We start from the raw sequence: 144,179 nt of genomic DNA, 5'->3' as shown, positions 1-144,179 counted from the left end.
TTACATTTACCAGAGGCAGCTGATGCAAGAGGTTAGTGTACATAATATACCATTGCTATAATGATTTAAACATGTGGTAATTCTTTAAGTTCTCTAGTCCTGCACCCAGTCCTTTGGAAACTGTTGTCATGGCTGATTTTAATGTTTCAAACATAACCTTAATTTTTTTGGGTGGTGAATAGCAAATAAATACCATATCCCCACGTCATCAAATACATTAATCAAAATCATTAGCAGTTGTTGCCCTACATATAGATGATATATTACAATGGAATGCAAGATATGGCATTTATTCTTGGTTATCCCTAACAATTTACTCTCCTTCCATAGGATGTCCTGTACCACCTCACCTTCAACTCCTCATCACCTTAAGATGGATGGCCACTGGTGACCTGCACCAAACTATTGGAGATTGCCTGGATGTCTCTCAGCAGTTTGTAAGTTCATGCTCTTCACGTACTGTGCGTGCTATCGCTGCTTTATATCAGCAGTATGTAAAGTTTCCTGGAAGGCATGAGTTAGGGTCCATCAAGACACACTTTGAAGCAATCTCTGGATTCCCAGGTGTCATTGGTGCAATAGACTGCACACACATTCCCATTCTCAATCCAGGTGGTCAGCAAGCAGAAACTTACCAAAGCAGAAAGGGCTTCTTTTCATTAAATGTACAAGCAGTGTGTGGTCCAGACTTAACATTTTATAATATTATTTGTCGATGGCCAGGATCAGTCCATGACAGCAGAATATTTGCTAATAGTTCTCTGTATGCTCAGTTGCAAGCTGGCGATTACAATGGCCATTTGTTAGGGGACTCAGCCTCCCCTATTCATCCCTTTCTTATGACTCCTGTTGGGAATCCATCACGGCCAAATGAAGGACGATATAATTTGGCTCATGCTAAAACCCATAATGTAATAGAGAGAGCATTTGGAGTGTGGAAACGACTATTCCGTTGTCTGGCCATTCCTATGCGTACAAGCCTGGACACAACCATAGCCACAATCTGCAGTGCAGCTGTTTTGCACAACATTGCACTGGCAGACAGGAATGAAGATATGGAAGATTATGACAATGACATTATAAATGAAGAGGAAAGACTCATTGAGAATGCACAAAATAGACATGCAGGACAGAGGAAGAGGGCAAACATGATAAATAATGTATTTTCAAATGAATAACATGAAATGATATAAATGTCAGGGACCAATTTTTGCTGCCCAAATAGTGATAAAAGTAAACTGTTGTCTGTATCTTTTTTGGGTTTTGTAAACTGAGGGAGTAAGCCAATACAAAGGCTGCAGGCACTATACCAAACGGGGTGACTATCTGGCCCGTGCTGGGTTAATGGGTCTCTCCCACTACAAGCTCAAAGGGTCAAATGGACAGGAATGAGCTCTGAGCTCCACAGTCACACATAGCTATAGTATATGCTCCCATTACACACACATGACATGCAAACACACAGGCGTGGAACCCTACTCTACCCTCAGCTAATGTGGTTTTCAGTCTGGAAAATAAGTTATATTTGTTTTCAAGTTTAACATTTTTGTGGAATCTGTTTTATATGGTTGGCTAATAAAATCTATTGGAAAAGTATTTTGATGTTTAATACGACAATCATATCCTGAAAGTCTTTCAGAAAAGAAGAAAAAAATGATTAGTGATTTTTTAGTCTAGCCAAGTTTTTCTCGTGGTATTCTTTGACACACCTCTTTTGAATGGCAATTAGTTCCAATTGGCTTTCATGAACTTTTGAGAGATTGGCATAGTATTCTGTTGCCAACCTCTTTTCGTGATCCATTACTTCCAGACGTTTTTAGTGTACCTCCTGGTCCATCTCCCGCAGCAAATGGTTTCTCTCAGTTGCCAGTCTGAGAGCTTCTTGTTTCTCTTGGGACACCAGCTTCTTCTTCTTTGTATGTCCCACCTGATTGGGGGGTTGATGGGCCACTTCTTTTGTCAGCAGGTGGATTTGGCACCGGTGGAGATGGTGTGACAATGGCCGTACCTGGAGTGTCATCCTCTACCTCCGACAAAGTAATTGTTACTGCGCCATCATCTAAAACGAGAACAACAGAGCATAATGTATTAAATTGCAAGAATATAACTGTAATAAATCTGAAAGAAGCTGAACAACCTACAAGGGTTTGAATGGCAAAGGGACGGAATCCAGAAGGCACCCGCTCTCCGACTAACCTCAATCAATATCTTGAGGACCACAAAATCATAATCTCAGTTGATATAAATCAGACAACCCTGGTGGTTACACCCTAACCAAAATTTTCTGTTTCGTTACTTTCTTACCAACACTCAAAGCAGTTTGACCACGAAATCCTCGATCACTGTCCCATTCCTGGTGCAGCGGTTCGAACTCATCCTCAATCAGGGGGAGAACAGCTGCTGAGATGGGGTCTACAGGTGCTGGTGGGGGGCCTCCTCCAGTTCTCCCTCTCTCTGCTTTATTGCGGGAGTAGTCCTTTTTGGTTCTGAAAAATTGAAGAGTAAAGGATTTACAAACATCCATTTCTTGCCTCAAAAAAATTTGCTCATATATACTCATCACTTTGTTAATCAATTGTAATTCTAATTACATTCATAAATAGGTGCATTATAAGCTTACATAGTATCATCTAATGATGTATTGGATGCCAGATTTCAGAGATCCGTGGATGTGTATGCGGATGTCATATGTACATATTTTGCGGATGCAGAAGCGGATGCGAGTATCTGTTTCTACCAAACTGCGGATGCGGATGTGGATGCAGATAATAAAGTTATGAGATCATCATGGTTGTGGATGTGTTCATGATTTTGGTAATTCACTATATGTATAGCACAAATTATTTCCAGATGGCAGCTGCTTCTGTTGTTCAATACTGCATTTTTAAATTTTAAAGTTATATTTCTCTCTCTCTCTCTCTCTCTCTCTCTCTCTCTCTCTCTCTCTCTCTCTCTCTCTCTCTCTCTCTCTCTCCTTACCAGCCAGGCTGCTTCCCTTCATACTTACGCAATATCACATATAGTACATGAAGTACTATTACACAGTACATACACACATACTTTTACAAATTTACAAGAATCATACATACTACATAGTCACTATGTAAAGTTATGTCCCTCTTCCTACCCTTCTGCAAAATTCTTAACACGTTAGGTAGAATAAATTTGAAAGGAAATGAATACAAGGTCTAATCAATTTCTTCAACTTTACAAGCTCTGTACTCTGTAGTCTGCACTCTGCACACTTGAGTCTGTGACTCTAATGTATAAAATATATCTGCCACATCCTGTTTGTATGTGGTGCGGATGCGGGTGCGGATTCGGATGTTTATTTCATCACATGCGGATGTGAAAAATTATGCGGATAACTCGAGGATGCGGACATCCAATACATGACTAGATACTATAATCAATGTTACTTACTTGCTCCTGATGTTGTCCCATATTTTTCTGACTTGCTGCGGCGTCTTCCTGTTGCCAGTCATGTCATTGAACCTCCTGGCTACCTCCTGCCACGCCGCTGCCTTCTTGTTAACGGCATAAAACTTTGTTTCCTTGTCACTGATGACCTCAATAAACTCCTTGAAGAGGTCGACCAGCATCTCCTTATCAACTGAAGATAAGGGAGGTGATCGGGAAGCAGAAGTCTCCGAACAGGACGGCATGGTGCACACTACACAATGAAGATTGTAAAGTGACTGATTTCAATCATTTGGTGACGAGCATATATACGTGCTGGTAGGTGGACAGCTGCACAGAGGTCATGGGCGCACCCTGTCAGAATTATCCCTCGGAAGGGATTAGCGGGTACAAGAAATCGCGTGCTTACTGTCACACCCTCAAATTCTCCTAATCCCAACTTTCCCAACCCTGGGGTCGCCAAGTATTTTTCCTGGGGGTCGCGGTAATGTCTAGAGGTGCATGATTGGGGTCACCTGAAAAAAAGGTTGGGAACCACTGCCCTAATCAGTCATTCGAGGATCCAGCACACACACACACATGTACACACACACACACACACACACACACACATGTACACACACACACACACACACACACACACACACACACAATAAGTCTCCAATAAGTGAATTCCGGAATGATGAGCAGAGAGGAGGAGCAGTTAACGTGGTCAACACCGTTACGAGGTGCAGAAGGAAGGTACGGAAGCAGTGATGAAGAAACTGAACAAAATAGGGCATTCTCTGGCTTCGCCAGCCGAGAGACAACTATTTACAAACGAATGTTAATGCTGGAAAGAAAACTGGACAAGTGGATCGGAATGATAAAAAACAGAGAGATGGAGGAATCCCAGAATAGGGAATTCCATAGAGACCTTAAAGCTAGGGTTCGGGGATTGGAGGAACGGGAGAAGCAACTGATCAAAGAGAATGAAGAGTTGAAGGGAAAAGTGGCAGAATATGAAAAGTCGATGAAAGATGGACTGGGAGAGGTTATAAAGGAAAATGAAAGTTTAAAGAAATTAGTCACCCAGGAGGAGAAAAGAGTCAGGGAGGAGGTATTGGGTGAAATGAAGACCTGGAAAGTGGAGAGTGAGAAAGCAAACGTGAATCTTAGAGAGGTAATCGAGCAACAAATGAAAGAAGATAAGGAAGATGTAGAAAAGGAAGTGGTTAAGGTAATAAAGAAAAATGAAGAACTAGTCAGGGAAGTTGCAGACAAGAAGAAGAGTGTGATAGTGTTTGGTTTGAAGGAAAAGACGATCACATATAAGCCCAAAAGAGATAAAGAGGAATTGAAATCAATTAAGGACCTACTAAAAAATTTAAATGATGACGAGCGACAAAGTATTGAGGAAGAGGTGGAGGAAATCCACAGGATGGGTCCATACGCAGAAGGAAAGACCAGGCCAATAAAAATAAAGTTAAGATCACAGAAGGCGGCTGAGGATATTTTGTACAGAACAACTAAATTAAAGGAAACAGAAGATTGCAAGGATATATACATAAAGAAAAATAGAAATGAAGAAGAAAGAAGGAAATGGAACGAACTACTAGCAGAGGCGAAGGAGAAGAATAATGAAAGATCTGTGGAAGAAAAGGAGATATTTTTTTGGAGAATAGTAGGGGACCGAGTCAGAAAGTGGTACACAAGAGAGAGGATAAAGAAGAACGAAAGTTAGAAAAGATAGATAAGAGTAAATGTTTAAGAGTGATGTATACAAATGTAGATGGATTAATAACTAGTAAATTGGAACTGCAAGATTTCATAAAGGAGAAAGAACCAATGATCGTATGCTTAACGGAAACAAAACTGAACGAAGCTATTAAATTAGAGATAAATAAAAACTATGATATATGGAGGAAAGATAGAATGGGCAAAGGGGGAGGTGGAGTGATGATAATGACAAAAAAGGAGTTAACAGTGAAAGTGGTAGAATACGGTGAAGGTAAAGCTGAAATTGAGAAAGTAAATGTGGAAACCAAAAACAAGGAAAGGTTGACAATTATAACCGCATATGTACCACCTAGAACAAACTCATGGTGTAAGGAAGAGCACGACACTATGATCAATGACACTATACGGAGTTTAAGCAAAATGCTAAAGGAAGACAAAAAAGTTATGCTAGTTGGTGACTTCAATTGTAAAGAGATTGACTGGGAGACATTCGAGAGTAATAGTGGAGATAACGCATGGGGAGATAGATTCTTAAGATTGATGATGGAGAATCTTATGATACAAAGAGTGAATGAACATACAAGATATAGAAGTGACGATGAACCGGCAAGACTGGACCTAGTACTAACAAAAGGAATATACATCAAGGATGAACTAAGGTATGGATGTCCACTGGGCAAGAGTGATCATGTAACCATAGAGATTGATACAGAAGTGGAGGTTACTAAAGAGGACGAATCCTACAAATCAAACAGGCTAAACTATATTAAGACAGACATGGAAAACCTTCGGAAGTTTTACAAGAAAGTGGAATGGGATGAGTTACTGAGAAAAAATAAAGTACAAGAAAAGTATGATATCTTTATGGAAGCCTATAACACTGGTGTCAAAAAATATGTACCCGTATATAGACCCAAAGTTAAGGGCAGAAAGGACTGGTTTAATGCCAAATGTGCAAACGCAAAAGAAAAAAGGGACAAAGCATGGAAAAGACTAAAAAGAAGGAAGAATCAAAGAAACAAAGAAGACTTCAGAATGGCGAGAAATGAATATGTGAAAATAAGGAAAGAAGAAGAAAAGGGATATGAGAAGGATATTGTGGAAAAATGCAAAGAACAGCCCAAGTTGTTTTACAGATTTATAAATGGGAAGACTAAACCGAAAGAAACAATAGAAAGACTGAGAGACGGGAATGTGGAAGTCAATGACCCTAAAGGTATGGCAGAGTTATTAAATAGAAAATTCCAGCAAGTCTTTACCAAAGAAACAATCTTTATTGCGCCACAAGAGAATAAAATAGAAGTTCATATGGAAGAGATTATGGTAAACAAAGAAGAGATCCATAAATTACTGGGAGAACTAGAGGAGGGAAAAGCAGTAGGACCGGATGGAGTTTCTGGGTATATTTTAAAAAATGTAGAGATGAATTAATTGTTCCAATATACGACATCATTAGATGCTCAGTAGCAACAGGTACGGTGCCCAATGAGTGGAGAAGGGCTGAAGTGGTCCCCATATATAAAAGTGGAAGGAAAGATGAACCTTCAAACTACAGACCCATATCCCTGACAAGTGTTTTGTGCAAAATATGTGAGAAAATAATAAAGAAGCAGTGGACTAAATTTCTAGAAGAGCATAAGTTAATTACCAGCAAACAATATGGATTTCAAAAGGGCCGATCATGTGTTACAAACTTACTCAGTTTTTACTCAAGAGTGACAGACAGAACTCAGGAAAGGGATGGATGGGTTGATTGTATTTATCTAGATTTGAAAAGGCCTTTGACAAAGTTCCACATACAAGACTATTATGGAAACTGGAAAATAAAGGAGGATTGAAAGGAAATATGAAAAAATGGATGGCAAGCTACCTAATGGGAAGGGAGATGAGAACTGTGGTCAAGGACATAAAATCAGAATGGAGAAATGTAGAAAGCGGAGTACCACAGGGTTCAGTATTAGCACCGATAATCTTCCTGGTATATGTAAATGACATGGCTGAAGGAGTTAATAGCTACATAAACCTGTTTGCTGACGACGCTAAATTACAAAAACATATAAGAAACAAAGAAGATTGTGAAATATTGCAAGAAGACCTATACAAAATTTGGAAATGGAGTATGGATTGGGAGATGGAATTTAATGTGAAAAAATGTCATGTTATGGAAATGGGTAAAAGCGAAACAAGACCAATCTGGATATACAAAATGGGAAATGGTGAAACATTAAAAAAAGTGCATGAAGAGAGAGACCTGGGAGTAGTGATGAGGGATGATAATCAACCAGAGAGTCATATAAATCGGATCTTTAGAGACACATATAACTTGGTGAGAAATATTGGAGTAGCATTTAGCTACATGGACAAGGACATGATGAGAAGGCTAATCACTACCATGATTAGACCAAAATTAGAATATGCAGAGGTAGTGTGGTCCCCCCATAAGAAGAAGCATATAAAGAAACTAGAAAGAATACAGAGGATGGCATCAAAAATGGTCCCAGAGTTGGAGGGATTAATATACGAGGAAAGATTAAAGGAAATGAACTTAACAACTTGGAAAAAAGAAGAGAAAGGGGAGACCTAATCCAAATTTATAAATTATTAAACAAAATAGATGAAGTAGATAATGAAGAACTGCTACTAACAGAAGGAAACATAAGCAGAAATACAAGAGGACACAGTAAAAAATTGAGAAAGGGGAGATGCTTGAGTGACACAAAGAAGTATAGCTTCCCGCAAAGAAATGTAGAGGTTTGGAACAGTCTGAGCGAGGATATAGTATCAGCGAGGAGTGTGCAAAGCTTTAAAGATAAATTGGATAAATGCAGACACGGAGACGGGACCACACGAGCATAATGCCCAGGCCCTGTAAAACTACAACTAGGTAAATACAACTAGGTAACTAGGTAAATACACCGAACACCGAAGGAACAACACGTCGGCCGCTCCGCTCCTGTCCCGCTCCCTGTGCCGCGATCAGCTGATCGCCTATCGTTGTTGTGTTTACATGGGGCCTGGAAGGCATGTAGGTGTCGGTTCCCGTCTCCAATAAGTGAATTCCGGAATGATGAGCAGGGAGGAGGAGCAGTTAACGTGGTCAACACCGTTACGAGGTGCAGAAGGAAGGTACGGAAGCAGTGATGAAGAAACTGAACAAAATAGGGCATTTTCTGGCTTCGCCAGCCGAGAGACAACTATTTACAAACGAATGTTAATGCTGGAAAGAAAACTGGACAAGTGGATCGGAATGATAAAAAACAGAGAGATGGAGGAATCCCAGAATAGGGAATTCCATAGAGACCTTAAAGCTAGGGTTCGGGGATTGGAGGAACGGGAGAAGCAACTGATCAAAGAGAATGAAGAGTTGAAGGGAAAAGTGGCAGAATATGAAAAGTCGATGAAAGATGGACTGGGAGAGGTTATAAAGGAAAATGAAAGTTTAAAGAAATTAGTCACCCAGGAGGAGAAAAGAGTCAGGGAGGAGGTATTGGGTGAAATGAAGACCTGGAAAGTGGAGAGTGAGAAAGCAAACGTGAATCTTAGAGAGGTAATCGAGCAACAAATGAAAGAAGATAAGGAAGATGTAGAAAAGGAAGTGGTTAAGGTAATAAAGAAAAATGAAGAACTAGTCAGGGAAGTTGCAGACAAGAAGAAGAGTGTGATAGTATTTGGTTTGAAGGAAAAGACGATCACATATAAGCCCAAAAGAGATAAAGAGGAATTGAAATCAATTAAGGACCTACTAAAAAATTTAAATGATGACGAGCGACAAAGTATTGAGGAAGAGGTGGAGGAAATCCACAGGATGGGTCCATACACAAAGAAAAACCAGGCCAATAAAAATAAAGTTAAGATCACAGAAGGCGGCTGAGGATATTTTGTACAGAACAACTAAATTAAAGGAAACAGAAGATTGCAAGGATATATACATAAAGAAAAATAGAAATGAAGAAGAAAGAAGGAAATGGAACGAACTACTAGCAGAGGCGAAGGAGAAGAATAATGAAAGATCTGTGGAAGAAAAGGAGATATTTTTTTGGAGAATAGTAGGGGATCGAGTCAGAAAGTGGTACACAAGAGAGAGGATAAAGAAGAACGAAAGTTAGAAAAGATAGATAAGAGTAAATGTTTAAGAGTGATGTATACAAATGTAGATGGATTAATAACTAGTAAATTGGAACTGCAAGATTTCATAAAGGAGAAAGAACCAATGATCGTATGCTTAACGGAAACCAAACTGAACGAAGCTATTAAATTAGAGATAAATAAAAACTATGATATATGGAGGAAAGATAGAATGGGCAAAGGGGGAGGTGGAGTGATGATAATGACAAAAAAGGAGTTAACAGTGAAAGTGGTAGAATACGGTGAAGGTAAAGCTGAAATTGCGAAAGTAAATATGGAAACCAAAAACAAGGAAAGGTTGACAATTATAACCGCATATGTACCACCTAGAACAAACTCTTGGTGTAAGGATGAGCACGACACTATGATCAATGACACTATACGGAGTTTAAGCAAAATGCTAAAGGAAGACAAAAAAGTTATGCTAGTTGGTGACTTCAATTGTAAAGAGATTGACTGGGAGACATTCGAGAGTAATAGTGGAGATAACGCATGGGGAGATAGATTCCTTAGATTGATGATGGAGAATCTTATGATACAAAGAGTGAATGAACATACAAGATATAGAAGTGACGATGAACCAGCAAGACTGGACCTAGTACTAACAAAAGGAATATACATCAAGGATGAACTAAGGTATGGATGTCCACTGGGCAAGAGTGATCATGTAACCATAGAGATTGATACAGAAGTGGAGGTTACTAAAGAGGACGAATCCTACAAATCAAACAGGCTAAACTATATTAAGACAGACATGGAAAACATTCGGAAGTTTTACAAGAAAGTGGAATGGGATGAGTTACTGAGAAAAAATAAAGTACAAGAAAAGTATGATATCTTTATGTACCCGTATATAGACCCAAAGTTAAGGGTAGGAAGGACTGGTTTAATGCCAAATGTGCAAACGCAAAAGAAAAAAGGGACAAAGCATGGAAAAGACTAAAAAGAAGGAAGAATCAAAGAAACAAAGAAGACTTCAGAATGGCGAGAAATGAATATGTGAAAATAAGGAAAGAAGAAGAAAAGGGATATGAGAAGGATATTGTGGAAAAATGCAAAGAACAGCCCAAGTTGTTTTACAGATTTATAAATGGGAAGACTAAACCGAAAGAAACAATAGAAAGACTGAGAGACGGGAATGTGGAAGTCAATGACCCTAAAGGTATGGCAGAGTTATTAAATAGAAAATTCCAGCAAGTCTTTACCAAAGAAACAATCTTTATTGCGCCACAAGAGAATAAAATAGAAGTTCATATGGAAGAGATTATGGTAAACAAAGAAGAGATCCATAAATTACTGGGAGAACTAGAGGAGGGAAAAGCAGTAGGACCGGATGGAGTTTCTGGGTATATTTTAAAAAAATGTAGAGATGAATTAATTGTTCCAATATACGACATCATTAGATGCTCAGTAGCAACAGGTACGGTGCCCAATGAGTGGAGAAGGGCTGAAGTGGTCCCCATATATAAAAGTGGAAGGAAAGATGAACCTTCAAACTACAGACCCATATCCCTGACAAGTGTTTTGTGCAAAATATGTGAGAAAATAATAAAGAAGCAGTGGACTAAATTTCTAGAAGAGCATAAGTTAATTACCAGCAAACAATATGGATTTCAAAAGGGCCGATCATGTGTTACAAACTTACTCAGTTTTTACTCAAGAGTGACAGACAGAACTCAGGAAAGGGATGGATGGGTTGATTGTATTTATCTAGATTTGAAAAAGGCCTTTGACAAAGTTCCACATACAAGACTATTATGGAAACTGGAAAATAAAGGAGGATTGAAAGGAAATATGAAAAATGGATGGCAAGCTACCTAATGGGAAGGGAGATGAGAACTGTGGTCAAGGACATAAAATCAGAATGGAGAAATGTAGAAAGCGGAGTACCACAGGGTTCAGTATTAGCACCGATAATCTTCCTGGTATATGTAAATGACATGGCTGAAGGAGTTAATAGCTACATAAACCTGTTTTCTGACGACGCTAAATTACAAAAACATATAAGAAACAAAGAAGATTGTGAAATATTGCAAGAAGACCTATACAAAATTTGGAAATGGAGTATGGATTGGGAGATGGAATTTAATGTGAAAAAATGTCATGTTATGGAAATGGGTAAAAGTGAAACAAGACCAATCTGGATATACATAATGGGAAATGGTGAAACATTAAAAAAAGTGCATGAAGAGAGAGACCTGGGAGTAGTGATGAGGGATGATAATCAACCAGAGAGTCATATAAATCAGATCTTTAGAGACACATATAACTTGGTGAGAAATATTGGAGTAGCATTTAGCTACATGGACAAGGACATGATGAGAAGGCTAATCACTACCATGATTAGACCAAAATTAGAATATGCAGAGGTAGTGTGGTCCCCCCATAAGAAGAAGCATATAAAGAAACTAGAAATACAGAGGATGGCATCAAAAATGGTCCCAGAGTTGGAGGGATTAATATACGAGGAAAGATTAAAGGAAATGAACTTAACAACACTGGAACAAAGAAGAAAGGGAGACCTAATCCAAATTTATAAATTATTAAACAAAATAGATGAAGTAGATAATGAAGAACTGCTACTAACAGAAGGAAACATAAGCAGAAATACAAGAGGACACAGTAAAAAATTGAGAAAGGGGAGATGCTTGAGAGACACAAAGAAGTATAGCTTCCCGCAAAGAAATGTAGAGGTTTGGAACAGTCTGAGCGAGGATATAGTATCAGCGAGGAGTGTGCAAAGCTTTAAAGATAAGTTGGATAAATGCAGACACGGAGACGGGACCACACGAGCATAATGCCCAGGCCCTGTAAAACTACAACTAGGTAAACTAGGTAAATACACATGTACACACACAATGTACACACACACACACACACATGTACACACACACACACACACACACACACACACACACACACACACACACACATACACACACACATGTACACATACATTCTTTTCTCGAGGGCTTAATAAATTTTCTTCACTCGCAAATCCCTAGGCCACTGAGGACTGGGTGAGGCGCTAATCTCAGTGCAGCCGTTGTCTTTATATCCACCCACCCACACCCATGCCACACCCACATTCATGATCATTTGTCGGAACGATTCCTACTTTTTTCCCTTATTCCTTTCCCCAGGTGTGGGGTCAGAGGCCCTTTTCATATATATATATGTATATATTCCTCATATTTTGTTTTTGTACATATTTCGAAACGAAAAATAGTAATTACCGTCATGTTTTTGATAAATTTCATCGAAGGAGACCCTGATGTACCCAAAGCGGGTACTCAGCATATAATGTATGCGAAGGATGAATATGCACCATACAAATTTCCCGCGCTTTTTAGTCGACACGGTGCTACATCTAGCAAGCTTTGGGAGTGTTAGCGCGGGCGATCACTTTCGGTCGCCAAGACTGGCGATCGCCACTGCTGGAGAAAAATGGGTGTTTAAAGTACAGCCTTCCTCACCGACACGATCGCCAAGCGTAACTTCGCCAGGCATTCGCCGACCTTGGCGGATGGTTTTAAAGTGCGGCCCCCTTGGGGAACACCACTGCTTACATCCGCTCTATAACTATTACTTCCATGGACAACTACTTGCATCTTTCTCCCACTCAAATAGTCTTTCAGCCATCCCAGCAAACACCCCCCAATCCCAATACTAGACAGCATTGTGAGTAATAATTTATGATTAACAACATCAAAAGCTTTCTTGAAATCAAAAAATATCACATCCACTGACATACCACTATCATAGAAATGAGTCACATAGTCATAAGTAGACAACAGTTGCTCGAAAATTGATCTACCCGATCTAAAACCATACTGATGCTGTGAAAGTAAGTTATTATCTTCCAAATAAGAAGTAAGTTGAGACACAATTATTCTTTCAAAAGATTTACAGTACACTGATGTCAAACTGATTGGTCTTTAGTTGAGGGGATCAGAATGGATTCCACCTTTGAACAGTGGCATAACATTAGCATCTTTCCAGTCAGATGGGACTTGCATTGATAAAAGAGATTTTCTGAACAACAAGAACAAAGGATAACTAATAGAGGGGGCACATCTCTTTAAAAATACTGAAGGTATACCATCAGGGCCACAACAAGCAGAAGATTTCAGCTTAGAAAGGATAATCTCAAGTTTTTAAATATCAAAACTATATATATTAAATATAAATGAATTGTCACAATGCTGAACAGGATAAGGATTCAATAAGTCAGCAGAAGAAAATACACCTGAGAATGCATCAACAAAAAGATCTGCCATGTCAGTTGTGTCAGCGCACCAGCCATTGTCCCCAAACAGCGGTCCAATAGTAGGACGCTGAACCTTCTTGCTACGAAGATGGGAGTGAAAACGTTTAACATCAGGATTTCCGGGAGAAACTAAAGATCTTTCATATTTAATTACAGATTGATGGACAGCATCTTTATATTGAACAGATATTGTCTTCAAAGAATGCCGCAACCTCAAGGCTATTGGGGAAGATCTACCAAACTTTGTCCAAGCATCCTTATACTCCAACCATACTTGTCGCTTATGCCATTTTAAAGAAGGAGGTATAGATTTTGCCCAAGGAGGTTTCCTGATTCCTGTTGCCTTCTTAATTGGAATAAATAGCTGAATGGCAGCCGCATTAAGCATTAAACTTTTAAATCTTAAATATGATTGTTCAATATCTAAGCCAAGGAATTCATTATCCCAATCAAAATTCAAAATGTGATGGTTTAGCAAGGTGTAGTTGCCATTATAAAAGTCAAAGTTGTTATGTACATTATTAATGTTTGGATTAGAACTAAATAAATACTCAAACAAAACTGGAAAATGGTCACAACCTGGAAAGGGGTCTATTATATCGACATGGGAAATTCTATCATCTTTAGATGTATAGACCAAGTCAAGTATATTATTACACCAGACATAGGTACTTTGCGTAACCCACTGCATGAGACCCAAAGATGAAAACAAATCTAGAAATCTAATATCAATAGAGGAAGTGCAATAAGGAACCTCAGCAATATTATCTTCCAAAGAATTACTTGGGGGCCTGTAAACTACTAATATAGTAATGCCAAAATCAGGCAAAGATACCCCAGCAGTATTCGGATGATCTGAATAAGTTTTCCCCACTTTAATATCATCACGAATGTAAATCCCAACACCGTGAATTCTTAGATTTAAGGGAGAGTCATTTCGGAAAAATTTATAACCCAATATACTGATAACTGGATCAGAAACATTGCAAGTTTGCCAAGTTTCACAAACACAACATACCCCAATACTGTGACTAGAAACGAACTCTGCCAAAAAAGTTAACTTTATAGATTAAACAGTTGAGATTCAAAAGAACAAAAGTAATGAAGAGGTTACCTACAGAAGAATTACTCAGATTTTGCCGAGAAGGAAGTTCTATGTGAGGTTTTTTTGAGGGTTCCCATCCTTTGAACATACTTCAAGGTTAGAGGCAGAGGACGCAACTAAGTGAGACGTGGGAGGAGTATGATGGGACTCATGACTGGGCAAAACAACAGAGCTAAGCTTTTGTTTGAGATGTGTTTGATCACTGGAAATCACTGTCCATACACTGACAATGTTAAAAAAAAAAATTGTCCACTTTTAGCAAAGGTGGCAAAGACACCACACCTAAAACTCACTCAATCTGCTATGCTCCCGCATGAAACTGTCTTACAACTGCATATACTGTTTCTGCCCACAAACTTCACCCATAACTATCTAACAGAAATCACTAGAGGAACAACGTACAAAACTTACCAGCAGTGAACCCACGTCTCGTTGCTGCTTTGGGCCGCGGCGATCTAGTCGCTCACATGAGCCTTGGTGTCGTCCTGTGAGGGCTTCACATGCACGTCTGTTGCCCCGTCTTCCTGAGGAAGGCGCAGGTGAGGCGGACGACAGCTTCCTGTCGTGAGGGGTGGACGCCTGCCGCCGCCAGCAGCGTGGGCAGGTCAAAGGTGGGCACGTCCAGGGCGCGGAGGTGGTGTCGGGGCAGCACTCGCTGGGAGTAATGGCATGGGCAGTGCAGCAGGAGGTGCTCAATGGTATCCTCATCGGTCCTGCACCAGCAGGGGCAGTGAGGGTCAGGGGACAGGCGGTGGAGGTGAGCGCCGGGGCGTGTGGGGCCCAGGGGCCAGGCTGAGGAGCGTCAGGGCCACATATGTAGACGCGGGACGTTTTCCTCACCCACGGCTGTGGTGGGGAGTTGGTGCGGTACTGGCCCATGAAGGTGGTGTCGTCCCATGAGGCGTGGCAGGTGCGGGAGATGAGACGTTTGGCCGTGTAGAGTGGCAGGGGAAGCGGTGTTATGTTTACCTCCGGCCATGTTTTGTTTTAAACTCGCTGCTTCGTACCCTAGCGGCGACGCCGCCGCTGGAGGCGGTCGATTCAAATTGCCCCATTCCGAACCTAATGCACTATATTATCACATCCTCAATCAACTTATTTCATAATATGTTACAAACATTCAACGAGCAGTTATTTTCTTTGTAAGGCAAGTGTTATAAACGCTTTTAACCAGTAGCTACAAGGATGTAGGGGTCGAATGAAATGACTAACACATTAGTCACGATCTTTTTGACGAAGGATTTGACTAACTTTGGTTTTGTGAATTAAATTATAGTCCCCATGGTCTAGTGCCAGAAACATCAACAGTTCTCTCCTCCTGAATTTTGCAAAATCCAGAAGGTTGAGAATTGTGGGTTCCTGGTACCCGAGACCAGAACTGCACCGCTGGACTTGATATAGCGATGCCAGACGGGTAGCTAAGGAGATTGACCACTTACTCGTAAGTACTCGTTGAAGTATTTTTCAGAACTGCAGTGTTTACCGGAGTGCTGAATTCATTGCAACTGACCAAAGGCTTGTTGTTGCAACACTCAAGCTTCATGTCAGGTCAAGAAGAATCTCGAGATGCAATAATACTGTGTTCCACAAATCTGCGTAGTATGCATCTATACAGGTGCCCTGCGCATTATTGTCCAGGGCCCAGAACCCAGATTTTAAGGACAATATGAGGCACCCCATCAGGTCCATAAACCTTATGAGAGTTGAGGCCAGAGAGGGCAAAGAAAACATAATTCTTAAGAATCTTAATAACAGGCATAAATGAGTCAGAGGGGGGATGAGTAGGAGGACTACGCCCAGAATCGTCCAGAGTGGAGTTTTTACAGAAAGTTTTTACAGAAAGTATATATATATATATATATATATATATATATATATATATATATATATATATATATATATATATATATATATATATATATACACAGCAGAGGAGTCAGTTCAAGGGCATAAAAAAGGTAACAAATGTGAAAAAAAAGCGATTATGGGCATATTCCTCCTACTCATCCCCCCTCTGATTCATTTATGCCTGTTATTAAGATTCTTAAGAATGATTTTTTCTTTGCCCTCTCTGGCCTCAACTCTCAAGGTTTATGGACCTGATGGGGTGCCTCCTATTGTCCTTAAAAACTGTGCTTCCGTGCTGACACCCTGCCTGGTCAAACTCTTTCGCCTCTGCCTGTCAACATCTACCTTTCCTTTCTGCTGGAAGTATGCCTTTATACAGCCTGTGGCTAAAAATGGTGACCGATCTAATCCCATAAACCACCGCCCTATAGCTTTACCTTCCTGTTTATCTAAAGCTTTTGAATCAATCCTTAACCGGAAGATTCAAAAACACCTTTCCACTTTCGATCTTCTATCTGATCGCCAGTATGGGTTCCGCAAGGGGCGTTCTACTGGCGATCTTCTTGCTCTCTTAACTGACTCTTGGTCATCCTCTCTTAGCCGTTTCGGTGAAACTTTCTCAGTTGCGCTAGACAAATCGAAAGCTTTCGATAGAGTATGGCACAACTCTTTGCTTTCTAAACTGCCCTCATACGGATTTTACCCTTCTCTCTGCTCCTTTATCTCCAATTTCCTTTCCGGCCGTTCTATCTCTGCTGTGGTAAATGGTCACTGTTCTTCCCCTAAACCTATCAACAGTGGTGTTCCACCGGGCTCTGTTCTATCACCCACTCTCTTCCTGTTTTTCATCAATGATCTTCTTTCCATAAAAAACTGTCCAATCTACTCATACGCTGACGACTCCACGCTGCATTATTCAACTTCTTTCAACAGATGATCTTCTCAACAGGAATTGCAAGATTTCAGACTGGAGGTTGCAGAACACTTAACCTCAAACCTTGCTATCATTTCCGATTGGGGCAAAAGAAACCTTGTGTCCTTCAATGCCTCAAAAACCCAATTAATCCACCTATCAACTCGACACAATCTTCCAAACACCCATCCTCTATTCTTTGACAACACTCAGCTGTTACCTTTTTCAACACTAAACATCCTCGGTCTATCCTTAGCTCAAAATCTCAAATGGAAACTTCACATGAATCACATCTCCTCTCTTACTAAATTAGCTTCCTCGAGGTTGGGCGTTCTGTATTGTCTCCGCCAGTTCTTCCCCCCCCGCACAGATGCTTTCCGTATTATTATGAGGGCCTTGTCCGCCCTCGTATGGAGTATGCATCTCACAGGGGGGGGTGGGGGGGGACTCCACTCACACAACTCTCTTGGACAGAGTGAAGTCTAATAATCTTTGTCACATCTGCTCCCTCCTTTTACTGACAAACTTCAACCTCTTATATTCCGCCGTCATGTTGCATCTCTTTCTATCTTCTATCGATATTTTCATGCTGACTGCTCTTCTGACTTGCTAAATGCATGCCTCCAGCGGCCCCGCTGCACACGACTTTCTACGCAAGCTCATCCCTATACTGTCCAAACACCTTATGCAAGAGTTAATCAGCATCTCCGTTCTTTCATCCTCTCCACTGGTAAACTCCGGAGCAGCCTTCCTTTGTCTGTATTTCCTACGGCCTATGACTTGATCTCTTTCAAGAAGAGTGTATCAAGACACCTCTCCATCCGAAACTGACCTCTCTATTGGCCACTCTATACTTCTTGCTTTGTGGAAGCAACAATTACAGTGGCGGCGCCAAGGGGGGGCTTGGGGGGGCTGGAGCCCCCCCAATAATGAGCCAAGCCCCCCCTCAGCCCCCCCAATATTGCTGCCAGAATTTCGGGCTTACAGAACTCACCTGATTTACTAATCTATTGTTGCACCAGCTTTTTTTCTTTTTTTTCTTTCTGTAAGTGCATAGCATTACATGGGGGCAAGTGCACCACTGATCTGAATAATAATATAGTGTACATGTCAGTGATGTGCACAGATTATCTCTCTTCCTGGTCTGGGGTGTTGCAATACAAGAATTCAACAGGCAAACGGCCCTTTGAAGAATTAGGGAACTATGTTATAGCCTGCCATAACATAGTTCCCTAAAAAAAAATATGAAAATTATGAAAATTATGAAAATTATATGTAAAACAAAAGTAAGCTGGTCGCACGTCTGGCAACCGTGGCAGCAGTTGGCTGGCCACGCCGTGAGGCCTTTCTGCTCAGTCCGTGTTCAGTCGCCCACTGCTCAGCAAGATCTTGGAGACCCAGGCCAAATGTGGTATTGACCACAACGCCTGCATTGGCCAGTGCTACGATGGAGCTGCAGTCATGTCAGGGCACATCAGTGGTATACAGGAGAGGTTCAGGAGAAAGGTACCACAGCCTGTGCATGTCCACTGTTATGCTCACAGGCTCAACCTCGTGCTGGTTGATTGTGTACACAATATCCAGGCTGCAGCAGAGTTCTTTGTGGCTATGCAGAGCTTGTACAAGTTCTTCTCTACGTCAGTAGTACATGATGAATTTCTAAAGGTGCAAAAAGAATTGGATCCCACACGGCAGCACATAGAGTTGAAGCGACTGTCGGACACAAGATGGGCCTGCCAACATGCTGCTTGTCTGGCAGTGAAAAGAACCCTACCTGCCATAGTGACAACCTTGAAACGTCTCGTAGACGGAGACAATGTGCACTGAGCCACTGAGGCAAAGGGCCTGTGTATCCTGCTAGATTAGCAGTTTGTGGCAAGTCTGATGGCCATGGAAAAACTGTTGCTGATGACCAAACAACTGTCAGACCACCTCCAGTCACCTGACCTCCAGCTGGCCTCTGCAGAGGACTTGGTGCAGTCTTTCTTGTCTGGACTCTCAGAAATGAGGACTGAAGCTGCCTGGAAGGAGTTAGAGGAGGCTGCTGAGGATTTGTGCAAGGCAGTTGGGATACGGACTGAGACTCAGCGTCCGGGTAGACAACGATCTGCTCCCAGACACCTGGATGAATTCATCATAACATCTAGTACAGGTCCGTGAGATGGAGCTACACCACCAGATGCCAGGAGAAAGACCTCTATGCCATCATAGATAGAATGCTCAATGAGCTGACCAGGCGATTCTCATCTAATGCCTGCAATGTTCTGATGGGTGCTACTGCCTTGAACCCGAACCATACTTCATTTCTGGACAAAAAAGCGCTGTCAGGAATGCCAGCTAATTATGGAGTGGCAGAGGATGATTTTGCAGTGGAGGTCCACCAATTGAAAAGACTCATAGCTAGGAAGAGACAAGGGCCAGGAAGTGTCCACACCACTGGAATTCGCAGCCATGCTGGAGCCATACAAGGACGCCTTCATGGATCTGCATAAACTTGTCTGCATTGCAGTGACCCTCCCTGTCACCTCAGCCGCCTGTGAGAGGAGCTTCTCATGTCTAAAGCTCCTCAAGACATACTTGAGGAACAGCAGTGGCAACAACCGCACCAGCAACCTTGCTGTAATATCAGTTAATTCTAGGAGGGCCAAACAGCTGAACATTGATGCTATTATAGACACATTTGCTGCCAATCACCAGAACAGGCGCATAGTTTTAAAGTAACATCTTGATTTAAAGTTATTGGGCTGTTTGCCATGCTCTAACTTCTACTATTCTTCCTCAGATTGTATTAACTTCATATAGAATCATTCTTTTCTGCCATGTTAACTACGTACTTACACATGTCTATATATTTTATTTCTTAATTTTGATGACATTTTGTGAAGCCCCTCCACATTTTACCCCAACCCCCCTCAGCCCCCCCAATGAAAATTTCCTGGCGCCGCCATTGAACAATTAGCGGTCTTTTTTTGCTACATTTTCTTTTTCTTCCCCTTGAGTTGTTCTCTGTGCTGTAAAAAAAATGTATATACATACAGTACCCTCTCGAGTTTCGCACTGTCCGAGTTTTGCTATCCTCGAGTTTCGCGCTGTTATGCCGGACGTGTTACTTGGGTTCCGTGTTGCCGTCAGGAGACTCCGTGGGAGGGAGATATGTAAACACTTTGCACAGCTTCTGTAGTTTAATATTCTTCCTTAGTAGTACACTTCACTCGGACTCTTCACTTACCACTAGCTTACTATGACTGGGACTGGGCCTCTCTCGCCCTCTTCTCCTATATATATCCAGAACAGTACAGTCTAGAATGTTACAGTATATTTTAGATCATACAAGATCATGTTGCAAAAGTATGTGCGAGTTGGCAACACTTCCCGCCTGGCGCCTGGCCGCGCCCCGTGGGGCGCGGCCTTGCTTCCCGCCCCCTTGCTCGTTTCTCCGGGAGCCTTCTAGAGACCTATGGTCGCCGGGAGAAGCTTCCAGCACAACACTATCCCCCACTCTTAATTGTGATCGTCCCGATCACACACTTAACTATATACAAACGTAAGAGAATTAATCAAAAACATAATAATCGTCGTATCGCTGTGGACGCCTGCGTACTGTCTCTGTCTTCTGCTCGGTGTCTCCTGCGCGTCTGTCTCCTGGTGCGCCTCGTCGTCGTCCGCTTCTTGGGGTGTCCCTGGAACATCTGCCGAAGCCGGGAGGTTATCTCCCTCGGCTGAAAGGTCCAGAAGGCCTATGTCGTCGTCGACCTCCTCTCGGTCCTGGACGTCCCTTGCGTTTTCGTCGGCTGCTGGGTGTCTGTAGTTGTTCCAGGTGTAGTTTCCCGGACCGTGGTACCTCCATAGGCGGTTGACGTGGACAACTTTCGGCTTGGTCCTTTCCGTTCTCCGGATTCGATAAGTCACGTCGGAGAGGCGTTCTAGCACAGTATAAGGGCCTTCCCAGGGGCTCTGTAACTTCGGAGACTGTCCTTTCTTCCTCTGCGGGTTGTAAAGCCAGACTTGGTCTCCTTCCTTGAAGTCAACGTGGCTTGCCCTCATATTGTAACCGCGCTTCATGGCCTCCCCGGAGAACTTCAAGGCACCACGGACTTGATGGTGCACCTCTTCCAGCCGTTCCTCTAGTTGACGGGCAAAGCTGGAGGCGTCCCTTGGAAGGCTTTCCCCAGGAGGCCTTCCTGTCAGCAGGTCCACCGGCAATCGCAGCTCACGTCCAAACATCAGCTTTGCCGGTGAATACCCCGTAGTCTCGTGGGCGGCAGACCTGTAGGCCATGAGGAGCGCAGGCAGCTTCTGATCCCATGAAGACTGATCTTTGTTGCACTGCTTGGCCAACTCCTGGCCCAACGTCCAATTAAACCTCTCCACCATTCCATCTGACTGTGGGTGCAGAGGGGTGGTCCGGGTCTTCTTGATACCCAGAAGCTTGCAGCACTCAGCAAGGACTGTTGACTCAAAATTCCTTCCCTGGTCGGAATGGAGCTCGTTAGGCACACCGAAGCGACAGAAGAACTCCTCCACCAATACCTTAGCGATGGGAGTGGCTTCCTGGTCAGGGATGGCGTAGGCTTCCGGCCACTTGGTGAAGTAATCCATTGTGACGCAGATGTACCTATTTCCGTTCGTCGTCAGAGGCAAGGGTCCTGCTATATCCACTGCCACCCGTTCCATGGGGGCTCCAACCTGGTATAGTTGCATGGGGCACGGTGGCGCTTCTTGGGGACCTTCTTTGCACAGCACATCTCACACGCGTGACACCATTCTTCCACGTCCTTCCTCATGCCAGCCCAGTAGAACCTTTGGCGCAGGCGACTCAGTGTCTTCTTTACCCCAAGGTGTCCGCTGGTGATGCTATCGTGCATTTCTTTCAAGACGCCTTCCCGTGACTTCATAGGTAGCACCGTGGACCAGTAGTGGTCAAGACCATCATGAGAGACCCAGCGTCGCTGCAACACCCCGTTGTCCATCCGAAGAGTGTCCCACTGAGTCCAGTAATTCTTGGTGGTAGGGCTTTCTCTCGAGATTACTTCCCACCCAGGTCGCGTTGACGACTGACTCAGCCACTCCATAATTGGTCTCAGATCTCGGTCCTCCCGTTGCAGTTTTCCCAAGTCTTCCCATGGCACCTCCGCTGTCTGTTCCACTGTAGTGCGGCGGCACATATTCTGGACGCTTTCCCTCTGGAGGCAATGTTGACACTCAGGTAGGCAGGGGCGCCGGCTCAAGCTGTCCGCGTTACCGTGTGTTAGTCCAGATCGGTGCACAATAGTGTAGTGATGCTGCTCTAGTTTACCTATCCAGCGATCAAGCTGGCCCTCAGGGTTTTTCAGTGACTTCAGCCACCGCAATGCAGCGTGATCCGTGCGGATGGTGAAAGTTGCACCGTACAGGTAAGCATGGAAAAAGTCAAGGCTCTTGACTACTGCCAGGAGTTCTTTCCAGGTCACGCAATAGTTTTTCTCGGCTGGAGTGAGCTTCTTGCTGAAGTAGGCCACAACCCGTTCCATGTCGGCACATGCCTGGGACAGCACTCCACCAATCCCCTCATCTCTGGCATCACAATCCAGTATAAAAGGCTTAGAGGGGTCTGGGTAGGTGAGTACGGGCGAGCTGATGAGGGCCTCCTTGAGCTTCTCAAAGGCAACCTGAGTTTCCGCTGTCCACTCAAACTTGCGCCCCTTCTTCGTCAGGAGGTGCAGTGGTGCAGCAATCGTAGCGAAGCCTTTCACAAACCTGCGGTAGTATGAGCACAACCCGAGGAAGCTCCGCAGCTCCTTCACGTTGGTGGGTGTCGGCCAGTCCCTTACCGCAGCCACCTTCTCAGGATCAGTGCGTACTCCAGCCTCGCTCACGATGTGTCCCAAGTATTGGACCTCCTTTTGGAACAGACAGCATTTCTTCGGGCTGAGCTTAAGGTGTGCAGCTCTAAACCGGGCGAAAACCTCTGATAGCCTTTCCATCTCCTGCTCGAAGGTCTGGCCAAAGACAATCACGTCGTCAAGGTAGATGAGTGCCGTCTTCCAGTGAAGTCTCTCCAGCACCCTCTCCATCAGCCGCTCGAACGTGGCCGGCGCGTTGCACAGGCCAAAGGGCATGACCTTAAACTGCCACAGGCCTTGACCGTAGGAGAAGGCTGTTTTCTCTTTGTCCTGCTCCGCCATTTTGACTTGGTGATACCCAGACTTCATATCCAATGTTGAAAACCACTTGGAGCCCACCAAGGCGTCGAGCGTGTCGTCGATCCGTGGGAGTGGGTATGAATCCTTGATGGTGAGATCGTTGAGGGCTCGGTAGTCCACGCAGCACCTGAGGGAACCGTCCTTTTTCCTGACGAGCACTACAGCAGACGCCCACGGGCTGCTGGAACGCTCGATTAACCCCTGTTGCCGGAGATCATCCATTACCTCATCCATCTCCTTGCTACGGGCTGGTGCCATCCTTCGAGGAGCTTGCTTCACTGGGCGGTGGCTACCTGTGTCGATGTGGTGCTCTACCAGGTCCGTAGCTACACCCCACGTCCAGGTCTCCTGTGGAAAACACATCTGCATTCCTCACGAGAAGCTCCCTGAGCTGTTCCACTTGGGGCTCCTCTAGACACTTGGAGCTCCTGTCAAACAGGTCGCGCAGGTAGTCGGGCAGCTCCTCCTGGGGCTTCGTCAGGGTTCTCCTGCAGACACAGGTTCTCGGTTCCTGGTCGATCTCTTGGCACAACCCCACCATGGTCCCTTGTTCTATTTTCTTTGGGCTGAAGGAGACATTGGCCACGACGACAGGCACTTCCGCTGCAGCAGGGTCTACCAAAGTACTGCCTACAATCACCCCGTTTTCTACCGGACATCGACTTCCACTCTCTACCACACTCAGGCTAGCCGGGTGGGCACCCGTAATTTGACAGGGTAACAGCATCTCCGACCTCGCAGGGATAATGGTGGTGCGCTTGACCGTCACTGGCAGGTCTTCCTTGTTCACAGTCGTCAGTGGCACCCTCCTTCCTCCTACAGTCAGCTGCTTAGCGCGAAAGTCCAGCTCGCACCTGTGGGAGACAAGATAATCCATACCTAGGATGCAGGGGTCGTCCATGTCGGCCACGTACACAGAGAGGGACTCTTCCTTTCCTCCGAGCTCAAACTTCACGTCCACTGGGCCTCTGAGCTCTGTATAGTGTCCAGTGACTCCGCACAGTCGATGCGACGTCTTAGGAAGCCGACGATGACTCACCACGTCAGGCCGCAGCCGCCGCACCAATGTGCGTTCCGAGCCTGTGTCGACGACCACAGGCCACAACACTCCGTCAACGTTGCCCTCCACTTGGCAGCTCGTCATGGTGGTTCTCCTGCACATTGACATCTTCGGGGCAAGTACAGGACAGACTGGTCGTTGCCCCCGTGAACCAGTCCTCCTTAGTTTCCCGAGTGGTGGTCCCTCGCCTGGGGCACAGTTTTCCGACACTCATTCTTCCAGTGCCCCTTTTCTCCACAGGTCCAGCACTTGGGTCCTTCTCTGGGCTTCTTCTTAACGCCACCTTCATATTCTTTCTTCCTCTTATAGCATTCGTTCTCCTTGTGCCCAACCTTCTCGCAGTACCAGCACTTTCCTTGGAACCTGTCTGTGTCGCTGACAGCGCCCTTTCGTGCCCTAAAGCCAGAAGTCGAGTCGTCCCTGAAGCTTGACAAGCTAGACCTAACAAAGGACTCAAACTCCATGGCATGTGCCAGAGCTTCCTGCATTGATGTTGGCTTAGCTTGGTTCACTTGTATCTTCAGCTGAGGGCTGTCCAGGACATCGATGAATTGATCATGCAGCAAAACCGTCAGCAGGTCCGGGGTGGCACCTGGGTATGCCTTGTGCGCCATGCTCTCAAGGTCCTGAGCGAGTTCCTGAAGAGACTCGCCGCGCCTCCTGTTGCGGGTTCTGAACCTAACCCTGAAGAGCTCGTTCTGGTGCTTGGTCCCATATCGTTGCTCCAGCGCCTGTGCCAGCCCGCTGTAGCTGCCCTTTGTCGCATTGTCGAGCTGAGCAAGGACCTCCAGCGCCGCCCCTTTCAGGCTAGTGGCCAGCTGTACCGCGCACTCTTGGTCATCCCATCCGTTCCGAGCTGCCAACAGCTCAAACTGAGCGCGGTAAGCCTCCCAGGAGACCTTGCCATCAAACTCCTGAGGCTTCTTTCTAACAGGCGAACCCAGCAGACTCATGGGTCTGGCGGAACTTCTTGCGGGGATAAACTCATGCGAAACAGGGCTCAAACTACCCCGGACTTGCGTAGGAGAAGCATCTTGGGTACAACTAGCCCCTGCAGACACTGGCTGTCCGTTTCCAGCCAAGCAGTCTTCAAGGGCCTTCACTCTGTCACTTACTTCTAGTATTTCTTTGTGTGTCGTCTCCCGTACCACCTCCATCTCTTGTTGAAGATTTGTGTGTTCTTTCTCCACTTCTATCAGGCGTTGTCCCAAGTTCGTGGTCACATCAGTCATTTCTCTTCGCACTGACTCACTTTCATCTAGTACTGCTTTTAGCTGTAGTTGTAATCCTGTGAAGCGATCTTCTAGCTGTTCTTTGAGTTCTTGGAGTGTTCCTTCTTGTTGTTGCTGTGCTCTTTCTTGTTGTTCTTTGAGTTCTTGAAGTGCTCTTTCTTGTTTCTCCCCCTGTAGTCTCAAGGCTTCCAAAAGTTCAGTCAACATGTCGTCCCTCTGGGCAGCTTGGGAACGAGTCTCCATGGCGAAAAACAAATGCCTACAGTGTTATGCCGGACGTGTTACTTGGGTTCCATGTCGCCGTCAGGAGACTCCGTGGGAGGGAGATATGTAAACACTTTGCACAGCTTCTGTAGTTTAATATTCTTCCTTAGTAGTACACTTCACTCGGACTCTTCACTTACCACTAGCTTACTATGACTGGGATTGGGCTTCTCTCGCCCTCTTCTCCTATATATATCCAGAACAGTACAGTCTAGAATGTTACAGTATATTTTAGATCATACAAGATCATGTAGCAAAAGTATGTGCGAGTTGGCAACACTTCCCGCCTGGCGCCTGGCCGCGGCCTTGCTTCCCGCCCCCTTGCTCGTTTCTCCGGGAGCCTTCTAGAGGCCTATGGTTGCCGGGGGAAGCTTCCAGCACAACAGCGCTTATTCCTAAATTCTAACTATCCCGACTTTCGCACATTATCGCCCCGAGTTTCGCGCTGTTTTGACATGTATGGGTCACGTCTACCATCGGTGTTATGCGCACTGTCTTGAAAGGCGGTGTCACACCCATGGGCGTCCGCAGGGGGGGGCAAGGGGGGGCATTTGCCCCCCCCTGGAAAATAAAAAAATTGAAAAAATTACATGGAAAATACAAAATGAATAAAAGAACATAAACATTTCTCACCAGTTCATTCAGTTAGAGTAGATTACTACTCTCGGAACACAAATTGAAAATTTTGAAAAAAATTACTTGGAAAATGCAAAATGAATAAAAAAACATAAAGATTACTCAACAGTTCATTCAGCTAGGCCAGGTTATTACTCTCGGAACAGGAACTGGAGCCGTCGAGGATCTCTTCCGAACTTGTCAATGACCCTGTTCATTAGCTCGGTCTTCTGGCTGTTCACTTTGTCGCGGTGGACACTTAGCATGCAGAGACCGGACAGACGTTGAGCACTCATCGTTGATCTTAACCAGGTCTTCACCCTGCGCAGTGTGCTGAAGGACCTTTCCACAGTACATGATGTTGCAGGCAGAGTCAGTGCAATGAGGATAGCCTTGCGCACAGCAGGGAGCAGCAGGGCCGAGAGAATACAGGGTCCACGCACGCGCACCTTAAGCCGATGAGGGCGGGGCTAGAGCTGTGACGTCACAGAGAGCGGGTTGCTCTCTCCCCTACCCCCTCCCCCTCTCTCAGGCTTCTCTTTCTCTCTCTCTCTCTCTCTCTCTCTCTCTCTCTCTCTCTCTCTCACCTGCGGCCCACAGGGTGCGGGTTGCTCTCTCCCCTACCCCCTACCCCTCTCTCAGGCTTCTCTCTCTCACCTGCAGCATATTACCACACTAATATTGTATGTAATCCAATTCTGACTGACTTTGAGGCTTATGTATTGCGGGTGGCTCTCTCCCCCACCCCCTTCCCCTCCCTCAGGCTGGTATCTCTCTCTCTCTCACCTGCAGCATAATACCACACTAATATTGTATGTAATCCAGTTCTTGCTGACGACTTTGAGGCTTATGTGTTGCGGGTGGCTCTTTCCCCACCCCCTTCCCCTCTCTCTCTCTCTCTCTCTCTCTCTCTCTCTCTCTCTCTCTAAGCAGCAGCATATTACCACACTAATATTGTAAGTAATAAAATTCTTATTGATGACCTTGATACTTTTTTACAGTATATATTATGAGAATATGCTGTCAGTTGACATTCTCACTGCACAAAGGATATGAAAGTGGTAGGGGACTAGGGGTCACATTTAATGATACCACTATCAAAAGTAACAAAACACTGGTGCATACTTCGGAAAAGGCATAATAATATGTTAGGAGCAACATCAGTGCATGCTATTACAGTTTCAGTGTCCTTTGGAAAATTAAAAAACTATATATTGTGTGTCTATAGCGATTGGTAGTGTTACAACCAGCCACAACACAATGAGGCATCACTAAACGATGCGGGCGGCCTGAACCGGCAGCTGACCATGCAGTAGCGCACACCCCGCCACGGTTGAACCCAGACTGGCCGGCGCGGCAGCCACCTCGGACTCTTCCCTGCACGCACCCTGTGACGTCACGACCTGCGCGGCCCGGTGGAGTTTTTGGTGGCTCCTTGCGTGGACCCTGTATTCTCTCGGCCCTGGGGAGCAGAGTGGTCTGCTTCACCAGCTCGATCATACTCAGTGAGTTGCCATCCACTGGCTTATGCTTCTGCACATCATACCATGTTAGAGCTTCTTCTACAAGGTTGTCAATGCCATACATTTCCTTGACAGATGAAACGATGTGCTTGAATTCACCTCTTTCTGTTTGCTGCATTTCTCTCGGATGTAGTGCGAAAATGTGAAAATATGGCGTGTTACTTTCACCAAAGCGACTTTCCAGAGACTGGATCAAGGAATCCATGTATGGGACATAGATGGTGCGGCGATAGTACTCCTCCATGGAGCCTCCTACATTCGACCGGTGGACCTGGCGTGCACATCGCCGAGGCATAGTCAAGTCTATGCCAAGTTCTTCTGCCAAGGTTTTCACCTCAGGGATGACATCTTCTGAGAACACACGGTCTGCACCATCCCGGTGAGCTTGGCACCATTTTGCATCTAAGCTCTTTCCTGGGAGCACAATTTTTTCCAACGGGAGGGGACACCTCCTCAGACCCTCCCCAGGACAGCAATCTCAGGAGTCAGGACAACATTGCCCCCCCCTGCATTTTTTTCTGCGGACGCCCATGGTCACACCTGCCGGGAGCAAAGGCGCCTGTCCGCGCGCCCTCTCCAGCTCCCGTCCAAGGTCGGCACAAGCCTCGCCCTGCGTCAGGTAGTCGAGGCCCAGCAGACACGGCTCGTCCCGATCGGCGACGTACACCGGCAGCCGCTCCACAGCGCTGCCCACGCCGATACGAACCTCCACTGGGCCCTTGAACTGCACGCAGGGCCCCGTGACGCCACACAGCCTCTGTGGCGCGTCTGGGAGTCGTGTGGCGGCCAGCATGTCAGGCCGCCCCAAGGTCCTGTCGGCCCCGGCGTCCACCGCCAAGTAGGGGTGGGCAGGTACCGGTACCAGTACCGGTACTAACGGTACCAGCTAAACGGTACGGTACCGGTACCAGATTGCTCGGTACCGGTACCAGTTGCTCGGATTTATATATTGGATTTATTGATAATTCTTCATGTCCGATTTTTTTTTAGGTTGCTAATAAATATTGTTATTGTTATTAGACTATGATCGAGTACATCCATAATAACTATACATGCTATTTTTTTATCGAAAAAATAAATATTCACTTCATTCAGAGAGAGAGAGATCACCACTTAGTAAGTGGATATCTCGGTGATATGGGTAGTGGGTACTCGATCATAGTCTAATAACAATAACAATATATATTAGCGTTTTCTAAAGACTCGTGGGACTCACTAACTTTTAACCCAAGACTTCGTTTTCTTTTTACTTGCCACTGTTAAATTCGTATGACTCGTTAACTTTTAGAGAGAGAGAGAGAGAGAGAGAGAGAGAGAAAACGATATCAGTTATCGATACCAGTACCGGCGAGTGATCATTAAGCTTAATGATCACTCGGTGCTCGCCCGCCTCCATGCGGTATGGGCCCTGGCCCCTGTGTGTAGACGCTGAGTCACTGCCCCGCTGACCGTCTCCCCAAGTTCCCACCATTTTGTCCTGCTTTCCGTTTCCATCACAGCTCCCGTTTCCATTATTTGATTTATTTATTGGAGTTACTGGATAATTCTTCATGTCCGACTCTTTTTCTTTTTTAGGTTGCTAATAAATATTTTTATTGTTATTAGACTATGATCGAGTACATCCATAATAACTATACATGCTATTTTTTTTTCGAAAAAATAAATATTCACTTCATTCAGAGAGAGAGAGAGAGAGAGAGAGAGAGAGAGAGAGAGAGAGAGAGAGAGAGAGAGATTTACAAAGATTTACAAAGAAAATCAGACCACACAGACACCATGGTCCAGACTTGGTGGTCTGTCCGTAAACCTAAGTGATTTTACATTAATCAGGAGACTCCAAAACGTTGCATTTCTACTCTAGTTGATATTAAGTTGAAGGAAGTGACGGTCGAGCTTATTTTTGAAGGAGTCAATCGTGTTACACTGGACCACTGATGATGGGAGCTTATTCCATTCACGCACTACAACGTTGGTGAAGAAAAATTTGGTGCAGTCTGAATTTACTTGTCTACATCTGAGTTTTACGCCATTGTTCCTCGTGCGCAAAGTGTCATCGATCATAAACAATGTTGATCTGTCTACATTCGTGAAACCATTAAGTATTTTAAAACATTCGATCAGTTTTCCTCGGAGGCGACGTTTCTCAAGAGAGAACATGTTAAGGGTAGAAAGCCTCTCTTCGTAGGATTTGTTGCGCAAGGAAGGGATAATTTTCGTTGCCCGACGCTGAACACCTTCTAATTTAGCAATATCCTTTGCATGGTGGGGAGACCAAAACTGTACCGCATATTCCAAGTGGGGTCTGACTAAACTGTTGTAGAGCGAGTATTACATCTTTATTCTTAAATAAAAGTTTCTTTTAATGAAGCCCAACATTCTGTTCGCTTTATTTGCTGCATCGATGCATTGCTGTGAGAATTTGAGGTTTGACGCTATTTTGACCCCAAGTCCTTAACGCATTGAACGCTTTTGAGTTTAACGCCGCGCATTTCGTAATCAAACTTCTTATTCCTCGTTCCAACTTGAAGGACCTGGCACTTGTCTACGTTAAAGGGCATCTCCCATCTATCCGACCAAGCTGAAATTTTGTGCAAATCCTCTTGGAGGCTTTGCCTGTCTTCGTCAGTGAGAACCGAGTTACCAATCTTTGTGTCGTCTGCAAATTTACTAATGCGATTATTGAGTCCAACATCCACGTCGTTGATGTAAATAATGAAGAGCACTGGGCCAAGAACCGAGCCCTGAGGGACGCCACTAGTGACCGGCGCCCACTCTGAGTTAAATCCGTCAATCACTACTCTTTGTTGTCTGTTGCTCAACCAATTCGCGATCCATTGGTTTACCTGACCGTCAATACCTATTTGCTTTAATTTGTAAAGTAATTTATGATGCGGGACTTTATCAAACGCTTTCTGGAAATCAAGATAGACTACGTCCAGTGATTTGGTTACGTCATAAACAGTGAAGAGGTCGTTATAAAAGGTTAATAGATTTGATAGGCAGGATCTTTTGTTTCGGAAGCCATGCTGTGAGTCCCCAATTAATGAGTGGCTTTCAAGGTAACTCACAATTTTGTCTCTAATTATGCCCTCAAGTAGCTTACCTACAACCGAAGTTAGACTAATGGGCCTGTAATTACCTGGTACTTTTTTGTCTCCTTTCTTAAAAATCGGTGTCACGTTAGCCTTTTTCCAATCTGAAGGGACAATGCCTTGTCGCAAGGACATATTGAATACGGTTGTGAGGGAGGAGAGTATTTCGCTCTTTGTTTCTTTCAGCAGAGTTGGATATACTTTATCAGGTCCAGGACTTTTATTTGTTTTAAGTGATTTGAGGGCTTAAGGACTTCATCGGGTTTTATTTCAAAGTTAGACAATGCATGCTCGGGATTTACATTAGTACTGGTGTTGGTGGTGGTGGTGGGAGGACTGTTATTATTAAACACCGAGGAAAAGTAATTATTTAATAGGTTTGCAACGTGTTGGCTGTCAGTCACTAGTGCACCGTCGCTGTTTGTTAAAGGTCCAATTCCACTTCTGATCGCCTTTCTGTTGTTTATGTAACTGAAGAAGGATTTCGGATTATTTTTACAGTTGGCTGCAATATTTTCTTCATATCTACGCTTTGCCTGACGCACTAATCTTTTTACTCGTCGCTTGGCATCATTGTAAAGTCTAATGTTTTCGGGCGTGCTTTGCTCTTTCTTTAACCTGTAAGACAATTTTCTCTCCTTGACTGAGTGTTTAATTTCGCTATTAAACCAAGGTGGACTTTTATTAGTGTTAATTCGCTTCTCGCACAAAGGGACAAATGTGTCCTGCTGAGTGAGTAAGTGATCTTTAAAGCTTAGCCAGGCGTCCTCTACATTGCCGTCATCTGATAGTTGCATATCTATTAGTTTTCGTCGGATTTCTACGAAGTTGGCTCTTGAAATTGGGCACCTTTACTTTATTTTCAGTCACCGATGTTTGAGCTCTAATGTCAACGCGCACTAGTTTATGATCGCAGGAACCGAGGTGTTCTCCTACCGTGACATTACTGACTAGGTTATCTTGGGTCGCTATAACAAGGTCAAGTATGTTATTTTGTCGAGTTGGTTCAGAAACCATTTGGCTTAGATAATTTTCCTCTAGAAATTTGATCATTCTATGGGACTCACCTTCTGTACCCGACAGTGTCGCCCAGTCGATATGGGGGAGGTTAAAGTCTCCTAGTATCAGAGAGTCGCTGTTATTAAGTGATTGCCTTATGACGCTGTACATTTCAAGATCGGCATCGAGTGATTGCCCCGGAGGCCTGTAAGTGACAGATATATTTAAATTGACTTTTGCAGTGTTTACTCGCACGCACAAATGTTCAACGTTACTGTTTCTTGGTGTTTTGTCAGTGGGTTGCAAGTAGCTTTTGACAAAAAGGGCGACACCACCCCCTCTACGGTTTACACGATCATTGTTGAAGAATCTGTAGCCATCTATGTTGTATTCGGAACCTAAATCAATATTAGTGGTGTCGATAAATGTTTCGGTTATAGCAATTACGTCAAAGTTTTCTGTCAGAGCAAGACATCGCAGTTCATCAAACTTGTTTCTTAGGCTACGCGCATTGAAACTAAGGACTCTTAGGTTATCTTGAAGCTTGGAAATAGAGGTGGTGGTACTGGAGTGTTCAATGTTACGAGTCTGTTGTGGTGTATGGTGTCTATTTACACGGGCGGGGTGGAAGGACGTGGCTGAGCGTCGTTTTTTGTTGTTCGGGCGTTACGTACGGCGTTGTTGAGGAGCCTTCCGAATCTGGCTGCCCCGATGGGGGACAGGCGTATGCCGTCCCTTAGGAAAAGTTTACTCTGGCCGTAGAAATGGTTCCAGGCGTTAAAGAACTCGACGTCGAGCTCTCCGCAGAGTGTCTGTAGGCGGTTGTTGAGGCTGAAGGCCTTACTGTAGAAGTCGCCCTCATCCCATGTCCGTGGTAGAATTCCTGAAATCAAAATATTAGGGGATTTAGACTTATACTGCTGGATGAGCCTACGGTACTTGTCCAGCAGTTCCTCAGACCGGGTCGTGGTGACGTCGTTTGTACCTGTGTGGAGAACAAAGAGTGAGTCATTAGAGGCCTCAGCGGAGACCTCGTCCAGGGCAGCTGTGATGTCGTCAACACCAGCTCCAGGATAACAGTAGTTACGCCTACGACGGGGGACTCTGCCACAGAATTCAACCACCTGATGGCGAATCATAGAGTCACCGACCAAGAAGGTGCTCTGTTCCTCCTCCTCCTCCTCCAGTATGGCAAATCTGTTGTAGCAATGAGTAGGATAAATGGCTCTAGGGGCGGGTCTGGCTCCTACTCTCACGGGGGTGAAGCATTCAGCGTCAGCTCTACCGGTCCCCTGTGACGTGTCTTCTTCGGAAGGTGGCTGGGCATCGAGTGCAGGTGCGGAGGGTGATGAGGCGTCACTTGCGGCAGGGGCGACGATGTTGGCCTGGATAAACTCCTGCAAGGTATCAACAGTACTTGTTAGTTCGGTGATCTTCTTCTCGCCAGCCGTCAGCCTTTCGTCCTGTTGAAGGAGTCTCGTTTCCATCTGCTGTGTCAACAGGCAAATCTTGCAGACGGTCGATCGTCCTGAGAAGAAATGACCAGAGAAGTTTCCTGTGCAAGTCGAACATTTCTTTAGCGCCATCTTGGTAAGGAGGAGAGAGCAAGTGAGTAGTGTTTATCTATATATTTGCTTTACTTTTTCTTTTTCGTAGGGCAGAGAGAGAGAGAGAGATTTACATAGATTTACATAGAAAATTAGACCACACAGACCCCATGGTACAGACTAGGTGGTCTGTCCTTAAACCTAAGTGATTTTACATTAATCAGAAGGCTCCTAAACGTTGCATTTCTACTCTAGTTGATATTTAGTTGAAGGAAGAGAGAGGGTTTTCTTTACAGGAAATTTGTTTGGGAATTTCATCAGAAGTCATTAAGAAAAAAAAACTCCTTTGGGTACCGGTACCGGTACTAACGGTACTTGAGTTTTCGGTACCGGTACTACCGGTACTCAAATTAACAGTACTTGCCCATCCCTACCGCCAAGCGGCCTGGCTCGTCCACTGAGCCCCGTAGCACCGCTGTGGCGCTGTTGCCAACTGCAGCGCCCTCTCAGCCTCGCCGCAGCCCTGGGCAGCAGCTGGCATTTCAAACCGGGCGACACGGGCCTCCCATGCCACCTTCCCGTCGTGCTCCAATGGCTTGCGCCTCCCCGAACGGCGGGAAGCTGAGGGGCTGCATGGGGGAGAGGGCAGAGCACGTGGGCTGCGAATCGGCCGGCATGGTGGAGAGGGAGGCGGTGAGAGAGGCAGCGAGACGGGGTGAATGGGTCCGACTCCAGCACCAGCTGGACCCAAGGGAGCGGCTCTGGTGGCTCCCCAGCCTCCTGCAGCCTCCACCGGTTCCGCCACGACGCTACCAGGCTCCAGGGGTTCTTGCCAGGGGCCCCACGCAGAGCCCAGCCAGTCTCCCGCCTCGCCGCTTGCCGCCCGAACACGTGACGCTCATTGTTCCTCCGCGCACGACGGTGCCACCTCTCACAGCTGCCTCTCCGAGCGGCGGGAAGCTGAGGGGCTGCATGGGGGAGAGGGCGGAGCACGTGGGCTGTGAGTCGGCCGGCATGGAGGAGAGAGAGGGGGTGAGGGTGGCAACGGGTGGATGGGTCTGACTCCGGCGCCAGCTGGACCCAAGGGAGCGGCTCCAATGGCTCCCCAGCCTCCTGCGACAGCTACTGGCTCCGATACGACGCTACCAAGCCCCAGGGGTCCTTGCCAGGGGCCCCAGATAGGCCCCAGCATCCCCGCCGCCGCCCCGAGTCATCTCGTCTTACCTCTGAGCCTGCTCGCGTACCCTTTGGTCTGCCCTCTGAGCCTGCTCGCGTGTCATCTCAGCCTGTGCCTCACGGTCCACTGTCATTTCCTGCCTCATATCGGCCAGCATGGCAATGAGCAAGTCCATCTGGCTCGGCTTCACATCACCAGCGCCAACCTCGTCGCCCGCCTCCTCGTCTCCCTCACGGCGGCCATTGGGGGACCCCATGACGACTCAGCGTAACTCACTGTTCACTGCTCACTAATCCCACTCCGTAGACACCAAGTGTTACACCACCGGCCCGCACACCACACTCCAAGCACGGGCAAGCCGTGTGCTTCAACCCCAGACCACCACACACAGGCGTGAACACCCAGAACAGACACGACACACACCTCGCCAACACTCCCAAGGCCGCCCCAACACGAGGGAAACCAGGCAGGGCAAGGACACGCTTACGGGGCAGCTTTTCCACTTTACTTAACAGCTCCAACCACGTACAACCACTAGTTTACAGGCACAGTAACTCCTGGCACTCAGAAGGGCACAGACACAGCACAAGGCTCACATAAGCGGGCAGGGGCACGGAGACAAGGCAGCGCGTGTTGACCGGGCAGTCGCTCTATCCAAGGATTATATACTATAAGGATAGCTCACTGAAACGTCATGGATGACGTCATGACTGCGGTATGTCATCTGGTTCACTCTCACCCTTTTCACACGGTATAAAATGTACTAGAAAACCCTTATTTATTCTTGTTCATGGTCAGATTTTGCGCTTTTTTAATTGCTAAGGGTAAGTAATTAAATTAGGCAGCTGTTGTGTTGGCTAATAGTATACAATAATATAAATAATGTGAGAAACATGGTAAACGAGCTGCAGAAATATTGCTGTTTACCATCGATGCTTATGTTTTCTGAACTTTTATTAACATCAGTTTTCTACAACTTAATTTGCAGGGGTAACTAATCCTATCATATATAATGAAAGTAAAAAAAAAAAATTATACATACATATATATTGTATAATAGTGTTGTGCTGGAAGCTTCCCCCGGCGTCCATGGGGCGCCAGAAGGCTCCGGGAAGAGCGAGCAGGGGGGCGGGGAGCAAAGCCTCGTCCGCGCCCCGCGGGGCGCGGCCAGGCGCCAGGCGGCAAGTGTTGCCAACTCGCACATACTTTTGCTACATGTTCTTGTATGATCTAAAATATACTGTAACATTCTAGACTGTACTGTTCTGGATATATATAGGAGAAGAGGGCGAGAGGAGTCCAGTCCCAGTCATAGTAAGCTAGTGGTCAGTGAAGAGTCAGAGTGAAGTGTACTACTAAGGAAGAATATTAAACTACAGAAGTTGTGCAAAGTGTTTACATATCTCCCTCCCACGGAGTCTCCTGACGGCGACACGGAACCCAAGTAATACGTCCGGCATAACAATATTTATGCATTTTTTAACTAAATGAATTTACCTTTACCAAACTTTCACTATAGAGCTTTATTGGCTTTTCTTTAATGTTATCACTTTCTTGGAAAATGTTTGGACCTCACCCGCGCAGACTTCTTCACTTTATCTTTTCGTTTGCAGGCCAAAATCCACTTCTTCATGGTGTGTTTGTGTCTAGGAAACCTAATGAACTTAACACCTTGACGACTTTCCGCAGTTGACCCACTGTAACACTCATATACACCACAAATCACCATTTTCACTGAGCACGCTACGGTGAGAGCATAGTGAAGTGAACCAGTTTGTCGCCAAGCAGCATTTGTTTACATGTGTGACGTCATCCGCGGTGCATTGTGGGTAAAACAAAAGCTTAGTGAGCTATCCTTATAGTATATAATCCTTGGCTCTATCCACTCCCCTCGGCAGCTCAACCCTCTCTCTCTGCCCCGCGGCGCCGCTGGTGTCCCCACGCCCGCCGCCGGCCATCACACAGCCCTCCACGCCCCAAACTATAGTCTGTTCGGAGCATGAAGGCGGTTCAAGGCGTGGCAGATTCCAGAATTCCCATGAGTGCAGCGCTGCCAGTTCGACCGCCAATTATCAGCTTAGCACTCTCTCCCGGCCTATCCACCCACAACCCACCTGTTTATCTCTCTCTCTCTCCCTCTCTACCCGGGGGAGGGACCTAGGGGGACACACCGACCACCACCACCACCACCACTGCCAACACCACAACGTGGCAACATGGGAAAAAATCGCTGCCACATGTCATAGAATTTATACAAATCCTTGTTATAATCCTAAACATCGACACTCATTGTACTATGTACCTTCCTTTACTATATACAGAATATATAAAATATCGCTTTCAAATAGCACATGGATGGGAAATAAGAGAGAGACGCATGTACGAAAGCTGATTTGGCAGCATGGGTAGAGGTAAACGACGATACCAGCTCCACCCTGAACCGCCTTCTTGCTCTGAACAGTCTATAGCACGCCCCACCCAAACATACCCCCCCCCCCCCCCTAGCCTAACAGTATTATTCCAGAACGTGACACATCTCACAGCAAAGAACACCTTGATGCTATATGAAGTATTTTGTGTCCATACAACACACTGCCGTATTGCTTTTCTGTCACAAATTAGGTTTGGTTAGTTTAAATTTATTCGGTACGCAGTCTTGGGCGGCGGAAATACACAGCGCAGGACGGGACATGGCAGAGGAGGTCCACTGCGCGGGCCGATGTTGCGAGAAATATCTCCTCGCTGAAATAAATAGTTCTGCTGTCCACCACGCATGCGCACTGGGGGAATACACTGCAGGAAAAAACATCAATTTGCCCGATTTTATTCCAGTTTGTCCACTTGTAATCTTTGTGAGCGGTGAGTAAAAAATAGAAACAGTAAGCTGGTTGTACCTCTCTCTGCGAGCTATTTTATGGCTACGGTGGCGGGTGCACATATAACAGGCATTAAAAAGTCAATCATTTTATTAGTGATTTAATGATTTGCGACAGAAACAGTTAGCAGAAAACTACCAGAAAAATATATTCGCCCAACAGTGTCCAACGGATACCATTCAGGAAATTTACCCAGTTCTCTGACGAGGTTTGGGTAAACACTCCTGTCCTCCCGTCTTTGAAGCCATAATCGTGCCCACAACCGCCTCTTCCTTCCATTTAACTGCAGCAACAAGTCCATAACTTGGGTAACAGCTGCACAAGCCGTGACAACCCTTACTTTAGTAGACAACGTCATGTGGATACAGGGCGACTGCTTTGTTGACAGGCAACAGACGTTGGCCGTGTATGAAGCACACCCTGAAAAGTTGGAGTTGCCGGTTGCCTCTATCGCCAACGCGATTGGAGGAAAAAGGCCCAATTTGACACCAGCAGCTTTAAACTCCCTCAGTTAGGTGAGTGTGTTCAACGTGTTCGCACGTGCTGGGGCGGGATTCACAGAGATGCGTGCAAATGACCCGCGGTAAAAACAGCAAACTATCGATTTAACTATCACTGTTAACTTAAGAACAAAGCTTTTGTTTCCTCGTTACTTTCGCAGGCGGCATCATGTCAATACAGGACGACTGCTTTGTTTACGTTGCGGATATGGGCAACCGACCTTGGCCGTGTGTGACACACACCCGTAAAAGTTGAATTGCCGGGTGCCACTACCGCCAAGGCGTTTGGAGGAAAAAGGCCCAGTTTAACACCAGCTTACGGGCAACCGACAACTCCCCCCCAGTTGGACCCAGTTGGGCGTATGGGCAACCGCGGTTGCCGGTAGCCCCAACGGTTGGAGGAAAACAACCAGTGTGACACTGCCTAAAGGCAGAGAGGCCGCTGATTGGGTGAGTGCCGTCGATGACGTCATCGGACTCCATATGAATCTTGATTGGTGTCCATATTCTGTACAAAGATATCACACCTATCTTATTGTTATGCCGGACGTGTTACTTGGGTTCCGTGTCGCCGTCAGGAGACTCCGTGGGAGGGAGATATGTAAACACTTTGCACAGCTTCTGTAGTTTAATATTCTTCTTTAGTAGTACACTTCACTCGGACTCTTCACTTACCACTAGCTTACTATGACTGGGACTGGCCCTCTCTCGCCCTCTTCTCCTATATATATCCAGAACAGTACAGTCTAGAATATTACAGTATATTTCAGATCATACAAGAACATGTAGCAAAAATATATGCGAGTTGGCAACACTGCCCGCCTGGCGCCAGGCCGCGCCCCGTGGGGCGCGGACGGCTCGCCTTGCTCCCCGCCCCTTTGCTCGTTTCTCCGGGAGCCTTCTAGAGGCCTATGGTCGCCGGGGGAAGCTTCCAGCACAACATTATGTTGAGCAAACATTTTTCTTTAGCTTTCCCTAAAATTCCTAGCTAGTTATAAGCAAACCACAAACTAAGATATCATACCATGCTGAATCACCCTTATATCATAATGAATTTTTACAGCCACTGAGGACACGGAAATCTGTAATATCATCCTTCAAGAACGCTTCCAGGACAATTTGCACAGAAGCTGATGATTCACATCTTTGAGTCTGCCACAACTTGTATACAGTAATAAAGGTGTATAGTCAACCAGGTTATAAAAAGCAACGGGCAAGTTGAGGTAAAAAGTAACATAGCCCTGCTAACCTCCATCTAGTGCCTAATTTTTCTAGCTTTTGGTGTGGTGAGAAGCCTACCTCTACCCCCATTTAAAGGGTATGCAGATTTTTCCGACAATGATTTGGCGCCGGGTTATGATTAAATGAAAAAATTTAAAAAATTTGGTCGTATTTTTTTTTTTTTATTTATTTATTTATTTATTTATTTATTTTTTTTTTTTTTTTGTTAAAGTTATGCCATTTCAAATCCTGTGAATTCCTTGCTTTGATTATGCTCTCAGGAGTTCAGTGACAGCTGCCCTTATGAGCCAAACCAAGACATGACCTGCCTGCCTAGGTATATAACTCCAGTATAGGTATGTTTTTTTTAATACCCCTGGTACAAACACCCCAAAAGGATAAAAAAAAAAAAAAAAAAAAAAAAAAATGCATCTTGATGCATGGCAGTGAATTGACAGATAAAGAATTCCTCGAACACCAGAAACATTTTTTTTTCCATTAGTTTCAATAGAAACAGTTGAAGTTTGCTGTCACATGTTGACGGGCATTCTTTTTTTTGTTTTCAGAGTATTACTGTTTTTTATTTATCTAATTATAGGTTGTCAGTGTGTTCTAAACATAACTAAGAAAACTTCATGAGTTTTTGGAAGCTTATTTACCATTAGTTTGCATTTTTTGGCCTTTTTTTTTTTTAACCCAAAAGCAGTTATTATTTACCCCATTCACTGTTTTTTTTTTTTTTTTTTTTTGTTAAAATCTCAGCAATGAATGATTGTAGAATTTTCATTCATATGTCGCATTTTAGAATGTGATGTACCTATTACCAATTACAAGGATTATTTTTTTGTGGGTGTACAAGGTAGCAAAAGTGTGCATAGCGTGATTCAATGTCAAATTTCAACTCCCTAATCTATTCATCATTATTGCTCCTTTCTGTATCATAAAAAAAACTACTAATTATCAAACATTCCATTAAAGTATCTAAAATGGTGTCTCCGTTTATTCGGATGAAATGTCGCAGTAGCTTGTGGAGCAACAGGTCTCTTGCTCCCTACTTCCTACTGACATTCTGCTGAAATGCTTCACATCACTTCTTCCCACTTGGGAAAATCAACATAGTCCATAGGTGATAAACACCTCAGTGCATTATATTTTTCTTTAGTTGGGAGTCCTGAAGACCCAAACTAACTTAATATTGTCTGATATAACTAGCCCACAGCTGAAAATATATTTATCATCAGCATTATTTTACCCCTTGGCCCCTGCATTCCAAATTCTCTCTCCATTACTACTTTGCTAAATATCATTTTACCAACATATTAATAACACTTGTTAGAGGGACACAGAACACCCCCCTAAAAAATAAAAATAGGAATAGAACATGCATAAATGCTCTCACCAATATTTTATTCATCTGTCTTAAATATTGCAGAGTATGTAAATGAACTGAATGGTTCCCACAAAATTATTAAAAACAGTTCTCATGTAAGTATGTACTCTACGGAAAGCTGTGATGACTGACATCTGAAATACAACCAAAGTCAGTTTGAGGTGGTAAAAGTCTCCCCGGGGAAATGTCCAAGGGTGGCCGAGAATAGGTTAGTTTAGGTAATGTGAGGCTTGAGGGGCTGATTATAACTGGAAGAACTGCCTTCATGATCACAGTATCTCCTGTGCCACTAATTATGTTCAGTCATCTATATATTTCCAAAAACAATTACAATAATCAATGAATATGACTGAGACATACTGCTAAACAACAACAGGTATTGATAATTATAATCCCATGATTTGACTGATAAATATACTCTACATCAACAGAATTCCAGGTGCACCCTTCCCATAAGTCTCAAACTAAATAGAGCTCATTAAAAGTTAGGTTTCTTCAAAGAAATATGGCTTTATGTCAGGGGCGGGCAACTTTTTCGAAGGAAGGACCAGATGAGACTTTCAGGAGCAGGCCGCGGACTGGACTGAAAAACGAGACCACCAAAGTAAAAAAAAAAAAAAGAAAAAAAAAAGAAAAAAAAAAAAAAAAAATCCAGATAATAAAAAATGGATACAGAGCAGTGAGACAGCTGGTGCTGCTTGCCATGAAGTGTTTCAATGTCCAACTCGGTGGATGAGGTGAACAACATGCAGAATAGTGTCACTGAGGTGGAGGGCTGAGAGTTGGGAGCAAAGTCGAGACTTGATGTCCTTCATTTCAGAGAAGAGCAGCTCACAACAGTAGTTGCAGCAAGGCAAGGAAAATACCCAAACTTAACATCAGACAACTGATCACGTCTAAACCTCAACCTCGAAGGCATTGATGTGTGCGTGCATGTCTGTCAGGCAGTGTTGCCAAATATGTCGGGTGTAATAGCGCTACTCTGAGGTGTGAAATGCGCTAGAAATGCACTAGGAAAATTTTCGTCTCCTCGATCCCCTCCACTGAAGATAGTAATAGCAGCTAAATAAATGTTATCATGATAGTATTGATCATCATTACTTTGAGATCATATTAATAATGACACTTTCTAGTGCTGCTATAATAATAATAATAATAATAATAATAATAATAATGATAATACTATAAATATCTACTCAACTATCAACCTACAATCTATTCAACAAAATAATAACCTAACAAACTCAGTATAATGTTATTGGAGCTAAAGAGACCGAACATTTACTTAATTACCAATGAAAGTTCACAAGTCAGGTTCAGCATTGTGCTGCTCCCGGCATTAACATTACATAGGTAACCAAGGCTGATTCAGCCTCTCTGGCTAAGACAGCCGCGTATGTGTAATTTGACCCCCCCTGCGTATGTATAATTTGACCCGTTTAATTTAGCCAATTGTGTTGTCTCGTCTGATTAGTTTCTCTGTGTATAATCAAATGTCGGACAAGCACTTGTTTGAAATGACTAAGAATACTTACAGAGAAGGCACATGTATGAAAAAAATCATGTAAAAACTCATCAAATCCATGCAGCTGACACCATAGCTAGAGTTAAGTCATGACTGCCTTCACCTATATAATGGCCTATCAAGGTTCAAAGACTTTTTAATTATTGTATTTTATTTCACATTTTATCTATTTACTATTTATTGATTCATTTTCTAATCATCGGGAGCCCCTGAATGCGAGGCCTAGAGAGGCTGCAGCCTCATTATCCTCAATGTAAATCCTCAACTGCCTTTCCGGAATTTTTAATGAATCCTTGGCAGTGAATGTGTATGTGTGTGGAGGGGGGACTGACTGTTTCCATGGGGCGGGTAAGGAGGGTGTGATCGACCTATACACACACACACACACACACACACACACACATTACCTATAACCATGGATTCCCAGAAATGCGCTAGAAAGTACACCAAATTGAACAAAAATGCACTAAAAAACGCACTATGCGCAAAATACATAATTTACGTGCTGTTTGTGATGTCAATGCGCTAGAACTAGCGCATTTCGCGCTAGTTTGGCAACACTGCTGTCAGGAGAATGCCTTTCCCTTGCAGCTTCACATTAAGAACGTTCAGATACGATGATGTCTGTGAGTAGGCACAGGCCAGCGAGCCATTGCACGTCAAGGTGATCTGCGTGGGGAAGATTCTTCTGGCGGAGGAAAGTGGCGATCTGCTGCCAGTGATGTCTGTGAGTAGGGCCAGGCCAGTGAGTCATTGCGGGTCAAAGTGATCAGCGTGGGGAAGATTCTTCTGGCGGAGGAAAGTGGCGATCTCCTGCCAGTGATGTCTGTGAGTAGGCCCAGGCCAGCGAGCCATTGCGGGTCAAAGTGATCAGCGTGGGGAAGATTCTTCTGGCGGAGGAAAGTGGCGTTCTCCTGCTGCAGGTCGCACACACTGACAGCATGGTCCCACAACAAGGCAGCTTCAGCCTGTGCTTTTTTGTTTGAATTAAATAGGACAACCAGATCTCAAAAAAGGACAGACTAGTCTTTAAAAGAACAACCTGGCAACTCTCACAGAGTGAGGTGAGGAGCACAGGCTTGCTACATAGTATTTGCCAGCAGATGCTGTTTGGCATTTTTTTTCCTTGGGTTTCACAGGCCAGATTGCAATGTTAATGCCTGGCAGGGTGGTGGGCCGGACGCCAGGCCTTCATGGGCCAGATATGGCTCACGGGCCAGAGGTTGCCCCCCCTGCTTTGTGAGATGCAGGGAGTGGAATGAAAATATTTTGGGTATTATTACTGTGAAGGATTCAACAATTACAAACACTGTTAAGGCTACCGAATGCTCATTCAAATCCTAGTGGCAGAAAAATAATATATATATATATATATATATATATATATATATATATATATATATATATATATATATATATATATATATATATATATATATATATATATATATATATATATATATATATATATATATATATATATATATATATATATATATATATATATATATATATATATATATGTGTTATGCGGGGGAAAACCAGAACAATCGATAATCTTAAATAATTAAGGTATTAATTGTGAATCATGTGATGGTGCGGCACAGGGCAGACATTCAGACAGACAGACGAACCAGTGATGGGTCAGCATCGCGTGATTCTGACTCATCGTGAAGGTGCCGAATGATTGTTTGTTAGGTTTTCTTTCTTTTTTATCACGGGGAACGACGGGGAGGAATTTTTCACCTAAGTCACGGGGGAGAGAGAAACAGCTGTCTCTGAACTCCTTCTGAGTTAGCGGAACAGGCCAAGTATCTGTAACTACAACCACCGGTAGTATCCTAGTTTAGCCGGCGGCCATGACAAAGGGGGGAGGAGGAAGCGAGTAGGGAGGGCAGTTGAGAGCCGCCCCTCAGACGAGCTCTGGCCTCTTCCTATGCAGGTACGTGTGAAATTAACTCCTACGGACAGTGATTATTTAGTGTGTTACAATCTTAATATTATACCTATAATGCTGAAAGACTTAGAAAATAAATTTGTGACGCGACGGTAGTAAGAGGAATGTTCGATGGATCTGACCATCTTGCAGTGCTGGCAAAGTTAAAGCTGAAAGAAAAGTGGGTGTTTGAAAAGAAAGGTGAAGTAAAAAAGGAAATACTGAAGATAGAAAAGTTACAGGAAAAAGAAATAAAAGATGAGTATAACCGTGAAATGGCAGAGGCCTTAAGTGAAAAATGGGAGTGTAAAAGATAACACAAATATTGAAAAAGTTTTTGGAACATTTAAAGAAATAATGGTAACTACAACAAAAAAAGTGTTAGGGATGAAAGTGGTGAGAGATGGAAAAAGAAAAGGAAATTCATGGTGGACAGAAGAGATAAGGAGGATAGTAAAAGAGAAAAGGGAACTTTCTGAGAAAACTCAAGAAAGAAATGTGGCTGAACAAGTAAAGAGGGAAAGGAAAAAAAATAGAGAATGCAAAATGAAATTAAAACAAGCAATAAAAGAAAATAAGAAGAGAGTTGATGAAGACTTTGGAAAAAGACTAAGCGAAAAATATAAAGGGAACAGGAAATCATATTGGAAAGAAGTAAAAAATGAAAGAAATGCAGAAAATATCTCCTCAAGTAAAATAAATGAAGTTATGGATGCGAATGGAAAGATGTTGAAAGACAGGGAAGCTGTGAAAGAGAGATGGAGAGAATATTTCAAAAACTTAATGAATTTTGAGGATGGACGTCCAGCAGCTGTAACAGCAGCAGTTTTGAGGAGAGGTAGAGGAGGAGTATATAAAGAAAGAAGTATAACATATGAAGAAGTAAATCAGGCAATAAAAAGATTAAAAAATGGAAAGGCAGCAGGAACTGATGGAATCACAGCAGAAATGTTAAAGTGTGGAGGAGATGTACTTGTTAAATGGATGGTCAAGATATGTGAAGTAGCATGGGAGGGGGGGGTGCCAGCAGACTGGACGAGCCATCATTGTCACAGTTTACAAGGGGAAGGGCAGGAGAGGGGAATGTGGGAGCTATAGAGGTATAAGTCTCTGAGTATACCTGGAAAGGTATATGGAAAAGTCATAATAGAGAGGGTGCAAAGACTTACAGAAGAGAAAATCAGTGAAGAACAAGGAGGCTTCAGGAAGGGAAGGGGATGTGTGGATCAGATATTTGCCTTCAGGATGGTTGTAGATAAAATAATAGCAAAAGGAAACAAACTATACGCTGCCTTCATGGATTTGGAAAAAGCTTTTGACAGAGTTGACTGGATTGCATTGTGGGATGTTTTAAAGATTTATGGTGTGGGAGGAAAACTTCTTAGTGCAATGAAGTCTTTCTATGAGGATGCATCTGCATATGTCAAAATTACTGGAGAAACAAATGAACATTTTGAGATAAAAGTGGGCTTTAGACAAGGGTGCGTCATGTCACCATGGTTATTCAACATTTATATGGATGGTGTTATTACAGAAATTAAGGGCAAAGTAGGAGAAGTTGGAGTAAGACTCTTCGATGAGGGAAGGAAGTGTGTATTGAATTCGATACTGTTTGCTGATGACACGGTGCTCATTGCAGAAAATAAAAGTGACCTACAAAATTTGGTCAGTGTTTTTGATAGTGTCTGTAACAGGAGAAAGCTGAAAGTAAATGTCAACAAAAGTAAAGTGATGGTTTGTGAGCGAAGTAGAAGTGAGGTTGTAGATTTTGTATGCCCATATAGAGTGGGAATTAAAAGTGAAAAAGAATGCAAAATAATTTTGAATGGTGAAGAAATGGAGGAGATCGATGAGTTTAAGTACCTTGGATCAGTTATGTGAAGGCATGGTGGTACGGAGGGAGAGATAAGAGAAAGGGCATTGCAAGGAAGAAGGGTGGTAGGGTCTTTGGGACGAATCATGAATGGCAGAAGTATGAGCATTGAGGTAAAGAGGGATTTGAGAAATACAATAATAGTACCAACCTTCACATACGCAAGTGAATCGTGGGCCTGGAATGAAAGTCAGAGGTCTAGAGTGCAGGCAGTGGAAATGAGTTATTTGAGGAGTGCTTGTGGTGTGAGTAGAATGGATGGAATGAATAATGAAAGTGTGTACAAGCGTTTTGGAATGTGTCACAGGGGTGAAGGGAAGAAGTGTGGAGTGACAGACTTTAAAGTGGTTTGGCCACATGAAGCAAATGGAGGAGAGTAAGATGACCAGAAGGGTGTATGTGAGTGAGATAGAGGGAGGGAATACTAGAGGACAAACCTCCAGTGAAATGGAGGGATAGGGTGCAAGAGTACATTAAGGAGAGGGGGAAAAGATCTTTGAGAAACTTTGAGCAGGCAGGGAGGGAGTGTTTGGATAGAGAAAGATGGAAGCTCTTCTGCCATGGCCATCCCCTGGTGGGAGCTCCTAGGAGCAGGCGTCGATGAAATGATGATGATAATGATGATAACGGTTAAACTCAGACGAGCTCTGGCCTCTTCCTACGCAGGTCCCCTACTGACTGAGCGGTTACCCCCTTGTTATGTAGTAAAGTATGTGAAGTTTCCCTTTGTTGTACCAATCTATGATCATCCTCTGGTATCTTAGACCTGCACAAATGTCTCATCCCATGATCAACTCAGTAAACACTTATCAGTGATAGAAGAGATAAATTTTCAGTGTCTTTTGTATATTCCAATGTTTGTGTGGATTCATGACCACCTTCTGGGTGTCTTGAACCCCCCACGACTGCCTTGCTTCCATGATCATCCCTGTGAACACATATCGGTGGTAGGAAAACATTTTCTGTAATAATTATGTATCATTGAACCCTGATTAGGGTAGCTTGTTATTTAGCAACAGTTAGGTGTTTAAGCTATGGCCAGTGTACCATATATAATATATAGTTGTAATAGTCTGATCTGTGATGAGTGTACCTTTGTAAGGTGAATAGGAGTGATGAGTGATAATTAAGATTGTTACTTAACTTCAGTAAGCTCGTTACCATTACCAACAGTATGATGAATTGTAAATAATATTGTTACTAACTTCAATAAGCTCGCTACCATTACCAACAGAATAATGAGTCGTCATAATATTGTTACTTAATTTCAATAAGCTCACTACCATTACCAAGAGAATGTGAATAAACCTCATAATAATTTTACCTTGTGTTGCGTAACCTTAACAACTATGAAGCACACTTGATAGTAATATAATAAAACCAGAGGAACGAAGCTGAAGGCAACACATATGTACTTGTCATCAGCTGACAAAACAACGAGGGGCCAACCCCGGCCAGCTGCCAAGTTTTGGAGGCTGCACTGCATTTCTTTTCATATGCTAACTATTTGCTTTGAGCCTTTTAACATTACACATCAAAATTATGGTAATTCCAGTAAAAAAAACATCACTTTTGATTCATGCCCAGAGCTGCCACCTGACTCAGCGGTATTTACACAGCTGTACTCACACGTTTGTCACTGACATTCACTACTGAGCTTGTCAGTCGGATATTTGTGTATAAAACTATGGGACACTCAGTAGGGAGTGAAAATTGAGGATAACTCATCGCTGCTGCAGCTACGTGTCACTCACTTAGTCTTTTTCACGTCTCTCTCCACTTATTTCTGTCACTAATATACGTTTTGATACTCCTGCAACTACCGATATAATTGCAATTGCATTGTCATGTTCAGGAACCACCAATACAAGCAATTAGACAGCAAAATTAACCTGAGGTGGCAGTGTTTACCCACCTTACCACGCCTGCAGTAACTCACTTACGGGTGCTCGAAGCTGTGGTAACTTTTGGCCTTACCACGGGTGCGGTAAGTGGTTGATGAATGCGAATTTACCGGGTGGGTGGAGATACCCCAAAACTTACCAGCTACAGGTGCGGTAAATGGTTTGGTGAATCCAGCCCCAGGATGGGAGAAGAAAACTTAAAAGGTGGTACAGGTAACTCTCAATTTACGCGAGTTTGGTTTACGCGTTTTTGAAATAACGCGGGGTCCAAAGTCCAAATAAATGTTTAATTTACACATATTTTTCACTTATACGCGATATTTTATGGAGTGGCCACCAGATGTCTCACGCAACTGGACTCACACGGCGCTGCGGCCACACAGCTGAGCTCAGTTCTTCCCGCGCGCCACTGGAACAACAATACAGTACCCACGCTGCCACACTACTCAACAATAGGGGTGAGCAGGTACCGGTACTAACGGTACGAGCTATACGGTACGGTACCGGTACCACTCTGCTCGGTACCGGTACCAATACTAGCCAGTCGCTCATGGTGTCCCTCATTTCTTCCTCACACGAGTGAGGCTGAGACTGAGTGCCTGAGTGGATATCTCGGTGATATGGATATTCTCTCTCTCTCTCTCTCTCTCTCTCTCTCTCTCTCTCCACTGAATGAAGTGAATATTTATTTTTTGATAGAAACCTTCAAACCTACCTCTTGTTTGATTTACATTGTTTTTGATTTACGCGACCTCTTCAAGGACACAATACTCGCGTAAATCAAGAGTTACCTGTACATGAAGAAAAAGATTTGGGAGTAACGATGCAAGACACACTTGTAGTGCAGCGACTATGCCTGACGAACGAGCCTCCCATAACCCACTTAGCCAGTGGGGTTCCTCTTTGGCCGACTCAGTAAGGAGTGGCTCTCCCGTCACGCTGGTCGCGGGTTCAATCCCAGGCAGCCGGCGAATATCCTCTCCTTGTCTTGATTAATTTCTCGTGTGTTTCGATACACACAGAGGTCGTGTTGGAGAATAGAAAAGAGAAAATCAAATCTTGGGGCATGACACACTATCCCCAGAAAAGCACATAAACAAGCTGTTTGGAGAAACCTACAGGATGATGCAAAATATAAGGTATCATTCCATTTTAAGGACAAAGAAATGATGAAGAAAATAATAACATCAAAGATAAGACCAAAGCTTGAATATGGTACAGTTGTGTGGTCGCCTCACAAAAAGAAGGATATCAGAAAGTTGGAAAGGATACAGAGAATTGCAACTAAAATGGTCCTGGTCCCAGAACTCTCGAATATGACATATGAAGACAGATTGAAGGAGATGGAATTGATGACACTGGAACAAAGAAGGGAGAAAGGAGATCTGATCACACTGTATAAGTTGATAAAAAAGTTTGATGAGGTGGATAGCGATGATCTCTTCTTAACTGCGAGAACACAGGGGCTGAGAGGACATACGAAGAAACTTAATAAAGGACCCTGTTTGAGTGACTTAAAAAAGTATAGTTTTCCACATTGAAGCATTAACACGTGGAACAGCTTGCAGGAAGAGGTGGTGGAGGCAAGCAGTGTCCAACAAATGAAGGAAAGGCTGGATAAATGTAGATAAGGAGACGGGACTATTAGAGCTCGGCTCGGGCCCGGTAGACTACAAATAGGTAAATACATGCTCTTTCAAACACACACACACACACACACACACTTATATACCCACGTCTGTGACTCCCTCATAAGCCACCCATCCAGGTAGCAAGAAGTATCATGGATGCCCTATTCAGTAATAAATGTTGTAATACAAATTTTTTATATACAAATTAATTAACATGTTGTTTGATATAGCAGGTATTGTTGAGTACTAAATATAAAAAAATAGGGATAACTATCAAAGCATCATCCTAAATCAAATACAATGCAGGCTTCAGTTTAGGATACAAACATAAGTTTAGCTCTCCAAATAGAACTTTTTTTGTACTCCACTTCCTGTTGCTCAGCCATATAGAACCTCCAGGGATCAAAACTCTAGTGCCTTGTCTGGAAATAAGAAAAGATATACAACTAAAATTTCACACATATATGAAGTACTGATGTGCAAGCTACATATATAAACACCATTTATGTGCTTAAATTTCATCCGCCATGAATCATTACCAATCATTATTCCTTATTCTCATCATCAGTAATCAATATTAACTAAATGTTATGCCCTGGAATGAACAGATTTTGAAAAAGGGAAAAGAATGGGGAGAACAGGAGAGATAATGGGATAACAAGGGAAGAGAGAGAGAGGTGAGTTGGATAGGACATCTATCCCATCTGACCCAGCTGTCACCTTCTACACTAAACATCCTTGGTCTATCCTTAACTGGAAACGTCACATCTCTTCTCTTGCTAAATCAGCTTCCTCGAGGTTGGGCATTCTGTATCGTCTCTGCCAGTTCTCCCCCACACAGATGCTGTCCATACACAGGGGCCTTGTCCGTCCTCGTATGGAGTATGCATCTCACGTGAGGAGGGGCTCCACACACACACAGCCTTACTAGACAGAGTGGAGTCAAAGGCTCTTCGTCACATCAACTCTCCTCCTCTTTCTAGCAGTTTTCAACCTCTGCTCTTCTGAACCTGCTAACTGCATGCCTCCCCCCCCCTCCTGCGGCCCCTTGGCCTCACTGCACTTGATGTTCTACTCTAGCTCATCCCTATACTGTCCAAACCCCTTATGCAAGAGTTAAACAGCACCTTCAGTCTTTCATCCCCTTCACTGGTACACAATGGAACAGCCTTCCTTTATCTGTATTTCCTCCTGCCTATGACTTGACCTCTTTCAGGAGGAGAGTATCAAGACACCTCTCCACCCGAAATTGACATCTCTTTTGGCCACTCTTTACTTTTATCTTTTTAGGAGCAGCATTTGGTGGGCTTTTTTTTCTCTACACTTTTTTTTTGCCCTTCAACTGCTTCCTTTCCTGTAAAAAAAAAAAAAAAAAAAAAAAAAAAAAAAAATCTATCTGCAGATCTATCACTGTAACAAACATGCTTTACTCACCACTGTTCTGTTCTCCATGAAGGATGTTATCCTTGGCTAGTTTAGCAAGGAACGAATCAAAAAGGGCAACACAACCTTTTAGCGAGGTTTTCTTGTACTCATCAATATTTTCCTTTTCATTTTTGTTGTCATCAAAGACACTGATCTCTGCCAACAACTGACTGAAAGAAATCAAGGAGTGTTAGTTACTTTTAAATAAATAAATCATGAATTTCATAGTAAATGTTTAACCTCTTCAATCCCAAGACATACAATGACATATTTCTGGTTCCAGAGTACTATCTGGAGGACATATCTATACAACATACTATAATTAGTATACAGTACCCTCCTGAGTTTCGCGCTCGAGTTTCGCAATCCTTGAGTTTCATGCTTAGTCCTAAATTCTCACCATCCTGACTTTCACGCATTATCACCCCGCGTTTTGCGCTGCTTTGATACGTACAGGTCACATCTACCTATCGTCGGCGTCACGTGCGCTGTCTTAAAAGTCACAATGGCCGTTTTCCTCCAACCACTGGGGCTACGGCAACTGGGGTTGCCCATATGCCCAACTGGGAGTGAGTTGTCGGTTGTTGGTACGAATGAAAAACAGTTGTGGGTATGAGCAACTGCACGGCAGTATGTATACAAACAGGTGACGGCAGTGTCTGAGGAGTGAGGAGCAGTGGAAGATGGCCCACCAAGAAACTCGTAAAGTGGACTGGCAGAGCTGCTTTGTTTACTAATTAGTTGACAATATAAGAGAACACCCCATGCTGTGGAACCACAGTTCAAAAACCTTTTTTCCTCCAGTCTATGAAAATTGTAGAAAGACTCCCGGTGTTGTGTTCCTAGCTGTCCTCCCGTGAACTGTGCATGCTCTAAAGCGAATGTAAACAAACAAAGACTTGTTGATAAACAGAGCTGTTCTTACGCATCCCCCAACAGCATGGCTATGCTTCACTTGCCAGCTCCCCCCACCTCATGAACCTATCTATGATGCTCTCTAGCCCCCCCCAAAATCTGCCAAAGTTACAGGCCTATACAGTGTGAGTTGATGGGACTGGGTGAAAATGATAAGAGCCAGGTTATGAGCAGTGAGAGGTGTTGAGTGTTTGGGGTTCAAGAGGGGAGGGAGGGTGTTGTGTGCCAGGGTTGTATGAGTTATGCTGATATAATGTGTCGAAGGAATTGAATAGTAGAATAGGATTAGCTGAGATGAATGAGGATGAGAAATTAGGAATGCCATCTAATGCTAATCCACGAGATGCTATTGCCAACTAATCCAGCGTAAGTCGGTGTGAAAGACCCGATGCAGCTGGCGTGGAACCAACCAGCATGTTCAGATCTATCACAGCACAAGTCACACTGAAAGGCCCTCTGCTCCCACCTCACTGCCTTGCTACAAAGCTGGCAAGGGTATGTGGGGCAATAAGGGCCAGGGTTGACCATAGTGCCAAAGTCTCCACATAGAAGCAGCAAGAGGAGGATGGTGTATCTTTTGTGTACTTTTGTATTGTTGTTGGCGTGCCGTTTGAAATACAGGTGGTCGTCGACTTACGACCTCGACTGTTTCTGACCGACCAGTTGTATGTTGATCTGGTTGTAAGTCAGTCAGAATGGTCGCCAGATTCCAAGTGTTATTTCCACGTTTCCCGCTCTGAATTGGTGGTCCAAAAGTGAAAAGTGCCAAATCAGTCAAGAAAATGGCGTCCACCCCAAACAAACCCCTGCTGAAGTTCACCAAAGACAAGGAAGTTTATGAGGATTATGGATATCAGGGAGGTACCAAGAACATGGAGGAGACTCAGGATACTGGAGGAGGTCTTGAAGGAGACAGAGAGTGAGGTGAAAGCCATGAGAGGTGAGATCATGAAGCTGACTGATGTTATTGGAGAATTAAGGAAAGAAATAGAAAGAAAATCTAAGGTAAGTGACATGAGAAAGGAATGTGAAGTGATGAAAACATCTCAGGGTAGTAATCAAGACATAGAAGAAAGGATAAGAGTTATTGTGAATTGGAGGAAAGAAAATACTGATGTAAAGTGCAGAGAAAGTGACATAGAAGAGAAAATGAAGGAAGTAGTAAATCAAGAGCTTACTAAAAGAATGAAGGGAGTGGAGGAAGGAATAAAGACAATGATGAGTGTGGAAATGAATAATTTAAAAGAAACAAATGACAAGGAAAAAAGAGTGATTTTAAGGAAACAATGCAGGGATAGTCACATCTCGCACCACGCGCAAAGAAAGGGTTAAGGCAGTATCAGTAGTAGAGGAGATAATAAGTATGAGCTGGAATATTACAAGAATATTACAAGCAGAAATATATAAGAATAAACATGAATTTGGAGGAGAAGCAGAAGATAAAAGAACTAGTAAGTTATGCAAAGGAAAAAAAACGAGGAAAGAAGTGAAGGAGATAGAGCAAAGTTTTATTGGAGAGTGTGGAATGGGAGAGTGGTGAAGTGGTGGATAAGGAAGAAAGATTAGAGCAAAGTTTTATTGGAGAGTGTGGAATGGGAGAGTGGTGAAGTGGTGGATAAGGAAGAAAGATTAGACCAAAGAGAACATGAAAGCGGGAAGAAAAATGGAAAAACAACGTAAAAATATCATATACAAATATAGATGGTTTACTGTCCATGAAATTAGAACCGAGAGATAATATAAGGAATGAAAAACCAGATATAATGGGAATAATTGAAACAAAATTAACAAAAGACAATGAAATATTACATATAGACAAGTGTAACTATAGAATATATAGGAAAGAAAGATTAAGAGGAAGAGGAGGAGAAGTAATGATTATGATAGGAAAGGAATTAAGTGCTGTTAGTGTTAAAGGAAGGTTTAAATAATACTGAAATTTTAAGCATACAAATCAGATTAAGTAACAATATAAAACTGAAAATAAAAGTAACATGTTCCTCCATACACAACATCTTGGACTAAAGAAAAATATTATGAAATGATAGAAAACAGTGAATGAATTAGACGCAGAACTTAAAAGTGAGGAAAAAGTTATTCTGATGGGAGACTTTAATTGTAAAGAAGTAAACTGGGAAGAATTTGAAACTAAAGAGTGAAAATTCATGGGGTGCTAAACTACTCAACTTGGCAGAAAATAATCTCCTTAATCAATGGGTGAGGGAAGAAACTAGATACAGAGGAAACGACCAACCGGCAATACTAGATCTAATATTTACAAAAGGAATAAACATGGAAGGAGATGTAAAGCATAAATGCCCGCTGGGAAAGACTGATCACGAAGTGTTACAAGAAGAAATAAACAGTAATTGTGTAGAAGTGCTTGAAGAGAACAATAAGGTGAAAAGGAGAAATTACTTTAAAGCTAGGTATGAGGAACTTAAAACCTTCTTCAGAAATATGAACTGGGCAGTAATAAAAGAGGCTATGAGTGTACAAGAAAAATATAATTGCTTTCTTGAAATTTATAATGAAGGAGTTAGAGGATATGTACCATATTATGAAATAAAGAAAAAGGAAACAAAGAATGGTTTAACAAGAAATGTATGGATGCTACAAAGGTGAGAGATAAAGCTTGGAACAATTATAAAAGAAGGAGAAATGAAACAAATTGAGATAAATACAAACAGGCAAGAAATGAACATACACAAGTGAGGAGAGAAAAAGAAAAGAAATATGAAAAAACATAATGGGAAAATGTAAAGATGAACCAAAACTATTTTATAGATATGTAAACAGAAAACTGAAGAAAAGAGAAAATATAACAGTGATAAAACAAAATAACACAACTTATAATAAGGACAAGAAAGTTAGTGAAGTGGTGAACATAAATTTTCAACAGTTTTTGCTCAAGAAACTGAATTTCAAACAGAAGAGAGGATGGAGTTAAAAGAATGAAGAAAAGAATGGATAAAGAAGAGTTGAGGAAACTGAAGAAATCACTAAATGGAAGAAAAGCCGTGGGAGCAGATGATATATCAGGACAAGTGATAAAAGAATGCAATGAAGAATTGATAGAGCCAATTTAAGATATTATAAATTGTTCATTCCAGACCAATCTGGTCTGGAGTGGTGCCAAGAGAATAGAAAAGAGCAAACATTATACCAATTTATAAGAGCGGGAACAGACATGAGCCACTAAATTATAGAACAGTCTCACTCACTAGTGTAATTGGTAAAATGTGTGAAAGAATTTAAAAAAACAGTGCGTTGAACATCTGGAAAGAGAAAATTAATAAATGAGAGCCAGTTTGGATTTAGGCAAGGAAAGTTGTGTGTCACAAATTTGATTTGTTTTTACTCGAGAATAATAGATATAGTACAAGAAAGAGATGGATGGATGGATTGTATATACCTAGACCTGAAAAAAGCTTTTGATAAAGTGCCACATAATAGACTAGTGTGGAAATTAAGTATAGAGGAGGACTGGGAGGTAGTATGAAAAAACTGGATGAGGGAGTATCTGGTAGGAAGAGAAATGAGAACAGTGGTAAGGGATGAAAAATCGGAATGGAGAGAAGTGACAAGTGAAGTGCCGCAGGGACCTGTACTCGCACCAATAATGTTCTTGATTTATATCAACGACACGCCAGAAAGAGTAAAAAGCTACATGATCATGTTTGAGAATGATGCAAAACTGCAAAGAAGGATAAGGACAGAGGAAGATTGTATGGGGTTGCAGGAGGATCTGAATGCAATATGTGAGTGGAGCAACAAATGGGAAATAGAATTCAATGCAAACAAATGTCACATATTGAGGATGGGGAAGGTAAAAATAGACCCCTTAAACAATATAAAATGGGTGAAAGGGACATAAGCGTGGTTAAGGAGGAGAAAGACCTGGGAGTGACAATTCACGATTCTTTAATGTCAGAAAAACACATCAACAGGATATTTGGTGATACATATAGACTATTGCAGAGTGTTAGATTTGCATTCCACTATATAGATACAGATATGATGACAAAGATAATAAAGGCAATAATTAGACCAAAGTTAGAATATGCAGCAGTGGTATGGTTCCCACACAAAAAAAAAGGATGTAAAGAAACTGGAAAGGATTCAGAGAATTGGAACAAAATCAGAGGACACGGCTCAAGGGCAATAAAAAGAGTACAAAAAAAACAGCCCACTACTCGAAGCTCCTATAAAAGATAAAAGAAGTGGCCAAAAGAGAGGTCAATTTCGGGTGGAGAGGTGTCTTGATACACTCTTCTTGAAGGAGGTAAAGTCATAGGCAGGAGGAAATACAGACGAAGGAAGGCTGTTCCAGAGTTTACCAGTGAAGGGGATGAAAAAATGGAGATGCTGGCTAACTCTTGCATAAGGGGTTTGGACAGTATAGGGGATGAGCATGAGTAGAAAGTCATGTGCAGCGGGGCTGTGGGAGGGAGGGAGGCATGCAGTTAGCAAGTTCAGAAGAGCAGTCAGCATGAAAATATCGATAGAAGATAGAAAGAGAGGCAACATGGCGGCGGAATTTAAGAGGTAAAAGACTATCAGTAAGAGGAGGAGAGCTGATGAGACGAAGAGCCTTAGACTCCACTTTGTCTAGGAGAGCTGTGTGAGTGGAGTCCCCCCACATGTGAGATGCATACTTCATACGAGGGCAGACAAGGCCCCTATGAATGGAAAGCATCTGTGCGGGGGAGAAGAACTGGCGGAGACGGTACAGAACGCCCAGCCTCGAGAAAGAGCTGATTTAGTAAGAGAAGAGATACAAAGTTTCCAGTTGAGATTTTGAGTTAAGGATAGACCAAGGATGTTTAGTGTTGAAGAAGGATGGCAACAAAAATGGTTCCAGAGCTGGAGGGATTGACATATGAAGAAAGATTAATGGAAATGGACCTACCAACACTAGAACAAAGAAGAGAAAGGGGAGACCTAATACAAATTTATAAATTATTGAGCAGAATGGAAGAAGTAGATAATGAGGAGTTACTACTAAAATAAGGAATAAACACCAGGAACACAAGAGGACACAGTAAAAAATTGAGGGAAGGAAGATGCCTGTGAGACATAAAGAAATATAGCTTCCCACAAAGAAATCTAGAGGTTTGGAACAGACTAAGTGAGGATGTAATATCGGCAAAGAGTGTGCAAAGCTTTAAGGAAAAGTTGGACAAATACAGATACAGAAACAGGACTAAATGGAAGGAGGAAACAGTTGTGGGTGTGGCATGCCTGTGTTTCCTCCATGCCAGTTCTCATTGTCACCACTGCGCGTGTGTGGCTAACCCACCCATCTTGACTCAGCCACATAAACACACGGATCGAATAACACACACACACACACACACACACACACCAGACTCATTAGGAACCATTGCAGTTGTTTCTGAAAAACAGAAACGACTTCACCATTACTTGAGTGTGTTAGAACGTATTTGGTGAGTGGCTCACATGAACCAAGCCTAGCTCCTGGCAAGAAGAGAGCAGTCGTCTTTAATACTGCTCTCTTCTTGCCATTGGGTATGTTTGGTTTGTGTGAACCACTCACCAAATAAGTTCTAACACACTCTAGGAAATGGCGAAGCCATTTTTGTTTGTGAGAAACATCTGCCATGGTTCATGATGAGTCTGGTGTGTGCGTGCGTGTGTGTGAGTGTGTGTGTGTGTGTCTTTGTTGTTACTTGATCCACGTGTTTATGTGGTCGGAGTCTAGAAGGGTGGGTTGGCCGCTCACGCACAGTGGTGACAATAAGAACTGGCACGGAAGAACCACGGACACGCCACACCCACAACAGCTTCTTCCTTCCATTTAACTGCAGAAACAAGTCCATAACTTGGGTATGACAGCACAAGCCACACCATGTCGAAACAGGGCAAGTGCTTTGTTTACGTTGTGTATGTGGATACGGGCAACCGACCTTGGCCGTGTGTGACGCACACTCAGAAAAGTTGGATTTGCCGGTTGCCCTAGCTGCCGCCAACGCGGTGGGAAGAAAAGGGCCCAGTGTGACATCAGGTTACGGACAACCGACAACTCGCTCCCGGATGGGCGCACGGGCGTTGCCAATAACTAGAACGGTTAGAGGAAAATGGCCAGTGTGACACCGCCTTAAGGCAGCGAGGCCGCTGACCGGGTGAGCGCCGGCGATGACGTCATCGGACTCCCAGCGAATCACAAGCATGTTTTCAGAGCTCAGCCAATTGTAAGGCTTCATCTGTATCTTTAAAACGACCCATTCTCTCTTCCTGTTTTCTTCCTTTTTCCAGGGTACGTATTTTGAGATAACAAGGGAGTATAGGAAGAAAAAACTGAGCTCCGGGGGGCAGCATGAGCCAATTATAGTGGCGCCACCATAAACAGTTGCCTGCGCCATGACGGGCTCGGGGCCGACCATCAGGCCCAGATGGATAGTCTACCAGCGCCTTAGCCCACATGTAAAAATAAAAAAATAAGAAATAAAAAAATAAGAAATCTTCACGGGTTGGAATAGATAAGCGCTTTTTCAGTGTTTTCAATACCTCGAGTTTAACACTATACCTTCGGAACAGAGCGAGCGCGAAACTCAAGAGGGTACTGTGGTGGGTTTTTTCGGTTCTCAAAGCAATGTACGGGTACAGAAATATTATGATAATGTGTAATACTTAATACTATGTTATTTCTTACGATAATGCGATAAAATGAAAATTGAAAAACTTTGAGCGCGTTTTTCTCGAAACTTTGTTTTGATGGGGATGCCCCTCTGTCTCTAAACGCCTCATATATAAAAGCAGGAAAAAGGAAGAACCCCTGAACTACAGACCAGTATCATTAACCCATCCGTGTAGTTTGTAAAATCTGCGAGAAAGTGATAAAGCAACAATGGACGAAATTTCTAGAATATATTATAATTACAGAAAAACAGTATGGCTTTAGAAACGGGCATCCATGTGTAACAAACTTACAGAGCTTTTACTTAAGAGTGACAGACATAATACAGGAGAGGGACGGATGGGTAGATTGCGTGTACTTGAACCTGACAAAGGCTTTTGACAAAGTTCCACACACAAGATTACTATGGAAGCTGAAAAATAAAGGAGATTTGAAAGGGAAAATGAAGTAGTGGATAGAAAGTTACTTAAGGGGAAGAGAGATAAGAACAGTGGTAAAGGACATGAAATCAGAATGGAGAATTGTAGATGGTAGAGTGCCTCAAGGATCGGTATTGGCACCAATACTTTTCCTGGTATATATAAATGATATGCCAGAGAAAGTAAGCAGTTATATGAGCCTGTTTGCAGACGATGCGAAACTGTTCAGACATATAAGAAACAGTAACGACTGTGAAATTCTGCAAGAGGACCTGAATAAGATTTGGGACTGGAGTATGAAATGGGAGATGGAGTTCAATGTGAAGAAATGTCATGTAATGGAAATGGGAAAGAGTGAAGAGAGACCAAAATGGACATATAGAATGGGAGATGGAGCAATATTAAAAAAAGTTCAAGAAGAGAGAGATCTGGGAGTGACAATACAGGATAACCAACAGCCTGAGAGTCATGTTAACCCGTACAGTGTTTAGTACGTACATATACGTATCTCTTAGGGAAGTGTTTAGTACGTATATATACGCAAGCTCTTTTGAGGGCTTATATGCCCTTTATTTTTGTTTGTGTAAGTAACATTATTCATTGACAGTAAAGAGGAATAATTTGACATGTCTTTGTATTTTTAAATGGATGTTAAAGGGCCTGTCTGTACATTTGTCCACATTCCAACAAAAATCAATATACAAGAAGGTAAGTTACTTTCTTCGAGGTAATTACTCCTTGCTTCTATAATCAGTAAGGCATGTGGAATTGTAAATTATGGTTCAGAGTAATTGGAAATGAAAACTTATCGTCGGAAGCTTCATAGTGTTTTGTTGAACTTTGTGAACTACGGTTGTAGTACAGACAGCCTTGAAGCGAGCGGTGCTGCCTGATGCGCATCCAATCATTTTCTTGTACTTATAATTCCTGTTTATTTTTTTAGGTTTTTGTGATGTAAAGAAGTACTTATACATTGCTCACGCTTTAGGGTAGTGAGAAGTGTTCATAATGGAAAGAATATAGGCTCAAAAAAAAATTAAAGATAAATTTCCCTTTCCTGGTATGACAACGTTACTCTGAGACGAAGAAAAATAAGACAACGAACAATCTAGGGTTCCATTCCTCGCATATAAATATATATATATATATATATATATATATATATATATATATATATATATATATATATATATATATATATATATATATATATATATATATATATCAAATAATTTTTATTTTTTTTTCATTTTTAGGGAAAAAAAAAAAAAAAAAAAAAAGTGGAACAAGGCATGACCCCTATCAATGACAAAAAACGACACTGTACGGGTTAATAGGATATTCAGTGATACATATAGAATGGTAAGAAATATAGGATTAGCACTCCACTACATGGATAAGGATATGATGAAAAAGATAATAACCACTATGATTAGACCAAAATTGGAATATGCGGAAACAGAAGAAACACAAAAAAAATAAAAAGAAAACAAAGGATGGCAACAAAAATGGTTCCAGAACTGGAGGGACTGTCATATGAAGAAAGGTTAAAGGAAATGGACCTACCAACACTGGAACAAAGAAGAGAAAGGGGAGACCTAATACAAATTTATAAACTGTTGATTGAAATGGAGGAAGTAGACAATGAAGAGTTACTAATAAGAGAAGGAAGAAACGTCAGCAACACACGAGGGCACAGTAAAAAGTTGAGGAAAGGAAGATGCTTGAGAGACATAAAGAAATATAGCTTCCCGCAAAGAAATATAGAGGTTTGGAACAGACTAACTGAGGATGTAATATTGACGAAGAGTGTGCACAACTTTAAGGAAAAGCTGGACAAATACAGATGTGGAGGCGGGACCACACGAGCATAAGCCCAGGCCCTGTAAAACTACAACTAGGTAAATACACACTCCACCCCACACTCATCTCATCTTGTGTATTTTCAGCCTTATTGCTGCCAACAAATGAATAAACCATTTATTATTATTATTATTACGTGGGTTCAAATCAGCCACTACCAGCCTGGAATAGATGGCGCCCCTATAAACACCTCCCTGTGCCAAGATGGACTTGGGTCGACCACCAGGCCCAACCAAGAAAGCCTACTAGTAGAGAGAAAAAAAAAAAAAAAAAAAAAAAAAGGCAGTTCTATAGGAGTAAGCCTCAAAACAATGGAAAAACGGTTTATCCAGCACAAGCTTTCCCCCGTTTGTGCCAGATAAACGAGGTTCTACTGTATAACATTCAAGCAAACTGAATGATAAACATGAATGTTAGGCAATGTTCTTCATCAACTTCATGGACCCTAAAATTTTAAAATGTAAAGGTTGTGATTTTCAATTAAAAAATTTTGTTGACGCCTAATTTTGGGCTAAGTGTTTTTAGGTTCAAGGGTCAAAAAATGTGCCAGCAAATACAGCATGTTTCATCCTTACTTGACAGAAGGGACGAGCAGAGGGTCAAACTCTTCTGCTTTGTGTGGGCTGAAGCAGACACACACACGGCCAGTCTTCGGGTGAATGCAGAAAGGAGACTTGAGCAAGTGGTTGAGGCCTTTGGATACATTGATGTCAAGGCGTGGATATGTATAATATAGGACGATCTCTGTCAAAAGGTTCTTCCGTATGCTCTTCTTATCACCCTGGAAGAAGAAGGTGGTAAATAAAAAAATCACACACACACAAACACACACACACACACACACACAGAAAAGATAGGAAAGAAGGAAAGGGAGGAGGATGATAAAGACGAAACAAAACTTGAAAGTGACTGAAGTGAGATATGGAAATGACTGTGTAGGTGATAGCTGTGCAGGTACTGGTAAAAGGTGGAGAGAAGAATAACATAATAACAGCCTATGTCCCCCCTAAAACCAAAAGTTGGAATGAAGAAGGATGTAACACTATGCTGAAAAATACAATACGGGCACTGACAGATGAAATAAGAAATAATAAAAAGGTAATATTAACAGGAGACTTCAATTGTAAAGAAGTGAAATGGGAAGATTTTGTAACGGAGGGTGGTGAAAATATTTGGAGAAGTAAACTATTGAAGCTGGTAACAGATAACCTGATGACGCAGTGGGTGTAAGGTGAAACAAGGTTGAGGGGATGACAAACCATCAAGACTTGACCTAATTTTCACACAAAACGTGGAATTGGATGAAGGAATCAGTCATGAGTGCCCCTTAGGAAAGAGCGACCATGAACTATTGGAGATGAAAACTTTGGAAGGATGCAAATATCAAGAAGAGGCTTATAAGGAAAAAAGGAAAAACTATGCTAAGGCAGATTACGTTGGACTCAAGACTTTCTTCAGTGGGGTAGACTGGACTGATATGAAGAGGAGTACTAATATTCAAGATAAATATGACACTTTTATGAATATTTACAACAGAGGAATAAAGATATATGTTTCATTCTACACAGTAAAAACTAAAGGAGAGAAAACATGGTTTGGATGGAGGTGTGAGACAGCAAGAAGAAATAGAAATAAGGCATGGAGGAATTAAAGAAAAGACCAAATAAGAACAATAGGGACAAATATAAAAAAACAATTTGTCTATATTCATTAAATTAAATAATAAAATTGTTTCAAATTCATTAAAAAGTAAAGAGATATAACCCCCCATGAGGTCGCGGGGTATTACAAACACATTTTTGTTTCTCATTGTAAAACTAACTATTACAACATAATATGATTGACAGAAATTAATCAACATCTATTTCTACTTGAAAATAGGTATACAGTCCATGAAAGTCTAGATCGAGATTGCCCATCAAACATAGCATCCACGTGTGGTTAGTTCCCTCAGTAGCTCAGAGAAAGTTACCGCCTGCACACTGCACAGCGAGTGAATCTATCAACCAACTCTTCTGTTTACATTTCAAAGTCACAGCTGCTGGGGGTAAGAGCACTGTAATTCTTCAACCAACAGTGGAACACTTTGAACACAGAGAAGGGCACAAAGCAACATACGGTATCATAGTTGCAGTATAATGTTTCATGCTAGTTAGGAATAATGATTGTGTGGGCAGGTTCACTGGGTTTTCGAAGCAGAGCGCTGTGCGGTTCAGTCGCCGGCCTCGGAGGTGAGGTTCATGCTGGGCGCGAGGAACGGGGGGAGAGAGGAAGCAGCAGTCGAGACCACAGCACCACCCAGTCCCGCCACCTGGGAAGCCACTGCCCGTCGCCCCCGCAGCTGTTGTTGTCCTACACCTCCTGTTAACCCTACCTGACTCATTAAACAACAAAAGCAAGATTTTGTCTCATTACTGCCTCAATAGTCATAATTGTAAGTAAGGTGGCCAAATCTAATACTGCATACATATTAAGTTCAGGGAAAATGTGGAGTATTTTTTTTTTCTTTTTTTCTAAATATATCTTGCCAAATTATAGGTGTGTCTTATACTGCGGTGCATCTTAGACGGTCACGCCACTGGTGGCAGACAGCGCGCGACAGCCCGATTTGTCTAGTATCGGCGACGAAATTCTAGTTTTGTCCGTTAATCGATGGGTGTGGGCACTTGTCAGAAACCACTTGTGACCGCTATTGCCAACAATCTACAACTGTCTGCTATTCGGTGCGACTGCCCCAAAAAAAAAAAAAAAAAAAAAAAAAAAAAAAAAAAAAGGGAACGGGAAAATCTGTTGCCGATGAACCGCAATAGTCAGTGACGTGGCGATTGTGATCAGCGACAAAAGGCGGCAGCCGGAGTTAGTCAGCAACAAACGGTCATACTAATCGGCGACCATATCCAATAGCCGCCGATATGTAGTTTAGAGAGCAAATTTAAACCTGTTGCAAGTTGTCGCCAAGTGTGGCCAGCATGCTGCAGGCTGTCGGCAGCATGTCGCCGGCTTGTTGCCACCCAATTTTCACAAGTCGGCAATGCTGCTATTGTCATGCCGCAGACACGTTGAAATTGTATCACCTACTGTCGCAGACTGTCCCAGACTGTCGCAGATTATGACCGGCGACAGTCGGTGATGGGACACAATACAAGTTTAATCCTGTTTTGGCCGCTGCCAGTTGCAGACAGTAGGCGGCTGTCGGAAACTTGCCGCCAGCTGTTTCAGACAACTGTCGCCAAGGGTCGGTGTCATGGTTGGTGCTGCGAGATGTCTGTGACAATTTTGCCTCAGCCAAAGAAATCGCCGATGACAATAATTGTTGCACACAGCCCGAGATAGGCCGAGACCATGCCGCCGACACCTTGCAACTTGTTCTGCAACATTCAAGACACTTTGCAACCTTAAAAATCAGTGGCTGTCGCAAGGTGTCTGCCGCCAGTGAGATGATCGTCTTATATGGCGGGAAATACAGTATGTTCACCCAGATGTTACGTAGTGTTGTTACGAGATCCCATCCACACTGGCGTTTTTGTTACACGATGAAGTTTCGTTTCGATGTTCTGTTCACATGAGTACCTAGCCTAACACGGCCTTGTTATGATACGGTGTTCTGTTCGCATGTGAGATGCTGGCCACATATTTCTGAACTGTACTCACCTGCGGCACCAGCGGCGAGAATGGTGGCGTGTAAGGCACTAATGTATATAATATCACGTTCATATGAATGTAGGAATGTAAGTGTCGAAACACAAGCTCTGTATCGCGCCACCGAATGTTTTGTGAAAGGTAAGCTGTTTATAGCCTTGGGAGAGAGTGGCGCCACATTAGGAATGTGCTGTAGTGGACACCGGCTTATTAGTGGTCATCAACGGCAAGAGCCAGGACTAGCAGCGGTGAAGGCAAATCAAGACAGGCAAGGCGAACAGCAAGACATGTGCCTCACAGGGTGTCGGCTTTTAAAGGCGACTCCTCACATTCACTGTAAATACGTGTAAGACTATAATATAATTAAAACTCAACGCACGTTTTTATAACCAGAGAGAAAAGACAGAAGTGAAGGCAGTCTGCTCAGCCATATCTACATCACTTCCAATTCACAACTTATGGTAAGGCCTGTTGTTACTTCACTAACTTCAATCAACTCTGAGGTGCAAGCTACTATGACTCCAGCCCAGACAGCGAGGTAACAGTGTGAGCCTGAATACCATTAACAAACAATACACATGTTACCCTAAACAGACATATAAACTATCTACCAAAAAGACTAACATAAATGGTGGCACGCGTGTAACGAACCAATCCAAAGTGTTATATCTCTCTCTCTAACATAATATAACAGTAAACATTGTGTGGGAGCAGAGAGGCGGTCTCTGTGCAAGCTATCAAAATGCTGACCAAGCGCGCGCAACCTTTCTGACCCCGTGAGTCGAGTCAGCCTTGCTACACCCCGCGAATGTCCCGTCCCGCACCACACCTCCACTACAATCATCACAAGGTGTTTCTTCACCTATTTGAGACACCTCTTCGTCTGCCTACGTCACAGCCTGTTGTGGGTGGTCACTATTCTTTGCCAGGCAACTCAGATCTTTGAGGGGGACTTTAGGTGGGTGTGATTTGCCCACCGTCAATCCCTGTCCGTTGCCAGGCAACAGACCCACTCACCCCTGCCTGTCTCCAGGGCAGCGAATGCGAGCCAGCCTGCCAAGGGTAGCTGAGTAGCTGAGTTGCAGTCTCCGGAATTATCTGGTATCAACACACGTAGCTTACACTACAATGATACGGTTTAAGTAATTACACCATGTGTACCAACATTTTAGGTGAATTACCGTATTTTGCAGCGTATAACGCACCCTTTTCATTTAAAAATGCCAGAAAGTTACTCCTGCCTTTTTCCGCCGTAATTTAGAAGTTTGCGTAGGGTTTTATGGGTCAGCGTGACTCCTAGGCTGCCACACAACTTTTCCGTGCCATTCTCATATGAGCGAAGCTCACTTCCTTCATATCACAACTAGGTAAATACAGGGAAGGGGAAAGGGAGGAGGAGAGGGACAAAGGGAGTGATAAAAAAAATACAGATGTAAGAAGGAAGAACAAGGAAAAGGAGTGGCAGAAACAGGGAGAGATAGAGAAGATGAAAACAAGAAAGGAGAAGGGTGTGGGGAGGGAGGGGCAGAAGGGAGAGTCAGGTCAGGGCTTCGGTAAGTACAGTCTCGATATGAAGTGATGTCGTCGTGTACGTTTATTTTCGATCAAGCAAGTATCGTTATATATTTTCAAGAGTACCATTATTTTCCTGTATCTTCATCATAACTTAAATAAATATATTTTACAAGCTAGAAAAAAATAGAAAAGAAATATTCCATGATGTCTTACGAAGACTTGTCGAAATATTTTGACACAAAATGTTTTCGTTCACCAAGGAACAAGTCAAATGAAGTCCAAATATCGACATATTACTCAAACAGAAAGTAAAATTATCTTTTCATGATCATTGTTGACAACAATAAATCTAACATATGCACAATATATAGGACATGCATAATTAGTCGATATCCTAAACTAGGATGGCGTAATTTATTTAATTTATACTCTCGTTTGATGATGACGTCATTGCCCGCGCACCATACCTATTATTCACCCCTGACTCACTCTTTGCCTTTTGTGGTCAACATAACGATAACAAAAGCTTTCCGTGGACTTCTAATGAATGATAGTGATCAAGGGAAGATGCTCACAGCCTATGACTACCATGGGATAGTCGGATGGAAAAATATGAATAAATAGCTTCAGAATAGTCGTGTTTTGTAACTCCAAGCTCACTCTTTGCCGCCGATCGCAAACATCATTGCCTTTCTTGGTCAATATAACGATGACAAAAGCTTCATGTAGACTTCTAATGCTTGGAGGTGATCAATGGAACATGTCCACAGCTTATAAGTGCCATAGAATAATCGAGGAAGGTGGGGAAATGAGAATATATGGCTTTGAAATGGAGGTTGTCGTGGTAGCGGGCGGGTAACCGCAGCGTTGCCAAATATTAGGCTATGGTCAAGTGTTCGAAGAGGTGTCCGTAATTTTGATAGTTCAGATATGGCAACCCTACCTATGAAGGCATTCTTCATTCATCATCATTACTGAGCAATGTTACTATATATTTCAGTACCCATGCTTATGATAAGAAGCCATCATAGTGATTAAAAGGTGTTTAATGTGAAACCTTATTATTTGATCGTTTCTTAATAAAAAAAACGCAAAGTAATGTCAGTAACTGTCCATTCGCTTCGTGCCATACTGTGCGTGTGTATCGCAACTGTATTAATAACTGCAGAAGACAGTTCATGGAATGAGCCAGAATATATATATATATATATATATATATATATGTATATATATATATATATATATATATATATATATATATATATATATATATATATATATATATATATATATATATATATATATATATATATATATATATATATATTTATATATATATATATATATATATATATATATATATATATATATATATATATATATATATATAAATCTGAACGACGTATAACAACTGTTTTGCAAAGATAAGCACACGACATGAGCTAAATCATTTCAAGGTTGTCTTCAGTACTGAAGACAACACATGACATTTGCAGTCGCATTTTTTAAAACAAATGAATGTACAATTGTAATTCAGGTACTACTACGTTATTTTACCGTGTTTTACATCACAACGTATTATAGATTATCATTAAAACGGAACATTATAACAACAACAATAAATACACATCACTTCCGTTACCTTCAAATGCTCCCGTACGAAACATTCTGAGAGCGGCGACATCACTTCATATCGCGACTGTACATGACCTGACTCCCTTCTGCCCCTCCCTTCCAACACCCTACTCATTTCCTCTTCTGTGTGTGTGTGTGTGTGTGTGTGTATGTGTGTGTGTATTTACCTAGTTGTATTTACCTAGTTGTATTTACCTAGTTGTAGTTTTACAGGGCCTGGGCTTATGCTCGTGGTCCCGTCTCCGTATCTGTCCAACTTTTCCTTTAAGTTTTGCACACTCTTCGCCGATACTACATCCTCACTTAGTCTGTTCCAAACTTCTATATTTCTTTGTGGGAAGCTATATTTCTTTATGTCTCTCAAACATTTTGCCTTCCTCAATTTTTTACTGTGTCCTCTTGTGTTCCTGGTGTTAATTCCTTCTCTTAGTAGTAACTCCTCATTATCTACTACTTCTTCCATTTTACTCAATAATTTAGAAGTTTATATTAGGTCTCCCCTTTCTCTTCTTTGTTCCAGTGTTGGAAGGTCCATTTCCTTTAATCTCGTCATATGTCAATCCATCCTGTTCTGGAACCATTTTTGTTGCCATCCTTTGTATTCTTTCTATTTTTTTTTATGTGTTTCTTCTTACGGGGAGACCACACCACCTCCACACATTCCAATTTTGGTCTAATCATAGTGGTTATTAACTATTTCATCATATCCTTATCCATGTAGTGGAATGCTAATCCCATATTTCTCACCATTTTATACGTATCACCGAATATCCTATTAACATGACTCTCAGGCTGTTGATTATCTTGTATTGTCACTCCCAGATCTCTCTCTTCTTGAACTTTCTTTAATATTTCTCCATCTCCCATTTTATATGTCCATTTTGGTCTCCCTTCACTCTTTCCCAGTTCCATTACATGACATTTTTTCACACTGAATTCCATCTCCCATTTCATACTCCATTCCCAAATCTTGTTCAGGTCATCTTGCAGAATTTCACAGTCTTTACTGTTTCTTATATGTCTTAGCAGTTTTGCATCTTCTGCAAACAGGCTCATATAACTGTTTACTCCCTCTGGCATATCATTTACACATACAGTACCCTCTCGAGTTTCACGCTTGCTTCATTCCGAAGGTATAGCGCTAAACCCGAGGATCACGAAACTCGGGGTATTGAAATCCATGAAAAAGCGGTTATTGGTTCCGACCCACAGAAAAAATGACTTTTTTTTACTTTACTCCCTTGTTATCTCAAATTTTTCGACTTTACCCCCTTGTTATCTCAAAATGCGTACCTTGGTAATAGGAAGAAATGGTCGTTTGAAGCCACAGTTAAAGGTGGCTGCCTTAGAATTGGCTGGCAATTCTGAAAACACGCTTGTGATCCACGTGGTGTCGTCTGCTAAAGTAAGGGCTGTCGCGGTCACCCGTGGGACAGTTGGACAAACCTATATTTTCTGGTAGTTTTCTGTGTGTTATGAAATAATATGCTAACTCTTTCTGTCATAAATCATTATATCACTAATATCATGATTGACTTTTCAATGCCTATTATACGTAAACCCGCCGCCGCAGCCACAAAATAGCTCTCAGAGGTTCAACTTGCTTACTGTTTCCATATTTCCCTCAACACTCACAAAGACCACAAGCAGACAAACTAGAACAAAACCAGGCAAATTAATACTTTTAATGCTGTGTGTTCCCACAACGCACATGCGTGGTGAACAGCAGAATGACTAATTTCAGCGGGGAGATATTTCTTGCAACACCGGCCAGTGTAGTGGACCTTCTTCTTCTTCTTTTGACCTGTAATGCTTTGTATCGCTTCTTAGGTCCTCCTTCTCCACACTTTTATACTTCACAACATGCACTTAGTTACTTAACAATGCGCACTTATACATTTTACCCTGAACTTAGGTGTTTTTTTGTCGTTTGCTTTCCCAGATTTTGCTTTTCTATGCCCTTTTGCAATTTTCCACTATTACTTTTCACCGTCACTGCCATGCATTACAGGTCAAAAGAAGAAGAAGAGGAAAACCACCAGGAGTTCTACAATTTTCAGACTGGAGAAAATTTTGGGGGGAGGATGTTGTTCCACAGCACGGTGTGTTCCCTTATCTTGTTAATCAAGTAGTAAGCAAAGCAGCTCTGCCAGTCCATTTTACGAGTCTCTTAGTGGGCCATTTTCCACTGCTCCTCACTCCTCAACCACAGCCGTTGCTGTTTGTTTACATACAGCTGCGCAGTACCCACGTACCCACGCTCGTACCCACAACCGTTTTCCATTCACACGTACAACCAACAACTCGCTCCTAGTTGGGCATTCGGGCAACCGCGGTTGCCCATACCCCCAACGGTTGGACACCGCCTTTTATGGCAGCACGCATGATGCCGACAGAAGGTAAACGTGACCCCTACATGTCAAAACAACGCGAAACTCGTGGCAGTAATGCGCGAAAGTTGGGATGGTAAGAATTTAGGATTAAGCGCTAAACTCGAGGATCGCAAAACTCGGATAGCGCGAAACTTGAGAGGGTACTGTACTAGGAAAAGTAATGGTGCCAATACCGATCCTTGAGGCACTCCACTATCTACAATTTTCCAATTTGATTTCATGTCCTTTACCACTGTTTTCATCTCTCTTCCCCTTAAGTAACTTTCCATCCAGTTTTTCATTTTCCCTTTCAATCCTTCTTTATTCTCCAGCTTACATAGTACAGGTAGCTCTCGATTTATGCGAGTTTGGTTTATGCGTTTTTTAAATAACGCGGGGTCCAAAATCAAAATAAATGTTTAATTTACACGTATTTTATGGAGTGGCCACCAGATGTCTCATGCAACTGGACTCACACAGCGCCGCTGCCACACAGCTGAGCTCAGTTCTTCCCGTGCACCACTTGAACAACAATACAGTACCCACGCTGCCACGCTACTCAACAACAACACCCTCGCTGCTGTGCTACCACGAGGGAAAGGGCAGCCAGAGGAGGAACCATGAGAGGGAGAGGAGTCAGAGTGATACAGTAGGCAATAAAGGTACAAATCTACCTCTTGTTTGATTTACATTGTTTTTGATTTACGCGACCTCTTCAACGACACAATACTCACGTAAATCGAGAGTTACCTGTAATCTTGTATGTGGAACTTTGTCAAATGCCTTCTTCAGGTCCAAGTAAATGCAATCAATCCATCCGTCCTTCTCCTGTATTATGTTTGTCACTCTTGAGTAAAAGCTCAATAAGTTTGTAACACATGAGCACCCTTTTCTAAATCCATATTGTTTACTTGTGATTATATTCTGCTCTTCTAGGAATCTCATCCATTGTTTCTTTATCACTTTCTCACATATTTTACATACAACACTGGTCAATGATATGGGTCTGTAGTTCAGGGATTCTTCCTTTTTTCCACTTTTGTATATGGGGATCACTTCAGCCCTCCGCCACTCCTTTGGTACTTTACCAGTTGTTATTGAGTATTTTATGATGGCCATACCATGGCGTTGCGACATACATTCACAAATTCACATGTACATTAAAATATACACATTACATACTGGTCCAACCAGATGATTTCTGCATTCTTTCAATATGTAACCTGAGACTCCATCCGGTCCTACTGCTTTCCTCTCTTCCAGCTCCTCCATCATTATATATATCTCCTCTTTAGTTACTATGATTTGTTCCATAAGAACATTTATCTTGTTATCTTGCACTTCGTTGAATTGTGATTCTTTTGTAAAAACTTGTTGGAACTTTTTGTTTAGTAGCTCAGTCATGTCTTTAGGATCTTCAATTATCATATTCCCATCACTCAATCTTTCTATTGCTTCCCTTGGTTTGATCTTTCCATTTATAAATCTATAAAACAGTTTAGGCTCTTCCTTGCACTTTTCTACAATATCCTTTTCATATCCCTTCTCTTCTTCTCTCCTTATTTTCATGTATTCATTTCTTGCTGTCTTAAAATCTTCTTTATTCCTTTGTTTTTTGGTTTGTTTTTTCAATGTCTTCCACGCTGTCTTTTTTTCTTTTGCCTGAACACATTTTGCATTGAACCAGTCCTTTTTCTTTTTTCTTTAGGTTTGTATTCTGGTACAAATTTCATAACTCCTGATTTATACGCCTCCATAAAAATATCATACTTTTCTTGCACCTCCCTTGTTCTCTTTAACTCTTCCCAGTCTAGCTCTCCATAGTATATCCTGAGATTTTCCATGTCTACCTTCCTATAATTTAACCAGTTTCTTTAATATGATTCATCCCCCTCACTTCCTTCCTCCTCTGTTTCCAACTCGATTATCACGTGATCACTCTTTCCCAGGGAGCACCCATACCTTAATTCATTCATCAAAAGCATTCCCTTACCCTTTATTAACACCAGGTCCAGTCTCGCCGGTTCGTCGTCACATCTGAATCTCATGTATTCCTTCGCCCATTGCGTCATCAAGTTTTCCATCGTCAATCTTAACCCGGTAGCAGCGACAGGACAGATTTATGGCTTTACTGTGTAGCAGCAACAGGCCAAATTTGTGCCATGATTTAAACCCCCAAAAATAGATGATACATAATCTGATCACAAATGCTTTGCTATATATTATGAAATGGTTTGTGTGAGGGGTAATTTTTCTAATTTTTCTCGCTTGGAGGGACCACTAAGAAACATGATCCCCGCTGCTACTGGGTTATAAATCTTTCCCCTCCCATGCCGTTTCACTACCTCCACTTTCAAATACAGTCATCCCTCAAATACTGCGGTTTCCAATAGTATGGTTTCGGTTTTAAACGGATTGTCATAGAAGATTTTTATAGGATTTTTAAATTTCCCGCTTGTCACAACAAGTAGCCAAGGCGTGAGTGGCAACACTGTTCTAACAGACTGCCACCCATGCACATCCCCTCAGTCCATGTGTGTGCACAACATCAAAAACATTGTTTTGCCAGATTGAAACCTATGCGCTTTCCCTAAGTCCGTGTGTGTGCAAAACCTCAGCTACGCTTCTCCATTACCACATATCATGAACATGGGACCCAAAAGACAAGCCAAAACACCTGCTGAAAGCACCCCAAAGCGTTCGAGAAAGGTATTCACCTTGCAGAAGAATTCAGATTTAGAAGAAGTTACATTTTGGTATGAATTAAGTTGCGGTAGGGAGAGCATACCACGTAAATCCGGGTACAGCCTGGCTGAGCTTCTACTCGCCAGCCAAAGTTGCCAGTTATGCATTTTCTGCTGTAGTGTTACCACGCTGGGCAACTTAGCCATCTTGGCAGCGCCCGTTCCACATTGTCAGCGAGTGAGCCATGTCATACACTCACACTCTCTCTTACTTTCTATCACAGTTTCTATTGCTCTCTAATTCATACTTGAAATAAGATACGAAACAGTAATTGTGGATTGACTCTGCGCCTCCAAAATACAACATTACACCTCCATATTATAAAGTTAAGGGACGCATATTTAAACTACTCCAACCAAATTTTAAATAACCTGACCAGTAACGGGGCTTCGACACCCACAGCGTGGTAACACTACACTGTAGCTGCAGCAGAAAATGCATAACTGACAACTTGGGCCCATGGGTAACAGCTGAGCCATGCGGGACTCGGATTCCGTAGGAGTGCCCAGGAGTGTTTCTAGGGGGGGCACTAATTTTATACGGATTTTCAAATAGTACGGGGGTCCTGGGTCCCTAACCCCTTACTATTTGAGGGACGACTGTATCTCCCAATTTACCTCCTTACAGTTAAAATCACTCACTAACAAGACTTTTATATATTTTTTATATTATATTTTAAAACATTCGATCAGTTTTCCTCGGAGGCGACGTTTCTCAAGAGAAAACATGTTAAGGGTGGAAAGCCTTTCTTCGTAGGATTTGTTGCCTGACACTGAACACCTTCTAATTTAGCAATGTCCTTTGCATGGTGAGGAGACCAAAACTGTACCGCATATTCCAAATGGGGTCTGACTAAACTATTGTATAGCGGAAGTATTACATCTTTATTCTTGAATAAAAAGTTTCTTTTAATGAAGCCCAACATTCTGTTCGCTTTATTTGCTACATCGATGCATTGATGTGAGAATTTGAGGTTTGACGCCATTTTGACCCCCAGGTCCTTAACACATTGAACGCTTGTGAGTTTAACACCGCGCATTTCGTAATCGAACTTCTTATTTCTTGTTACAACTTGGAGAGAGAGAGAGAGAGAGAGAGAGAGAGAGAGAGAGAGAGAGAGAGAGAGAGAGAGAGAGAGAGAGAGAGAGAGAGAGAGAGAGAGAGAGAGAGAGAGAGAGAGAGAGAGAGAGAGCGCATGGACACATGAGTGTGTGGGAGTGTCGAAGTTTGTTGAGTGAGTTTGTAAATATGCGGCCGCATCACACACATGAACAGAGCACCGTATCGTAACAAGGCTGTGTTAGGCCAGGTACACACAAATGAACAGAACATCGTAACATAACTCCGTCGTGTAACAGAAACGCCAGAGTGGACGGGACCTTGTAACAACACTGCGTAGCACCCACGTGAACATACATGTTATGCGTCGGAGTTCACTCCCGTTCCGCCAGTTGTTGTTTTTTGTGCGTTGCATCAAAGGATGTTACAGGGTGAGGTTACGCAGTGTGTGGACGGTACGTGTGTTAGACGCGTATCAACTGGCTGCACCGAGTCTGCTCAACTCGCTGACCGCTCAGTACTCAGTAAATCTACAGATCCTACAAGCTACATAAAAAAAAAAAATAAATAAAAAAAAAAAGTTAATTCAGTCCCCAGATTTTTGCCATTGTTTTGAGGGTGCCATTGTTTTGAATGCTGGATAAACGAGGTTCTACTGTACTGAATTTCTTTGGTAAACTCTCCCATTTTCTCTACCTTGTTTATGGCCTTGTTAACTTCCTGCTGTATGATGTTCCAGCGCTGCAAAGAGTTACTGCACTGTGGCATGAGTCCCTCAAGAGACTCCTGTAGACTCTGATCTGGAATGAAGCTGAGGAACTTGCCCCACCTCTCAGATGTTCCCAGAAAGTCTTGTTCCTCCAGTAATGCCTCTTCAAAATACTTTCTCGCAATGCCTTCTGCACGTCTGTAATGTCAGGTTGGTTTGCATTAGACATGCAAATTTCTTTCTTCATGGCAATACAATCTATATTATCTGGAAGCGATATCTATTGGCGAATATGATGACAAAAATTGAAGTGGCTTGACATATGGATAAAACAAGACTTGAAAATAACTAATTATTGCTTCCTTTACTCAAAAGCAACACAAAACAAACATGACTAAGACATATAAGAATGGCAAGTTAGCTACAGTTAAGTTCCACAGTAACTCTGAACCAGAGATAAAAAACTAACTTGATGAATGGATGCTTTTTCAAGGGTATGGAGATTTTCTTGTTTAGGGAACCACCGCTCTTCACCAACTCCATGTACTCGGCCACGGTGGAGCGTCCTGACTGAGAGAGCATGCGAGCACTAGCATCACATACCCAACAGTGGATTCCTCGCCGCCCAGAGTACACCCAAAGGATATGCTTGAAACCGAAGTCCTCTGTTGTATTAGAAATATTTCAGTGAAGGCAATTAGTACTTCAATACTTGAATTTGAATTAGTCCTTGAATTTTGTACAAGACCATTAACAATATAACTGTCCATTTTTTATGTGTAATTACCTAGTTAAATTTATCTAGCTGTAATATACAGGCAGGAAACTACACATGTGGGGTCCCATCTCCGAATCTGCTTATCAAATTTAACTTTGCTTTAATTTCATTAAATGTTTTGGCTTGAACAATCTTCTTGAGGTCATTAAAGTTGTAACTGCATATATGAGAATAGCTATGTATAGAATAGACATGTTCCAATGAAACTGAATAACCCCAGTAAGTTCAGTATCCTTATTCTTCCTGTGAAGTTTTGGGAAAATACTTCCCATCTTTAGACATACTGCAAAATGTAAAAACAAAGTAAAATCACTGGGTTTTACCTCTTTGGACACACCAAGTTGACTAGAGGCAGCTACAGAGAGTCTATCACTGAGGTAAACTTGAACTGATGGTTCCAATCTTAAAACTAGCAATAAAACTAAAAGTACAACTGAAACTAAAATTATAATATGAGCTCCTGGGACCAATTTATAATAATGAGACCAAAATTAATAGTACAAAAACCCAAAAAAAACTTACAATATTGAAAACAAATATACATAAAGACAAACTGCTAACCTACCATAATCCATAACTTTCAGTTTGAATGATGATTCACTGTTGCTAAGCTCCGGCTTATCTTTAAGGATGAACAATGATTCTGCAATTCTCAGATCTGAAGACTGGTTTGCTCCGAATAAGATTTTGAAATCACTTTCCCTAATTTTGTATCCCTTGTCCCTAGAACGATTCTTAACTACTGAAAAATCCAGGGCCATTAGCAGTCTACCTGTTCTGTATGACAGCCCCTTGTGTTCAGATATTCTAATTTGCAGGTTCCTGTGTGTTGAACCCACATACCTGATCTGGCAATCAGGACATCAAAACAAATAAACAATATCTGAGTACAAGTGGCTGGGAAATCTAACTTTATATTTATAAAAAAAAAAAAAAGAGCTAATCGTGTTAGAATTTGTAGGTGAACCTAAAAGACATTGTGGAAAATGTTTTTGGAGAAGGGGTTACAGTTTTTTCTTAACTTGGTAGCTACTGTCACACACTGTCTTACACCCACACCAACATCAAAACTCACTCAACTCACCACAGAGGCACTCCCATCCTTATAAAGGGATCTGATCCCCTTAAACAAATGCCCTCCCACACCATATAGCCTTAGAACAGCAGTTCTTAACCTGGGGGGCGTCAGTAATTTCCAGGGGGGGCACGAGCCTTAGGGAAAAACTAGGAATTTCTCTGGTTATATTTTGTTATTCTCTTAACAACAACATGGGCTATTTTTTTTTTTTTTTTTACAGCACAGGAAGCAGCTTAAGGGCAACAAAAAGAAAGTATAGAAAAAAAAAGGCTACTAATCGTTGCTCCCACAAAGAGAAAAGAGTGGCCAAAAGAGAGGTCAATTTCGGATGGAGAGGTGTCTTGATACACTCTTCTTGAAAGAGGTCAAGTCATAGGCAGGAGGAAATGCAGATTAAAGGGGCTCTCACACATTCCCGGTCCCGGTCCCGATCGTCCCCGATGACTCCCGATAAGCCGGTCGCCGGTCGACCGGCTGTAAGATCGGGGATTGTCGGCGGCAGACCGCCAGTCTACCGCCGGTCGACCCTGAGGACCGTAGACGCAGCCGACCACTGCCGGTCAACTTTAAATTTTTCAAAGATATCAACGATGCGCCCGGTCGACCAGCGGTCAACCGCCGACAACCTACGGCAGACCGGCGGTAGACCGCGGGTAAACACCTGTGTCTGACCTGGGGATTAGCAAGGGAGAAAGGAGGAAAACGAGGAGGAACAGGCAGGAGCGAGGGAAGAAGAGAGAGAGAGGGAGATGAGATAAATGAAGAGGAATGGGTGAAAGAGAAAAAAAAATATATATATATATATATATATATATATATATATATATATATATATATATATATATATATATATACAGTAATCCCTCACCATATCGCGGTTCACTTATCGCGGTCTCGCTGTATCGCGGATTTTAAAATTGTAAATATTTAGTTTCATATTGCGGATTTTTCGCTATATCGCGGAATTTTGCGGTATAGAGGTATTTTAATATATTTCTTATTTTACTTATTTTGCAGTAAAAGAAGCATTTTCCAGCCTAAAAAAAATTGTAAACAACATGAAAAAATTAAGAAAGTATTAATAAGAACATATTAAAACAATATTAAATTGAAATAAAATACGTTGCGCACTGCAGATGAATAGACAAAGACTCGCACGTATGTAAAACGCAGCTACGGCCGCTTCTGCTTGAGCTAGTTTGCCCACGTGTGATCGTACAGGGCACACTATTTGCTGATGGATGGGAGGCGCCCAACCAGAGCACTGTGTTCTGTATCCTGGGCGCTGATTGGCTCAGCGACCGTAGCATTTGTTGGTTCATCAGTGGTTAGCTCGAAGACAAATGGAGAGAGTGTTACAGCTTGCTACCGTTAAATGCTCGAGAAGTTGCCAGTGAGGACCCAGACAGGATGAGGCAATGACTACACTTGAACAAGACTCAAGTCCTAAACTTGCTCAACATGATTACTCTAAGTTTATCTAGTTTCGTGGAACTCTTTGCGGTACTGGAATAAACACGTGGAGAGCTACTGAACCTAACAGCTGATACGCTCTTCTTCTTCTTGTGTCTCTCTCTCTCTCTCTCTCTCTCTCTCTCTCTCTCTCTCTCTCTCTCTCTCTCTCTCTCTCTCTCTCTCTCTCTCTCTCTCTCTCTCTCTCACACACACACACACACACTGGAGGGAGGAGGTAGAAGGAAGGAAGGAAGGAAGAATGAAAGAGAACAGAGACAGCGGGAAGATGAAATGGAGGCAGGGAGGGGAGGCCGCGTCCTTGAGCCGAGGGGGGTGGTGAGATAAGCACTCACTACCCAGCCACTTGGCAACTCAAAGGAAGAGGAACTCCACTACTCAACACATGCACATATATCATTTCTTTCTCATTATTTTTGTTATTTTCTGTTAAAATTGATTGTTACTGTCAAGTACAAATGCACGCAACACACACTTACGTTATTACACTATAATAACATTGATATTCAAATAAGACATCGTATCACATACTGAGTCTCTAGGTAGAGTCAGAACAGAATACAGAATCACTCAGGAATAACTAAAGCAAAATGTAATTACGACGCCGACGTCGGCGTATATTGCACTGGGCACTTCATGACGCCGATGTCGGCGTCGCCGTACAGATAGGGTTAAGGAAAACTGTTCCAGAGTTTACCAGTGAAGGGGATGAAAGAATGGAGATGCTGGTTAACTCTTGCATAAGGGGTTTGGACAGTATAGGGATGAGCATGAGTAGAAAGTCGAGTGCAGCGTGGCCGTGGGAGGGGAGGAGGCATGCAGTTAGCAAGTTCAGAACAGCAGTCATCGTGAAAATATCGATAGAAGATAGAAAGAGAGGCAACATGACGGCGAAATTTAGAGGTAAAAGACTGTCAGTATGAGGAGGGGAGCTGATGAGACGAAGAGCCTTAGACTTCATTCTGTCCAAGAGAGCTGTGTGAGTGGAGCCCCCTTATATATGGAAAGCATCTGCGCAGGGGAGAAGAACTGGCGGAAACGATACAGAACGCCCATGAAGCAATGCAAAAGTATTGCCTTCATGGCCAAACTCGACCTCTGGAAGTGTCGAATTCAGCAGGGAAATACAGCCAGTTTTAGTAACTTGAATTCTGCTCTCAATCATGGCAACCTTAACTCTGAGTCAAAGAAACAAATAATCACTCATCTAACTGGCTTGAAAACAATTCATCAGACACTTCTCATATACAGATGAGAAGCGTGTAGCCTGGAAATTTATCAGGAACCTATTTCAATGTGAAGTAGCTGATGTTTCAGATGGAGTGCAAGACGAGTTTCTTGAGTTAAAGTTCAACTCTACATTTAAGGAAGACTTCAAAGAATTGAATCTTGGGACGTTCTGGGTCAAGTACCTTCCTGTTTACTCTGATCTCACATCAGGCTCTTCGGATTCTAGCTATGTTCGGATCCACGTATCTTTGTGAAGCTGCACTTTCCACGCTCGTTGCTTTCAAGACCAAGTACTGAAAGACTGAACGTTAAAGGGGACTTACATTGTGCACTCTCTCGCATTCAACCACGCATTCAATATCTAGTAGCTAAGAAGCAGTGTCAAGTATCTCGCTAATGACTAGGTAATTCATACTCAATAGACTAAAAACATTTTTTTTTCTTTAAAATCTGAGGAAATTTTATTCATAGATGCAAGGGGGGCGTGGAGGGAAGGACCAATTCCTAGAGGGGGCGTGGTAGTAAAAAGGTTAAGAACCACTGCCTTAGAACTTCCCTTAAACACTTCCTGTCGACTCTGTCATATGCCTTTTCTAGGTTCATGAAAGCAGCAAACGCCTTCCAAGCCTTCTCTAGGTACTTTTCAACTAGCATTTTGAGTGCAAATATTTTATCTACACAACCCCTCCCTCTCTTAAAACCCTCTTGTTCATCACCTACACTTTTCTTAGTTATTTTCTCAATTTTATCATTCAAAAATCTTTCAATACATTTTTCTTGCCACACTGAGTAGACTTATTCCCCTGTAACTCCTACAATCACCTCTTCTTCCTTTCCCTTTGTACTGCAGCACAACAATAGCCCTTCTCTAGTCCTCTGGCATCTCATCCTGTTCCCATGCTAGGTTTCATATCCATACTATCCATTCTATAACTACATCTCCTCAATACTTCAGCATTTCTGCTGTTATGCCATCAGCTCCAGAGGCCTTTCCTACTTTCAACTTCTTCATTGCCTCCTATACCTCACCCCACTCCACCACCAACCCCCCCCCCCCCCTGAGGATCTAGCTGCCCTACATTGTTCTTTATTCCTACAATATAGTCAGTGTCACGAAAGGAGGCAGGGATAATCCTTCAGGGATAGACTTGTGGACTTGGCATCAGAGCGGTGCAGAGACCATCACCCAAGCAACTGCTTGGGTGACAGTCTCTGAGCTGTTCATTGGCCAGTTGTTTACTAGATCTAACCCATGGCAAATTTTGTTTGCCATGACATAGCCTACTATTTCTCACTCTGCTACCTCTTTAAATCAGCACTGTTGGTATCTAAATGTAGTCATTCTTATAATGGCTCTTCTGCATGGCTATTTATTACCCACAAATATTGGAAATACATTTCAGGATTAATGATGAAAGAGAAGAAAAGGTTCTTGTATTTGGCCAATGTTTACGTTATGACTACATAGCATCACTACACATTATGACGATGTAAGGACTAAAAATATACCAAGAAAACTTACAATGAATGAGTTAATGAATAACATTGTGTAGACTGTAGCCTAGCAATTTGTAGTAATAGGAAAAGTACAGAAAAAAGTCTAGGCTTAACAGGACTTTAAAATATCAAGCTGACACTTCAGGCACTGGATATTGTCCATTTATATGCAGTTCCAACTTAGTTTTGTTATGAGTGTTGTTTCATATTCATCTATAATAGTTCAAAAGGCACATATTATCAATAAAGTTATTATTGCATTAGTTTCTATCAGTCTAATCTTTTACCTTACAACTCAAAAAAGGGTTTGGTAGGACGTTAGAACAAGTTAAGAACTGGCCAATGAGTGCACAGTAACATCACCTAAGCAATGATACCAAGTTCACGAGAGCCCTCCCTGAAGGATTATGCCCACCAGCTTTCGTGACACAGACTACAGTCACTTCACCTCTCCCTCCCACACTCTCACTCATTACAGTTTCAAAGTGCTGCTGCAATACCTCCTTATCTCCTCATTCCCTTTCACAAGAACCCCCCCACCATTTTTTTCTTTTTTACAGCAAAGGAAGCAGCTCAAGGGCAAAAAAAGAAAACAATCCCAGCCCCTATAAAAAAAAATTTAGAAGTGGCCAAAAGAGAGTCAATTTCAGGAGGAAAGGTGTCTTGATACTCTCCTATTGAGAGTTCAAGTCATAGGCAGAAGTAAAGATGAAGGAAGATTGTTCCAGTTTAACAGAATGAATGAGTGAAGATACTGGTTAACTCTTACATAAAGGATCTGGACAGTATAAGGATGAGCTTGAGTAGAAAGTCATGTGCAGTGGGGCTGCAGGAGGGGGGGAAGCATGAAATTAGCAAGTTCAGAAGAGCAGTCAGCATGGGAATACCGATAGAAGATATAAAGAGATGTAACATGGCGGCAGAATTTAGGAGGCAGAAGACTGTCAGTGTGAGGAGGAGAAATGATGCTCTGAAGAGCCTTAGACTCTACTCTGTCTAAGAGACCTGTGTGTGTGTGGAGCCTCCCCACACTAGATGCATACTCCATACGAGGGCAGACAAGGCCCCTGTATATGGATAGCATCTGGGAGGGGGAAAAGAACTGGTGGAGACGATACAAAACGCCCAACCTCGAGGAAACTGATTTAGTAAGAGAGGAGATATGAGGTTTCCAGTTGAGATTTTGAGTTAAGGATAGCCTTATACCTTTTAAATTCTGCCGCCATGTTGCATCTCTTTCTATCTTCTATCGATATTTTCGAGCTGACTGCTCTTCTGAACTTGCTAACTGCATGCCTCCCTCCTCCCGCGGCCCCGCTGCACACGACTTTCTACTCATGCTCATCCCTATACAGTTCAAACCCCTTATGCAAGAGTTAATCAGCATCTCCATTCTTTCATCCCCTTCACTGGTAAATTCTGGAACAGCCTTCCTTTGTCTGTATTTCCTCCTGCCTATGACTTGACCTCTTTCAAGAAGAGTGTATCAAAATACCTCTCCATCCAAAATTGACTTCTCTTTTGGCCACTCTATACTAATCACTATATGAGAGCAACAGTTAGCGGGCTTTTTTTTTTTTTTTTTTTTTTTTTTTTTTTTTTTGCTGTAAAAAAAAAAAGAAAAAAAAAAAAAGGATGTTTATTGTAGAACAAAGTGACACCTGAGTGTTATCAAAGAATAGGGGATAGGTGTTTGGAAGATTGTGTCAAATTGACAGGTGGAGAAATTGATTTTTTGAGGCATTAAAGGACAAGTTCTTACCACAATCGGAAATGATAGTAAGGTCTGAGGTTAAGTGTTCTGCAGCCTCCAGCCTGGAATCATGTAGTTGCTGTTGGGAGGGTCTTCTATCAAAGATGTTGAATAGTATAGAGTATAGTCATCAGCATAAGAATGGATAGGAAAGTTTATTTTGGAAAGATCATCAATGAACATCAGAAAGAGAGTAGGGGATAGGACAAAGCCCTGGGGAACACCACTGTTGATAGGTTTTGGAGAACAGTGACCGTTTACCACAGCAGAGATAGACCAGCCAGAAAGGGACCTGGAGATGAAAGTACAGAGAGAAGGCTAGAATCCACAGGAGGGTAGTTTGGAAAGCAAAGATTTGTGCCAGACTCTGTCAAAAGTTCTCCTCTTTATGCTACAAATGTCACTCTTTCCTCATGCCATTTCTCGTTTAACTTCTTTCCAGAAAAGTTTTTTGTTCTGGTATTTTGATGATATTATCCCGTCTACATTCGTATACATCACACTTAATCCCTTATTAGTTACAATCTTGTCTAGGTTCTGTTCTCTTACGGCTTTTCCCTTATGTACCTTTTCTTTACTCGATCTCCATGAACTCTCCAAAAAATACCTCTTTTTTTCCTCTTCAGATCTTGCATTATTCCTCTCTTTTGCTTCTACTAGAAATTCATTCCATTTCTTCCTTTCCTCTTCATTTCTATTTTTCTTTATATATATTTCCTTACATTCTTCTATTTCCCTTAACTTAGTTGTTCTGTACAAAATTTCCTCTGTAGCCTTCTGTGATCTAAATCTAATTTAACTGGCCTTGTTTTTCCTTCTATGTAAGGGCCCATCCTATAGATTTCTTCCACCTCCTCCTCAAGGTTTTGCAGTTCTTCATCATTTAAGTTCTTAAGTAAGTCTTTTACTGATTTCAGTTCTTCCTTTTCCCTTCTTGGTTTGTACATTATATTCTTTTCCTTCATGCCAAATATTATTACACTTTTCTTCTTATCTGCTACATCTCTTACTAATTCTTTGTGTGTGTGTGTGTGTGTGTGTGTGTGCGTATTTACCTAGTTGTATTTACCTAGTTGTGAAATACAGGAAAAGAGCCGTACTAGGCTCGTGCTGTCCCGTCTCCATAACACTTATTATCCAGTTTGGCTTTAAATTCATGAATCATTTTTGCACACATAGTCTCCTCGTCAAGTCCGTTCCATGTTGTTATGCTTCTGTATGGAAAACTGTATTTCTTGATGTCTCTCCTACAGTCGCTCTTCTTCAATTTCGTACCATTGCCTCTTGTCACACTTCTGTCACGTACCACTAGGTCTTCCCTGTCCAATTTCTCCAATCCCTCTTGTACCCTGTACAATGCTATTAGGTCCCCTCTCTCTCTTCTGCTCTCCAGTGTTGTTAGTCCCAATTTCTCCAGTCTTTCTTCATAAGTATGTTCTCTCAGAGTTTCCGGTAATTTAGTCGCTGCTCTTTGTATTCTTTCCAACTTTCTAATTTCTTTCTTCAATCGAGGTGACCACACTAATGCTGCATATTCCAGTCTTGGACGTATCATCGATGTTATTAGTTTCTTCACCATTTCTTCATCTAAATATGTAAATGTTGCTTTTAAGTTTCTAAGAAGATTGTATGTTTCCCCAGTTATCCAGTCTATATGTTTTCCAAAGGATAACGTCTGTTATGATTACTCTCAGATCTTTTTCTTCAGTTTTTTCATGATTCTTTCATTACTCAGAGAGAAGTTTCCCGATATTCATCTACTGCTCTTACCAAACTCCATCCCCCTACACTTCTCTGTATTGAATGTCATTTCCCATTTGCGTGACCATTTGCTTATTCTATCGAGATCTTGGCTCAGGGCTAGTCTCCTTTATTAACCATTCTCATTATTTTAGCATCATCAGCAAACATATTCATATAGCTGGTCACCCCTTCTATCATGTCATTAATATAAATTACAAACATAATCAGAGCCAGCACCGATCCTTGGGGGACACCACTCGTCACTTCCATCCAGCTGATTTATTATTCCTGGTTACTGTTCTCATTTCTCTCTTTGTCAAAAAGTCCATTTATCTTTATCAAACACCTTCTTTAAGTCCAGATACACACAATCTGCCCAACCATCTCTTTCCTGTATTATATCAATTACTCTTGAATAGAAGCTGATCAGATTAGTTACACAAGATCGTCCTCCTCTGAATCCGAATTGGCTATTTGTTAATATACTGTTTTCTTCTAAATACTCCACCCATCTATTCTTTATAATTTTCTCACACATCTTTGCTACTACACTTGTTAATGACACTGGCCTATAGTTCAATGGGTCTTCCTTACTTCCTCCTTTATGTATTGGGACGATGTTAGCCCTCTTCCAGTCTCTTGGTACCTTCCCTTGTGCTAGTGAGACATTAATCAAGTTGCTCAACTTTTCAGCTATTTGCTGGTTACACTCTTTTAGCACCCAATTTGATATACCATCCGGTCCTGCTGATTTCCTCACATCCAATTCTTCCAATAATTTTCTAACTTCATCTGCTGATGTTTGTATTCTCTCCAGACCCACTCTATTCCCCGGCACTGCATCTACACCTTCAAACTCACTCTCCCTTGTGAACACTGTTTGGAAACAATTATTCATCACTTCTACTATTTCACTTATACAGGTAACTCTTGATTTACGTGAGTTTGGTTTACGCGTTTTTTAAATAACGCGGGGTCCAAAACCCAAATAAATGTTTAATTTACACGTTTTTTCCACTTATACGCGATATTTTATGGAGTGGCCACCAGATGTCTCACACAACTGGACTCACACGGCGCCACGGCCACACAGCTGAGCTCAGTTCTTCCCGCGCGCCACTTGAACAACAATACAGTACCCATGCTGCCATGCTACTCAACAATAGGGGTGCGCAGGTACTGGTACCAGTACCGGTGCTAATGGTACCAGCTATACGGTACAGTACCGGTACCAGACTGCTCGGTACCATTACCAATACCAGCCAGTCGCTCATGGTGTCCCTCATTTCTTCCTCACATGAGTGAGGCTGAGACTGAGTGCCTGAGTGGATATCTCAGTGATATGGATATTCTCTCTCTCTCTCTCTCCACTGAATGAAGTAAATATTTATTTTTCGATAGAAACCGACCTTTTGTTTGATTTACATTGTTTTTGGTTTACGCGACCTCTTCAAGGACGCAATACTCGCGTAAATCGAGAGTTACCTGTACTATCAAAAGTTTCACCATTAACTTTAACTTTCTGAATCTCATCTCTATTTATCAACTTTCCATTTATGAATTTATAAAACAGTTTTGGTTGGTCTTTGCACTTATCTACAATATTTTTCTCAAAATTCCTTTTTTCTTCTCTTCTTACTTTGACATAAGCATTCCTCTTCCTTTTGTACTCATTCCATAGATCCATCCTCCTATTTTTTCTCCATTTGTTCCATGCCTTCTCATTTTCCTGCTTGGCGTCAACACACTTTCTATTGTACCACTCTTCTCTTGATTTAAGTCCTTCTTTCATCCTTGGTACCCACTTTTCCACTCCTTCGTTGTAAATCCGTAGCAAGATAGCCCATTTTTCCTTCACATTTTCAGCCTCAAAAAAAGTATCCCATTGTGCTTCCTCAAAATGTTTCCCAAGTTGTTCAAAATTTGCCTTGTTAAAGTTAAACCATTCTTTCCTGTAGTCCTCATTCCTGATTATTTTACCTCTTTCTCGTAATATGTACAGGTAACTCTCGATTTACGCGAGTTTGGTTTACGCGTTTTTGAAATAACGTGGGGTCCAAAATCCAAATAAATGTTTAATTTACATGTTTTTTCACTTATACGCGATATCTGATGGAGTGGCCACCAGATGTCTCACGCAACTGGACTCACACGGAGCCGCGGCCTCACAGCTGAGCTCAGTTCTTCCCGTGCGCCACTTGAACAACAATACAGTACCCACGCTGCCACGCTACTCAACAATAGGGGTGGGCAGGTACCAGTACGAGTACTGGTACTAACGGTACCAGCTATATGGTACGGTACTGGTACCAGACTGCTCGGTACCGGTACCAATACTAGCCAGTCGCTCATGGTGTACCTCATTTCTTCCTCACACAAGGAGGCTGAGACTGAGTGCCTGAGTGGATATCTCGGTGATATGGATATTCTCTCTCTCTCTCTCTCTCTCTCTCTCTCTCTCTCTCTCTCTCTCCTGAATGAAGTGAATATTTATTTTTCGATAGAAACCTACCTCTTGTTTAATTTACATTGTTTCTGATTTACACGACCTCTTCAAGGACACAATACTCGCGTAAATCGAGTTACCTGTACTCAATAAGTACGTGATCGCTCTTCCCTATAGGGCTCTTATAGTTCATCTCCTCTATGGTATCTGGCTGTGTGTGTGTGTGTGTGTGTGTGTGTGTATTTACCTAGTTGTAGTTTTACAGGGCCTGGGCTTACACTCATGTGGTCCCATCTCCATATCTGTATTTGTCCGGCTTTTCCTTAAAGTTGTGCGCACTCTTTACCGATACTACATCCTCACTTAAGGGAGGCGAAGCAGGTTTTTTTGTTTATAAGATTATCTCAATGAATATATCACAGCGCATATGTCTCATTATGCTACTCATCCCTAAGGAATATTATTGCTCTATGATCGAATGTTTTTTTTATATTAATTTTTTACTCCGAAAATTACTCAAAAAAAGCATTTTTAGGCAATACAGTCGTCCCTCAAATAGTACGGTTTTGGTTTTATACGGATTGTTATGAAAAAAAAAAATAGAATTTTTAAAATTTACCGCTCGTCGCACCAAGTGCCATGGCGTGAGTGGCAAGACTGTTCTACCCATGGAGGTAGAATTGGTGGAGTCAACATCAGCCCAGTTAAGTGAATCCACCGAACTGTCATTTTTAGGGCCGCAAGGTTGTGGAAACCTGCCAGGTGTCAGGTGTCGTCAGGTCAGGCCAGGCTGCTCTCACCCGTGTATCCCTCATCTTCTGGTCCTAAAAATGACAGATAGGCAGCTTCACCTCAATGAATGGGATTATCGGGCCGTGTCGACTCCGCCAATTCTACCTCAATGGTTCTACCAGACTGCCACCCATGCACATTTCCTCAGTTAATGTGTGTGCACATCAGGAACACTGTTTTGCCAGATTGAAACGTATGCACTTTCCTTAAGTCCATGTGTGTGCACAACCTCAGATACGCTTCTCCATTACCCTATAACATGAACATGGACTCAAGAGACAAGCCAAAACACTTGCTCTAAGCACCCCAAAGTGTTCGAGAAAGCTGTTCACCATGCAGAAGAAATCAGATTTAGGAGAAGTTACATTTTGGTATGAGTTAAGTTGCGGTAGAGAGAGCATACCACGTGAATCCGAGTCCCACCTGGCTCAGCTGCTACTCGCCGGCCAAAGTTGCCAGTTATGCATTTTCTGCCACGCCATGTCATACACTCACACTCTCGTACTCTCAACCATAGTCTCTATTGCTTTCTAAATCATACTTGAAATAAGATACGAAACGGTAATTGTGGAGATTGACTCCGTGCCTCAAAAATATGGCATTGCACCTCGCTATTATATATAGTAAAACCCCGATTATCCGAAATGGAAGGGGGGAAGCCTCTTTCGGATAAGCCGATTTTTCGGATAATCCGGATTTATGGCCGCCAGTTTGATCGTCGGCATTGTGGCGTTGCGACTGCCACCGACTGACGATGTAAACAATGAAACCAAACAAACACACGCTACGCTAAACAAAGTAGTACGCTTAAAACATGTGATGTAAATGTTTTATTGTATGTTTGTCTGTGTGTCTCCTTGTCTGGACCAGTGTATGTTGATACTTGTGAGCGTTGCAGATCTGAATTGTGAATGTTGCAGAGTGCGATTGTGAATGGTTGTGCAAGCTTGCAAGTGTGACCTTGATGCATCGTGCAGGTGGAGACACAGTATGATGACTCATATTATCGCGCAACTCGTATGTTGGAAGGGGAATGTGGCATGGAGTGGAGAGGGGAGTCGTGTTTGTGTCGTTGTCTTGAGAGTACGGTGTGAGAGTAGTCGCGCAGTAGTTTGTTCGTTCGCCGCACCTACGTCCTTGCTGGGGCGAAGGTGCGGACGTGGTGTTGTTAAGAGTTTGTTTAATGTTTTTTGTCTAATACATTGATCTATTCATTACAAGCTATTTCGGCAATACGTATTAGAAAGCATATTCATTGTAACTGTTCTTATCAATTTTAAATGTGTTAATATAGTACGTATGTAGTTACTTTTATTTATTTTTGATGTTTTATAACGTTTTAGTATAGAAAAAAAAAATTTAATTGCATTATCCAGATCAATTTCGGATAATCCGATTTTTCGGATAATCGGGGTTTTACATAGTTAAGGGACGCATATTTAAACTACTCCAACCGAACTTTAAATAACCTGACCCCTAACGGGGAGGCTTTACCCCCCTTGATCCCCACAGTGTAGTAACACTGCACTGTGACTGCAGCAGAAAATGCATAACTGGCAACTGAGCCAGGCGGGAGCCAGATTCCGTAAGTGCCCAGGAGTTTCTAGGGGGGGGCACTAATTTTATACGGATTTTTGAATAGTACAGGGGTCCTGGGTCCCTAACCCCCGTACTATTTGAGGGACGACTGTATTAAAGTGAATGCGTAGAAGACACCATCATTCACAAATCTTTTTCCTTTATATATTGTGTACATTGAGTATTAATCTACATTTGGATGCATCATGAAGTTGCTACATATGTTTGTATTATAGTTATGATTTTTTCTTCGATTTAAACTTTTTTCGCGTTTTTTTTGTTATTAAATCTTGTCTGTGACCAATTCTTGAGACATATATTCATATCCATGCATCCAAATGTAGATTATACTATGTACTATTAGAAAATGGAAGTAGATTGGCAATCAGAGTTATGAAATTCCTTCCACATTGATTTGAAATCCAAAAAAACTAGTTTTGAGATACAGAGCCTTTTTACTCAAACGTCTTATATTTCCTCCTCCCGCCATTTATTGATAACATATCCTTACAAATTCAGTTTTATTTACTAAATTAACTTAATACAACTCAAAAAATAGGCATAATCATATATACAATTGTTAATTTTAGTCATCAAGGTGGTGTCAAAATTCAATGAGCTCCAGGCTCATATTCTTCACCAGTGGTGATCCTTTTCTTTCTTTTCCTACGGACTCTACTACTTTCACTTTTCCTCTTTCTGTTGTTTTTATAGAAAATATCTATTTCTTCATTATGTACTTCACGTGATCCTCATAATTACGGTCTCTTGAAGCTCCCACTTAGAGAGAAAAATCCAGCAAACCCTTGGTTGTTGAGGAGGGTAAGTACAAGGTAGAGGTTACTCTCATAAAAAATTTAATTTTCTTGTACATCAGGAGCAGTGAGTGGTGTAAAAGTTTCTGGGTTTTCGCACGAACAGGACACCTCTACCTCACAATCAATTCCCAGATTATCCACCTCCACAGTGAAGTCAGTGAGACACACCTTGCATTGTGCCTAAGAAAATAGTTTCCATAAGCCATATTCAGGCAAAATGACATTTTGATTACCCTCAGTAGGAGGTGGTGCAGGTGGCAATGAGACCAGGCGAACAAAATGCCAGTCAGGAATGGAGCTTACAGAAAGTAGCTCATCAGATGGTGGTGGATAAGTGGATGGTGGTACAGGTAGCAGTGATTGTGTAGGTGGTGATGTAGATGTAAATGGAGGAGGAGAAGGAGGTGGTGAAGAAGTGGATGGTGGTAAAGGTAGTGGTGGTTGTGTAGGCAGAGATGTAGATGTAGAAGGGGAGGCAGTGATGGAGGCCGCTCTCCTCGCCTTCCGGCGCTGTTTCAGCCTTTTATTTGATGGAGGCATTTATTGGTAAGAAAATAAGAGATGTAACACAACAATGATGCATCAAATAAGGGAAATAACACATTTTATTTGCAGTAATATTCATCCGCACCTACCCTGGCAAAGGTCAGCGTATGACTGATGCTTTAAGGTCGCTGCGCGCCTGGAGTCGCTGCATGAGTAGCCAAAGAGTGTCTCATCTCAATGTTTTTTACTGCATCATTCTATCTTCATTAGTAATGCAACAGTGATGAAAAATAATGTGTTATGTTATAGTGACCGCGAAGAGGAGCACAGGCACTTAAATGGTAAAGCATTTAACGGAATTAAAGGGCATTACACTTCTCGCCAGGGTTTAAAGTCCCCCTAGACATCGCTCACATCTTACGTTGTCCGAAAACACAATATCACAGAAAATGATATTTTTCACCAAAATTGCTTGAAACGCCTCCCTTAAGGGGGAAATTCGGCAATTTGGGTGAAAATTGTCGAAATTTTCAAACTTCGTGTATGGCGTCGTCACTCTTCACCCAACCGGGGTGACTGGTTGCCAGGCGCATGACGCCGCGTAAGGCGGATTTAAATGGCTGGACATTTAAATGCCTTCGCTGCGGACACGCCCTCTTATCCACTAAGCATTGTTTTCCTTGTATTTCTTTAGTTTTTTCTGCTTTTTTCGGAATTTTTCTGATTGATAGCGGTGTACGATACTTTGGGTCTGTCTGGTGAGGAGTGGGAGCAGTTGGCGTTTCGCATGGCCTTGGGCTCAGTGCGTGAAATAAGACGGGAGTGGATGTATGTACTCTCTTCACGTCATTCTCTATCTTCCATGGTGATGACTTTTGTGCGTTTGTTTTGTCGTACCGACTATAGTAAGTGACAATGCCACGTACGAGTGCAAAAAGAAAGTCGAAAAGTGAAGCAGGCTGCCAGAATATATTGAAAAGGTGGAAGAAATGTGACGATACGCATCAGCCACCCTCCCAGGAGGGTGTCAAAGAGCTCACAGCATATACGCCACGGAAAGCAGTAAAGAAGTCAAAGAAGAAAAGCAAGACAACACCTGGCCCTGATTACCAGCCTGGTAATTTCTAAACAAACTGTCCTGGCAACAATGAGGTGGGGTGGGCTCCACTGAGACCCAGTGAATATGTTATTTTCATTTTAGATATATATAATATATCAAAAATATGTTATATAACCTAATATGATTATAACAGGGGACCAGGAGCCTTGGTTTCTTTAGAGGTCTACCAGGCAAGGGAGAACTCACCTTCCGTAGGGGCTATACAGGTGACATAAACGTGATGTAAACATGGCCTGAACTACCTAAACAACCACTACCAACCTTCCAGGAATGGCCGAAGAGTTATATAAGTAAATATTTGGATTTGGTGCATGTTGGAGTGATTGTTATGGGGTATTGAAGATGTTCACACAAAAATGCGATTTTCTCAAAACTTGTTTTTGGCACACATAATGTTTAATAACTCTGTCAGTAGTTGACCAATTTTAGAAATTCAAGTATCAAAATGATCACCACCCTCGTGTTTAGTAAACGTACTATTATCACGCATTAATTTCCTCAAATAAATTTATGACAAATTTATAAAACTCGAATTTTTTACGAAATAAAAAGGTAACATTTTGCAGTGTAATAAATTTGTTGTAACTTCAGGTAGGTGTACCAAAATAGTACTTTATTGTGTATATTATCTGTGATCAAAAGGAAATTGACATACTATTCATAGTTTTGAAGTTATTACGTAATTTTGGATGTCTTTCGTCAATTCCAAACATAACGCACTGCACAAAAACTACGGCAGCTTTCTTTACCATATTACTGGTATAGAAGCACTGCATATTAATACACATTTGTAAAAATAGTATTCACCTAGGTGAGAAAATAAAGGTAGGAGGACCCAAAAACCGATATCAGTGCCAAGCGGTCGAATTTCCCCCTTAAGTCTGTTCCAAACCTCAATGTTTCTTTGTGGGAAGCTATATTTCTTTATGTCTGTGTGTGTGTGTGTGAGTGTGTGTGATTGTACGCATATTAGCAATGTTAGTTTCAAATGTGCTGAAACCATTATTCCTTGGCAAGGAATTAAATTCTTTCAATAATGAAACTATTCCATTTACGAATATTTTGAGAGTTTAGGGTTGTGACAACCGTTACAAATAATGTATTGTATACAATACATATTATCGGTGATAAAAGTGGGATTGCCTGAAGCTGTGGGAAAGTCATTTTTTCAATGTGCTAAACCCATGAGGAGTGGGGATGACTTGGATCACTCTCTGGCTAAGGTCACAGCATAGTGAGTGATTGTGCTACAAAGTTTCACTTTTTGCTAATTTTCAAATATGTATCTATAGGCATATAAAGTTATCCCTTTATTTATACAGCAGAAAAAATAAAACATGCAAATAAAATTGTCTACTTACCTCTGAGTGATGAGTCCAGTATTTTGACAGCTATGGTCATGAACTTCCAGCACTTGTTACAAATTTCTGCTCCTGAGCAGCATGTGCGAATCTGCAAGTAGATAGAGGGGTTGCCCTACAGTATGTAATGGAACAACTGAAGTCCTAACACTAGACATGAACTGAAGTTTCAAAACAAATATTCAGTTGTAGAGAATATTCAGCTACAATGATCAAACAGGGACTTACTGTAACACTTCTAAGTAATTAACTAAAGGGGAGTGTACTGCAGGGGATGTATTGCTTCACTCACCCACCACCTGCACCCCTGACAGTCCCTTCAAATAAGCCCTCACATATTTTCCCTTTCCATTCAAAGCCACTCTTTGTAGGATCAATCAACTTGCCCTAGAAATGAGTTATGTGGGCATCACCTGGAGCTCCTCCACTCAGGGTAATTTTGTTCACTAACATCCAGGAAGCAAGCCACATGCCCATATAGCCAGAGTTGGCATTCATGGACTAAGCTAGCAGTACACCTCAATTTAGTTCAGAGAGTAATGGCTGGTTCGACACAAAAATTCCAGTGATACCCCATGATCCTGCTGAGGCACTTGGTACCAAAGGCATCAACATGACTCACCAAGTCACTATTCAGTGTCCAAGTCTCATACTCATACATAAGACAAGGAGAACAAGTGACATAAGGATTCAAATCTTTATCCGTCTACATAGATATGGACAATGCCATATATCCATTTTGAGCGAGACCATAACACTGTGGGCCAGGCCAATCTATCGGTTGACTTCCTGGCAAGATCCATCATTGTTATGCCTTACGCTACCAAGCTACATGAAACTTTTAGTGACCTTATTGTTCTCATCACATGCATGAACAGACTGCACTGTGTCATCCAGCAAACCTCCAAACAAATGGACCTTGGTTTTGGCCCAGGAGACCTTTAGTCTCAGTGACTTTGCCTCCTTATGCAGCACTTCGAGAGCCATCACCAGGACCTCCAGCGATTCTGCAAGAAGTACAGCATCATCAGCAAAAACAAGGCCAGTGACCTTGATGTTGCTAACAGATGCTCCACATTAACTTTGATCAACAATTTAGCAGAATACCCAGTCCATGCAAGTGTTGAAAAGTGATGGAACAAGGATGCATCCCTGCCTCATTCCTGAAATAACAGGGATGAAGCCAGAAACACATTCCCCAAACTTAACAGCACTCTGGAGTCCCAATGTAAAGGCCAGTCATCAGGTCAATAATCCTTGTAGGAATCCCACAAATCTGCAGAATATCCCAAGTGCCTCATGATGCACTGAGTCAAATGCCTTCCAATGCTTGCAAAAATCAATGAACAATATTTTTAAGTGTATAAGACTTTTTCCCCCGAAAAAAAAAAGGGTTAAAAGCCACCCTGCATCCTATAAACCAAAGGTCAAAAGTTTTAGGCTTCGACAACAGCGACAAAGCATGTCACATTTCCTCATTGCTCATGTTTGTCCTATTGGCCCTGGAACCTATGGTGGATAAGAACTCATTACCCCAGAACACGAGGCAATAATGACGTCCAGTTTTTTTTTTTTTTTTTTTTTTTACAAAAAAGGACACCTCAAGGGCACAAAAAAAAGGAAACAATAATAAAAAAAAGCCTGCTACTCGGTGCTCCTAAAAAAGAATCAAAAGATGTGGCCGAAAGAGAGGTCAATTTTGGGAGGAGAGGTGTCCTGATACCCTTATCTTGAAAGAGTTCAAGTCGTAGGCAGGAGGAAATACAGATTTACATAGATTTACATAGAAAATCAGACCACACAGACCCCATGGTCCAGACTAGGTGGTCTGTCCTTAAACCTAAGTGATTTTACATTAATCAGATGGCTCCAAAACATTGCTTTTCTACTCTAGTTAATATTAAGTTGAAGGAAGTGACGGTCGAGCTTGTTTTTAAAGGAGTCAATCGTGTTACACTGGACCACTGATGGTGGGAGCTTATTCCATTCTCGCACTACAACGCTGGTGAAGAAAAATTTGCTGCAGTCTGAATTTACTTGTCTACATTTGAGTTTTGTGCCATTGTTCCTAGTTCGCAAAGTGTCATCGATCATAAACAATTTTGTTCTGTCTACATTCGTGAAACCATTAAGTATTTTAAAACATTCGATCAGTTTTCCTCGGAGGCGACGTTTCTCAAGAGAGAACATGTTAAGGGTGGAAAGCCTTTCTTCGTAGGATTTGTTGCGCAAGGAAGGGATCATTTTTGTTGCTCGACGCTGAACACCTAGTTTAGCAATGTCCTTTGCATGGTGGGGAGACCAAAACTGTACCGCATATTCCAAGTGGGGTCTGACTAAGCCATTGTAGAGCGGAAGTATTACATCTTTATTCTTGAATAAAAAGTTTCTTTTAATGAAGCCCAACATTCTGTTCGCTTTATTTGCTGCATCGATGCATTGATGTGAGAATTTGAGGTTTGACGCGATTTTAATCCCCAGGTCCTTAACGCATTGAACGCTTGTGAGTTTAACGCCGAGTATTTCATAATCGAACTTCTTATTTTTTGTTCCAACTTGAAGGACCTGGCACTTGTCTACGTTAAAGGGCATCTCCCATTTATCCGACCAAGCTGAAATTTTGTGCAAATCCTCTTGGAGGCTTTGCCTGTCTTCGTCAGTGAGAACCGAGTTACCAATCTTGTGTGTCGTCTGCAAATTTACGATGAAGGAAGATTGTTCCAGAGTTGACCAGCGTGAGGGATGAGAGTGAAGATGCTGGTTAACTCTTGCATAAGGGGTTTGGACAGTATAGGGATGAGCATTTTTTTTTTTTTTTTTTTACAACAAAGGAGGCAGCTCAAGGGCACAAAAAAAGAAAACAATAATAAAAAAAAAAAGCCCGCTACTTGCTGCTCCCAAAAAAGAATTAAAAGAGGTAGCCGAAAGAAAGATCAATTTTGGGAGGAGTGGTGTCCTGATACCCTCCTCTTGAAAGAGTTCAAGTCGTAGGCAGGAGGAAATACAGATGATGGAAGATCGTTCCAGAGTTTACCAGTGTGAGGGATCAAAGAGTGAAGATGCTGGTGAACTCTTGCATAAGGGGTTTGGACAGTGTAGGGATGAGCATGAGTAGAAAGTTGTGTGCAGTGGGGCCGCGGGAGGGGGGGAGGCATGCAGTTAGCAAGTTCAGAAGAGCAGTCAGCGTGGAAATATCGATAGAAGATAGAAAGAGGCAACATTGCGGCGGAATTTAAGAGGTAGAAGGCTATCAGTAGGAGGAGAGCTAATGAGACGAAGAGCCTTAGACTCCACTCTGTCCAGAAGAGCTGTGTGAGTGGAGCCCCACCACACGTGAGATGCATACTCCATACGAGGGCGGACAAGGCCCCTGTATATGGATAGCAACTGCGCGGGGGAGAACTGGCAGAGACGATACAGAACGCCCAACCTCAAAGAAGCTGATTTAGCAAGAGAGGAGATATGAAGTTTCCAGTTGAGATTTTGAGTTAAGGGGAGCGTCTGGGGGGGTATTTTTGATGAATATTTTTAATTCCTCGAAATTCACTTTATGGGCTCATCATACCAGGGATACAATGGGGTGTCACGTGGCGAGGTTAGTTTTTTAAAATTTAAATCCTCGCGCGGTCTGGCGGCCCTTTAAATATCTGGTAGTGTTGCCATACAGAGCGCTTTACTCGGCAAAATTTGGATACATGAAACAGTGCTTTTATGTCCGTAAATTTTGCAATAGCGGAGATGTTTTTACACAGGGGTAGAGTTACAGTGACAGTCATTACCAATACAGTTTCATCGGAGAGCAGAATCGATTGGCGATCGATAAATTTAGTTTTCCTTCGTTTCTCAAAACAGGGTCACACGCATTTATTTGATAGTTCTAAGTTATTTATGGACCTAGCACAAACATAAAGATAGCGTTGGAAAGAGAAAAAAATTAGCTATAAATGCTAGTGATCAGAATCTGGATAAACATCATCAAATTTTTTATATAAATTTTCTAAGTTTAAACTTTGAAGAAAAAAAAAAAAAAAATGGAAAAGTAATCTCTAGGAATACACTTATTTTGTATGCCCGTTCCAGTGGTGTTTTTATTTTTGAGCTATCTAAACTCTAAATATGCTTTTTTTCAATTTCAAAATTTTGAAATTTTTGAAAAAAATTTTTTTTTTTTTTTTTCAACAAATCTTCACCAAAACTGTACATGATGTTCCTACTCAAGGTACACATCACCTGTGAGAAAATGGTGATCCTCTGATAATATCTTAGAACATGGCAGACGCTCCCCTTAAGGATAGACTGAGGATGTTTAGTGTTAAAGAAGGTGACAGCTGAGTGTTGTCGAAGAATAGGGGATAGGTGTTTGGAAGATTGTGTCGAGTTGATAGGTGGAGAAATTGAGTTTTTGAGGGATTGAAGGACACAAGGTTCCTTCTGCCCCAATTGGAAATGATAGCAAGGTCTGAGGTTAAGCATTAAGGTCCATAAGCCTTCTGAGAGTTGAGCCTCCAGTCTGGAGACGTGTACTTTCTGTTGTGATGGTCTTCTATTAAAAGAAGTTGAATAATGCAGAGTGGAGTCGTCGGCGTATGAGTGGACAGGACAGTTTGTTATGGAAAGAAGATCATTGATGAATGACAGAAAGAGAGTGGGTGATAGGACAGAGCCCTGTGGAACGCCACTGTTGATAGGTTTAGGGGAAGAGCAGTGACCGTCTACCATCGCAGAGATAGAACGGCCGGAAAGGAAACTGGAGATAAGAAAAGAGAGAGGGATAGAATCCAAAAGAGGGCAGTTTAGAAAGCAAAGACTGGTGCCAGACTCTATCGAAGGCTTTCAATATGTCTAGTGCAACAGAGAAAGTTTGACCGAAACAGCTAAGAGAGTCAGTTAAGAGAGCAAGAAGATCGCCAGTAGAACGCCCCTTGCGGAATCCATACTGGCGATCAGATAGAAGGTTAGAAGTGGAAAGATGCTTTTGAATCTCCCGGTTAAGGATTGATTCAAAAGCTTTAGATAGACAGGAAAGTAAAGCTATAGGGTGGTAGTTTGAGGGATTGGAGCAGTCACCCTTCTTAGGCACAGGCTGTACAAAGGCATACTTCCAGCAGGAAGGAAAGATAGATGTTGATAGGCAGAGACGAAAGAGTTTGACCAGGCAGGGTGTCAGCACAGAAGCACAGTTTTTAAGGACAATAGGAGGCACTCCGTCAGGTCCATAAGCCTTCTGAGAGTTGAGGCCAGAGAGGGCATAGAAAACATCATTTGGAAGAATCTTAATAACAGGCATAAAGGAGTCAGAGGGGGGATGAGTAGGAGGAATAAGCCCAGAATCGTCCAGGGTGGAGTTCTTACAGAAAGTTTGAGCAAAGAGTTCAGCCTTAGAGACAGATGAGACGGCAGTGCTGCCATCAGGGTTAAGGAGAGGAGGGAAAGAGGAAGAAGTGAAATTGGAGGAGATATTTTTGGCTAGATGCCAGAAGTCACGGGAAGAATTAGAAGAAGCAAGGTGTTGACATTTTCTATTAATAAAAGAAGTTTTGGTAAGTCGGAGAATAGATTTGGCATGACTCCGGGCTGAAATGTAAAGGTCATAGTTAGTGGGAGTTCGAAGGCTCTGGAACCTTTTGTGAGCTGCCTCTCTATCTTTAATAGCACGAGAATAAGCGTGATTAAACCAAGGCTTTTTAGCATGAGGAGTAGAGAAAGTACGTGGAATGTATGCCTCCATTCCAGAGACAATCACCTCAGATGCGCTGGGCACACAGAGGGGTCTCTCTCCTGGAAGCAGTAATCATTCCACGGGAAATCGGAAAAGTACATCCTCAGGTCGTCCCACCGAGCTGAAGCAAAATGCCAGAAGCATCACCTCTTCGGAGGGTCCAGAGGATGTACAGGAGCGATAGGACAGGATACAGAAATAAGGTTATGATCGGAGGAGCCCAATGGAGAGAACAATTTGACAGAGTAAGCAGAAGGATTAGAGGTAAGGAAGAGGTCTAGAATGTTGGGCCTGTCTCCAAGACGGTCAGGAATACGAGTAGGGCGCTGAACCAACTGCTCTAGGTCGTTGAGGAGAGCAAAGTTGTAGGCTTGTTCACCAGGATGGTCAGTGAAAGAGGATGAAAGCCAAAGCTGGTGGTGAACATTGAAATCTCCCAAGATGGAGATTTCAGCAAAGGGTGAGTGAGTCAAGATGTGCTCCACTTTAGAGTTCAAATAGTCAAAGAATTTTACATAGTTAGTAGAGTTAGGAGAGAGATAAACAGCACAGATGTATTTAGTAATAGAATGACAATGAAGTCTTAGCCAGATGGTGGAAAATTCAGAAGAGTCAAGGTCGTGGGCACGAGAGCAAGTGATGTCGTTGCGCACGTAGGCGCAACATCCAGCTTCGGATTGAAATTTAGGATAGAGATAGTAGGAGGGAACAGAGTAGAGATTGCTGTCAGTAGCCTCAGAAACCTGTGTTTTGGTGAGGAAGAGAAGATGAGGTTTAGAGGAGGAGAGATGGTGTTCTGCAGAATGAAAATTAGAACGAAGACCACGAATGTTGCAGAAATGAAGAAAGATACCCAAGTTTACCTTTCCCAGGTACTCATTTACAACTAGACTGACTGGAAAGATGAACAGTTAAGTGAGCTGAGCACTGACTGCCCAAAGCCAGGTTTAAATTCAATGTCCATGGGTTTATAGTTAAACGGGCTTACCACTACACCAATGATTATTATAAATTTTATGGATTCTACTTTGATTTATTATATGTATTATGAAGCATATTAAATACAGGTTGAGAATCCTTTATCCGAAATTCCATAATCCGAAAGTTTTTTGAATGCTGACATGACTCGTCACAAGTCGAAAATTCCACAAAAGTGATGGGAAGGTTCCATCACACACAGCTGTTGCGTGCTGCTCAGGGTTGCCAGGCCCACAGCGTAAAACATCTTCCCGCCACCACCGCAGGTTTTGAGCGGCTTTTGGGAGGGAACACAGTCCACGACCTGGCAACTCTGGTGCTGGCTATAGTTTGTTGTCAGCAGTCGTCACAGTAACACCTTCGCTCGTTACTCATTATGAATACCACGTGTTGTGTGCTCTGTGGTGTAAAGATATTGTTGAAAATGTCAAATAGGCCTACATATTCCGAAATCCAAAAAAATCCTAAATCTCCAACACTCGGTCCCAGGGATTTCGGGTAAAGGATTCTCAACCTGTAATAATAAAAAACTGAGTAACCAAAGATTATACTGACGTGGAACAAATACATAAATGAGGATAGTTTTGATAAGAGGTGCATCTGATAATTACACTAAATATTATGCGGTTACCTCTTAAAGCTTTTATTAATATAAAAATATCAAAAACATTTTATATGGAGAATTTAATAAAATTTTCAATACTGCTGGAGCTATACTTAAAAAAGAACAGCTCAATAAATCATTCCAATCTTACCTCATCATAATCTGTCATGTCAATATCAAAGACGAGTTCCTTTGATGTAGGGATGAAACTTTGAACTCTCTTGCGCTCCTTTGGCCTAAATGAAAGAAGCCCTGATTATTAAATAAAACTTTTTATCTAGATCACAAGCTCATGAAATACAACAAGAAAACAGCATTTGATATTAATATATTCATACTTCTACCCTCCAAGTTCCTGACTAAAATCATAGTCAAAGGACACTAGTTGAACTGAAAAAAAGACATGACTATTTGTGAAGCAAGAAAATATTATTGCAAGTACAGAATTAGTTAAAAAAACACTTAGCTTCCAAGTTGGATACCAATTACAAATTACTTAAGCCTCTATATCAGCTACATAGAAAATAACAAAACAGGCACTAAAATAATACACAAACATGGGCGAGTACATACATGCAGTTGTAGACAGCCCCAATGTCAATCTTATGAGGGCATTTCTTTTTTATCACATTCTCCATATCCTCCTGGTCACTGAAGGAGAGGAACCGTACATACACTTCATTGGCCAAAGTAAAGCTGAATTCTCGCTTTTGGAAGTAGTCTTTAGGATCTGGAAGCAATTTGGGGATTTAGCATTTAGCATTCAGGGATAAATGATTGTGCCTTTTCAAAGCATTATCATAACTGTAAAGTTCATCATATCCTTAATTGATCCCACTCATAACTATCACTGGATCTTAATTGATAGAGTAAATATAAACAATTAATACAGGTGCATCATTATGGTGATAAACAGCAAATGAGGGGGTGACATAACCAGATCTACGTGCATGGACAGTAATGTAAAGGCAAGACCAACATGAGAATCTTGTTCCTTGGCTAAACCTTTTTAACCCTAGATTACTGTCCCTCCAGATAGTTGTGAACCACTGTCCCTGTATACAATCGTATACAACCTTTTATAAATTAATACAAAAATCTGTGTCTTACAGATTTCATTACAACCTTTTCTATAATAAACAACTGTCATTATGAAAAATGTTTATATATTATTTAATGAAAATAAGTTGAACATAAAAAAGAAAAAGAAATGAATGCAGCTGTGAATAAGTGGTAAAAAAGAAAAAAAGGTTTTCATAGGACCCTTAGTAGGCCAGGTATGCTGGTAGAGAGTCCTGACTGCCCCACGTGGAGTTGATACGTCCCTCAGGTTGCCCTAGCCCCCCCAGGCCTCATGGACCAAGTGTTGGTGTGGACCAGGCTGTCAAAGATTGGGTATATTTCAGTAATGAAAGAAAGTAAAAAAAAATCTTGAACCTCCTCTAGCATGTTGCTGCTTGCTGGGTAGGGCAAGTAAATGATAAATAAGATGTCATCTCTTTGTTGGGGCACTATAGGGACTAGGTTGGGAGTTTTCCACAATGGAGGGGTCAGGTTAAGGGTCAACCGTGGATGGAGATTGGATTGGTGAAATGCTGTAGTGTCTTTTTCACGGTGTGGAGGTTATGGTTTGGTTGAAGCCTTCCTCGCCCTCAGTTTTATTATCAGTCACTTCTTCACTCTTACCTCATTCACTTTCATTTCTTACTGTACATTCATTTTCTTCACTACTTTTGGACAGAATACTTGGCTGGTTCATATACTCCTTTATCATCCTTTAAAAATCAAATGGACCGTCATTTTGTTGCACCAGGAGTAAACTGAATACCAAAGTGCTTTCAACTGCTCCACGGGCACAAAATGGCTGTCGAGCAGATTAAATCACCAGAGCAGGCAACCTCATATTGAGCCAATAGGCTTTCAGTTGCCTGTATTTCCATGTTTCCATGTAGTGTTCAGTCTCCTCCTCCTCCCCATGCCCCCCATGATGACTCTAGGCTGTGTAAAAAAAAAAAAAAAAGTTTAAAACATTACAATATGCCTGAAAAACAATATAAAAAAAAACTAACGAAGTACATGACTTAACAAAAGTCAGCTGAAATGTGCTTGGAATTTTATGAAGCAAATCACTTCTGCTAGCAGCTAGAAGGAAGCTTTCACATGAGATACGCCGCACCACAACACACCACCAGCCTTTGAAGTGTACAACCACCAACATGACAGAGTTTAGGCATTTCATACAGTTTTCATTGTACTGTCTTTGTTACGCTGCTTAGCATAGGGTGGGAGTGGAGGGCATGTGAAAGCTTTTTTCTAGCAGAAGTGATTTGTTTCATAGAATTACAAGCACATTTCAACTGACCTTCAATAAGTCTCATGGACTTCATTAATTTTATGTCAGCAAATCACTTTTCTGCTGAAGTCAGCTTTCCCATGAGATTTTAAAGCCATGTGGGTGTCGTACCTTAACATACGTCCTGTTTACCTGAGCATCTTTCAATTTTACTGCTGATATTACAGACCCCAACTGTCTTTCCACCCTTCAACTTTTTCACAGCCTCTCTCAATTCCACAAGAGGGTGGAGTTTCATCTATTGGTGGATCAGGAGCCACCATCCAAGCCAGAGGAAGCTGTCTCCAAGGGGGCTCTGCCATGTATAAGAGACAGATAAAGATTCTTTTAATAATTCTGCCCAATACTGAGTTGGGAGAGACCGCTGCTCTGGTCACTTGTGCAGAGGGTTTGAGGTCAGGCATTACCAGGACTTCTAGGTCTTTTAGTTGATGGGACTGTACCAACTGCCAAGGGGGTGGTTCTCATGAGGTACAGTACAGTCAAACCTCGGTTTACGAGTGCCTTAGTTTACGAGTGTTTTGATTTACGAGCAAAATAATCCTACTAAACAGGCTTTGGTGTACAAGCGGTGACTTGGTATGCGAGCGTCCTATTTGTTCCATTTTTTTCCCATTTGTTGCCACCCCCTGGGTGGGGACACAGGGTACATGGAGGCCGTCAGGGTCAAGCACATATGTCCCTTCGAGGAGGGACCGCAAACCCTTGCCAGGTGACAGCTCATGAAGGGGAGGGGAGGATGCCGATAGACCAACTATTGGCTTACATCAGCCTAGCCGACCAAGTTGGTCTTTCGATGAGAACTGGCGTGTCTCTTTGTACAAGTCAAAGACGTGAGCATGGGTTTTCTTTGTTTGCTGCAAGACAAGAGTGCTCAAAGCAAAAAACAAGTTAGGGCTGCCACCTTGATCTGAAAAAATAAGGAATGCAATATCCCATTCTCCAATACAGAATGAATCCATATTTTAAGGAATGGATGGGAACACTAAAATTTCTCTGGCCTGCCATGACTGACAGCCGCTGCCCGTTGCTGGTGAAGGCAAGAGGAAGGGGAGAGAGACGTTACGATGCATATTTTACATGCATTTCAGGACGACCCTTGACAAATATAATTTTATGGACTGGTCTTGTGGTTCACCGAAAAATGCACTCACTACAGTTTTAAAATTATGAATTTTATCTGATTAACCATGCAGACAGGCAAATACGGAACAAATGGCATTCCGTAGTTTAAGGAAAGGGTGGCAAGTGTGCAACCCTCAAGCTTCATCTGGCGATATATGGCCTTCTTGAACAACCCCCCATTCTTGAGACTGTTTTTCACCTCCCTCCCGTAATTCACCAGAGCGCTCTATCCTGTCCATATGATTGGATAAACCAACACTATTTCTCATTTTGTCACTCATCAAGGACAAAACGTGTTAATTTAATCACAGTTACGCAATCTACAGTTCATTAGGAGTACAGTCATCCCTCAAATAGTACGGGGATTAGGGACCCAGGACCCCTGTACTACTCGAAAATCCATATAAAATTAGTGCCCCCCCCCCCCCTTAGAAACACTCCTGGGCACTCTTACGGAATTCAAGTCCCGCCTGGATCAGCTGTTACCCACGGGCCCACATTGCCAGTTATGCATTTTCTGCTACAGTCACAGTGTAGTGTTACCACGCTGGAGGGGTCGACGGGGGCGAAGCCCCCCCTGTTAGAGGTCAGGATATTTAAAATTCGGTTGGAGTAGTTTAAATATGCGTCCATTAACTTTATAATATGGAGGCGTAATGTCGTATTTTGGAGGCGCGCAGTCAGTCTCCACAATTACCGTTTCGTATCTTATTTCAAGTATGAATTAGAGAGCAATAGAAAATGTGGTAGAGAGTAAGAGAGTGTGAGTGTATGACATGGCTCGCTCGCTGGCAGCCCTGCCAGGATGGCTCCGTTGCCCAGCATGGAAACACTACAGCAGAAAATGCATAACTGGCAACTTTGGCCGGCGAGTAGGTGAGCCAGCAGGCGGGACCCTGATTCATGTGGTAGGCTCTCCGTACCGCAACGTATTCAGCAGGTGTTTTGGCTTGTCTCTTGGGTCCTATGTTCATGTTATGTGGTAATGGAGAAGTGTAGCTAAGGTTGTGCACACACACGGACTTAGGGAAAGCACATAGTTTTCAATCTGGCAAAACAGTGTTCCTGATGCTGTGCACACACATGGACTGAGGGGATGTGCATGGGAGGCAGTCTGGTAGAACAGTGTTGCCACTCACGCCATGGTTACTTGGTGCGACGAGCGGGAAATTTAAAAATCCTAAAAAAAATCTGACAACCCGTATAAAACCGAAACTGTACTATTGGAAACCGTACTATTTGAGGGACGACTGTATTTGAGTAGCTACTTGGCGTCATTCCATGCGACGGAGTTTCTTAAAACATCCTTTTTTCTACAAAATATTGACAAATGGCATCGTTTCACTTTCTTGTTTCTAATGATGATGATGTTTTGATACCGGGAAGTTCTTACTTATCCTACAGTGATGCTTTAAAATGGTCGGTGGTGCAATAATAACACAATAGTAACCTCGTGAACTCTATATCCACTCCCATCTGGCAGGGTTACCCATAGGAAACTCAGGAAATGGTCATCGCCATAGGCCTATGGAGGTGCGGCCAGCAAGACAGTGACAGTACCCAGCCCTGCCACAGCCTGCGCAGGACCCCTAACTCTTGCAAAAAAATTGGAGGGATTCTTTAAAATCTGATGCGCCAGAACAAGAAACGCAAGAATTTTGCAAGATTTGGGATTAATTCTTGACCACCAGATGACGGCTCTAGTCTCAGTCCACATTGTAAACTCGTAGATATAGCATCCGTGCACTCGTGTTTTCAGCACTACAATGTGAGTTCTTTGTGCTTGAACAATGTCCCCAATAAAGATGGTTAAAAGGGATGGTGCTGCAAAGAAGAAAACACAAATGGTGAATACTATGCTCGCAACAGGAACGGAGGGCAAGACTCAGCAGCTTGTATGCCGTCTTGGACGTGACTGACTCCCGTTCATCCTCCATCTTGGATGACAAGTCGGGTTAGCTTCATGTTGGTGGTTGAACGTAGTTCCAGTTCCTCGAGAATGAGGAAACGGCAGCTGCTAAACCCTGGGGCGAAGCCTACACCTCGAGCATAGTTAGCAGTGGTGGGAGTCTCTTTAACAACCGTAACACATTGATTTGTGTTTCATATTATTTATCATTGCTATTTGCTAGCATAATCACTTCAATTCTTTAAAAAATAGCATGTAAAATGATTTATATATAAATATTTTTTTGAGATATGGGACGCATCAATGGGATTTACCTTAATGTCAATGGGGAAATTCATTTTGGTTTACAAGTACTTTGGTGCGCGAGCAAAATTCCTTAATGAATTAAACTCGTAAACTGAGGTCTCACTGTAGTTTGATAAAAGTAGCGCTCATTAACCACTTCCATACCAGATGTTTGTTTTGAGACACGATGTGTGTCAGTTTGATGAGCCCATGAGGCAAAGGGGTGCATTTTGTGCCTCGTGGCCGCATCAAGCTGTGACAACCACATGTCACAAAACAAACCAGATAATGTTCAACAAGCACAACTTCAAATTTGAGTAAAATGGAGCCCATGGTGATACAGGTTGAGAATCCCTTATTCAAAATCCCCGGGAATGGAAGTGTTGCGGATTTCGGAATAAGCAGGCCCTTTGGAGATTTTTAACAATATCTTTACACCACAGAGCGGACAACACACGGTAATCACAATGAGTAACGAGCAAAAATGTTACTGTATCGACTGCTGACAACAAACTACTGCATAGCAGCACCAGTGTTGCCAGGTCATGGAATGTGTTCCCGCCCAATCCCATCCCAAAACCCGCGGTGTTGGCGCGTAGATGTTTTTACGCCCAAGGTGTCAACGCAGCAGTAGGTTTACCCCCTCAATTGGGTGAGTAACCCACCGACCTGGCAACCCTGAGCAGCACATAAGAGCTGTATGTGGTGGAATCTTCCCTTCACTTTATGGAATTTCCCATTTATAACAAATCATGTCAGCATTAAAAAAACTTTGGATTTTGGAGTTTCGGATAAGGGATTCTCAACCTGTACGTAGCAATTAGTAGGTCACTCCTGGGTCAGTTGACAGTAGGAGCATCAGGGCTGGATGACATCTGTCACAAATCAGTTTATTTTGTACCCCAAAGTACTCAATAACAATGATCTAGCATCAACTTAGCTGAAGTGAATGGGTTAACCATCAGTACACTCGGCCCTCGATTTAACGGATTAAAAGGGGGGAAGGGTGGTCCGTTGCTTGAAAATACTTACATACGATAAATACCGGTATACAATAAAATTACTGTTAAAAAAAACGTAAAATGATACCAACAAACCTAATAATATACGTAGGTGTATAGTTCTTTTATTGTGTATGTTGTCTGCACGTTGTCTGTATAGGTGGCATTCACAACTCGTCCCATTCAAGCTCTCTCTATCCGAGCTCCGCTAGAGGACCAACTAAACAAACTGCGCTTCTTCTTCTTCTTTTGACCTGTTCTGCGTTGGTGCTGTAAGACAGACACAGCCTAACTAGCCCCATAGAACACTCCAGAAGAAGCCATCTCCATCTTCACCTAAGATCTGCCGACACGTGTTGTTTTGTTGGCCTTCCAGCGATCAAGGGTCAACAGTGGGGCCCTGCGGGGAGGGGGAGGGAGGCATATTGTTTATGTGTCTGGGCAAAATTCTACAAGTGTGTTAGGCTCACTTGGGCAAACGAAACATTTTTTTTCAGTTTTCAGTGTTATGAAATATTGTGATAATTGTTTCTGTTACAAATCATTAAATGACTGACTTTTCAATGGCTGTTGCACACACCGCCGCAGCCACAAAACAACTCACAGAGAGAGGTTCAACATGCATACTGTCTATTCTAAGACAAGTGATAGCATGGGCTCTGAGAAGGCAGATAGTTCCTGAGAGATTGATCAAATTGGTGATGGCATTGTATGAAAACTCAATGAGTAAAGTGAAGGCTCCAGCTGGAATATCAGAGGAATTTAGCATCAGAGTTGGTGTCCATCAAGGGTCAGCACTCAGCCCACTGCATTTTATAGTAGTGATGCAGGAGGCTACGAAAGAAGCTAGAAGAGAGGGCCTGAAGGAGCTGTTGTATGCAGATGACCTGGTGTTAATGGCAGAATCAGAGGAGGAGGCTGGAAAAGTTCAGGGCATGGAAGAGGGCAATGGAGAGAAAAGGGCTGAGGGTGAACATGGAAAAGACAAAGGTCTTGATATCTGGACAGGAGCCGATGATAAGAATGGAGAGTGGGAGATATCCATGTGGTTGCTGTGGAGAGGGGTGAGAGAGAATTCGGTGTGGTGTGCAGGATGTGAAAGGTGGTGTCATCAGAGATGTTCGGGTGTAAGGGATGTGCGTAGAGCTGGTGTAGACTTCCGTTGTCCGACTTGTGTTGGAGGAGGACAGATAGAGGTGGAAGTGAGGCAAATGCGGATGGGTGAAGCCCCTGTAGAGGTAGTGGACAGCTTCTGCTACCTTGGGGATGTCATACAGTGTGAAGGAGCAGAAGCTGCAGTGAGACGGAGGATAGCTTGTGCTTGGATGAGCTGGAGGGAACTGGCAAGCTTAATAGTGAATCAGAATATCCCACTTGGCAGCAGAGCACAGGTGTACAGAGCATGTGTGAGATCAGTGCTCCTGTATGGGGCTGAGACTTGGGCTACAATGAATCAGCTGGAAACACTATTGATACGATGTGATGTGAGAATGCTTAGATATTTGATGGCAATCAGATGGCAAGATGGAATTTCAAATGAAGAAGTGGTGAGGAGGAGTGGCCTGGAGGGCCTGGAGGAGTTGCTGAGTAAGACCAGATTAAGGTGGTTTGAACATGTGAGGAGAAGAGAAGAAGAACACATCCTGAGACGTGCAATGAACTTTGAGGTAGAGGGCAGAAGACCACCAGGAAGACCAAAGAAGACGTGAAGAAAGGTGGTGGAGGAAGATATGAGGAGGCTGAACATCACGGAAGAAATGGCTATGGACCGGCAACAGTGGAGGAAGCTCATATCCCGTCCAACCCCTGCATAGGGAATAAATGGACATTAAACGATGATGATGATGACGACTGTCTATTCATTTCACTCACCGCTCACACTCGGAAGTGGACACACTAATTGAACAAAACCAGGTAAATTAATGTTTTTCCTGCTGTGTATTTCCCCCGTACACATGCGTGGTGGACAGCAGCGCAACTTGTTTTTGCAAGGAGTTATTTCTCGCAACACAGGCCCACAAATTGGACCACACACGCCACTGCCATGTCCCGTCCCACGCTTCATATTGCTGCCGCCCCAAATAAATTTAACCAAACCTAACTTAACCTAACCTACCTAACAGAAGGGGGGAGGGGGGCTTCACCCTCCTCGACCTCTTTAAGGGAAGCGATGCAAGCAGTTTTGATGAAAAATATCACTTTGTGATATTTTTCACAACTCAACTGAATTAAATCTAGCCTAACAATTGCTGACTTGTGCTCCACTGCCAAAATGAGGTATATGGAAATGAACCCTTCACTATATACCCCCCTCCCCCCTATTTTAAGAACTTATACCTCACGAACAAATGATTTGCGACGGCAAGGCAATACCAGTCAAGTAGTAGGCATGGGATTGCCTTTGTAACAGCTCCCACTTATGGTCCCTATTCTTGATTGTTCTTGTTGAGTCTTAGTTTTGGTGAATTTTCTCTTTTCTTCTGATCCAGATTTTTGTGATATAATTTTTTCTGTCTTCAATTTCTTACAGTGATAATGGCTGAAGTGCTAATATATTGCCTATTAAGTAGTCTCTGCTTTGGATTTCTGTGTTCAGTATAAAATTTTGATTTTGTCTTATTTCTTCATATTCTTCACAGTCCAGCAGAAAATGTTTAAAAGTTTCTAATTCTGCACCACAACATGGACACTTCACTTTTCCTCTGAAATCTGTTCCTCCAATTTAAAGTTAGGGTATTAGTTCTTCCTCTTAACCCTTTCATTGCTAAATGCTTGCAGCAGGCGTTAGGCGTATTTGCTGGTGGCGCTAAACGCCCGCTGCTACCTCCACCCGCACTCAAATCTCCCGCGTATGAGTGTTCCAGCACTAATTCTCACAACACAGGATTGCCAATTGAGTGGATTCTTCACTAAATTTGGTGGAAAATCATATCAGCCCAGCGCGGCAAATGTACAGACGAGTAACTGGTGGATGTTCTTGCCCAATATAGCAGCATTTTTGCATAGCTTCACCTATCACCTGACTGATTCTTTGACCAAATAGTTGTAAATATTGCAGTTGGCAATGCTCCCTTGCCAGAATCTGAAGAAAAAAATGTCCGCAGTTCCCTCAATATGGCTGATCAGCACGCACGCACCAACGTAAGTGTTAACATTCAACACTCCCTGAACGTGCATGTACGTTTGCAAGAGAGGCATACATAACCGACTCCTATAGATCTGGACCTCCTCTTTCCAATGGTGTTTTTGGTTTTTACCTGTGATGAACAGTTTTTGAGATACAGAGGTTAAAAGAGACCCCCAATTGGGCTGCCTGACTGCGCCTGAGGGGATACTCGCGTCTACAATGCGCGCAAGGAAAGGGTTAAGGGGAAAGTTCACCGTGGATTAAAATTGCATCTATGGTCATGAATAATTAATATGTTGTATATAGTAGTGTACCTTTGTTATCATATGAAAATTTCAAGCTGATCAGATGAAATGAAAATTTAAGAAAATTATTTTTCATTGTTTTTATGAAAAATTTGCATTAATTTTTCTCAGACATTATTTTACTGAATTTCTTGTGGCATGCACATCTGATAATTCATTGCTATGCTAACAATTTGTCAAGATGTTTTTTTTCAAAAAATGTTTATGTTAATCTGTAAAAATGTTTTTTTTAATTTTGAAAATTGTTTTGGAAAATTTTCCAACATCGAAACTATGCCGTTTTTCAAAAAAAACATCTTGTAGAACTTTAGTACAATATATGATGTTGTATGTCCTAAAGTTTCATGAAAATCGTGCGGAAAATAAAAACAAAAATACTTTTGTTTATTTTGTACTAGTTTTGAGAAAAACGCGATTAAAGTTTTGCTGAAGTTCTTCGGCCCAGTGACAGTACTATATTGTCAATGCCATCTTCATATGAATTTCATGGGATCAGTAATCACATATCAGTAAGTGCATAAAAGGATCAGGCACCTTGTCCCACCTTATGAAGGTATTAATCGCTCAAAGGCGAGGGTGTTCGGGCGCGCCACACCCCTCATTGTTGCAAGGTTCTGTCAGTACTCTCCAGGTGCATAGCTATCGGTTGGAATTCCTTTGTCCGTCTTCCTCTTCTTCTTTATTGTCTTCTTCAGTGTAATTCTTCTCTTTTCTCTCATTTCTAATCCTTTTTCTATGTATTCATTTGCTCTAAACATTTTTGAGCAGGTTGAACATTTCTTATCAATAATTGTGTTCCAAAACTGTTACACAGGTTACAAACTTCACCGTGAAGATTGCTGCATGTTTGATTTTCCAACATTTATTCCATACTCTGGCATGCCAGCTAATGCGCCGCAGGCAGCGTGTGACGCCCACGCAGTAGCCATTTAAATCTCCGCGCTATTGGCATTTAAAATTATGCCTGACTGAAAAAAACTCTACCATTTGAAAGCTAAGGATAGGGTATTGCCATAGACCATATAACTCAATTTCGTATTTTTAAAAATTATTTTCCATATTTTCACGGCGGACTCTCCCCTAAATATTAATTTTGTTCCCAATGTGTTGTCTGCCCAAGTTTCTTCTATTAGGTCCTTTTTGTATAATTCATATATCCTTAATGTTGACTGTCTGTATTTAATTTTTCCATTTCGTTGAGTCCCATTTCCTGACTTTTTCTATTATAGTATTCTTTGTCAGGCAATCAAGTTGTGCTAAATTTATATTTCATTCATTCACATATTTCCTAAAGGTTTTAGTCCACTTTGTGTTAATGTTTTCTATTTCTCTAAGGAATATATTTCTGGCCAAGTTATTTCTGTCTTCTTTCAGAAAGTGCTTAGCAAATAGTACTTTAATTTTCATGTCTCTGGCATATCAAGATGAGGCACCAATATCCCCCGTTAGGGCACTGTTGACGGCATAGGTTGGGACTTATAATATTGCCCTGTTGACAGTTTTCTATTTGTAATTTAGTAGTCTCTTCTTCGGTGAGGTCCATAATTTCAGCTGAAAAGAGTACTGCTGACAGTACCATTCCCTTCCAATAAGTTTTGCCAATTAGTACTCTATTAAAGCATCGTGCTATTACACTGTATGTAATGTTAGCTAACTCACTAGCTTTGCTTAGTCTTTGTCTTTTGAAGTCTTTGAAGCAGTTTTTGTTGTTAGTTATTTTGACTCCTAGGTATGTTATACTTTGTGTCACTAGAATGTTTTCAATACTAATTTCTTGTTCTTTTTTGTTATATATAAGTATATTGCTGTTTTCTTTATTTATTATTAATCCATATCTTTCTGCTATTTGCTGTATATTTTCTATACTTTCTGCTGCTTCTTCTACTGAGTGTGATAAGAGTAAGCTGTCATCTGCATAATATAAATGGGTATTTTGAAGTATTCATTTTAAAGCCTATGTCCATCATTTCTAATTTTGTAATTATTTATAGGGTAATTGTGGAGATTGACTCCACGCCTCCAAAATACGACATCACGCCTCCAAAATACGATATCACGCCTCCAAAATACGATATTACACCTCCACATTTAAGGGATGAAATACATGTACCTCAACTATAATATGAAGGCACAAGTACTTAAAAGTAAAGAAAAAGGCCTAATCTCCTTCCCCGAACGATCTTGGGGGACCCATGGGAAATCAGGGTTTTAGGGTGGGGAGCATATTTAAACTACTCCAACCGAACTTTACATAACCTAACTTCTAGCGCGGGGGGGGGGGCATTGGAAGGTGGTAGCTCTGGGTCAGGCTTCCAAAACAAAAGATCAAAAAGGTATGGCTACCAGTAAGGAAAACAAAAGTGGTAGTGACGGAGGTGGAAGAGTGAAGGAGTGCAGGTGTGAATACGCTGGAAAAGTTAATGAAGACGGTATTAGTGGTAGTTGCAGTGATGAAGTGAAGGCCAAGCATGAGGTCTGTACCACCTGTGATCACTGGGTGGAATCAGACGGCGTGGAGTGCACAAGAAGTGGATTTTGGAGGCACAGGGTATGTGAGGAGCTAACTGTGGCAGGTATGAAAGCTATCAAGAATATGAGCGTGTGGTTCTGTAAGCCCTGCAGTAGGGAGTGGAAATTAGATCAGGAGGATAATGCGAAAATGAGAGAGGAGCTAAAGGCCGTGAAAAAGAAGAATGCAGAGGTAAACAACAAAATGCAAGCCATAGAGAAAAAGTGGAGCGGGAGTAAGGAGGTTGAGGAATCAGTAAATGCAGGATTCACAGATAACGATGATAAGCCTAAGCGAGGAGTGGAAGACAACAACCAACGGAATGAGCAAGGGTTGGGTAATGTTACGGAGGAGCTGAGCCAGTTGAGAAAGGCTAATGATGATCTTAAGAGAATGATTGAAAATCTGGAGAAAAAATGGAATGCCAGAGAGGAGGAAATGGTGCATAAAGTCACTGAAAAAGTAGTGGAAAACCTGGAAGAAATGCAGAAGGAAAAGAGGAAGAAAAATATTGTTATGTTTAACGTACCTGAAAGAGAGAAAGAATCAGGCAAGGAAGAGGAGGCAGAAGATAAAAAATTGTGCAAGAAAATCTTCTACCATGTGTTGAAAGTGCAGGACGTCAAGATTGAAAAGATGTTTCATATTGGTCGTGCGAGCAGTGACAGCTCAGCGAGGAGGGGGTTAAGTGGGCGTTGGTGGCAGAGGGTAAAGAGCTGTGACATAGTGAGGACACTATGATTAAGGAGATATTCATTGTCCCAGACCTTACCAAGAAAGAGAGAGAGGAGAATAACCAGCTGCGGGAAGAGCTCAAGAGAAGTATAGAGAAGGTGGGCAATGGATCATCAAGAAGGGCAAGGTGGTATGAGCTCAGAGGAGGGAGTGACGGGAAGGGAAACATAATGACGTAAGTAGTACTAAGTATACGTAATGAACTTAGTAATAGAAAAGAAGACAGCTTTATCATTAAGGCTATTAACATTCAAGGCCTTACAAAGGTTAAAGTGAAGGAAATTGAGGACCTTATTGCTGAGAACAGCATTATCTGCCTAAGTGAAACTCAGAAGAAAATAAGAGATGTAAGCTTCAGGAATAGTGTCATTATAACAGAACAGATGAGAGACGAAAGACAAAAAAAGGTGGAGGGTTGATGATTCTGCATAAAAACAATAATGATATACACTTTTATAAAATAACAACCAAATGTAAAGATATCTTAGTAGCTAAAGGGAGTATAAGGGGATGGGAAGTTGTATTTATAGTAGTTTATTTTAGTGTTACAGATGGAGAGAAACAAACTCATAAGAGATGAAATAGAAAAGTTTCTGGAGAGTAGAACAGATGACCCATTATTGATCATAGGAGATTTTAATGGCCATATAGGATACAAAGGTGATCAGAGCCTAGATGCTAATGACAAAATGATTTTAGATTGGCTAGAAAAGTATAAGCTCACAATGCTCAATGACATTAAGTGTGAGGGGCTATACACATGGTCACGTGATACACAGAAAAGTGTCATAGACTACGCCTTAGTGACAGATGAATTTTACAAAAAATATAGCATGATGAGAATTGATGAGGTACAGGAAAAGTTATAGACAATGCCTTAGTGACAAATAAATTTTACAAAAAATATAGCATGATGAGAAATGATGAGGAACAGGAAAAGTTTGATTTGACCAACCATAATCTTGTGGAAATTCACCTAAATGTGGGGCGAGAAAGGAAAAGGTATAACAGGAAATCATGGATAACAAGAGAGTACAGTAAACCCTCAGTTATCCGGGTGCACCGTATCTGACCTCGCCCGTATCAGGGAGTTTTAAAAAATATTTGATTTTTTCCAGAAAAAAAATTGCCGCGCGCCGCCAAAAGTTGTTCAAATTCCCCGCGCGATGTCTCTAAGCTCTGCCCAGGCAGTGTACCGCACCCATAAGGCGCGCCCCAGCCTGCATGTAGCAATGATATTGACATCCTGGTGCAAAGGTTCGCAGGAAAGCTGTAAGCTTCGCAGTACAACTGGCACGTAAACGTTCTTGCCGAGCGCTGCAGACCATATCGAAGTGACAAGAGTTAAAGGACTGTTTAAATGAAACACACAGTGCAAACCCTAGCTTAAGCCTTGATGACTGCCTAAATCCAGACTGGACTAGGTGAGCAGGGCTCCGTCCTCGTGGAGAAGGCGTGCGGGTCTGCTAGCACTCCTGCGGGAGTGAGGGCGGAATAAGAAATGCAGATAAGTACCACCCTCGGTCCGACATGTGAAAGAAGGATTTTACCATGCTTACGGTAAGGCGAGTAAAGGGGCCCGCAGGGGTTCAGGAGTCCCATGGGCCAGGGCGATCTGGAGGTGCGGGCTGGCCGTAAATCGTGGTTACTTCTTGTGGTCCCGCTGGATGCACTGTGCAGGGGGTACCCGCCCCCCCTGGCTCGCAAGGGCAACACAGTGTAACTAAACAGCAACAGATCACCGTGCAAGCGGATGCGCCAGGTTGTTATTGACTCCTTGGTTATCCTCCCCACTCACACTCAGAGTGGGGCGGCCTGGCATACTTGCCCGGCGTCTGTGGGCCTTCAAGCTCATTGCCAGGCTTAAAAGGGCAGCGCGCTGGGGTGCCTGCCCGGGCGTCCGTATAGAAGCCTGCTTTAAGCACTTGATGCCCGTTGCCGGCCCGGACCGCTTTGGGTATCGCTGGTATGCCTTCTGGTTGACCCGGGTGGTAAAGCCTGCAGTGCTCGTAGCCACGAGGTTGCTAACGCAGCTACGCAGTGACAAAGCCAAGGGCGCACACTTTAGAACAGCACAGAGCATCAGCCTTCCAGTTGTAAAACTGGACCCGTAAAAATTTCTTGTGGCAGTGCTGGGTCTGCTAGAAAGCCTACATAGTAAACACAATGGTGCAGACTTGGGCAGTTAAGCTGCCACAAATACCTGGGCTTTTCTGGGTTGGGTCCAGGCCCTGCTGATGTTATTGGCCAGGCAGGGGAACATTAGCTGCTGCCTGTGAACACGGGGCTAGGCACCCCAGCAATGGGTTAGCGGCTGAGGCTGTCGCGCCTAATTGCCAAATCCCAAGTAACAGATCCCCCCAAGGTACAGCAGGACTGCAATAAGCCAGGGAGAGATTGCCGCAAGTGCTAACCTTGACGACGCTGCTCGAACCCTTTTCTCAGCGCCCAGAGCACGTCAATCGCGCGCATTTCACTCCCTGGTGCAGATTGACTGCTACAAAGCCATGGGGCGTACCATATTATGAGTATGGACAGAAGCACCTATGCAGTACTCTGCCGTTGCCTTTATGGCAGGCCATGATCCAAAGTTGGGTTTTCGGTTCTGTAGACTTAACCTACACCATATCCGGGGTTTTCCCATATCCGGGTGCCCCCGTGGCTCTATTAACCCGGATACAAGAGGGTTTACTGTATTATAAAACAGACAAAGCTTCACTAAAGATATATGGAGAAAAACTTAAAGCTAGTGTTTTAGATGACAGAGTTAAAAGTATAAGGGACCTAGAACAGAGGATAATCAAGACAGCCAATGGATATCTCAAGGGCCATTATAGGCGGAAGAATATAGGGGTTAAAGAAGTCGAAGAAGAACCGGCATGGTTTACCAAAGAGATCCGGGAGAGACAAAAGTGAGGAGAATGTACAATAAGAGGAGGAGGAATGCAAAGGCTGAGGAGGAAGCAGCCAAGTGGAAACAAAAGTATATGGATCAAAAAGAAAAAGTACAGTCATCCCCCGCCGTTCGCGGGTATTTAGATTCGGACTTGGTAGCGATCATGAAAACCCATGACGGCGGGACTATAACCCTATGGGAAAATATGCATTTGGGGAAGTCACCTCTGACACGTCATATAAAACATGTTTTTTTCGTTCTTTTTAATGACTGAAATGAGACAAGACCTTGTTAGACAACAATATGTAATCAACACTCACCCTGGGGTCAAAATTTAGTAGCACAGAAGACCCAAAAGTAGCCCAATTTGCGATAAGTAGCCCAATCTGGCAACACTGCAGTGTGGCGGCGCGAATTTTTTTTTTTAGGATAATGTTGCTATGAGAAAATCTCGACCAATAGCAGTCGTCCCTGAGTGAGCTGCTGGCCAATAGGAAAGCATGACGTCACAGTCTAACCGTGACGTCACTCAGGAGCAACCTAACGTCCATTGCCCCGCCTCCCTCCTCTCTCCCTGCCCCCCTTCTCTCGGCCTCCCTCCCGCCCTCCTCTCTGCCTTCTTCCCTCCTCTCTCTCCCTTCCCCTCCTCTCTGCCTCCTCCTCCTCTCTGCCTCCCTCCTCCCTCCTCTGCCTTCCTCCCTCTCTCTCCCTTCCCCTCCTCTCTCCCTTCCCCCTCCCTCTGCCTCCTCCCTCCCTCCTCTCTGCCTCCTCCTCTCTCCCTTCCCCCCTCCTCTCTGCCTCCCTCCCACCCCCCACTCTGCCGTCCTCCCGCCTCTCTCCCGCCCCCCCTCCTCTGCCTCCCTCCCTCCTCTCTGCCTCCCTCCCTCCCTCCTCTCTGCCTTCCTCCCTCCTCTCTCCCTTCCCCCCTTCTCTCTGCCTCCCTCCCTCCCTCCTCTCTGCCTTCCTCCCTCCTCTCTCCCTTCCCCCCTCCTCTCTGCCTCCCTCCCTCCTCTCTGCCTTCCTATTTAGCGTCAATGCATCCGCGTATACGCGAAACTGGGGCCGCGTATAAGCGGGGGGGGGGGTCACAATTAGTTGACCGCGAATACGCGAAACCGCGATGGGTGAGACCGCGAACGGCGGGGGGTGACTGTACAATTATTAGTTAAAAAGGAGATGAGAATAAGTGATGAAAAGAAAGCAAAGGAAATAAAAGAGGACAAAAGTAACGGCAAGAACACTTGGAAGTATATAAGGATGTTACAGGGAGACAAAGAAAAGGAGACAGAAAAGTTGATAGATAATGTGTATAGCAGGGACAACAGAAAACTGGAAAGAGAAGAAGTAAGATCACAGGTTGAGACATACTGGAGAGATATATACGAGAAGCACCAAAACAACATTAACAAGGTGTGGAATGACAGGACTAGGGAGAAGTATGTAAAAAAGAGGGAGAATACTAAACTTGAGATGGTGAGGGGGAGACAATTTCAGGGGAGAGAGTGACATACCTAGAAGATGAAATTATAACTGGAGAGTTAAAAGGTGCTTAATTAAACTAAAGAATAAAAAAGCTGCAGGCCCTGATGGAGTAAAACCGGAGTTTTATAAAGTACTCTTAGAAGACAGGACATTGTTGGAAACTCTAGAAGAAACATTCAAACATGCACTACAGACAGGGGAAATACCAGAGGAGTGGAAGGAGAGTGAAACAGTCATGATCCCCAAAGTAAGAAAACCAAAAGTAAATGAATATCGACCAATAGCTCTGACAAACATAGGATACAAGCTACTAATGGCTGTAATAAGGATGGGTATTGAAGAACAAGTTAATAAAAATCACTGGGGAAAAGAAAATCAGGCAGGATTTACGGCTGGTGCAAGAATGGTGAACAATATTCTTATTTTGAGACATTGTGTAGAAAAGTCATTTAAGAATAAAAAGCCACTAATAGTAATATCAATTGACTTTGCAAAAGCATTTGATAGCATAAAGAGGGACTCAATGGTAAAAATGCTAATGGAATATAACATAAATGAGAAAGCTATTGTACAATGGGGACCTAACTAAAGTCAGGCTAGATGAAAAAGAAAAGCTAACGATAGAAGTCAGCAGCGGAATAAGATAGGGATGCACGGGTTCAACAACATTGTTCAAATTAGTCACATAAAATTATGCATCAGTTGGAGAAGCTGAACAAAGGGTACAGAGACGAGAACTTTAACATAACATCACTCCTCTTTGCAGACGATGAAATGTTACTTGTAAGTAGTGTAGAAGATGCAAAAGAGGTGATAGAACAAGTACTGGCATCAGGGAGAGAATGTGGCCTAGAAATGAATAAGCAAAAAAGCAATAATATTATATTTAATATGAAAGAAAAACCTAATGAAATAGAAGGTATAAAGGTTAGCAACAAATTGAAATACCTAGGAGTAACTGTTAATGACAGCAGAAACTTATTCAAAGAGCAAAAACAAATAATGCAGGAAAAAGCGGAAAAAATGGCCAACCTAACATACTCCGTAATTGCTAGAAGCTGTGCAAGATTAACAATAGGAAAGGTGTATTGGAAAAGTATAGCCCTACCAGGAATCTTATATGGTGCAAATGTGATTGATTTTAACAAAGAAGAAATACAAAAACTGCAAAGAATAGAAAACAGTGTAGGACGGAAAATACTGGGAGCACCTAGCTACACACAAGAAGCGGCGTTAAGTGGGGAAATATGAATTTCCAGCATGAAGAGAAGGATAATGGAGGGGCAACTGAAATACTTGCAGCACATATTGAGAGGGGAAAGTAACAACCTCCTAGAGAGGGTGGTTGAAGAAATGAGATTGGAAAAAGAGGAAGAATAAATGTATAAAGGGTTTGTTGGAGAACAGAAAATTAGTGGGGATCAGGGGAACTGCAGTAAGTAATGCTAAAGTTGGTGAAAAAGTGAAAAAATGGGACACAGAAAAGTGGAAAAGCACCTTGCAAGAAAAGGAAAGTTTAAAGCTGTATAGAGAATGGAGAAAAGAAATTGGAGGGCAAGAGGAAATATATGACAACAGTGAAGAGTCGATCATTATGTTTAAATGCCATACAAATAATCTGAACCTTGGGGATAGAAAAAGATTTAAGAATGAGCCAACAACCTGTGTAATGTGTGAAACTGTTAACCCGAGGGCTTCGGCTATGGGAAAGCCAAGAAGTGGCTGAGAAACGACAAAATTACACTGCATTTTAAGACTAAGAAAACAGCAAGGAACGTACATCAGAGTACTAATCTCTCATCCATAAAGCCGTTAAAAATAATTACTTTTACTCAAACTCCATTCTTTTTGGGTGGTGTTTGTTACAAAATAAATAGTCTCGTGACGCTTGGCATCAAGCCAAGTATGCCATGACCTTACAGCACCACTTATGACAAAAAAGCCCACCTCAATATCACTCACCCACCACAATGACCCAGAGCATTCATGGTGGGTTGCGCTATGCCACCACCGCCTACAATTAGCTCGAATTAGGGGTTTTATGGCGAGCCCTTTTTAGGGTCCACCGTACCACAGCCACAACTCGTGAAAGCCCTGAAAAGGGTCTGCCGACATTCTCAGGTTAAAGAAGATTTGAACCACTTTCTGCTGCAGTGTGATGCTTAGAGGGAAGAACGGGGGAATTTTTTTTTATGTTGCAACGACCCTATGACAAGGACGAAGAAAATATAATTGGAAGACTCCTTTTTGATGAGCAAGTGATTGAACAAAGTAAAAGAACGATTTATAAATTCTGGGAAGGAAATACGAGAGAAAAAGATAAAATCAATATAGTGAAGCTAAATCAGATACAAGACCCAGACCGCAAGACCACATCAGGAAGTGCTGATTCAAAGGCAAGACTTCCGCAATCTACCTGAACCTGAACCTGGGGGGGCACAGCCCCCCCGGACCCCCGCCCCACATGTATGATGCACCGGTAAAACTAGAGAAGTACAACAGTATGTGAGACCTTGGAAAGGTTATTATTCTCGTGGGGTCAATATTGGAGGAGCGTAGTGAATTTCCATATTTACCTTTCACAGTTTAAAATTATAAACAGGAACGTTGAGGCATTGCATCCTTGCCTTATGCCATTTGTTATATTTATTGTTATCTGTTTACTTCCATTTAGAAATATATTAGTGAGGTTGGGGAAAACTTACGAAAACTTAGGCACCTCTGGCAAAGTTAATACTTACATCATGGATTTCTTTTTGGTCCCTGAATGCAGTGCAGTGACAAGTGACTTCCAGACAGGAGAAAGAATTCAATTCAGGGATTATTTATTGTTGAAAATAGGGGATAATAATTCATGAAGCCGTCGCCTACTCTGGTGGCGGCCGCCATGGCGTCGGTGCTGCCACCGCAGCCACAAAATAGCTCACAGAGGGTTTAGGGTGGAGGAGCATATTTAAACTATTCCAACTGAACTTTACAACCTAACAGCTAACAGGGGAGCTTCACCCCTCTTGACCCCCCCTCACGAATATGCAACTTATTTCTGTGAGGTATTTCTTGCAACACCGGCAGCACCGTTGCCATGGCAGCCGTCGCCAAAGGAGGCGACGCTTTCGTTAATTATTATCCCCTATTTTCAACAATAGATAGTCCCTGAATTGGATTTCCTCCTTTCCGGAAGTCACTTGTTATTGCACTGCATTCAGGGACCAAAAAGAAAGCCATGGTGTATATAAGTATTAACTTTGCCAGAGGTGGTTAAGGTTTAGTAAATATTATCTGTGAGGTCATCTGTATATATATTTGCTAAAAGATTAATAATTTTTGGGTGGACTTTGTAATTCATCAGTGATATGATAAGTGTTTTTCTGTCTATTGAATCAAAGGCCTTTGTAAAATTGTGGTCACAATCAGTTCTTTTTTCATTCTGTATATGACAGCGCTTTTTATGTACAGTAAGTACTTTGTACAGCACCAAGGTGTCCTACAGAGACGGGTGTGTTTCTATAACAATGCCAGCAGCACTACACGATGCATAAGGATTTAGGTGAAAAATGTAAGAACAGATGTGGTGGTACCCACGGTCCTCCTGTATAGGGCTAACATCCAAGCTTTTATCACAGAGGCAGCAGTTAACCCACCAGTATAATAATTTCTGGAACAATAGGCTTTAGTGTGGGGCCAATAGTACTTGCTGCTCACCCCCATGAATAGTTGAGCTCATAAGGATTGGACACACCCGCCTCAACGCCCACCTGCACAGACTGAACATAGTCCAAGACCCACACTGCCCATGGTGCCCCACACAACCTGACACACCAGAACACCTCCTCCTCCACTGCCCAAGATTCCACTCCCTCCGCACCACCCTCAAAGCATCCTTGACCAGTCTCTGTATTCACAGGCCAACCCTAGAGGACCTGCTGGGCAGCGACGCCCTCAGCCCCAACACTGCCTTCCACGCCCTCAAGTGCACGCAAACCTTCCTGCAGAAGTCGGGGCAACTCGACAGGATCTAACTCCCGCCCTGGTGACAGGACGGCCAACACAATAAACGACTCCTGATAACAACTACCACTGACGGGGCTCTAGAGGCTGTGGGCCCACAGCCTAACTAGCACCATAAAACACCCACGAAGAAGAAGAATAAGGATGCATTTGTTACACATGGTTTATCTCACCTTCGCCGTAGGACAGCCACTTGAAGAACTGTTTGTAGGGAAAAATCCTCTTGTAATACATGGAAAGAACTTCTGAATACACTTCCCCATCTTCCTGTGGTGCGGGTGGCATGTTTGTTGTGTGTGTGAGAGTGTGTGGCCTTCAGCAGTGCGGGCAAACTTTTGGCGCGAGAGGCCCGGGATATGCCTTTGCAACAGCTCCCGGATTTTCATCATCATCATCATTTCATCGACGCCTGCTCCTAGGAGTTCCCACCAAAGGATGGCCGCAGCAGAAGAGCTTCCAACTTTCTCTATCCAGACACTCCCTCCTTGCCTGCTCAAAGTTTCTCAAAGATCTTTCCCCCCTCTCCATAACGTACTCTTGCACCCTATCTCTCCATTTCACTGGAGGTCGTCCTCTAGCATTACCTCCCTCTATCTCACTCACTGGTCAACTTACTCTCCTCACTCCTCCATTCGCTCCATGTGGCCAAACCACTTTAAAGTCTGTCGCTTCACTTCTTCCACCACTCCACACTTCTTCCCTTCACCCCCGTGACACATTCCAAAACGCTCGTACACACTTTCATTACTCATTCCATCCATTCTACTCACCCACAGCAAGCACTCCTCAAATAACTCATTTCCACTGCCTGCACTCTAGACCTCTGACTTTCATTCCAGGCCCACGTTTCACTTGCATATGTGAGGGTTGGTACTATTATTGTATTTCTCAAATCCCTCTTTACCTCCATGCTCACACTTCTGCCATTCATGATTCGTCCCAAAGACCCTACCACCCTTCTTCCTTGCAATGCCCTTTCTCTTATATCTCCCTCCGTACCACCATGCTTACACATAACTGATCCAAGGTACTTAAACTCATTGACCTCTTCCATTTCTTCACCATTCAAAATTATTTTGCATTCTTTTTCACATTCAATTCCCACTCTATATGGGCATACAAAATCTACAACCTCACTTCTACTTCGCTCACAAACCATCACTTTACTTTTGTTGACATTTACTTTCAGCTTTCTCCTGTTACAGACACTATCAAAAACACTGACCAAATTTTGTAGATCACTTTCATTTTCAGCAATGAGCACCCTGTCATCAGCAAACAGTATCGAATTCAGTACACACTTCCTTCCCTCATCGAACAGTCTTACTCCAACTTCTCCAACTTTGCCCTTAATTTCTCTAATAACACCATCCATATAAATATTGAATAACCATGGTGACATGATGCACCCTTGTCTTAAGCCCACTTTTATCTCAAAATGTTCACTTGTTTCTCCAGTAATTTTGACACATGCAGATGCATCCTCACAGAAAGACTTTATTGCACTAAGCAGTTTTCCTCCCACACCATAAATCTTTAATACATCCCACAATGCAATCCAATCGACTCTGTCATAAGCTTTTTCCAAATGACCAAATCCATGAAGGCAGCGTATAGTTTCTTTCCTTTTGCTATTATTTTTTCTACTACCATCCTGAAGGCAAATATTTGATCCACACATCCCCTTCCCTTCCTGAAGCCTCCTTGTTCTTCACTGATTTTCTCTTCTGTAAGTCTTTGCACCCTCTCTATTATGACTTTTCCATATACCTTTCCGGGTATACTCAGGATACTTATACCTCTATGGCTCCCACATTCCGCTCTCCTGCCCTTCCCCTTGTAAACTGGGACGATGATGGCTTTCGTCCAGCCTGCTGGCACCAAGGCAAGTATAGAGAGGTATCGTCACTCTCATAGAACGTGAAGAGCCAAATTTTGAAATGAGCTTTTTAATTAGGACCTCTCGGATGTTTTTTTTGTTATAAACTACTACAATAAAATAAAATAAGATGTGGATTTTTTGTTATATACCCTATGAAGCAATTGTCGGTGAATAAAAAATATAAATAGAAATGTTCACGGCATCTCATCCTGGACGATGATTGGCTGGCGTCTCGATAAGCTCCGCCCCTTCCTCGAGCCTAATTAAGCCCCGCCCCATCCTCGTCGTCTGCCCAAACCGACGACTTCACACACCTCACTCTCACCCTGTTTCCTGACCCCAACATTCATTTTTACGAAAAACTGAGACCACCATCATCTTCCTGAGAAAATTCTGCATCACACGAGCATAAAATTGTAACCATAATGTAAAATTACACATACGAAAATCAGAGTTAAATGAAGTAGGGAATACATATTTTCTTGCACTTATTTCCCTTCAACTCCTTAGTACTCAGCTGGTTTTCGACGCATCACTCTTATGTTTGTATATAGTTAAGTGTGTGATCGGGACGATCACAATTAAGAGGGGGGGATAGTGTTGTGCTAGTGGCCAGTCAAGAGTGAATAATTGTACTACTAAGGAAGAATATTAAACTGCTGAAGCTGTGCAAGGTCTTTATATATCTCCCTCCCACGGAGTCCTTTGACGGCGACACAACCCAAGTAATACGTCCGGCTTAACAATACATTCAAGCACTTTCATTTTTTGGCTGTGAATAGTCTTTAGGTATGCCTAGAGCCCTATGGAAAATATTCTGAAAGTTTCCCATATAGAAAGGCATAATGGTATTTCTTTTCATTATGTTCGTCGAACATCGCGTAAAATCGTGTTTTTTGTCACTTTTTCCTCTTAATACTCCTATCTCCTTTACCCTATCAACAATATCTAGTCATAGGTCCCTAGCTACTTGTACAATCAACATTCCCTGAACTTTTCACTTAAATCGAATTGATTTTAGATTTTCTGCGATTAAAAAAGACAAAATTTATCGAACGGAGATATGATCAATTTAAAAATATAAGGACCTTTAACTCGGTCCATTTAAACCCGCGCCAGACATGTAAAATTTGCGCTGCGAGGAAAACATTGCTCGGGGATTATTTATAGATGGTATAAGAACGTTTTTAACCTAGTTTTGCAAAATGCTATATTTTGACAACCCCACCCCCAGGTGTCGCGTACCCCCTTAACTATAACATTTAAATCTCCAGCCGTATTTGTATCAACTGAGCAACTCTCAAATTCATCTCATTCATCTATTATAGGTGAGGTAAGGGAGAAGGGTGAAGTGTGAATTTAATGTGAATGCATTTTTGTTTTCGGTGTAAGAATAACTATACTAAAACATAATATGACTGACAGAAATTAATCAACATTTATTTCTACTTGAAAGTAGGTATAGAGGGGTTGCATTGACGTCACACCGCTTCACTTTTGTTTTAGGAAAAACAGCTGTTGTGCTGGAAGCTTCCCCCGGCGTTTATGGGCCTCTAGAAGGCTCCGGGAAGAACGAACAGGGGGGCGGGGAGCAAAGCCTCGTCCGCGCCCCGCGGGGCGCGGCCAGGCGCCAGGCGGGAAGTGTTGCCAACTCGCATATATTTTTGCTACATGTTCTTGTATGATCTAAAATATACTGTAACATTCTAGACTGTACTATTCTGGATATATATAGGAAAAGAGGGCAAAAGAGTCCCAGTCCCAGTCATAGTAAGCTAATGGTAAGTGAAGAGTCCGAGTGAAGTGTACCACTATGGAAGAATATTAAACTACAGAAACTGTGTAAAGTGTTTACATATCTCCCTCCCACGGAGTCTAATGACGGTGACACGGAACCCAAGTAACACGTCCGGCATAACATTGGCGTCAGGAGTGTAGCCATTTGTTTTTTTCGCCATGGAGACTCGTTCCCAAGCTGCCCAGAGGGACGACATGTTGACTGAACTTTTGGAAGCCTTGAGACTACAGGGGGAGAAACAAGAAAGAGCACTCCAAGAACTCAAAGAACAACAAGAAAAAGCACAGCAACAACAAGAAAAAGCACACCAAGAACTCAAAGAACAACAAGAAAGAGCACAGCAACAACAAGAAGGAACACTCCAAGAACTCAAAGAACAACAAGAAAGAGCACAGCAACAACAAGAAGGAACACTCCAAGAACTCAAAGAACAACAAGAAAGAGCACAGCAACAACAAGAAGGAACACTCCAAGAACTCAAAGAACAACAAGAAAGAGCACAGCAACAACAAGAAGGAACACTCCAAGAACTCAAAGAACAGCTAGAAGATCGCTTCACGGGATTACAGCTACAGCTACGAGCAGTACAAGATGGAAGTGAATCAGTGCGAAGAGAAATGACTGATGTGACCACGAACTTGGGACAACGCCTGATAGAAGTGGAGAAAGAACACACAAATCTTCAACAAGAGATGGAGGTGGTACGGGAGACGACACACAAAGAAATATTAGAAGTGACAGAGTGAAGGCCCTTGAAGACTGCTTGGCTGGAAACGGACAGCCAGTGCCTGCAGGGGCTAGTTGTACCCAAGATGCTTCTCCTACGCAAGTCCGGGGTAGTTTGAGCCCTGTTTCGCCTGAGTTTATCCCCGCAAGAAGTTCCGCCAGCCCCATGAGTCTGCTGGGTTCGCCTGTTAGAAAGAAGCCTCAGGAGTTTGATGGCAAGGTCTCCTGGGAGGCTTACCGCGCTCAGTTTGAGCTGCTGGCAGCTCGGAACGGATGGGATGACCAAGAGTGCGCGGTACAGCTGGCCACTAGCCTGAAAGGGGCGGCGCTGGAGGTCCTTGCTCAGCTCGACAATGCGACAAAGGGCAGCTACAGCGGGCTGGCACAGGCGCTGGAGCAACGATATGGGACCAAGCACCAGAACGAGCTCTTCAGGGTTAGGTTCAGAACCCGCAACAGGAGGCGCGGCGAGTCTCTTCAGCATAGCTGGGCACGATAACAGAAAACCTTATTCCCGATAACCGATAACTGATAATGAAAAACCTTAACGGCGATAACCGATATTCGTTAACTAGAAACACAAATATAGGCGATAACCGATAACCGATACCCGATATAAATCCACAATTCCGATACTAGCTAGCGATAAGTCCGATAGGCGAAAACGATACTATATTGATATTTCAGATAGAACAACATCGATGAATTCAAATTTTCATTATCTGTATTTTAGGAACCTTACAGAACCTTAAAACCACACGTTGACACGTACATATGGACAGTAATACTAGAAATGCCTGAACCGGTGTTGTGTTATTTGGCGTCCCCACCGTCAAAAATTGTTTACAAACTCTGGTCTCTCATGAACGGTGCATGCTCAGACCAGCAAGCGTAGACCTGTACAGTCTCACAAAGCTTTTAAACCGTAATAAAGAGTTGCTGGAAGGCTGAATCAGACATACATCCTTGTGCAAATTAATTGAAACAAACATGATTTTAGCCTACTATTTGCTATTACATCTTATTAAAGTATGCTAATGCAATAATTGAGCTGCTATTGCATCAATTATCATCTAAACATTTGCTGATGCAATAATTCAGCCGATATTGCATCATGAGATTTAGGCTGATGCAATAATTATTGCATCATACATCAGAAACCCCACTGCAGCTCATGAGTCTGACGTCACTCAGTCATAAGCCAACACTTTTCCGAGATGGACGTGACACCCAGAAAGCGTACTAAGATTGTGACTTTGCATGAACATACATCTAGTACATATCGAGAAATTGCTAAGATCGTTGGAGTGAGTCTTGCAACTGTTAGCCGTGTCATTAAATTGAAGCATGACACTGGATCGGTTACTCCTAAACGTAAGGGGAAATGTGGCCGTAAGAAAAAAACTACTCCAAGAGACGATGCCTACTTAATTCGACAAAGCAAAAAAGATCCACGCAAAACGAGCGACGCTTTGAATACAGATTTAAAGCAGAAAGGAATCGAAATTAGTTCCTCTACAGTTCGCAGACGGCTCCTCGCAGTTGGTAGAAGAGCCAGAAGACCTGTGAAAAAACAGCTTCTAACCAAAGCAATGAAAGAAAAACGGTATAAGTGGGCAAAGAAGTACAAAGATTGGACCAAGGAACAGTGGAGAAAAGTCATTTTTAGTGATGAGAGCCATTTTTTTGTACAGGGTCAGAGAAGCCAGCATGTTCGTAGGTCATCAGGAGAGAAGATTCGGGATTCTCACATTGATCAATGTGTTAAACACCCTCTTAAGAAGATGTTTTGGGGATGCTTTAGTTATTATGGTGTCGGAAGCCTTCATCCAGTTGAAGGAATGATGCGTTCAGCACAATACATTGATGTTCTTCAAAAAAGACTTGTTCCAGAGCTAGAGAAGAGGTTTCCTGATGGTTCTGGGATCTTTCAACAGGACCTTGCTCCCTGTCACACATCAAAAATTGTGAAGAATTTCATGACAGAGAAGAATATACAAGTGCTTGATTGGCCGGGCAACTCTCCAGACGTAAGCCCAATTGAAAATTTGTGGGCCATTTGCAAAAGTAGGCTTCGTACAATGGACTGCACAACTAAAGAAATGCTCATTCAGGCACTGATTCAGGTATGGTACAGGGACCCAAAAATCAACAGTGACTGTTCAAATCTAGTGGATTCTATGCCAAACCGCGTTCAAATGCTCATAAAAAACAGAGGAGGCCATATCCGTTACTAATTTGCATTTATCAGATGTTTTAGTTTGTTTGAAAAATAAAGATCCTTGGGAAACATATTTTCATTGCCTGTTTCAATTAATTTGCACAAGGATGTATAGTACCACTACCACCGTCCTCGCTGTTACTAGAACGGCACTCTGTACGAGTTGTATTTATATGTACAGAGTGTACGTCGTTTTAGAAACAGCGAGGATGGTGGTACTGTATGTTTGATTCACCTTTCCAGCAACTCTTAATGGGTTGAAAAAGCATTGTGAGACTGTACAGGTCTACACTTAATGGTCTGAGCATGCGCAGTTCACGAGAGACCAGTGTTTGTAAACAAAAGCGCCAGCTTTTGACGATGGGACACCAAATAACACAACAGCGGATGCCTTCAATACCATGGCATGGTCACAAACGAATATGGAATATCAAAGTTGAGGCAGTGAATAATCATTTTTGGGGCAAAGTTAAATGATTTTTCTCTATGATATATTGATTTTTGAGTAGCATAAAAAAATAACATAGTTTTTTTAATTTTCATGATCTAAGTATGAAATCTCATCACGGAAGATATTTCATACCCCGAAGTTTTTTCATACAACACCGGGCCACGCATGCGCAGTAGGGAGGAGACAACGTTTTTTTCTGAGAGGCGGAAAAAAAGTAGCGATTATCGCTAGTTTGGTTACAAAAGTAACGAAGATACCGATATATATTTAAATAAGTAGCGGATGGTCGATAATCCGATTTTGTTATCAGCGATAAAATATCGCGATAACTTATCGCGATAACGCCCAGCTATGCTCTTCAGGTCATCGTCGGCTTCCTAAGACGCCGCATCGACTGTGCGGAGTCACAGGACACTACGCAGAGCTCAGAGGCCCAGTGGACGTGAAGTTTGAGCTCGGAGGAAAGGAAGAGTTCCTCTCTGTCTACGTGGCTGACATGGACGACCCCTGCATCCTAGGTATGGATTATCTTGTCTCCCACAGGTGCGAGCTGGACTTCCGCGCTAAGTAGCTGACTGTAGGAGGAAGGAGGGTGCCACTGACGACTGTGAACAAGGAAGACCTACCAGTGACGGTCAAGCGCACCACCATTATTCCTCCGAGGTCGGAGATGCTGTTACCCTGTCAAATTACGGGTGCCCCCCCGGCTAGCCTGTGTGTGGTAGAGAGTGGAAGTCGATGCCCGGTAGAAAACGGGGTGATTGTAGGCAGTACTTTGGTAGACCCTGCTGCAGCGGAAGTGCCTGTCGTCGTGGCCAATGTCTCCTTCAGTCCAAAGAAAATAGAACAAGGGACCATGGTGGGGTTGTGCCAAGAGATCGACCAGGAACCAAGAACCTGTGTCTGCAGGAGAACCCTGACGAAGCCCCAGGAGGAGCTGCCCGACTACCTGCACGACCTGTTTAACAGGAGCTCCAAGTGTCTAGAGGAGCCCCAAGTGGAACAGCTCAGGGAGCTTCTCGTGAGGAATGCAGATGTATTTTCCACAGGAGACCTTGACTTGGGGTGTACGGACCTGGTAGAGCACCACATCGACACAGGTAGCCACCGCCCAGTGAGGCAAGCTCCTCGAAGGATGGCACCAGCCCGTCGCAAAGAGATGGATGAGGTAATGGATGATCTCCGGCAACAGGGGTTAATCGAGCGGTCCAGCAGCCCGTGGGCGTCTGCTGTAGTGGTCGTCAGAAAAAAGGACGGTTCCCTCAGGTGCTGCGTGGACTACCGAGCCCTCAACGATCTCACCATCAAGGATTCATACCCACTCCCACGGATCGACGACACGCTCGATGCTTTGGTGGGCTCCAAGTGGTTTTCAAAACTGGATATGAAGTCTGGGTATCACCAAGTCAAAATGGCGGAGCAGGACAAAGAGAAAACAGCCTTCTCCTACCGTCAAGGCCTGTGGCAGTTTAAGGTCATGCCCTTTGGCCTGTGCAACGCGCCGGCCACGTTCGAGCGGCTGATGGAGAGGGTGCTGGAGGGACTTCACTGGAAGACGGCACTCATCTACCTCGACGACGTGATTGTCTTTGGCCAGACCTTCGAGCAGGAGATGGAAAGGCTATCAGAGGTTTTCGCCCGGTTTAGAGCTGCACACCTTAAGCTCAGCCCGAAGAAATGCTGCCTATTCCAAAGGGAGGTCCAATACTTGTGACACATCGTGAGCGAAGCTAAGAACATAAGAACGCAGGAGTCTGCAAGAGGCCGGTAGGCCTGTACGAGGCAGCTCCTTTGACCCTAAGCTCCCGTGTATCTAACCCCACCTAATATCGCTGTCCATGAATTTATCTAGTCTATTTTTGAATGTGACAATTGTATTGGCACTCACCACATGACTGCTAAGCCAATTCCACTCATCCACCACCCTGTTAGTAAACCAATTTTTGCCTATGTCCCTGTTGAATCTGAATTTATCCAGTTTAAACCCGTTACTTCGTGTCCTACCCGGTTCTCTTACCAACAAAACCTTATGAATGTCTCCCTTATTAAAGCCCTTCATCCATTTATAAACCTCGATCATGTCTCCACGCACCCTTCGCCTTTCTAGAGAATGCAAGTTTAACTGTTTGAGTCTTTCCTCGTATGGCAAGTTTCTCAACGCACTGATCCTGAGAAGGTGGCTGCGGTAAGGGACTGGCCGACACCCACCAACGTGAAGGATCTGCGGAGCTTCCTCGGGTTGTGCTCATACTACCGAAGGTTTGTGAAAGGCTTCGCTACGATTGCTGCACCACTGCACCTCCTGACGAAGAAGGGGCCCAAGTTTGAGTGGACAGCGGAAACTCAGGTTGCCTTTGAAAAGCTCAAGGAGGCCCTCATCAGCTCGCCCGTACTCACCTACCCAGACCCCTCTAAGCCTTTTATACTGGATTGTGATGCCAGTGATGAGGGGATTGGTGGAGTGCTGTCCCAGGCATGTGCCGACATGGAACGGGTTGTGGCCTACTTCAGCAAGAAGCTCACTCCAGCCGAGAAAAACTATTGCGTGACCCGGAAAGAACTCCTGGCAGTAGTCAAGAGCCTTGACTTTTTCCATGCTTACCTGTACGGTGCAACTTTCACCATCCGCACGGATCACGCTGCATTGCGGTGGTTGAAGTCACTGAACAACCCTGAGGGCCAGCTTGATCGCTGGATAGGTAAACTAGAGCAGCATCACTACACTAGTGTGCACCGATCTGGGCTAACACACGGTAACGCGGATAGCTTGAGCCGGCGCCCCTGCCTACCTGAGTGTCAACATTGCCTCCAGAGGGAAAGCGTCCAGAATATGTGCCGCCGCACTACAGTGGAACAGACAGCGGAGGTGCCATGGGAAAACTTGGGAAAACTGCAGCGGGAGGACCGAGATCCGAGACCGATTATGGAGTGGCTGAGTCAATCGTCAACACGACCTGGGTGGGAAGTAATCTCGAGAGAAAGCCCTACCACCAAGAATTACTGGACTCAGTGGGACACTCTTCGGATAGACGACGGGGTGTTGCAGCGACGCTGGGTCTCTCATGATGGTCTTGACCACTACTGGTCCACGGTGCTACCTGTGTAGTCCCGGGAAGGCGTCTTGAAAGAAATGCACGACAGCATCACCAGCGGACACCTTGGGGTAAAGAAGACACTGAGTCGCCTGCGCCAAAGGTTCTACTGGGTTGGAATGAGGAAGGACGTGGAAGAATGGTGTCACGCGTGTGAGGTGTGCTGTGCAAAGAAGGGCCCCAAAAAGCGTCACCGTGCCCCATTGCAACTATACCAGGTTGGAGCTCCCATGGAACGGGTGGCAGTGGATATAGCAGGACCCTTGCATCTGACGACGAACGGAAATAGGTACATCTGCGTCACAATGGATTACTTCACCAAGTGGCCGGAAGCCTACGCCATCCCTGACCAGGAAGCCACTACCATCGCCAAGGTTTTGGTGGAGGAGTTCTTCTGTCGCTTCGGTGTGCCTAACGAGCTCCATTCCGACCAGGGAAGGAATTTTGAGTCAACAGTCCTTGCTGAGTGCTGCAAGCTTCTGGGTATCAAGAAGACCCGGACCACCCCTCTGCACCCACAGTCAGATAGAATGGTGGAGAGGTTTAATTGGACGTTGGGCCAGGAGTTGGCCAAGCAGTGCAACAATGATCAGTCTTCATGAGATCAGAAGCTGCTTGCGCTTCTCATGGCCTACAGGTCTGCCGCCCACGAGACTACGGGGTATTCACCGGCAAAGCTTTTGGACGTGAGCTGCGATTGCCGGTGGACCTACTGACAGGAAGGCCCCCTGGGGAAAGCCTTCCAAGGGACGCCTCCAGTTTTACCCGTCAACTAGAGGAACGGCTGGAAGAGGTGCACCATCAAGTCCGTGGTGCCTTGAAGTTATCCGGGGAGGCCATGAAGCGCGGTTACAATATGAGGGCAAGCCACGTTGACTTCAAGGAAGGAGACCAAGTCTGGCTTTACAACCCGCAGAGGAAGAAAGGACAGTCTCCGAAGTTACAGAGCCCCTGGGAAGGCCCTTATACTGTGCTAGAACGCCTCTCCGACGTGACTTACCGAATCCGGAGAACGGAAAGGACCAAGCCGAAAGTTGTCCATGTCAACCGCCTATGGAGGTACCACGGTCCGGGAAACTACACCTGAACAACTACAGACACCCAGCAGCCGACGGAAACGCAAGGGACGTCCAAGACCGAGAGGAGGTCGACGACGACATAGGCCTTCTGGACCTTTCAGCCGAGGGAGAGAACCTTCCGGCTTCGGCAGATGTTCCAGGGACACCCCAAGAAGCGGACGACGACGAGGCGCACCAGGAGACAGACGCGCAGGAGGCACCGAGCAGAAGACAGAGACAACGCAGGCGTCCACAGCGATACGACGATTATTATGTTTTTGATTAATTCTCTTATGTTTGTATATAGTTAAGTGTGTGATCGGGACGACCATAATTAAGAGGGGGGGATAGTGTTGTGCTGGAAGCTTCCCCCGGCGTCTATGGGCCTCTAGAAGGCTCCGGGAAGAACGAGCAGGGGGGGCGGGGAGCAAAGCCTCGTCCGCGCCCCGCGGGGCGCGACCAGGCGCCAGGCGGGAAGTGTTGCCAACTCGCATATATTTTTGCTACATGTTCTTGTATGATCTAAAATATACTGTAACATTCTAGACTGTACTGTTCTGGATATATATAGGAGAAGAGGGCGAGAGAGTCCCAGTCCCAGTCATAGTAAGCTAGTGGTAAGTGAAGAGTCCGAGTGAAGTGTACTACTAAGGAAGAATATTGTAACCTTCCTGTAACCTCACCCAGGCGCCCGAAAACCCCGTCAGCGTCCCCAGGAGACTCACCGCTCCTTGTGGCTGGCGTCCAACGTCTGGATGGGCTACTCACGTTACTTCCGGGTCCTTGGTCCCCTGAGGTGCGACTCCCAGGCGTGTGTGCCACCCTGTGTTCCCTCCGAGAGCGACAGCGTGCGTGAAATCCAGCCTCTGGCTACCAGTGCACTTTACTGTGGAGAAAGCAAACCCCTTCCACTTCGGCGGGCTCAGAGAAACACAATCCGCCGGTTTAACGTGGTTTATTTCCTTTGTCACAGTTCCCACACTGTTCCACCGGGGTCCGGCCACTTGTTGACCGTCGAAACCCTCTAATAAAGTCCACAAACCCAAACACCGCCAATTCCAGGCACTTTCTTCAAGGGGGTCCGCGCACCGCCACGCTGCGAGCCTCAGGTCCCGACCGAGGTTCGAATCCAACTGCCTGCCGGCGTCCCCCAAGGCCCTCGTGCGCGCCCCAATCACAGGCCTTCCCGCTCGGTGACGTCACTTCCTGGCGGGAACCTCAGGCAGCCGTAACATCACCCCCACCTGTGAAAAGATGGAGCGTCCTCGCTCCCCCCCAAAAAAAGAAAACACACATCCCGCCCAAATAAAGTAAACTCAACTAAACATGTGCTCAGTCACAAACAGTCATCCATCCAACCGGGGAGACGCCGCTCCCTCCTGGGCCTCCTTACCTCCGGCCCAAGATTATCTCCTGCAGATGCCCCGTTCAGGGGACACACCTCCTCGCCCGCGTCCTCCTCCAACACCATGGGCTCCGGTTCCCTCGGGTCCAGGTCTTCCTCATCCTCCGTCACCAGGGGCTCCTCGACCCCCAGCTCCAGGTCCGCTTCCTCCTCCTCCTCGCTGCCCGCCAGCGAAGCTTCCTCCTCCCAGGAGAAGTCTCCGGGACCGTGGTACCGCCAGAGCCGGTCCGTGTGCACTACCATGGCACCAAGGCAAGTATAGAAAGGTAGCGTCACTCTCATAGAACGTGAAGAACCAAATTTTGAAATTAGCTTTTTTATTAGGACCTCTCGGATGTTTTTTATGTTATAAACTACTTCAATAAAATAAAATAAGATGTGGATTTTTTGTTATATACTCTATGAAGCAATTGTCGATGAATAAAAAATATAAATAGAAATGTTCACGGCATCTCATCCTGGACGATGATTGGCTGGCGTCCCGATAAGCTCCGCCCCTTCCTCGAGCCTAATTAAGCCCCCGCCCCATCTCGTTGTCTGCCACCGACGACTTCTGGAACATTCATTTTACGAAAACTGAGACCACCATCATCTTCTGAAAATTCTGCATCACACTAGCATAAATTTGTAACAATAATGTAAAATTACACATACGAAAATCTGAGTTAAGTGAACTATAGATAAACATGTTCTTGGCTTATGTTCGAGACGATTATGACCCTATGCATATTTTTACTCGGAGATACACACACCATCAGAAGCAGAAAAGCATGCAGATTCAGGATCTGGGCTTATAAAAGTGATGCGACGAAAACCAGCTGAGTACTAAGGAGATGAAGGGAAATAAGTGCAAGAACATGTTTACTCCATCCTTCACTTAACTCTGATTTTCGTATGTGTACTTTTACATTATTGTTACAAATTTATGCTAGTGTGATGCAGAATTTTCTCAAGAAGATGATGGTGGTCTTAGGTTTTCGTAAAAATGAATGTTGGGGTCAGGAAACAGGGTGGGAGTGAGATGTGTGAAGTCATCGGTTTGGGCAGACAACAAGGATGGGGCGGGGCCGAGCGTGAAGGCTATAGGAATTACCAACGAGTGATTTCCTCCCGCCTGTATGACTATACCTTCTCTATACTTGCCTTGCATGGCACGCCTGTGAGGCCCCTGGCGTATGCGGAATGTGACGTCAGAAAGGACCCGTTCCACGTCGTAGGGCCCCTCCCAGGGACTCTGGAGCTTGGGAGACAACCCTTTCTTCCTCCGAGGGTTGTGCAACCACACTTTGTCCCCCTCCTTGAAAGGTGGTGACTTGGTCCGCCGATCGTACCGGTCTTTCATCGTCTCGCCCGACACCTTCAGGTTAGCCCTCACCTGATGGTGTACTTGCTGGAGACGGTCCTGGAGGGCGATAGCGTAGGGGGTGACTGTAGTGGGCATCTCCTCGTCCGGCGGCCTGCCAGTCACCAGATCCACTGGCAGCCGGAACTCCCGTCCACACATCAGCCGCGCGGGCGTGTACCCAGTCACCTCGTGTTCGGCCGAGCGGTAAGCCATCAGTACCAGGGGGGATTTTCAAGTCCCAATCCTCATGTCCCTCCTGGCAATACTTTGCCAACTCCTGACCTAGGGTGCGGTTGTAGCGTTCCACCATGCCATCTGACTGAGGCCGTAGGGGTGTGGTACGAGTCTTTTTAATGCCCAGCAAGCTACAGCACTCCCGGAACACGGCCGACTCAAACTCCCTCCCTTGGTCGGAGTGCAACTCGTGCGGCACACCAAACCGGGCAAAGAACTCGTCCACCAACACCCCCGCCACTGTGCCCGCCTCATGGTTCGGGAGAGGGAACGCTTCCGGCCACTTAGTAAAATAGTCCATGGCCACGCACACAAAGCGATTCCCCCGAACTGTCTTAGGGAATGGGCCCACAATGTCCACTGCTACCCTCTCCATGGGTGCCCCTACCTGGTACACCTGTAAGGGAGCCACAGTCCTTCTCCCGGGGCCCATCTTGGCACAACACACGTCACAACTCCTGCACCACTCAGTCGCGTCCTTTCGCATGCCTACCCAGTACACACGCTGCTTTAACCTCCCAAGGGTCTTACGCACACCGAAGTGGCCGCTCGCACTACCACCGTGAGCCTCGCGCACCAGTTCCTTTCTCATTTTCCCAGGAACTATTGTCTGCCAGAAGGCCACACCGCCGCCACTTGTCTCCCACCGCCTCTGCAGCACCCCATCACTCAGGCGTAGCACTGCCCACTGTTGACACAACGCCTTAGCTGCAGGGCTCAACGGTGCAACACTTTCCCAAGGCGGTTTTTCCTCGCCTTCTTCCCGCAGTGTCACTATGGGCCCAATGTCCGCGTCCTCCCGCTGGGCCTGTCCGAGGTCCTCTTCCCAACTAGTGTCACTGGCAACCGCGGCAGGCTTCACGCTCACAGGCTCCCCCTCCCGGCGGCTGCAATGCGCACAGTCATTTTCGCAGGGACGGCGACTTAAACTGTCCGCATTACCGTGCAGTTTCCCCGGCCGGTACTCGATGTGGTAGTCGTGCTGTTCAAGCTTGCCAATCCACCTGGCCAGCTGACCCTCCGGGTTCCTGAGGTTCTTTAACCACCTCAGCGCAGCATGGTCCGTCCTGACCTTGAACTTGGCCCCGTACAAGTACGGATGGAAGTGATCTAGAGCCTGAATCACTGCCAACAACTCCTTACGTGTGACGCAATAGTTCCTCTCTGGCGCAGAGAACTTCCGGCTGAAGTAGGAGAGAACCCATTCCTGCCCATCCTTTTCCTGGGACAGAACTGCTCCCACGCCCTCAGCACTAGCGTCGCAGTCCAGAATGTACACCTTTGTGGGGTCAGGGTACGGTAACACAGGGGCATTAGCAAGGGCCTCCTTCAACTCCTCAAAAGCCCGTTGACAATCCTCGCTCCAGTGAAAGCAGGCCCCTTTCCGAGTCAAGTGGTGGAGTGGCGCTGCGGTCTGAGCAAACCCCTTCACGAACCGCCGGTAGTACGTGCACAGTCCGATAAACCCACGAACTTCAGTCACACTACGCGGCACCGGCCACTCCTTTACTGACTCAACTTTACCCGGGTCTGTTTTCACCCCCTCACTAGTCACTATGTGCCCCAGGAACGGCACTTCCTTCCGGAAAAGACAGCACTTCTTAGGACTCAGTTTCACATTAGCCGCCCTGAGCCTGTCCAGCACTATTTTTAACCTTTCCAGAGCCAGCTTGAACGAGTCCCCGTACACTAGTACATCGTCCAAGTACACCAGGGCGCTTTTCCAGAGCAACCCTTCCAGCACACGCTCCATCAAACGCTCAAACGTTGCCGGGGCATTCACTAGTCCGAAACTCATTACCTTGAACTGGTACAGTCCTTGCCCAGACGAGAAGGCCGTCTTCTCTGTCCTCCTCCGCTACCTCAACCTGGTGGTAGCCGGACTTCAGATCCAAGGTCGCGAACCACTGTGCCCCCGTGAGCGCATCCAGCGTGTCATCCACCCTCGGGAGAGGGTAAGAGTCCTTTGTCGTCACCGCGTTAAGGCCCCGATAGTCCATGCAACACCTGGTAGACCCATCCTTCTTCTTAACGAGGACGACAGCGGCACTCCATGGGCTGCACGACTTTTCAATAACCCCTTGTGCGAGCAGCTCCTCCACGGCTTTTTCCACCTCCAGCCGTCGTGCAGGCGCAATCCTCCGGGGCGGCAACTTGACAGGACGACTGTCTCCTGTGTGGATGTGGTGTTTTACCAGACTGGTCCGGCCCAGGTCATGGTCTCCCTTCGAGAACACATCCGCATACTGAGTCAGCACTTTTCCCACCTCGTCCACCTGTTCTCCGGACAGGTATACCGAGCTCCTCTGCAATAGATCCTGCAGATGAGGTGGAACCCCAGTGCTACTCTCCTGCGTGCCCTCGACCAGACCTACCGGGTCCATATTCGTCTGTACACCTTCACACCCGTCCGGAACTAGACTCTCCTTCTCCTTCCCTAGTCGGCAGCGGTGGCTGGCTTCGGGGGGTGACGCAGCATGGGCTCGGTGAGTCTCGACAGAGACAGCACACTCCACTGCGCCTCCGCCGCCTTCCCTTAACGGCACCACGTTGCCTCCGACCGCCATGGTCATATCCCCGAAATCCAGCACCGCCCTGCTCCGCTGGAGAAAGTCTAGTCCCAGCAAGTTCTCCCCGACGTCAGCCACGAAGACAGGAAGACACTCCTCCGTGCCGCCCACAGTTACCCTGGCATCCACTGGCCCTCTGAGCTGTGTGCAGTGTCCCGTAATCCCACACAGCTGCTGCCTGGCCACCGGGGGCTGTCCGGTTGCCAGCATGCCGTCCTGCACGAACGTGCGCTCGGCGCCCGAGTCCACCGTCAGGTAGCAAGAATTCCCATCCACTTGCCCACCCACCTGAACGGTCCGGGCGCCCTCAGCGCGGCAACTTAGGCAGATTGGGGCTTCTCCTCCGACTGGCGCTTGCCCCCCTCCGCCAGCCCGTCCCGGTTTCCCGCGGCCTCCTTACAGTCTGTGGCGGGGACCAGGGTACACTCTGAAGTCCGGTGACCCTTGCCACAGTTGTAACAGCAGGGCTTGTACTGAGTCGGCCCCGCTCCCGTGCCGCCAGCCTTTCTGCTGCTCTTGCTCCCCGGGCAGTACTTCCTGGAGTGTCCCTGCTGCCCGCACGAGAAACAGTTCCCCTTGAACTCACCTGGGGGTGGTGAAGGACTGGAGGACGACTTCCCCACGCTCCCCTTCTTCGCCTTCACCTTGTAAGGGCTATGGTTCCCGCTGGGTTTCTCCCTTGTTGTCCTGAGAAACGACTCCAGCTCCAAGCCCCTGGCCAAAGCCTCCTGAAGGTCCTTGGGGTTTGCCTGCTGCACATAAATCCTCAGTTGTTGATTATCGATAGCGTCAACAAACTGATCCCGCAGGAGGATGGTGATTAACTCCTCACCTGCCTCTGGGTACGCACGGCGCACCAGCACCTCCAAGTCTTGCGCCAAGCGTGTCAGGGTTTCCCCCGGGCCTCTTGTCCGAGCCCGAAACCTGGTCCTGAACACCTCAGACTGGTGCTGATGCCCGTACCTCCGCTCCAGAGCAGCTGTCACCTCGCTGTAGGAGCTCCGTTGGGCGGCCGGCAGCTGGTTCAGAACCTCGAGCGCTGCTCCCTTGAGCGCGCACACCAGCTGCAGGGCCATTTCCTCCCGACTCCACTGACGGGCGCTCGCCAGGAGTTCGAATTGTGTCTTATATGCCTCCCAAGAGACACTCCCATCAAACTCCTGTGGCCGGCGCCTCGTCCCGTCCCGGAGCTGGTGCACGAGTGGCAGGACTTTACCGAGCCTGGCGGGGAAGGAGGAGGCGATAACATGGTAGCCGGAGTGCCCAGAGGTTGAAACACGGGTGCCGCGGGCGAGTCTTGCCGGAACCAGGGGACGAAACCTGCTCCCGTCATCACTAATGTCACTTCCCCCCTCATCCCCACTGCGCTGCTCGTGTACCCTGAGCGGCATGTTTCCCTGAGGGGCGACAAACCCTTGGCTAGCACCCATAGCCTCGTCAACATACTTCCTTAACTCACTGGCAACCCCTTCCACTTCAGCCTTAACCTCGGCCTTAGTAAACACCTCCTCAAGCACCTCTTTCTTCACCTCCTTTTTAACACGGTTACACTCCTCCGCTAGGTGTGCCCTGAGCTCTTTAAATACCCGCTCGGCACTCCCCGCCACCTCCTCCCGTACACTTGCCAGGCTTTCAGTCATGTCTTCCCTCATGCCCGTCATGTCTCCCCTCATGCCCGTCACAGCCTCCACCTGGGCACTGAGGGCGGCCAGCAGGTCCTCCAGGGTAACTTCCTTCCCTGCCATGACTTAGAACACACCACACACAGTCCGTAACAGTCCTAAGCCCGCCCGCTGGGAGGTAAACAACAGCTGATCCTCTTCCCGCCTTTCCGGTCAGCTGACTCCCCCACGCGGCGTCCACGCAGCAAGACCGGGCAAGAAAATGGCGACGCGTGCACACAGGGCGTAACCCTCCCACACGCTGCCCGTCGCTCTCGCACTGTCCCAACACTCCCCGTAGCACCACACGCAACTCCAACGGCACCCTCAGACAGACCAACAATATCCCCGACACCTGACACCACTGTAACCTACCTGTAACCTCACCCAGGCGCCCGAAAACCCCGTCAGCGTCCCCAGGAGACTCACCGCTCCTTGTGGCTGGCGTCCAACGTCTGGATGGGCTACTCACGTTACTTCCGGGTCCTTGGTCCCCTGAGGTGCGACTCCCAGGCGTGTGTGCCACCCTGTGTTCCCTCCGAGAGCGACAGCGTGCGTGAAATCCAGCCTCTGGCTACCAGTGCACTTTACTGTGGAGAAAGCAAACCCCTTCCACTTCGGCGGGCTCAGAGAAACACAATCCGCCGGTTTAACGTGGTTTATTTCCTTTGTCACAGTTCCCACACTGTTCCACCGGGGTCCGGCCACTTGTTGACCGTCAAAACCCTCTAATAAAGTCCACAAACCCAAACACCGCCAATTCCAGGCACTTTCTTCAAGGGGGACCCCCTTGAAGAAAGTGCCACGCTGCGAGCCTCAGGTCCCGACTAGGGGTGGGCAGGTACCGGTACTAACGGTACCAGCTAAACGGTACGGTACCGGTACCAGATTGCTCGGTACCGGTACCAGTTGCTCGGATTTATATATTGGATTTATTGATAATTCTTCATGTCCGATTTTTTTTTTTAGGTTGCTAATAAATATTGTTATTGTTATTAGACTATGATCGAGTACATCCATAATAACTATACATGCTATTTTTTTATCGAAAAAATAAATATTCACTTCATTAAGAGAGAGAGAGAGAGATCACCACTTAGTAAGTGGATATCTCGGTGATATGGGTAGTGGGTACTCGATCATAGTCTAATAACAATAACAATATATATTAGCGTTTTCTAAAGACTCGTGGGACTCACTAACTTTTAACCCAAGACTTCGTTTTCTTTTTACTTGCCACTGTTAAATTCGTATGACTCGTTAACTTTTAGAGAGAGAGAGAGAGAGAGAGAGAGAGAGAGAGAGATCATATTTATCCAATAAAGCATTAACGAAAAAAGTTTGAATCCCTTGGCGAGAGTTTCTGGCTATAAAGAACTGCATGATGAATTATATAAGATGATTAAATATTGGAGGTGTAGCAGAGAGAGAGAGAGAGAGAGAGAGAGAGAGAGAGAGAGAGAGAGAGAGAGAGAGAGAGAGAGAGATCACCACTGAGTGAGTGGATATCTCGGTGATATGGGTAGTGTGTACTCGATCATAGTCTAATAACAATAACAATATTTATTAGCAACCTAAAAAAGAAAAAGAATCGGACATGAAGAATTATCCAGTAACTCCAATAAATAAATTAAATAATGGAAACGGGAGCTGTGATGGAAACGGAAAGCAGGACAAAATGGTGGGAACTTGGGGAGACGGTCATGGGCAGTGACTCAGCGTCTACACAGGGCTCATACCACATGGAGGCGGGCGAGCACCGAGCGTCACTAAGATACTAACGGCAATGCGCAGTGCCGAGTGATCATTAAGCGTCCCGGAACCCAAGTGATCATGATGCTTCGCGGTACCAGTACCGATATCAGTTATCGATACCAGTACCGGCGAGTGATCATTGCTTCGGAACCCAAGTGATCATGATGCTTCGCGGTACCAGTACCGATAGCAGTTATCGATACCAGGTACCGGTACCTGGTATCGATAACTGCTATCGATACTGGTACCGCGAAGCATCATGATCACTTGGGTTCCGGGAAGCTTAATGATCACTCGGTGCTCGCCCGCCTCCATGCGGTATGGGCCCTGTGTGTAGACGCTGAGTCACTGCCCCCCTGACCGTCTCCCCAAGTTCCCACCATTTTGTCCTGCTTTCCGTTTCCATCACAGCTCCCGTTTCCATTATTTGATTTATTTATTGGAGTCACTGGTTTGATTTATTTATTGGAGTTACTGGATAATTCTTCATGTCCGATTCTTTTTCTTTTTTAGGTTGCTAATAAATATTTTTATTGTTATTAGACTATGATCGAGTACATCCATAATAACTATACAATATACATGCTATTTTATTTTCGAAAAAATAAATATTCACTTCATTCAGAGAGAGAGAGAGAGAGAGAGAGAGAGAGAGAGAGAGAGAGAGAGAGATTTACATAGAAAATTAGACCACACAGACCCCATGGTACAGACTAGGTGGTCTGTCCACCTAAGTGATTTTACATTAATCAGAAGGCTCCTAAACGTTGCATTTCTACTCTAGTTGATATTAAGTTGAAGGAAGAGAGAGGGTTTTCTTTACAGGAAATTTGTTTGGGAATTTCATCAGAAGTCATTAAGAAAAAAAAAACTCCTTTGGGTACCGGTACCGGTACCGGTACTAACGGTACTTGAGTTTTCGGTACCGGTACTACCGGTACTCAAATTAACGGTACTTGCCCATCCCTAGTCCCGACCGAGGTTCGAATCCAACTGCCTGCCGGCGTCCCCCAAGGCCCTCGTGCGCGCCCCAATCACAGGCCTTCCCGCTCGGTGACGTCACTTCCTGGCGGGAACCTCAGGCAGCCGTAACAATATTAAACTACAGAAACTGTGTAAAGTGTTTACATATCTCCCTCCCACGGAGTCTCCTGACGGCGACACGGAACCCAAGTACACGTCCGGCATAACAACTGTCAGCCATTTTGGGAGGCAAGAGCGATCAAATGAGCCGTTGCCCCCTGATGATAACTGGCCCGTGACTGCAGTCTTCATAACAGAATCTAAGTGAATATGCAAAAAATCTGGACAGTGAGGCTAGGCTTCGTTATATAACTATCCATTAGGCTGCCAAATGATGATGGACATACAGTATATACATTTATTATCAAACTTCAAGATATATTTGATGATAAGAACAATGAATATATGACTAATTTAACCCCGGGCATCCCCGGGCAGTGTTTAGTAAGAGCATAAGAACGTAAGGGGTTCGCAAAAAGCCCACAGACTATACTTGGCAGCCCCCGACTACCTACCGCGAGTGGCAGTGTAGCACCTATCAGTAACAGTAATAGATGGGCCACTAACACCCACACCCACACAGTAATAGATGGACACTAACACACCCACCCACACAGTAACAGATGGACACTAACACCCCCACCCCCACATAGTAATAGATGGGCCACTAACACCCACACCCACACAGTAACAGATGGACACTAACACCCACACACCCACATAGTAATAGATGGGCCACTAACACCCACACCCACACAGTAACAGATGGACACAAACACACCCACCCACACAGTAACAGATGGACACTAACACACCCACCCACACAGTAACAGATGGACACTAACACACCCACACCCACATAGTA

The 144,179-nt window shown here is 43.6% G+C and overlaps 2 protein-coding genes across 4 annotated transcripts in view; one reads left to right on the top strand and one right to left on the bottom strand.

Annotated features, from left to right (window-relative positions):
- Positions 1 to 1,178, top strand: part of LOC127007625 (putative nuclease HARBI1) — a 4,216-nt gene extending 3,038 nt beyond the window's left edge. Inside the window, exons 1-2 of the mRNA XM_050878776.1 lie at positions 1 to 31; positions 331 to 1,178. The exon at positions 1 to 31 is cut by the window's left edge and continues 3,038 nt beyond it. Coding sequence (XP_050734733.1) covers positions 1 to 31; positions 331 to 1,178 — 879 coding nt within the window. The remainder of the gene's footprint in view (positions 32 to 330) is intronic.
- A 49,056-nt stretch (positions 1,179 to 50,234) lies between these two features.
- LOC127007623 (DNA primase small subunit-like) lies at positions 50,235 to 122,474 on the bottom strand. Of its 3 annotated transcripts, XM_050878774.1 has the most exons (10): positions 122,267 to 122,422; positions 101,622 to 101,739; positions 100,932 to 101,088; positions 100,510 to 100,594; positions 93,058 to 93,148; positions 75,374 to 75,569; positions 74,892 to 75,102; positions 61,806 to 62,011; positions 51,382 to 51,542; positions 50,235 to 50,369 (listed from the first exon to the last, which is right to left on the bottom strand). In XM_050878774.1, the coding sequence occupies exons 3-10, from the start codon at positions 100,994 to 100,996 to the stop codon at positions 50,350 to 50,352; spliced, it is 1,035 nt and encodes a 344-aa protein (XP_050734731.1). In that variant the 5' UTR covers positions 100,997 to 101,088; positions 101,622 to 101,739; positions 122,267 to 122,422; the 3' UTR covers positions 50,235 to 50,349. The 3 variants fall into 3 exon arrangements, with proteins under 3 accessions (XP_050734731.1, XP_050734730.1, XP_050734732.1); XM_050878773.1 differs by lacking the exon at positions 101,622 to 101,739 and having other exon boundaries at positions 122,267 to 122,474; XM_050878775.1 differs by lacking the exons at positions 101,622 to 101,739; positions 122,267 to 122,422 and adding an exon at positions 104,760 to 104,889.
- Between the last annotated feature and the right edge of the window lie 21,705 nt (positions 122,475 to 144,179).

The sequence above is a fragment of the Eriocheir sinensis genome, chromosome 36, assembly GCF_024679095.1.
Source record: "Eriocheir sinensis breed Jianghai 21 chromosome 36, ASM2467909v1, whole genome shotgun sequence".
Taxonomy (NCBI): domain Eukaryota; kingdom Metazoa; phylum Arthropoda; class Malacostraca; order Decapoda; family Varunidae; genus Eriocheir; species Eriocheir sinensis.
The sequence above is the reverse complement of the archived record's forward strand: the minus strand, read 5'-3'. Positions and strand labels throughout refer to the sequence as shown.

Excerpts from the sequence above, each read along its gene's own strand:
- LOC127007623 (XM_050878773.1), bottom strand. The coding sequence starts at position 122,378 with ATGCCACCCGCACCACAGGAAGATGGGGAAGTGTATTCAGAAGTTCTT. Across the intron at positions 75,103-75,373 it reads AAAAAGCATCCATTCATCAA|ACGTGCAGAAGGCATTGCGA; the intron begins GTTAGTTTTTTA and ends CTGACATTACAG. Across the intron at positions 50,370-51,381 it reads TCATGGAGAACAGAACAGTG|ACAAGGCACTAGAGTTTTGA; the intron begins GTGAGTAAAGCA and ends TCTTATTTCCAG.